This window comes from Cetorhinus maximus, unplaced genomic scaffold, assembly GCF_964194155.1.
Source record: "Cetorhinus maximus unplaced genomic scaffold, sCetMax3.hap1.1 HAP1_SCAFFOLD_431, whole genome shotgun sequence".
Lineage (NCBI taxonomy): Eukaryota > Metazoa > Chordata > Chondrichthyes > Lamniformes > Cetorhinidae > Cetorhinus > Cetorhinus maximus.
In genome coordinates this window covers 3,114-141,964 of record NW_027596375.1, presented here as the reverse complement: position 1 = coordinate 141,964, position 138,851 = coordinate 3,114, and the positions used below count along the sequence as shown (strand labels likewise).

General features: G+C 44.4%; 1 protein-coding gene, 1 long non-coding RNA gene and 10 other non-coding genes across 12 annotated transcripts; 3 read left to right on the top strand and 9 right to left on the bottom strand.

Annotated features, from left to right (window-relative positions):
• Window positions 1-24,201: 24,201 nt before the first annotated feature.
• trnav-uac (transfer RNA valine (anticodon UAC)) lies at window positions 24,202-24,274 on the bottom strand. Its single transcript has one exon. It is a non-coding gene; the product is annotated as a tRNA-Val (tRNA).
• Window positions 24,275-39,617: 15,343 nt separating this feature from the next.
• On the bottom strand, window positions 39,618-39,690 carry trnat-cgu (transfer RNA threonine (anticodon CGU)). Its single transcript has one exon. It is a non-coding gene; the product is annotated as a tRNA-Thr (tRNA).
• A 5,107-nt stretch (window positions 39,691-44,797) lies between these two features.
• trnas-uga (transfer RNA serine (anticodon UGA)) lies at window positions 44,798-44,879 on the bottom strand. The gene has a single exon. It is a non-coding gene; the product is annotated as a tRNA-Ser (tRNA).
• A 2,100-nt stretch (window positions 44,880-46,979) lies between these two features.
• trnas-uga (transfer RNA serine (anticodon UGA)) lies at window positions 46,980-47,061 on the bottom strand. Its single transcript has one exon. It is a non-coding gene; the product is annotated as a tRNA-Ser (tRNA).
• A 1,315-nt stretch (window positions 47,062-48,376) lies between these two features.
• On the bottom strand, window positions 48,377-48,449 carry trnak-cuu (transfer RNA lysine (anticodon CUU)). The gene has a single exon. It is a non-coding gene; the product is annotated as a tRNA-Lys (tRNA).
• A 2,934-nt stretch (window positions 48,450-51,383) lies between these two features.
• Window positions 51,384-51,465, bottom strand: trnas-aga (transfer RNA serine (anticodon AGA)). Its single transcript has one exon. It is a non-coding gene; the product is annotated as a tRNA-Ser (tRNA).
• A 26,201-nt stretch (window positions 51,466-77,666) lies between these two features.
• On the top strand, window positions 77,667-82,599 carry LOC144673676 (uncharacterized). The gene is made up of 3 exons (XR_013574402.1): window positions 77,667-77,820; window positions 78,867-78,973; window positions 81,747-82,599. It is a non-coding gene; the product is annotated as an uncharacterized LOC144673676 (long non-coding RNA).
• A 5,639-nt stretch (window positions 82,600-88,238) lies between these two features.
• On the bottom strand, window positions 88,239-127,105 carry LOC144673672 (uncharacterized). Its single transcript, XM_078535398.1, has 6 exons — window positions 127,063-127,105; window positions 126,376-126,419; window positions 106,708-106,853; window positions 94,206-94,959; window positions 89,054-89,142; window positions 88,239-89,004 (listed from the first exon to the last, which is right to left on the bottom strand). The coding sequence occupies exons 1-6, from the start codon at window positions 127,103-127,105 to the stop codon at window positions 88,239-88,241; spliced, it is 1,842 nt and encodes a 613-aa protein (XP_078391524.1).
• Window positions 121,611-121,684, bottom strand: trnat-ugu (transfer RNA threonine (anticodon UGU)). Its single transcript has one exon. It is a non-coding gene; the product is annotated as a tRNA-Thr (tRNA).
• trnae-uuc (transfer RNA glutamic acid (anticodon UUC)) lies at window positions 124,079-124,150 on the top strand. The gene has a single exon. It is a non-coding gene; the product is annotated as a tRNA-Glu (tRNA).
• An 863-nt stretch (window positions 127,106-127,968) lies between the features above and the next one.
• trnan-guu (transfer RNA asparagine (anticodon GUU)) lies at window positions 127,969-128,042 on the bottom strand. Its single transcript has one exon. It is a non-coding gene; the product is annotated as a tRNA-Asn (tRNA).
• A 9,391-nt stretch (window positions 128,043-137,433) lies between these two features.
• trnav-uac (transfer RNA valine (anticodon UAC)) lies at window positions 137,434-137,507 on the top strand. The gene has a single exon. It is a non-coding gene; the product is annotated as a tRNA-Val (tRNA).
• Window positions 137,508-138,851: the final 1,344 nt, after the last annotated feature.

Below are 138,851 nucleotides of genomic sequence, written 5' to 3'. Positions count from 1 at the left end.
AAACGCCATTCATCTGGCCGTCCAACTTTAGGTATAGGCAGTGTTGGTGTGTTACAGGTGCTGACAGTAGGCTTGAGAACCCCTTGTTGGAGCAGGGAGTCTATGACTGATGCGATGCCTGCCTCAGCTTCAGGGGTCAGTCGGTACTGTCGAACGCAGGGCAGCACAACATCTTTTCGTAGTATGACACGGTGGTCCGGGGCAGTGAGCACTCGGCCTACATGAGTATTCTGCAGGGCCCACAAATCGCTATTGATTATGTCCAAGGCTGGAGGGCCAATGAGGCTGGGCTGCTCAGGGGGCTGCTGCCGCTGAAATTCAGCAAGAGGGTCGATTAACTGACAGGAAATACCAGGGAGGTATATTCTACCCTCAGCAGGTCCAAACCACTCAAAAGATCAAATGCATTCAGAGGTAGAGGCCGACTGTAACCGTTTAATCATGGGACCGATGTGCTTTGCCAGGAAGGGAGGCCGAATAGCGAGTGTCAAGTGGGCATTGAATCAAGGTCCATACGGAACAGGGGCTGCTGCTCTGTGGTTAGGTGCACCGGGACGCCTATGCCCGCTTCCCCGAAATAAATGTAGCGGTCGGGGCTGACGGAGGTTAACTGTCCTGCAAGAGCATTGGCCTTTTGGCGATACTCAGGGTGATCTTTCATTGTAATCCACGCAGTACAGTGTAAGCGAGAGTAATACTGCACCACCTGTAACAGGCTTTTCAGAGTCCGAACAGGAGTTAAAAACGGCAGCTTATCAATTTCCTGCCAAAAGCGGCACATCTTCGCCGCATAAGGGTTACCCTCAAGTTGCCAGCAGTATAAGGTCGGTTCGGGCTCAGCTTCGGGGGTAAGCAGTAGGGACATTAGCTGATGGGTCTGGGGCGAGGGTACCTCCGTATACATGCCCTGAGGGGTACAGTAGATAGTGGCTCCTAATTTGCACAGGGTCTGGCGTCCTAGCAGGGGTAAGGGAGTGGTTGCTGATACTATCAATGTCTCCTCTACACGGTTGTCTTTTAATGATAAAACAACCCGTTTCGATAGGGTCTCTGATAAAGGAACCCCAGACACTCCCACAGTCACTACCCTGTTCTGACTAAGGGGCAGTCACAGGGAGGGGGGTACAGAGCACAGGGTAGTGCCAGTGTCCACCAAGGCTCGTAAATGTGTATCTCCTATTCTAAAGGTTACCATAGGTTGTGCTTCCGAGCCTTGGGAAAGTGATATAACCTCCCCTGGGCCCCGCTAATTTTGTGGATAAGGGTTATTATAAGTAAAGGAGGGAACCGCGGTTATCGGCTGCCTGTGTGGCATAGCAGGCTCCTTGGGGGGAGTAGATGGGCAGTCCCTGGCCCAGTGCCCTTTCTTACCGCATTTACGGCAAATGTCTTGGGATTTGTCCTGTCTCAGACCCCTAGCCTGTCCCTTACATCTGCCCTGTTCCTGACGATAGAATTGGGTCTTCTGTTGTTTGGGGTCCTCCCTGGGGCTAGCAAACAGTCCCTCACGGTCCATATTGACCAAGGTAGTGGTAATTTCGGACCAGCGCATAGTTTGCCAATTTAGATTTTGCATCTTAAAGGCCTGGGCTTGTTGGGTTCAACAGTTCAGCAGCGTTTGAATAGCCAAGGGCCCAATGCCCTCCAAGGGAACACCTGCACACTCTTCCCAGGTATTACTGAATCTGGCAATAAAATCAGGGGCCCCCTCATCTTTCCTCTGCAAACACCGAGTTACTTCCCCCAGGTCCCCATGTCTCTGTGCTGCCCCCATAATTGCAATACGTCCCCTCCATCGTAACCAATGCTCTAAACTTTCATTTCCCATGTCAGCTTGATCATCATCGGACCGCCAATCCCCATTTTCCCCAGGTGGCACCGGAATGTGGCCCAGGAGCTGCCATAAGCAAATTTTAATAAGGCTTGTAAGTCGCCTGGAAGGGGTGGATAAATTGCACACATTTGCTCCAACCAATTGAGGAAGGCTGCGGGACGCTTAATGGGGTTGGGTGCCTCGGCTACCATGGCGCGAGCCTCAGCTGGGGTCCAAGGTTTAAGTCCGGCCATGTCTCCAATCATTATTTTAGGGGCCTGAAATGCATGAGAGGCAGAGTCAGCTGCTATCTGTCTAGAGAGGCTTCGTGTGATGGCTCCATTTAGCCAAGTCACTTTCTTACTTTCACTATCAGATTCCGACCCCCTGAATCGGGAAGGGTGTTTACGCTTGTCGTCAGTTGGGACGGGATTTGATGGTCCCGGACCCGCTTCTGCCTCTGCTCCAGCTTCCGCACCTGGTCTCGCCACTCTATTAGACTGTCTCCAAGCCGCTACCATCTCTATTAGTTCTTCTGTCAGGGTATCAGGTAGAGGAGGCTGACAAGGGCTGTCAGAAACGGGCGACATGAGTCTGGGAACTGGGGATAAGGCCCCAGTAGTCCGCAGTCAGTGGGATAAGGAGGAAGGGCAGAGGGGTTTTCAGGCTCTGGAGCGGGAGTTTTCTCCTTTAGGGTGGTATCAGGGTGGTATCAGAGACCCCTCGGTTGGTCGGGGTCTCATTATCAGAAGCCAAACCCTCCTCTTTACTCTTTTGTTTGGGGGGCTACCTCCATCCATTTTTCAAAACAACCCAGCATATAATTAAAATCCCAAGTAGGATCTCCGGCCCCATTCGCAACTCCATCCCACCAGGTCTGGATGAGGGGTATTTTAAAACTGCCGCCATACGGCCATTCCCCTTGTGTCCAGCCATATAAGTCACTACTAAAAGGCACCGCATACCTGTCCTCTCCCGTTTCTGTTATAACAACGTCGGCTGGCGACCCCGGAGGGACCAGCGGATCTCCTACCTTCTGCCGAGCCCTGGTTACCATTTTCATGTGTTCTTCCGTTCTCTTGCACATCTTCAAAGTTCCTGATTTGGGTTCTGGCTTTGGTCTGTTTTTGAATTCCCGTGGAGCCGGAGATGCGGCAGATGCCTCTCTGCTGCCACGATTTCCCATTTTATCTGGAAAGGAAACACAATTAAACAACGCAGTGCGTTTTGTCTACCTATGCGTCCACCGGTATTTAAGAATTCCTCAACAATTCTTCCAAATCCTTGGATCTTTCAAATCTTTTCGGTCGGTAGCTACCCTTTTTCAAGCACTCCCCCTTTCAGCTAGGATGCTTGTTCATCCCCCTTTCACCTCTCCAACTTAAGAGGCCACCTCTCCAACTTAAGAGGTAGCTGGGACGCTATTTAACTGCACTCCCCCTTTCAGCTAGGATGCAGTTCGTATTCTCACCAATTTAGGAGAGTCTCTCCCTTTCTCCGCGAGGGTTCTTTTTCAAAGATCCGACGGTCCAGGTTTTCAAATACCACTCCAACTTAAGAGGCCACTGGACTTCACTCGGATCCCATCCTCGTCGCCATCTGTCGCAGAAAAATGGAGTGAACACTCAGAACCCAGAGGTTTGTCTAGGAAGTCTTTATTAAAGTCGTGATTTTTTTTTTTGCAACAATATACTTTATTCATAAAATATCTTCAAACACATTCCAAACCATTTCAAAAACACCATTACAAAGGTACAATCAGGTTCAACTTTTACAACATTTATCACCAGGTGCATCAGAACAAACAATATTACAATCATTTGCAGACATTCATTTTGAGCTGTACAGCCCGAGGGGATTTAAACAGTTCCCAGTCCCTCGGTGCGCTGTGGCAGAAAGTTCTTAGGCAGCGACCCTTCCCCATTGTGCCTTTGCGGCGGCTGCCCCAAGCTTTAGTGTGTCCCTCAGCACGTAGTCCTGGACTTTGGAATGTGCCAGTCTGCAACACTCGGTCGGGGACAACTCTTTGCGCTGGAAGACCAACAAGTTTCGGGCAGACCAAAGAGCGTCTTTCGCCGAATTGATGATCCTCCAGCTGCAGTTGATGTTTGTCTCGGTGTGTGTCCCTGGGAACAGCCCGTAGAGCACAGAGTCCTGTGTCACAGAACTGCTCGGGATGAACCTCGACAGCAACCACTGCATCTCTCTCCAGACCTTCTTTGCAAAGGCACAATCTACAAGGAGGTGAACAACGGTCTCTTCCCCACCACAGCCACCTCGAGGGCAACATGCCGAAGGGGTGAGACTCCTGGCGTGTAGGAAGGATCTGACGGGGAGGTCCTTTCTCACCACCAGCCAAGCCACGTCTTGGTGCTTGTTGGAAAGTTCTGGCGATGAGGCATTCTGCCAGATGACTTTGACAGTCTGCTCGGGGAACCATCCCACAGGATCCACCCTCTCCTTTTCCCTCAGGGCCTCTAAGACGTTACGTGCTGACCACTGCCAGATGGACTTGTGGTCAAAGGGGTTTTTCTGCATAAATTTTTCCACGAGGGACAGGTGGTACGGCACGGTCCAACTACTTGGAGCGTTCCGCGGCAGCGTGGCGAGACCCATCCTTCGCAACACCGGGGACAGGTAGAACCTCAGCACGTGGTGACACTTGGTGTTTGCGTACTGAGGGTCTACGCACCGCTTGATGCAGCCACACACAAAGGCTATCAGTATGAGGGCGATGTTGGGCACGTTTTTTCCCCCTTTATCTAGAGGCTTGTACATCGCGTCCCTGCGGACACGATCCATTTTTGACCTCCAGATAAAGCGGAAGATGGCTCGAGTGATCGCCACCATGCAGGAGTGTGGAATGGTCCAGATCTGCGCCACGTACAGCAACAGCGAGAGTGCCTCACACCTGATGACCAGTTTCTTAACCGCAATGGAGAGGGAGCGTTGCTCCCACATGCCCAGTTTCCTTTTCACCATAGACACTCGCTCCTTCCAGTTTCTAACTCATGCTCTGGTCCCTGCGAACCATATCCCCAGCACCTTCAGGCCGTCAGCCCTGACAGTGAAGGGGACAAACTCCGCCCAGTTCACAGCTCAACCTACCAGCTTGCAGCTTCCTGCACCTTGACCCCGCCCGGCGCAGGTGTGGGACAGTCCAAGGATAGTCCTTCGTGTTACCATGATAGTGGGGGAGGGGTGACCTCCTGCCTGTGCTGTGTCCCAAATGGTTCCATCCTCCCCTCCCCCAGGGCCCACTAAACACTGCATGCAGACGGCTGATGGACCTTGGGGATCCTCACTGACCTGCACAGGTACATTATGCTGCTCCCCACCCCCGATACACTCTGTAAACAAGTTGCTTTTCTTTTTATTTCTGCTGTCCCTTCGCGTAAACATCTTGTTTCATACAAGTTTTGTTTAAGAATTGTTCAATCTTGTCTAATTGCAGAGCTATGAGGCAAAGGCAGGGACGTGGCATTAGGTAAATTCTCCCTTCAGGGGCCTAATACAGACATGACTGGCTGAACGGCCTCCTTCTTTTGCTGCAACCATTCTATGATTCTCTGACTTGTCTCTATCCCGCTGCTCGATTCAACGTGAATCCTACCTTCTGCTTTTGTCCCTGGATCCCTGTTTAACCAAGTAATTATTTCTGCCCTCATTTGTTCCTTATTTCTTTGAGTCCTAGTTTTCCTTTCTTATTTCTCTCATTTTCTTCCCATTGCATTCAGACTGTTGTTATCGTGCCATTCACCTAATCTAGAAACAGCTTTTGTGTTTTTAATAGTCCCATTACCACTCCCTTTGACCTTCCATTATGAAGCCTTTTGTCAGTTAATCTCTCTCGCCCTGCAGCCTTTCATAGACCTTCCCTTCTGTTCCTCTTCCACCTTTCAATGGCTCACAGACCTAAAACGTTAATTCTGTTTCTCTCTCTACAGATTCTTCCAGACCTGCTGAGTGTTTCCAGTTTTTAATCTTTTCATTTCATGTTTTAAGCATTGCAGAATTGTTCGTTTCTCTATTCCAAGCACTCTACCTGACATTATTAATAATTCAATTCAGTTATTCATAAATTAATTTATCTGTACTTTATGTCTTGAAAACTGATTATTTATTGAGCTATTTATCAGTTATCAGTGTCTTTAAATGTTACAATTTCACAACTCCTCACGATTTCCCCACACTTCCTGGCACTAATATTAAATCCTTAGTAATCTTAAATGGAAGGGTCAGCCCAGCATTGACAGACCAGTCAGTTTAACCTCTTGTGTGGGAAAGCATTTAGAAGCGGCAATTCAGGTCAAAATTAGGTCACTTGTACAATTTGTTCAGGACAATCGTGTTGAACTAAATTTCTTGAGTTTTTGATAAGGCAACAGAGAATGTTGATGAGTGTAACACGGTTGATGTGCACATGAACTGCTAAATGGCATTTGATACAGTGCCAAGTAACAGACATGTCAGCAGAGTTAAAATCCATGGGGCAGAGGCAGCATTGGCTGTGTGACAGGCAACAACATGCATGGTGAACGGTTGCTTATTCAAATTGAGGAAAAGTATACAGTGGGATCACAAGGGGTCGGTGGTCAGACCACTGATTTCTTGATCTATATTAATGATCTAGACTTGTGTGTGCAGGGCTGCATTTCAAAATTTGAAAACAACACCAAATTTTCAAGTTGTGTTTACAGTGGGGAGGATGGTGATAAACCTCAAGAAGACACAGACAAGATGGTAGAATGGGCAGACAGGTGGCAGATAAAATTTCATTCAGAGAGGTGTGAAGTGATTCATTTCGGTAGGAAGAACAAGGAGAGGCAATATAAAATAAAGGATACAATTGTAAAAGGAGCAGTGTAATCTGGGGCTATATGTGCACAAATCATTGAAGATGGCGGGGCAGGCTGAGAAATTAGTGAATAAAGCATGTGGAATCCTGGGCTTTATGAATACGGGAATAAAGTACAAAATCAACCAAGTTAGAATGAACCTGAATAAAACACTGCTTTGGACCCAACTGCAGCATTGTGTCCAATTCTGAGCTTTAGGAAGAATGTGAGAGTGTGGAGGAAAGATTCACGAGAGATCGGAACTTCAATTAGGCAAGGTGAAGTTGGTTTGTTATCCTTGGAAGGGGAAGCGTTCTCTTGCATCTTTTCTGGACCCTCTGTCTTCACTTCCTTCCGAAATTGTAGCCATTCAGTGGCGGTGATGTTAAAAACTTTCTTTCATGGAATGTGGGCCAGCATTTGTTGCCCTTGAAGCAAGTGCTTGCCACACCATTTCAGAGGGCTATTAAGAGTAACCACATTTCAATGTGGATCTGGAGTCACATGTAAGACCAGGTAAGGACGGCAGATTTCCTCCCCAAAAGGACATTAGTGAACCAGGTGGGATTTTATGACAATCGACAATGGCTTAATCGTCGCCCTTATTGAGACTCGCTTTCAATTCTAGATTTAATAATTGATTTTAAATCCCGCCAGCTGCTGTGGTGGGATTTGAACCCCTGTCCCCAGAGCATCAAGATGGTTTTCTGGATTATTAGTCCAGTAACATTCCCACTGTGGCACCGTCTCCCCCAATATATATTTTTATTTATTTGTAGCCAACAGTTGAGTATTTGTCAGTATTTTGTTCCATGTGGTTTCTATTCTGGGTTTCAGACAGTTTCTGTGCCAAGTGGACGAGGTGTTTAAAGTTCATTCATTTGCCCCTTTTCCATCTCCAGGTCCGGGAAAGACACAGAGAATAATGTCCTCTCATTAAGTATCTATTGACGAGACTGGGATGGACAATTCCCACTCCCCATCTTTCCGGTGGATAATGGATGTTCTGTTACATTCAGGTTTCTCTATCATTTCATCTCTAATTTTATCGAGTTTTTTAATTTTTATCCCCGAGACCCATACCCAGGATAACGGCCGCCATCTTTTTTCAGTAAGTAGTAGGGCGCATGCGCGGCCATCCTGTTGCGGCAACAGTGAGTGGGCGGGGCCTCACGGTCCTGTTTCCCAACAGGGTCCTTGTGCCCGGTATATAAAAATTTTGATTCGGGGACAGGGTTTTAAGCAGCTTTACCCACTCCCAGGCTGCAGGTGATGTTTGCAGCCTAGAGGAGTCCATGGGCCATGTAAATGTTCAGAGTGAGAGGCTGCAGCCCCTATGGGGCTGATTCGCAGCCTTTGGTGACCCTTCAGCCCCACAATCCTAATCTCTGGTTGCCCAGTGTAGGAGGGGTGGGGAGAGGGGCTGCTGTAAGACAGCGAATCTTTTCCTGTAACTGTTCATGGGCCTGTTTAAAACAGGAATTTGTAGATCCAGGATGGGTGACACAAATGGGGGTGGTCACATTGGCTGCCGATCTCTCTTCCGTGGTCCTGTCCATGTCTGGGTGTCCCTGGAGAGGGAACATGCGGTGTCCACCGGTATGCTTGATACCTTCCACATCCAGTGGGCACCTCAGGGTACAGAGTGTCTCACAGGCACTGGAAACAACATTCTGGTTTAGTTAGGAAGGTTCCCTTTGCTTTTATTGTGACTTTGTTGCTGATTTGAACTTCTTTCTGTTTGATTGGACCATATGTTTGGGGAAAGAATGTTCCAAAGAAACTCGAACTGTCTGTTTTGAATTTCTATCCTGTACTTACGATGGAGATTTTTGTAAACTCCTTTTACCGGGTACAAGAGGGAGATGATTTGCAGATAGGAAACTAAAACCAAATATCACATCAAGATCTGACAGTGTCACTCGATTCACCAGGAAACAAAAAAAACATAGAAAATAGGAGCAAGAGTAGGCCATTCGGCCCTTCGAGCCTGCTCCGCCATTCATTATGATCATGGCCGATCATCCAACTCAATTGCCTGCTCTCGCTTTCTCCCCATATCCTTTGATCCCTTTCACCCCAAGAGCTATATCTAACTCGTTCTTGAAAACATACAATGTTTTGGCCTCAACTACTTTCTGTGGTAACGAATTCCACAGGCTCACCACTCTTAGGGTGAAGAAATTTCTCCTCATCTCAGTCCTAAATGGTCTACCCTGTATCCTCAGGCCATGACCCCTGGTTCTGGACTCCCCCACCATCGAGAACACTTCTTCCTGCATCTACCCTGTCTAGTCCTGATAGAATTTTCTCGGTTTCCATGAGATCCCTCCTCATTCTTCTGAACTCCAGTGAATATAATCCTAAACGACTCAATCTCTCCTCATATGTCAGTCCCGCCATCCAGGAATCAGTCTGGTAAACCTTCGCTGCACTCCTTCTATAGCAAGAAAATCCTTCCTCAGACAAGAAGACCAAAACTGCACATGATATTCCAGGTGTGGTCTCACCAAGGCCCTGTATAATTGCAGCAAGACACCCCTGCTCCTGTACTCGAATCCTCTCACTATGAAGGCCAACATACCATTTGCCTCCTTTGCCGCTTGCAGCACCTGCATGCTTACCTTCAGCAACTGGTGTATGAGGACACCCAGGTCTCGTTGCACATTCCCCTCTCTCAATTTATAACCACTCAGATAATAATCTGCCTTCCTGTTTTTGCTACCAAAGTGGATAACCTCACATTTTCCACATTATACTGCATCTGCCATGCATCTGCCCACTCACTCAGATTGTTCAAATCACACTGAAGCATCTCTGCATCCTCCTCACAGCTCACCCGCCCACCCAGCTTTGTGTCAGCTACAAATTTGGAGAAATTACATTTAATTCCCTCACCAAAATCATTAATATATATTGTGAAAGCTGGGTTCCCAGCACAGATCCCTGCGGTACCCCATCAGTAACTGCCTGCCATTCGGAAAAAGACCCGTTTATTCCTACTCTTTGTTTCCTGTCTGCCAATCAGTTTTCTATCCATCTCAATACACCATCCCCAATCCCATGTGCTCTAATTTTACACGCTAATCTCTTATGTGGGATTTTGTCGAAAGCTATCTGAAAGTCCAAAGAAACCACATCCGCTGGCTCCCCCTCATCAACTCTACGAGTTACATCGTCGAAAAATTCCAGTAGATTTGTCAAGCATGATTTCCCTTTCGTAAATCCATGTGGACTCTGTCCCATTCTGCCACTGTTTTCCAAGTGTTCAGCTATTGAATCTTTTATAATGGACTCTAGAATTTTCCCTACGACCGACATCAGGCTGACTGGTCTATAATTCCCGACACTGGACTGAATAACATTGATCTTTGACTGTGGAAGGAGAAATATTTGTCTGTTCTGTCTGTGGGAAAATATTTCAAACATCAGTGTGACTGGAAAAGCACCGAGACACACATACACCCGAGTGAAAGTGCTCCAGTGAACTGACTGTAGAAGGAGCTTTAACCTGTTACACCAACTGAAAAAAAACATTTCATCATTCACAGCAGGGAGAAGTGTTCTGTCTGTGGACAAGGATTCAACTGATCGTCCAACATGGAGAGACATGGGTCACCAACACCATGGAGAGACCACGGAAATGTGGGGACTGTGGGTTAGGATTCAGATCCCCATCTGAGCTGGAAACTCATCAGCGCAGTCACACTGGGGAGAGGCCTTTCATCTGCACTGACTGTGGGAAGGGATTCACTCAGATAAGTACCCTCACTTCACATCAACTTGTTCACTCTGACAAGAGACCTTTTAAATGTTCTGTGAAAATTGCTTTAATAGCAGAAAGATTCTGCTGACATATCAGCGACTTCACACTGGGCAGAAACCATTCAACTGCTCCAAGTGTGGGAAGAGATTGACTCAACTAACCCAGCTCACTTCACATCAACGTGTTCACTCTGAAAAGAGACCTTTTAAATATGCCGACTGTGTGAAAAGCTATAAAAGCAAAATGGATCTGCTGACACACCAGCGAGTTCACACTGGAGAAAGGCCATTGACCTGCTCCGTGTGTGGGAAGGGATTCATTTACCCATCCCTCCGGCTGACACACCAGCGAGTTCACACTGGAGAAAGGCCATTGACCTGGTCCGTGTGTGGGAAAGGATTCATTCACCCATCCCTCCGGCTGAAACACCAGCGAGTTCACACTGGAGAGAGACTGTTCACCTGCTCCGTGTGTGGGAAGGGATTCAGTCATTCATCCACCCTGCAGACACACCACTGTATTCACAAGTGACTCCCAGGGTTGGACTCTGCTGTTATTGCTGCTGTTAATCATATCCAGGACTGAACCATGCTGTTTCCGACAGTTGGGGTTTGTTTCTGCTGATGTTAATAATCCCTGTAACTGAGCTGGAGTTTAAAATTTTGGATAAAGGTTAAATAAATCAGCTTTGTGCCAGACATTGTCGACATATTAGTCGAGGCATTGAACGTAAGAGCAGGGACGTTATGATGGAGCAGTATAAAGCATTAGTTAGGCCACATTTGGAGTATTCTGTGCAGTTCTGTTTGCCACACTACAGGAAGGACTTGAATGCACTGGAGAGGGTGCAGAGGAGATTCACTCAGGATGTTCCCTGGGCTGGAGCATTTCAGCTATGAAGAGAGACTAGATAGGCTGGGATTGTTTTCCTCAGAGCAGAGAAGGCTGAGGGGGGACCTGATAGAGGTGCACAAAATTATGAGGGGCATAGATAGGGTGGACAGGAAGACATTTTTCTCTTTAGTGGAGGGGTCAATACTGAGGGGGTATAGATTTAAGGTAAGGGGCAGAAGGTTTAGAGGGGATTTGAGGATTTTCTTTTCACCCAGAGGGCGGGGGCTATCTGGAACCAGCCAGCAAAGCTTACATCCCATGAATGAATTTTAAAAGAAAGACAACGCTTTCATCCTAGAAATCAACTGTGTGAACCTTCCCTGAAATGCTTCTAATACAACTCTATCCATCTCAAGATTATCCCATAACTATGTTATCATAAGGTGCGAATGGTATGAGCTGGAACTTGGTCTTTGTTATTTTTCAATCCATTTGCTAACAGAATCTCCCCCTTCCTTCCCCAGATTCGGACAATGATTAACTGAGACTTGGTCTCTAATGACGGCCTTAAAAGTGGATAAATCCCCAGGCCCAGGTGAAATGTGGAACTCAGTGCCTGAGGGGGTGGTAGAGGCAGGAACCCTCACAACATTTAAGAAGTATTTAGATGAACACTTGAAACACCACAGCTTACAGGGCTACGGGCCAAGTGCTGGAAAATGGATGAGAGGAGATGGGGTTTGATGATGACCACTGCAAGAATTCACCAAGGCTCCTTCAACAGCACCGTCCAAACCCATGACCACTACCATCTAGAAGGATAAGGGCAGCAGATAGATGGGAACACCACCACCTGGAAATTCCCCTCCAAGTTGCTCACCATCCTGATATGGAAACATTTCTTCACTGTCGTTGGGTCAAAATCCTGGAACTCCCTTCCTAACAGCACTGTGGGTAAACCTACACCACATGGACTGCAGTGGTTCAAGAAAGCAGCTCACCACCACTTTCTCAAGCGCAACTAGGGATGGGCAATAAATGCTAGCCCAGCCAGCGAAGCCCATATCCCATGAATGAATAAAAAAAACAGAACATGAGTGATTATTGTGGCCAGTAGAATGAAACAATGTTTTAAATTGTCAAGACATTAACACATATTCCATATAAAAATTGTCTCTCAAACATTCAGGAAAGAATTAAACACATTGAACATATCAAAGTGAGTTGAATTAATTTGAAGAAGGAAATAGAATCTGGATTTAGAAAATATCCATGAAGTGGGTGCAGGTGAACAGAGCTGGAGAATCTTTAAAGTCTGTGCATGAACTTTTGTTTGAACCAGATGTAATTACAACATGTCAATAATTTAGAATTGTGTAAGCCGATCAGCTGATAGGGAGGATGAATATAAGTCGATAGTTATCACATTTTAGTGGAAAAGATTTGACATTTATTCTTGGTGGCGGCTAAATGGTTTGTGTTGCTGATTCTGATCATTCTAGTAGCTTTAGTATGTTATCTAAGGTTTGTCATCAAGAAATTAGGAAAACAAGCTCGGAGCTTAGAAATAGTGAAGTTAGTCAGAAATCAGTTGTGAGAAGTCAATAAGGATATTCCCTACTCAAGGTGGGGAGATCTGTGAGAAATCACTGTCTAATTAACCTTATGAAATCTTCAGAAATTTATTGAACATTACAAGAATAGCTCTCTCTCTCTCTCTCTCCCTTGTTTAGGAAGAAAGATTCCTGGCTTGATAAACATAGGACAATGTATCCCTATGATAACTCATAGGGATGGTCTCAGTAGTTACAGGATGGAATTTGTAGTAGTGATTGAAGACAATGGCTTTGGTCTTTCCAATTTTTAATTGAGGAAATTTCTGCTCATCCAGTATTGGGTGTGGGATAAGCACTTTGATACAGTACCAGGGGAGAGAGAGAAAAAACTGTGAATAATATCAGCTGACATGGAGAAGTTGGGTGATCAGTAGTTCAGTGAGAGTGGGGTCAGTACAGCAGAAAGTGGGTCTCTTGGACAAGATGAGCAGTGAGAGGGCATGAGGGAGATGGGAGAGAAACTGGAGAAAGATGTGAGTTCAGGGTTCAGACAAGGGGGAATTTTAAAGGCAGTTTGTCCCGGTGGGTTAGTGGAAGGGAGGGAAGCAGCAGAGGCAGCTGATCGGATTGTCTCAATCTCAGTGACAAGAAAGCTCCATGGGCAGAATTTTGCCCTTGGTGTGCGGGCTCGGTGGGGGCGAGTGGGGCAGTCAGGAAGCTGACCGCTGCCTGCAATCAGGCCCGGAAGGCAATTTCATGCTGGAGGCCAATTAAGGCCTGCGCTGCGTGAAACGTGAGCAGCAGTGCTCAGCGCTGCCTGTGCGGGCGGGGGGAGGAGTGCAAGCTGGGCGAGTGTGACCTTTGTACATGCACGCGAGAGCGAGCTACATAATCTCCCTGAGGCAGAGAGCTGTCTCAGGGAGATGGATTGATTTGAAAAAGAAATTAAAGATTTTATACATGTTATGAAACATGTCCCCTCATGTCACTCTGTCACATGAGCAGGGACATGTTTTTAATTAATAAGATAAAAGCAAAATACTGCAGAGCAGTACTTCTTCAAGGTCGGCATTCCTGGAAGAGAAGTGGCAGTGAATTAAATACGATAAAAGCAAAATACTGCAAAATACTTTTGCAAAGAAGCAAAACTCGGTTTGTCTCTCCAGAGATGCTGTCAGATGTGCTAAGTTTTTCCAGCATTTTCTGTTTTTGTTTCATGTTTTTAATTCAAGTGTAAAATTTGATTTGTTTCAGGCGACCTCGTCCCGCCCGTGGATGAGGTTTCCTGAAAAAGGTAAAGGCCACTTGGCCTTTTCGCCCGCCCGTCAACCATTAGGTTCGATGGGCAGCGTAAATTTGAATTTAATTAACTTCTTAGTGGCCTTACAGGCTTCTCAATTGTCGGCGAAATATTGCAGGACTGCGCGATGACGTCGGGACACTCTCCCACCGAGCGTAATTTTCTGCCCCATGAGCTCCTCACACTTGTTGTTGGAGGTGAGGATGGAGGAGACGGGGGTGAGGAAGAGCCCTTCGAAAGGAACTAACTTGTGTTTGAGAGATTAAAAATTGATACACGCTGAGTTTAACACAAAGCTTATTTATTTGACTTTTATCCAGAATATTACTCCCGATAACTGACCTGGAGTTTCTTAACATCAGCAGAAAGAGACCCCCATGAACATGGTTCAGTCCTGGATGTGATTAACAGCAAAATCCAATCACTGTATTTACTTGTGAACTTGCTGGTGTCTCTACAGATGGTATAAGCGAGTGAATCCCTTCCCACACCCGGAGCAGATGAACGGCCTCTCCCCAGTGTGAACCCGCTGGTGTATCAGCAGATGGGATGACTGAGTGAATCCCTTTCCACACTTGGAGCATATGAACGGTCTCTCCCCAGTGTGAATTCGCTGGTGTACAGTGAGTTGAGATGATCGCCTGAACCCAGTCCCACAGTGAGAGCACCTGAACGGTCTCTCGTCAGTGTGAACACGTTGATGACGAAGCAGCTCCCCAGAACTTTTATAGCACTTCCCACAGTCTGAGCATTTAAAAGGTCTCACGTCAGAGTGAACACGTTGATGGGACATCAGATTCCCAGGACTTTTATAGCATTTCCCACAGTATGGACATTGAAAAGGCCTCTCCCCAGTGTGAACTCGCTGGTGCATCAGTAGGTTGGATGAAGTAGTGAAACGCTTCCCACACTGGGAGCTGGTGAACGGTCTCTCCCCAGTGTGAATTCGCTGGTGTACAGTGAGTTGAGATGAACGTCTGAATCCAGTCCCACAGTGAGAGCACCTGAACGGTCTCTCGTCAATGTGAACATGTTGATGACGCATCAGTTCCCCAGAACTTTTACAGCACTTCCCACAGTCTGAGCATTTAAAAGGCCTCTTGTCAGTGTGAACTCGCTGGTGGGTCTTCAGGCTGGATGACTGACTGAATCCTTTCCCACACTCGGAGCTGGTGAACGGCCTCTCCCCAGTGTGAGTGCACCGATGAGTTTCCAGCTCAAATGGGTATCTGAATTCCTTTCCACAATCCTCACATTTCCTTGGTATCTCTCCACTGTGAACGGTGCCTTTTCCTTCCATGTTCAAAATCCGATGATATTCAGTTTACGATAAATTGCGCGACTCCGTCAGGTCCTGATGTGATGTTTGATTTCAGTTTCCCGACTGCAAATCCTCCCCTTCTAATACCCTGTGAAATTGATTTAAAACAGAAAAAAGGGAGTGAGAGAGAACCCACAAAAACACAAAGGCAGGTTGTGAAATTGAGCTGAATGAATCTGGGAATTTGTGGGGCCGGCACTAGGAAAAAGTGACCATGAAAAGTGCTGGATTGTCATAAAAACCCAACTGGTTCACTAATGTCCTTCAGGGAAGGGAACCTGCCACCCAGTCTGGGTCTACACAAGGCTCTGGCCTACAAGGAAGCAGAGGGAGAGAGAGGTGGGAGAGGCAGGGGGTGAAGGGATATCTACAACACAACAAGAACTATGACAAAGTCTCCAGAAATCTCAACCTCCACCACCTAAAGGACCAGGGTAGCAGGTGTATGTGAACACCATCACCTCCAAGATCCCCTCCTAGTCACACACTATCCTGGCTTGTCTGGATGAACAGAAATTTCCTCCATTTCAATATTAGGAAGACTGAAGTCATTGTCTTCAGTCCCCGCTACAAACTCCACTCCCTGACCACCGGCTCCATCCTTCTCCCTGACAACTGAGGCTGAACCAGGCTGTTCATAGGGACATAAGAGCAGGAGTAGGCCATTCAGCCCTTTGAGCCTGCTCCAACATTCAATCTGATCAAAATATTTTTCCCACACTATCCGCATATCCCTGTATGTAATTGCTCAATCTGTCATCCATTCCTTTGTTCCCTCTAGACGTAACTATCCTAACGCACTCCCAGCTGGCCTCCCACATTCAGCCTCCCTGTAATCCAAAACTCTGCTCACTTGCACCAAGTCTTATTCACCCCTGTACTCACTGACTTACAAGAGCTCTGGGTTAAGGAGAACCTCAATTTCAAATTTCTCATTCTTGTTTTCAAATCCCTCCATGGTCTCTCCCTCCCTACCTCTGTAATCTCCTCCAGCCTCACAGCCCTTCGAGATATATTTGCTTCTCTAATTCCGACCTGCTCAGCATTCCTGATTTTAACTGCTCCACCTTTTGTGTCTCCCCCAGCAGCTGCCAAGGCCACAAGCTCTGGAATTTCCCGCCTAAACTTCTCCACCTCACTTTCCTCCTTAAAACCTACCTCTTTGAGTAAAACTTTGTTCATCTGCCCCGATATCTCTTCATGTGGCTCAGTGTCAAATGTTGTTTTCTAACACTCCTGTACATTTAATTACACAATAGAATGAATTAATTACCATTTCAGGTTGGGCAGAATTTGATGGTTAACATAGGCGCCAAAGTGAATGAGAAATGGACTACAGCTCAGGAAAAAACAATTCCTCAAAGGTACTGTGGGAAGATAAAGCTGGTGAGCCAGCAGCACATGGTCAGGGGATGGGCAGCAGTGGAAACCTCATTTAGACACAGTTGACAGAAGGAACATTAAAATCCTAAACATAATTAAAATACACTCATAATTAGAGACAGAGAAAGTTAGACAATGGCAGAGAGGTGATCAGGAAGGGCAGAGGTGAAACAGAGCAATAGATGGACTTGGATTCAGATCCACAGTAAAGGACTCGCACCAGTCCCAGAGACATGAAACCTCTCACAGATAACAGAGCACAGCACTAAAAGCTCTAAACTGTGGATGAATAGTCAAGAATACTCAACTCTGAAACAATTTCAGTTTTTAAATATAAACTCTCCTGCTGGAGCCTGCAGCTGGAAAGATATCAGAAGCACTGGAGTCAGAGAAAAATCTCCCAGTTGAGGAAATATCCAGGGAGCGGGATGATGTCACGGTGTAATTGTCGATGTGTGATGATGTCACAGTGTAATTGTCGATGTGTGATGATGTCACAGACATGGACACAGAACATCTGGGTCTGTGCAAACCAGTGATCACCACACATTATGAAGGATGGGAGGGTCCTTGAGAGGGTGCAGAGGAGATTTACCAGATTGGGTCGAGGGATGAGGGATTTTAGTTGTAAGGTTAGTTTGGAGAAACTGGTGTTGTTCTCCTTGGAGCAAAGTAGGTTGAGGGGAGATTTTATGGAGGTGCATAAGTTTATGATAGGTTGAGATAAGGTAGATAAAGATGTTCACATTAGTTGATCATAAAAGGATTACAGACACAGGTTTAAGATTTGAGGCAAGATCAACGAGGAAAGGAATTTACAGAGTGAGTGGTTGAATGAGCTGGAACACAATGCTTACAGTCAGAGGCCAATAATATTCAGATCCTGATGAATCGAGTGACACTGTTAGATCTTGATGTGATGTTTGGTTTGAGCTTTCCGTTTGCAAATCCTTCCCATTTTACATCCTGTAAAAAGAGTATTAAAAAAATCCATCACTGTCAGCCCAGGATAGAAATTGCGAAGAGACAGACATTGGTTTGAGTTTACTGTATGTAAATCCTCTCCTTCTAACCCCCTGTAAATGGAGTTTCCAAAAACCATCCCTGTCAGTCCAGGATAGAAATTCACAACATTGTTTCCTCCTGCTGCCTGGATCAGTATGGCCGCGCATGCGCCCTGCTGCACAGCCGCTCCCCCGGGCCGAGCAGAGGGATATTCAGCTATTTCCGGTCTGTTTGCTGAAACGCGGGACCGGTAGTTTCCTATTAAGCGTCTGGGGCCTGTACCAAGTGTTTATGAAGCCTCCTTGCGCACTCCGCTGGCTCCATTCCTCCCGCTCACCCACCCACAACTCTGTTATTCTGCTGCAGTCGCCGTTTTTTCACCCACTCGCTGCCGCTCTGCTCACAGGATAGCACTGCGCATGCTCAGACAGGAATCCACAATGCGCAGGTGCCAACCACACCCGCAATGCGCATGCTTATCTCTCTGGGGCTCTGGATAGAGCACATTCTCTCCCGCTGTGAATGCTAGGTGACAGATCCGCCATTAGAAGCCGATACTGTTGCATATAAAATTATTTTTGATGATCCGATGATGACTAAAGATTTAGGGTCAAGATATAAAATTATTAAATCAATTGAGGCAATAAAGTAAACACGCCTCTAACATACTCCTGACCTGGGTGTAATTAACAGCAGAACAAACCCCTACAGTTAGATGTCAATTCACTGGATTCTTAGCAGGTGAGGTGAAGAAGTTATTTTTCTTTCCACACACTGAACATTTAAACTCCGTCTTGCCAGTAAGAATGTGCCTATTGCGGATTAAATCTTTTGAACTTTTAAAGCCTCTGGTGACTGGTGACCAAACTTTGCACACATGAACTACCAGAATTTTCTCCATCAGATGTGACTGCTGCTGTGTCAACTCATCAGATGATCGAGTAAATCATTTCCACATTCAGCTGGTGAATGATGTTTTCAGTGTAACTTTACCCAGGAGTGTGAAGCTCAGACTTGGATCTCAAATCCTTCTTGAAATGAGTTCTACATTCTCATCCAAGGAAAAGATGCTGTAAATCTGAAATAAAAACAGGACATTTTGGAATTCGAAACAGGCCTGGTAGCGTCAGTGGAGAGACACATATTTTTCCTTTCAGGCCTGTGACTTTTCAGCAGAACTGTACTGAGTCAGTGCACAGACCTGAAAACATAACTCTGACTCTCAATCCAATGAAATTTCCAGATATACCAAGTATTTCTATCATTTTCAGCCTTTCTCTCTGGTCAAAGACGTTGCTTCTGAAATGGACATTGGATTTATTGGTGACTAAGTTATATTGATTCTTGTCTGTCTGCAAGTGGAAACATCTTCCAAACACTTTTCTAACGTTAACAGCTTCGATCAAGTCATCCCTCACCCTGTTTTCCAGAGAATCTGTTGAACCTTTTGAATCGTTCTTGAAAGTTATAACTTTTCAGTTCTGGCATCACTCCAGTAAATATTTCTTGCACCTTTAACAGGGCTTCTGGATAAACATAATGGTATGGAGATGGAGCGTCCCTTTCAAAATAGGCACTTTTATCATGAGCCTGTTGTGTACCTTCTTGCAGTACATCGACTGAACAACATAAACTCATCCCAGCTCCGCTTTCTTCACATTGAAATCCAGTGTGAAAATATTAACAGTTTCAAAGCTTAACAAGGTGCACAAGATTGGAAGGAGAGTCTGGCTGTGGATAATTGACACTGTGCACATTCCTGTAATCAGTATCTCGGACAATCAGGAAAATGAGCTCCTGTCAACCCATCCCGACTCAAAGCCTCGTGTCTTACATTCCCTGTCCCTGCTTACCAGGGAAAAATTAGGTTCGTGAACTGACTTTGCCTGCATCAAGCAATTAATTGACCTGGGAGTTTAACGGGCACATGGAGCTGGAGGCGAGGCAGGGATAGAAGCAGAAACAGCTGCAGCATGGAAGCGTTTAGAATTTGACGTGCGTCAGTTACTTTCAGTGATGAATGTCAGCCGTGTGTTCCGTTGTCAGTTTCACAGGAACCGCAGTGATGAGGTTGGTGTGTTTTGGAAATTGTAAGTTGTACATGAGCAGTTTGAACAGCAGGTCGAACACCTGCCAGCTCAAATTTTATTTAGGGGTATGTATGCGGTGTTTCATTTTTACAGGAAGGACGAGGAGGGACAGGATCGATATAAATTGCTGTGGGAAAAAGGTGGGATTATGAAATTAGTTAAATTGCTCTTCCAGAGAGCCGACACGGACACGATGGGCCGAATTTACTCCTTTTCTGCTGTAGGCATTTATGATTCTATGCCAACAACATTAAACTGTGCAGAGGACCAGTCATCGTGGCCAAGTGGTTAAGGCGTTGGAGTCCAAATCCATTGGGGTTTTCCGCTTCCCATTTTCCCTGGTTTTAACTCGCTGTCTACAGAGTTAATTATCATTTAAATTGAATCTAATCCAACCAAACATTCGAGAGTTTTCATATTTCCGTTCATTAACGAAAACAGTCATGAAACTAGGACTGGAAAATAGAACAAAAACAGAACCAGGTTGGTGTCATTCTTGCTTCCCTAAAGGACATTAGTGAACCAGATGAGTTCTTATGACAATCGTTCCATGGTCACCGTTAGACTTTCAATTCTATGTGGGATTCCAACCCTGGCCCCCAATGGATTACCCTGATTACTCTGGATTACTAGCCCACTGACAATACCACTAAGCCGCCACCTCCCTGAGTCTTCATTCTTTCTCAAAATAAAATTCAGCAAAATAATAATAGTTTTAAAAGAATGTTTCTTCTGGCAGCGGCTGATTGGAGAGTGTTGGGCTGGATAATTGCTGCATTTCCCTGTCTCACTCACTGTGGAGCTGAGGAAGAGAGAAAAATTGATGCGTTCGTTTGATCCAATAACTTCATAGATTTCTATTGGGCTAGATGGAGGTACATGATCGTTTATTTTCTTTAAAATGAATATTCAGAATATTCTTTGAAATGAAAGTTCAGAAATGAAGATTGTTGTGGGAACTCAGAGGGTAAAAGTCGAGCTTGCAATGTTGGGCGATATTTTCCTGTGGTTTCAGAGCCACAGAGCCAGCCAGACCTGTGTGGGAATGAATGTTGATGGGGAGAAAACGACGACGGATTTGCCCCTGGGTGGCCTCAAACCACCGATTTTTTTTCAGTTCTCAGCTGAATGCACTGATCAATTGTGCAACAGAGACTGATGAAAGTTGACTCTTCGAGATACCCTAAAGCAGGGGGTCAGTGAGTTAAAGCTTCAGATTGCTGCTACCAGAATGACAATTGTTCTCTATCAGTTTCATTCTCCAAAAATTAAATTTGGGACACTCATCGTGGATACATGGACACCTCCATCTCACCGGGAACCAGCTCTCCTACAACAGTTGCCGTCTCCCTTTGAAACTTTCAGTGTTTTGTCTGTTAACAAATATTCTGATTGTCCCGAAGCCAATAATTCTAAAGGGGTTTCTCTGTTACACAGCGAGTGGTTAGGATCTGGAATGCACTATCTGAGAGTGTGGGGGAGGCAGGTTCAATCGTGGATTTCAAGAGAGGATTGGACAGAAAATCCAGGTCTCCGATGAAAAGGCGAGGGAGTTGGACCAGGCGAGTTAGTTTCCAGAAGAGTAAGAGGTCTCCCTTTTCAGACGGAGATGAAAAGTTTTTTTTTCTTTCTCGGTGGGTTGTTAGTCTGTGGAATTATTTTTCCCAGAAAGCATTGGAGGCTGAGTCATTGAATTTATTCAAGGCAGACTTAGATAGATTTTTGATAGACAAGGGAGTCAAGGGTTATGGCGGACAGACAGGAAATTGGAGTTGAGCCCACAACAAGATCAGCCATGATCTTATTGAACAGCAGAACAGACTCAAAGGGCTGAATGGCCTATTCCTGCTCCTGTTCCTGAGCCCTATGTTGCTATGACACGGGCTGAATGGCCTCTATCTGTGGGGTAACTTTGAACCTGATACTATGATACTATGAGGGGCTCGGGAGGTAAAATGGACTATCTTGGTTATGTTGGTTATGTTGTAATTCAGTGCAAACACCACTCAAGGCAATGGTTAGTGTGCATTGAGTGGAGATAGCATGGCCGAGCGGTCTCAGGGGGTTGGGTTTAGACTCCAGTCTCCTGTGTGTGTTGCCCTTTCAGTCACATCATCTCAGAATCGGCTCGAAGTCGGTGTCCTTTTAAGATCTTCATTTTGGTAGGAAGAACAAGGAGAGTCAGTGTAAATTGCAGGGTGACCGGGAAGATGTGGAGCCGAATGATCTCTGTCGCTGCTAGAACCGTTCGGGGATGTTATATGAACAACATTAAAATCACCGTAAGGCCTGTAGTTGGGGCCAAGTGTTTAAAGTAATGGGCTTGAAATCCATTGGGGTCTCCCGAAGCAGGTTTGAGTCTGGCTGACTGCACATCTTCCTTTAGATGCCTCCAGGGTTAGTTATTGGTTAAATTGGATAAAAACCTTCCAACATTCCCGTGTACTTTACCTGCTTCCCTTCCGCGTTTCTTCATTTCCATTCATCTGCAAACATTTACTCAATTTGGAGTCTGGAAAGGAACAATAATTGGCCAAGTTGGTGTCGCCCTTGCTTTCTTGGTGTTTGCCTCTCCTTCGGTCTCTGTCGCTCTCAGTGTAAATGTCTATCTGTGATCCTCTGTTTATGTCAATGTGCTTCAGTTCCCCAAGGGGATGAACACATTTTTATCATCACAAGCTTTATTCACATGAGTTAAACTCAGAACAAGCTGAGACACCAACTGGAAATCAGGATTTCTAATGATGTATTTTGGAATATGAACGGCTTTAAATGCTGGTCCGGTTAGCTCAATCGATAGAGCATGAAACTCTAAACTCCGGGGCCATCTATTTGAGCCCCACGCTAGGCGCCATTATTCCTGAAAACTTTGCAGCTTCCATGGGTGATCCCCAGCTCTCCATTGCTCCAGCAGTATCACCGCTCAAACTGAGTCTTTCTCCGTCCCACTTTGTGAAAAATCGATTTGGTTGTTTCTGAGTTAAAATTGCCCTCTGCTTCACTGGAAGTTGTGACTGTTCAGTGCTGAGGATTTGGCGCTTTCACTGGCAATTCCCGGTCAAGGAAATCCTTTTCCTTACCACTGTGTGTACTGTCACAATGAACAGAAATTCCTGATTAAATGAAACCAGGTCTGGCAGCGTCTGTGGAGTGAGAAACAGAGTTAATCTTCCAGCTGGATGATCTTTCATCAGAGCTGGAAAAGCCAGAGATGTAACAGGTGGAAAACAAGTCCAGAGGCGAAGGGGAGTGAAAGGACAAAAGGGAAGGACTGTGATAGGTTACAAGGCATGAGACAGAAACTGACGAAAGGGATGATAGTGCAAAATGTGGGTGGGAATGGGACAGATTTATCTTCCTGCTGTTCAAACTGGCAAAAATATCACTCTTGATCAACCAATCACAACTACCCTTTCAAAGTAACTTTCTATAATTGTTTCATTTCCATCCCCACTGCTGCTGCCTTCACAGTCATTCTATCATCTTCAACCCATTCCAGCAAAATCCACCTTCTTCCCTTGTGTTCAGCTCTTCTGACGTCATGGGACTGAGTAAATTCAGTGAGAATTTTTTTGCCATTTGGCACAAGATTCGGAACCAGACCCGGGAGAGGTTTGTGTCGGTGTAAACAGTGAAATCTCCCCTATTACCGCTATATTTTGCCGTGAACCACCGTCTCTATAGTCAGTGATTTGCAGCCTGCCATGCCCTTCTCTCATTCCTTATCTTCACCTCTGTATTTGTTCACGACCTGTTGCACGGGGGTCATTTCCGGCGCTGATGCAAAACTCCAGCTCTCACTCCACTGATTCAGGTGGAACTGATATGCGTTTTCATTTTTCAATCAAGAAGTAATGCATATTTATATTAATCATTCTCATGACATTTATAAGCGCCGTACCCTAACCACTAGACCCCCAGGTTTGCAATTTTACAGCCCAGCTTATCCATGCTATCTGTGCCTTTTATTTTCATTTCAAACCTCTTTCAACAGAGACACTTTTCTCTGACAAAATGAGACGTTTCTCTAGAACACAACCGACTTCTTCAGCCAATGACAACAGCGATTGCTGTTAGCTGGAGCAGCATTCATTGTCTCACAGTCCCGGATTGTCATTGGATTATTAAACAACAAAAAAAGACAGAAATCGCCAACTCTCCTGTTACCCGGCGAGTTCCAACAGATAAGGCGAAGAGCAAGTGCAATACGGCTGTGAGACACTGCATTCAGCTAATATTCAACAACAAGGAGCAACGCAGCTTTTCCTGTTACTTAAACGTGTAAGTTGTAGTAATGTTTCTGCCCAGTTTCGAACCAGGGACCTTTCGCGTGTAAGGCGAACGTGATAACCACTACGCTACAGAAACTCCATTGATAAGGAGTCCAGTACATCTGACTACAATGCAGTTCCGCAACAGCATTTTTGGGTCTTTGTTTTGAAGAAATGGAATTCGGCTGTTCTCATTAGGAATGCTGGAGACAGACTGATCAACAATGTCATCATCAAATGGCACAGCAGGTTGGATGGTCATTAGATCATCTCTTCTGTGCCAGCTTCTTTTTTAAAGAGGAACCAATTCGTCTCAATATATCTCTCTCTCTCCATAAGCCTAATTTTTCTCTATTTCAAGTAACTGTCTAATTCACTTTTGAAGAAGGAGTTTCTGCAGAATCCATGCACAGTTTCCCTTAATTAACAAAGTTTTCCCGACCCAGTAACGTGAAGATTTGGACTTGGGTTCCTTCCAGCCCCTCGAGGGGTGGATCTGAATCCCAGCGCTGCCACAGTTTAAGTCACATTCCCACTTTGGGGAACTTTAGGAATTCCCTTTCAGAGAACAAGAGGAGATTCTAGTTTAATATAGGGCGGGTTTTGGTCCTTTATTTTGTTTGGAAAAACGCGGAGAGGCCATGCAAATATAAATTGTTGTAAGGGAAAGGCGGGTGTGTGGTATTGGTTGAGTTGTTCTTCCAGAGAGCCATCACAGGCACGACGGGCCGAATGACTTATTTTGCAGCCATTTCTGATTCGACAAGAACACATTTGAGCTCGGAAGCTGCTGTTAGTCGTGGCTGAATGTTTAAGGTGTTGGATTTCAAATCCATTGGTCTCTCCCCCTGTAGGTTTGAATCCTGCTGACTACAGTTCTCATTATTCCTCATTTTAACCAGGTGCCACCAGCCTCATCCCTGCGGCTCCTGTGAAACTGACAAGGTGACACACGGCAGAAATTCATCACTGAAAGTAACTGACACACATCAAATTCTGCCGCTTTCATGTCGCATCTTTTAACTCCCTGTTCTCCCTCTCAGACATTTCCAGGTCTATCAAATGTCATCCACCTGGAATGTCAGCCTCCACCTCGTTTTACTGAATATGGTCGATTTTCCGTTAGCTTAAGTTAATAGGTGGCTCCATAGCTCAGTGGTTACAGCACTCATCTTGTAAATGAGAGGGCGCGAATTCAACCCTTTCTGGGACCTATGGGTGACCTTCAGCTGAGATAGCAAAGTTAGGTGGAAAGCTGAGAGACTGCAGAACAATATAGAAGAAGAAATTTAATAAGTTAAAATAATGCAGATGTTGGAAATCTGTATAAAAAACAGAAAATGCTGGAAAAACTCATCATCTGACAGCATCTGTGGAGAGAGAAACAGAGTCACAGGCTCGAGTCCTTCTGACTCGTCAGAGCGAAAGAGAAGCAGAAATGTGATGGAGTTTATACTGTTATATGAGGGGTTGGGTGGAGCAGGTGGGAAGGTCAGCGATAGGTTGGGGCTCAGGAAGGATTGACAAAGGAGTCAGGGACACAAGACAAAGGGAGTGTTAATGATAGTGGTAAGGGCGAAAAAAGATACTGATTGTGGCATATAGGCAAGAAAGTGGAATGTGTGAATAGCAGAACAAGGATCAGCACTTTGTGAAAGAACAACTGACAGATGACCCTTTAGGGGCCTCCCTCCTCACTTTCCAAGGGCCAACACTCCTTTCAGGTGAAGCAGCGCTTCACTTGCACCCCCTTCAATTTGGTCCACTGCATTCGCTGTTCCCAATGTGGTCTCCTCCACATTGGAGAGACCAAACGCAGACTGGGTGACCACTTTGTGGAGCACCTTCGGTCTGTCCGCAAGTATGACCCAGACCTTCCTGTCGTTTACCATTTCCACACCCCACCCTGCTCTCAAGCCCACATGTCCGTCCTTGGCCTGCTGCAATGTTCCAGTGAAGCTCAACGCAAACTGGAAGAACAACACCACATCTTCCGATTAGGCACTTTACAGCACTCTGGACTGAATATTGAGTTCAACAACTTAAGACCATGAACTCTCTCCTCTAATTTCACCCTTTTTAAAATCTCGCTATAAAAATGTATTTATATTTTTATTTTTATTTACTTATTTTTATTAATTTATTCATTATTTTATCCCCCGTTTTATCCCCTTTTCTATACTTTTTCCCCAACCACCGCACCTCCCCCTACCCCAGCCCAAAATAGAGCCATCTGTTACTTGTTCCATGTTGCCCTTTCACAAAGTGCTGACCCCTGTTCTGCTATTCACACATTCTGCTTTCTTATTTTTATGCCACTATCAGCACCTTCTTCAGCCCTGACCACTGCCATTAACACTCCCTTTGTCTTGTGTCCATGACACCTTTGTCAATCTCTCCTCAGCCCCCACCTATCACCGACCTTCTATCCAATCTCGCCTGCTCTACCCTCCCCACACCGCCCCCCTCGCCGCCCCCTCGCCGCCCCACTTGAATAGCATAAATTCCATCACTTTCTATTTCTTTTCAGGTCTGAAGGAGAATCATACGGACTCGAAACGTTAACTCGGTTTCCCTCTCCACAGATTATGTCAGACCTACTGAGTTTAGCCAGCATTTTCTGTTTTTATAATATATAAGAGGTGATTGGCTAACAAGATGACAGACGGAGAAAAATGTAGCAAAGTCTGAAGTTACTCACTTGGTCGTAAAAATAGTTTGAAAAAACAACAAAGCAGAACATGTTTGAAGAGGTGAGAAACTTGTGCTGATGTTCAAAGAGACTTGGCTGTACCTGTACAAAGAACACAGAAAGTTGCATCAGTCTCTGCAGAACAATTGGTCAGCGCGTTCAGCTGTTAACTGTAAAGTTTGGTGGTTCAGAGGCGAAGCCGTGAATATTTTTCCCCCATCAACATTCAGTGTCACTCATATCCGGGTTGTCAATGGCGGTAAGAACATTTTCCACAAATGTTTCCAGTTCTACTGTTCTTCAATGAGTTTCGATTCAGGAAACTTTCGGCGTGTAAAGCAAATTTGATAACTACTAGACGACAAAACCAACACGCAGCTCCTTGCAGAACGACGTAGAATGTCAAACTGGGCTGTCTTATTGCACTTCAGAACCTTGTTTTGTGGAAGTACAATTTGGCTGAAAATCTTAGCCAAGCGGCAGAGAAATTGATCTAACATTAGAATCATCAGATGACACAGCACATCAGCAGCTCATTCAACACCTCACACATGTGCGAACGGCCTTACAGCAACTCCATCCACATCTTTCTCTCTTTCTTCCAAGCCATGCATTTTTCAGAATATCATTCGAAACCTGGAGAAGTATAAATGTCACATGGTTTTGAGATGATGCATCCAGTTACTATTTAACAACAAACGGGAATGATGCAACCTTTCCTCACACTTAATTCTGTTAATGCTTCTACTCCTTTTCGAGCGGGGAAACTTTCCGTGTGTGAGAGACCGTGATCCCTATTACCCTACACAAACCCTGCAATGTAAAGAGCCCAATTTAACACACAGAAGGCAGTGAGCCGGGAATTTTCAGATTGGAAAGACGTAACTAGTGGAGTGCCACAAGGATCAGTCCCAGGGACGCAATTATTTACTATCTACACTAATGACATGGAGGAGGGGGCAGAGTGTAATGTATCCAAATTTTCTGACGATACAAAAATAGGTGGGAGGTCAGGTTGTGATGAGGACTTGAAGAATCTTCAAGGGGGTATAGATAAGTTGAGTGAGTGGGCAAAAGTTGGCAGATGGAGTTTAATGTAGGAAAGTTTGAGATCATACACATTGGTAGGAAGAATCAAAAGGCAGAATATTATTTAAAAGGAGGGAGACTCCAAAAAAGTGCAGCACATAGGGGTCTGGGTGTTCCTATGCATGAAACACAAAAACTTGGCATGCAGGTGCAGAAAGTAATTAAGAAGGCGAATGGAATTTTGGTCTGTTTTGCTCGTGGTTGGAGTTTAAAAATTGGGAAGTCTTGTTACAACTGTACAGGGTGTTGGTGAGGTCACACCTGGAGTCCTGTGTACAGTTTTGGTTCCCATATTTAAGGAAGCATATATTGGCATTGCAGGCATTTCAAAAGAGATTCACTAGGCTGATTCCTGGGATGAAGGGGTTGACTAATTAAGAACTGTGAAGCAGGTGGAGACTTTATTCATTAGAGTTTAGCGTACTGAGTGGTGATCTTATTGAAACGTGCAAAATTCTGAGGGGATTGACAGGGTAGATGTTGAGAAGATGTTTTCACTAATGGGGGAACCTACAACTAGGGGACATAGTTACAGAATCAGGGAGCACTCATTTAAAACTGAGATGCGAAGGAATTTCTTCTCCCAGAGGATAGTGAATGTTTGGAATTCTGTACCCAAGAGAGTTGTGGAGGGTAGCTCACTGAGAGTATTTAAAGAGGACGTAGATAGATTTTTGAAATATCTGGGATTGAGGGCTACGAGGAGCTGGCAGGAAAGAGGAGTTGAGGCCTGGGGCAGAGTAGCCATGATAATATTGAACAGCGGGGCAGGCTTGAGGGGCCGAATGGCCGAATGGCCGACTCCTGCTCCTATTTATAATGTTCTTCTGTTCTTATGAAACGTGTCTCTGGTGAAAGAGGTCTGAAACAAAAATAAAAGGCCCAGGTAGCATAGATAAGCCACGTGGTGAGGCTTGTGGGCAGCTTTCTTGGTGGCCTAGTGGTCTGGATTCAGCGCTTTCACTGCTGTGGTCCAGGTTTAATTCCCAGTCGGGGAATGGAGATTTACTAACCTCGTGCAAACAGTTACAATAAGTCTGAGTTGTTTCTTGATGAAAAACAGAAGACGCTCATCTCTGCCAGAATCAGTGGAGTGAGAGCTGGAGTTCTGTCTCAGAGCTGGAAATGTCACCCGTGCAACAGGTCGGGAACAAGTATAGAGGTAAAGATAGGGAATGAGAGAAGGGCTGTGATAGGTGGCAAAGCCTTAACCAGAGAGATGTTTGTGCAAGGCAAAATATAGCGGAAATAAGGGAGGCTTTACTGTTTACACCAACACACATACCTCCCAGATCTGGTTCCATATCTCATGTAAATGAGAAGAAAACTTCTCGCTGAATCTTCCACTTTTTAGCTGCACCTCCTTCCAAACATTGCAAACTCCCCCTGCATCTTCCATCTTGACATTTTGCCCTGTGACATCTTGATATGAAACTGCACAACCAATGTGAATAAAGTATGTGATGGGAAAAAGATGTTCATGCTCTTGGAGAACTGAACCACATTGACACATACAGAGGAAAAAACACAGACATATACATCGAGAGTGACAAAGGGCAAGGGATTGTCTCTAAGGAGAGACAAACACCCAGAAATCAATCATGACACCAACCTGTTTCCGTTTTTGTTCCATTTCTCGCTGCAACCTTTGTGAATGTTTGCAGGCGAATAGACATTCGAGAACGCTGGAGGTTTTATATGGTTTCATTCAACTTATTCGGACAATTAATTGTGCAGATACACTGTAAAATTCAGGAACTATAAGAAGCGTAGTTGTCAGGATTCCAGCCTACCTGTGGAGATCCCAATGCATTCAAAACATGCCGCCTTAAACACTCAGTCACGAATCCAAGCCCCAGATTTTTATTAATGATGTTTGTATAAAATCATAGACGGCTACATCAGACGGTGTATGTCGACTCTCTGGAAGAGCAAGTCAACTACTGTAATTCTGCACCCCGCCTTTTCCCTACAGAAATTCATATTGGTATTGCCTCTCCTCGTTCTTCCCATCAAAACAAAACACCGCACACTCCGGTGGTGTGAGCTGGTATCTGTTGACCTGTTGGTTTGAATGGGGCTGCTCCAGATCCCAAAATGTGCATTACCTGACCGGTTAGCAGTGGTGGGATTCGAGCCCACGCCTCCGTAGAGACTGGAGCCTTAATCGAGACACTTAGACCGCTCGGCCACACTACCAATACAGCTGCGCCTAATTCCCTTCACCAGTATTATCATCGAAATAGAACAGAAGCAAAGGAGCAGAAATAGGTCATTAGGAAACTCGAACCAGCTCCGCCAGTTAATCAGGTCATCCTGCACTTTGTAACATACAGAAATCATCTCCACTATTAACTTCATTATTTCAGTGTTTCACTATTTCAATGTTTCAAATTATGTGTTTTTTTTCCTGTGGTGACTGTGCGTATTTGCTCAATGAAATGTTGGTAAAAGGTATCGACTGAGGAAAATGAGGAGATAATTGGTCAGAATAGACATTTGTTTTGTGAAAATTCGATCTGAAGTCAACTATTTTTAAAATTTGAATAATTGTAAAAGAATTCAGAATAATTGTAGAGTTGTGCCTTTTGATGATGACATTCTTGATTAGTCTGTCTCCAGCATTCCCAAAGAGAGCAGCCGAATTCCATTTCTTCAAAATAAAGACTCAAAGTGTTGCTGCATGACGTCACCGCTTAACATTTTAGTGAGGCCCATTGAGCTTTTCTCCTGTCCCCTGTTTCTGCAGGGCAGTGGTTATCATGTTTACCAAAAATGTGAAGAGTTACCTCGTTCGAAACTGGCCAGAACCACCATCATAACTTGCAGATTGAAGTTTGTTGAAGACAGAAGGATGCAGTCATGTGTCCTGGTCACTGTTAATCCTTCAACCAACCAAGATTATAAAATCTGTGCATTGTGAAGTCCCTGGCCTTGTGTGTTTGTTGAGCACTGATTGGCTGCCATGCTCCCTGCATGAAAACAATAACTCTCCTTCAGAAAGTACTTCAATAAAACCAAAATACTAGAAATCTGAAATAAAAACATAAAACGCAGGTAGACCTCAGCAGGTCTGACAGTGTCTGTGGAAAGCAAAACTTGCTGAATTTCTCCAGTATTTTCTGTTTTTATTTCAAAAAGTGCTTAATTGGCTTGAAAGTGGTTTCAGACATCCGCTGGTCAGGAAAAGCGCTGTATAAATGCAAGTCTGTCTTTCTTTAACAATCTTTAAATCCCAATCCTGTGGTTACTGACCCCCGTCAGTGGAAACAATCTCTCCCTATCTGCAACATCCAGCCGCCCGTCCCCACTGCCCCCACCCACATTATTTCGAACAGCTCCATGAAATCTCCACTTAAACTTCTTTGCTCTGAATAGAACAATCCTGGTCTCTATAATCTCTCCACAAAACTGAATTTCCTCATTCCTGGACACGATGTAAGGCAATTGAGATGAGATTTTGGAAAATATTGTCAGTTGGCAGGTGGGAAAATGGAGAAGGAACCGAAACAGAAAACCCAGTCTCCAGCTTTGTGAATCTTTAGAAAATCTTTGGGAACCGGAATCAGAGGAGAATGAAGGGTGAACTGCCCGACTGACCAGAGACAGTCAAGGCACCTTTCCCTTATTTAAGACGCTGGAACATTAACTCTGATGTTATCAGTGAAATTAACTGATTTGAGACATTGAATTGATTCTCGTTACTGCACATCAGGAATTCAAACTTAATATCGGCTTCGGGATAATCAGAATACTTGGTAACAGACAAGACAGCGAAATATTCGAAGGGAGGCGGCACCGGTTGTAGGAGAGCTGGTTCCCGGTGACATGGATGTGTCTGCATTGGGTGGGATCAGTCTGTTTCCATGTATCCACAATGAATGTCCCACCCTTTAATTTGGACGAGTAAAACTGATAGAGACAATTGTCATTCCGGTAGCAGCAATCTGAAGCTTTAACTCACTGATACCCTGGTTTGCTGCTGTATCAGTCTCTGTGGCGCAATTGGTCAGCGCGTTCGGCTGTTAACCGAAAGGTTGGTGGTTACAGACCACGCAGGGGCCAAGCTTTCATTGTTTTCTCCCCATCAGCATTGATTATCACACAGTTCCGGGCTGTCATTGGGTACTTGTGCTGAAACGAAAGACCCCCAAAATGTTGCCAGTTCCACTGTTAACCAGTGAGCTCCGAGGTAAGTGGCATTTCCGAATATTAATTTCAAATATAACGAGAAAACAATTAAACCTATCATGTACCGATATCTAGCCCATTGGAAATTTATGAAGTTATTGGATAGAAACAAACTCATCAATTATTCTCTCTTCCTCAGCTCCACAGTGAGTGAGACAGGGAAAAGCAGAAAAGCAGCAATATTCCGGCCCCGCACTATCCAATCACCCGCTGCCAGCAGAAAGCGGCGACTGCAGCTTCAATAAGCGGATTACTGCCCATCTCTGGGACGCGAGATACTCCAAGCCAGGCCAAACCTCCCAATACACCGAGCACAGGCTCAGGAAAACGCAGGTAGATTATATCCGGGTCACTTAAACCTCCGAGCAGCATTTACAGAATACCCGCGTGAGTGAGTCACAAATAAAAGTCACACAAAGTTTCTAAATCGTTTCACTGTAAAATACCTTCACTTTATTGAAAAGTTAACTGTTGTGAATCTGAAAATGAGCACCATGGGATTTGTGTTACCGAGTGACATTTTTCCATTGTTTATCCGTCAGGTTTGCAATTCAATTTGTGTTGGATATTGAAGCGATTCTGATTTCAAAATGAGGTCACAAAGCAGCTAAACATTAAATCCAGAAAGAAATCCTGAGGAAAATGAATCCCAATGTTTGGAAGGAGGTGCAGCTGAGAAGCGGAAGCTGTGAATGGTGTTATTGATGAATAAATGAAAAGCATTGGCTTCTTGGTCAATCATCAGAGCCGAGTGGTTAAATGGATGGTTCTAAAATCCATTGGAGTCTCCGCAGGTAAATTCAAACCTTACCGAATGTTCTTCTTATTATTGCTGATTTCAACCAGGTGTCCACAGAACTCCCGGAACAATGGAAGAAAAAACATCCAAAAATTCTCCTGATTTTTGGACTCTAAGGGAATGAAGGGCTATTGGGATTGGGTGGGAAATTGGTGCTGGGACTGGGGAACAGCCATGATCTTACTAAGTGACGGAGGAGGCTTGTGGGTCCTTATGAAGTATTTCTGCTGCTTTGCTCCTGTTCTATTTGAGTAGCAATACCAGACAAGGTGATGGACATTAATAGTCTGAGTTCGGTAAAGTGGCTATAGGTGGTTGAATGTGTCACTCTTCACTGAGTGGTTAAAACGATGCTTTTAAAATCCACTGGGGTTTCCCTAGGAAAGTTCCAATCTTACCGACTATGCTTCTTATTATTGTTTGTATCCCACCAGGGGTCCACAGAACTCTCGGATCAATGGAAGAAAAAACATCCAATTTCTCCTGATTTTTGGACTCTAAGGGAATGAAGGGCGATCGGGATCGGGTGGGAAATTGGTGTTGAGGTTGGGGATCTGCCATGATCTTATTAAGTGACGGAGGAGGCTTGTGGGGCCTTATGACGTATTGTTGCTGCTTTGATTCTGTTCTGTGTCTGGAGCGATATCAGACAAAGCAATGGGCAGTAGCATCCTGAGCTCGGTAATTCAACTGAGTTGTTGTAGGTGTTGGTTTAAGGTTTCACTATTTATTGAGGCGTGGTTCCTAATCCCACTGCTGCTAAATTGTCCTATTGGTCGAAAAGGTGCCAGCTCACAGTTAGAGCAGGTGTTTGCGGTGTATCACTTTAACAGGAAGAACAAGGAGACACAATAAAAATATAAATGGCTGTGGAGAAAATGTGGGGTTGTCGAATTAGCTAAATTCCTCTTCCATAATCTGGCATGGACAGACTGGGCCGAATTTCCTGCTCCTTTGCTGTAGCCATCTATAATTTTGTACCAACAACACTAACCTATCCATAGGACCAGTCATCGTGGCTAAGTGGTTCAGGCGATGGGGTCCAGATCCAGTCAAGGCGATGTGGAGTAGCATCCTGAGCTTGGTAGCGCAGCTGTAGTGGTTGTTAAGGTTTTAAGGTCTCATTCTTAACTGAGGCGTGATTTTAAATCCCACTGCTGCTAAAATTGCCCTGTTAGTCGAAGAAGTGCCAGCTCACAGTTAAAGCAGGTGTATGCCGCATTTCACTTTAACAGTAATACTGAGGAGAGACAATGAACATAAAAATGGCTGCGGAGAAAAGGCGGGAGTGTTGAATTAGCTGAACTCCTTTTCCATGAGCTGGCACGGACACAATGGGCCGAATGTCCTCCTTCTCTGCTGTGGCCGCCTATAATTTTATACCAACAAAATTATCCTGTGCATAGGGGCAGTCATCATAGTCGAGTGGTTTAGGCGATGGAGTCCAAATCCATTGGGGTTTCCTGCTTCTCATTTTTCCTGGTTTTAACTCTGTGTCTACAGAGTTAATTATCGGTTATATTGAATAAAATCCATCAAAACAAGCGGGCGTTTTCCTCTTTCTGTTCATTCACGAAACCTACAGTGGAAACGAAGCAAAACTTGGTGTCATGTTTGCTTTCTGGGCGTTTGTCTCTCCTTTGGGACAAACCCTTGCCCTCTGTAACTCTCGGTGTCTATCCCTGTGTTTGTTCCTTTGTGTGTGTCAATGTGATTCAGTTTCCCGAGGAGGTGAACACATTTTTACAATCACAAACTTTATTCACATTAGTTGTGCAGCTTCAGATGAAAATGTTACAGAGAAAATTATCAGGATGAAAGATGCAAGAGGAGTTTGCGATGTTTGGAAGGAGGTGCAGCTGAGAAGTGGAAGATGTGAATGGTGTTATTGATGATTGAGAGGAATGTATTGCAACCTTGGGACTTGTGTAGTTCGATTCCTTCTACACTTTGAAATTCAGGACAAGCTGAGGCTGCAGGTGGAAAGCAACAGTTGTCTCCATGAATGTTGGGATATGGGATACATATGTTATGTATGCCCGGCTAGTTCAACTGGTAGATCAAAGGCTCTTAATCTCAGGGTCGTGGGCTCGGCGCACATTGAGTGCAGCATCTTTCAAACAAATAACCACCAACCTATTTTCCTTTGAAACTGGCACACGACGGATATTCACCACTGATTCAAAGCATTTCCATGTCACATCTCTTTCTGTCTCACCTCCAGCTCTCTCCGCCCTTCCAGGAGCTGTTTGACCACACACAGTCAGTTAGTGCGAACGTAATACACAACGTGATCGGTTTACAGATAACAGGTTAAAGAGACACCAGGATCTTCGTGATTCCCCCAGGTACTGATTACAGGAATGTGCACAGTGCCTATTATCCACAGTCACACGCTCCTTCCAGTCTTGTCTACGTTGTTCAGCTTTGAAATTTCTCGTATTTTCGCACTGGATTTCATTGTGAAGAAAGCAGAGCTGTGATAAGCTTATATTGTTCAGCAGATGTACTGCAAGAAGTTACATAACAGGCTGATGATAACAGTGCTGTTTGGTCGCGGTGAGCTCCAGTGAATGATTGGCACCATTAATGTGTCGTTCAATTCGTCTCATGACAAATCTCAGGCTATAAATGACAAGGAAACTCGCTGAATTTTCTCCATGTTTTGTTTTCAAAACAGCCGAATACAAGGTAAGAAAGTACATCTCGCTAGAGTGGGTTATAAAATGGCAGAATGACTGTGAAAGAAGCACCCGTGCCGTTGGGAAACATAAAATTACAGGAAGTTACAGCATAGAAAGAGGCCATTCGGCCTCGAAGAGCTGATGTGCTGCTTTTAAAGAGCAGTTGTGATTGGTTGATCCATCAGGAGTGATATTTTTGTCAATGCAAACAGTAGGCACCAAAATTTGCCCTTCTCCCACCCATATTTTTCTTGGTACCACCATCCCTATGGTCAGTGCTTTTCAAACAGCCCTTCTCTTGTCCTTCTTTCACTCCGCTCCTGTCTTTGCTCCCGACATGTTCCAAGTGTGATATTTCCAGCTCTGAGGCGAAACTGCAACTGATTCTGGTAGATCTGCTAAATGTTTTCAATCAATAAGTAGTTAGTACTCATTTTGACAATTTCACAAGATCAATAAATTTGCATTCCCTGACCAGGAATCGAACCCGGGCCGCGGCGGTTAAAGCGCCGAATCCTGACCACTAGACCACCAGTGAAACTGGCAAGCTCATTTCAGATTTGTTTATTGACGCTGCTTTTATCCATGTTTCTATTTTAAATGGAATGAATTCTTCAGTCTATGATAACAAGGGTTTCTGTGAGCTGGGACATGAAATTGACAGTGAAGTGAAATAGCCCCACAAGCTGCTCATGTGTAACTGTCAATTTCCAAAACCCTCCAACCTCATCACTGCAGCTCCTGTGAAACTGACAACGGAACACACGGCAGACATTCATCACTGAAAGTAACTGAGACACATCCAATTCAAAACACTGTCATGTCGCATCTGTTTCTGCTTCTGTCCCTGCCTCACCTCCAGCTCCCTCTGCCCGTCCGGCTCCCAGGTCAATTAGCTGCTTGATGCAGACACAGTCAGTTCATGAACCCAAGCTTTCCCTGGAAAGCAGGGACAGAGAATAAGGGACCCGAGGATTTTTAGAAAGAATGCGTTTGCAGATTACATGGTAAAGATAATCTGGGATCTCATCTTCCTGATTCTCCCAGATACGGATTACAGGAATGTGCACGGGGCCGATTATCCAGAGTCGCAGGCTCCTTCCTGTCTTGTGCACGTAGTTGAGCTTTGAACCCACTCGCAAGAGTGGATTATAAAATGGCAGAATGAGTGTGAAAGAAGTGGTGTTGGGAAATATCAAATTACAGAGAAGCAACGAAAGAGGCCATTCGGCCCGGTGTGCTGCTTTCAAAGAACTCTGAAGAGTTTTATGGAATCGAAATATTAACTCTGTTCCTTTCTCCAGAGATGCTGCCAGATATGCTGAATTTTTTTCCAGCGTTTTGTGTTTTTTTTTGTTCAGATTTCCAGCATCTATAGTATTTTGCTTTTATCCCTGGATTCCTAGCCCAGCGACAATACCACTGCGCCAATGCTGACCACTGAATAAGAAAATACAGACATGTCTGTACGTGTTTTCTCCTATTTAAATGATATCTCCTTCGACGGCAGGATTCGAACCCTTGTGTTCATTATTAACAACAAATGTAAATTATTGAACATTCACTCACACTTAAATAAACAAGCTTGGATAATGTTTTTGCCCAGTTTCAAACCGTTGCTCTGCCACATGTGAAATGACCGTGATCCCCACTGCCCTGCACAAACCCTGCGCTGTAAAGATCCCAATGGAGCTGTCTGGAATGTTAAGTGGTGACGTCATGCAGCAGCACTTTGGGTCTTTGTTTTGAAGAAATGGAATTCGGCTGTTCTCATTAGGAATGCTGGAGACAGACTGATCAACAATGTCATCATCAAATGGCACAGCGCAGTAAGAGGACCTTGCACCCATTCTATTTATAACCAGCCTTTTACAAAGATCTTGCCAATTAGTTCCAATTTCCTTCCCTCTTTCCATGAATCAGAATGTTCTCCCTTTCAACCATTACCAAATTCCCTTTTGAACAAGGAGTTTCTGCAGAATCCACGCAGTTTGCCTTAATGAACATTTCCCTTACCCATTGAAATGAAGAGTTTGGCTAGGATTCTTTCTGCAGTTTTCGATACAAACAGTAGTTACTTACGCAATTCATTTCATATCGAACTTACAAAAGACGTTTATTCTGATCTGACATGTCCTCAGTATTTTCTCAGTCATGATGACTATGAAACTATCATTGATTGCCGTACAAACCCATGTGATTCACCAGTCATTTAGGGAATTCAATCGGTCGTCCTTACCTGGTCTGACCTGCATGTGACTCCAGACCCACAGTGATGTGATTGATTCTCAACTACCCTCTGAAATGCTTTAGCAAGTTACACAGCTGAAGGGCAATTCGGGATGGACAACAACTGTTGGCCATCGATGCTCATGAAAGAATGAAGATTCATGATGAAGAGCGATACAGAGTAATTTTGCACCATCTCTCCCACTCCCTCATGTTAAATCACAGTATCAGTTGCATCTATCTTTAGGATGACGCTAGTCTTTGGATCACACTGGTAGTCATCTTTCAGTCAGTAAGTAACTGTGAATTTGCATTTGTAAATTCATTAATTTCTGTTGTTAATTAAAGAAACTGCTAGTTTTTGTGCCTAGTCAGTTTCATCCCTCTTGATTTTGGGGGGGCTTTTTGAGGCTTGGCTAAGGGCAGATTTAATGTGGCGGTGAGATACTATATTCAGTTAATATTCAACAACAAATGTGAATTATGGAACTTTCCCTCACACTTAGATGTGTAAATCTCGATAATGTTTCTACCCATTTCCAGACAGGGGACCTTTTGCGTGTACGTAGTAATCACTGCACTACAGAAACAATGGGAAGAACCACATGGACTGACTTAGAATATCAAACCGTGCAGTCTTACTGCACTTCCGAGCCCTGTTTTGTGGAAGTACAATTCGGCTGAAAAACATAGACATGCGGCAGAGAAATTGACCTGACATTAGAATCATAAAATGACACATCACATCAGCACGTCGTTCAACACTTCACACACGTGTGAACTACCTTATTGCAATTCGTTTGATTTGTCTCTTTCTCATAACCATGCCTTTTGGAGAAAATCAGTCAAAGCCTGGGGAAGTGCCAATGTCACATGGCTGTGAGATAATGTATTCAGCTATTATTTAGCAACAAACGGGAATTGTGCAACTTCTCACAGTTAGATGACTTAGTTTTGATAATGTTTCTGTCAGTTTTCGAACCAGCGACCTCGCACATGTGAAGCAAATGTGAAATAGCTACTTGTTTCTCTAATCATTTATAGGATGTGGACATGGCTGGCGAGGCCACTACACCATAAACAATTCATGAGAAAACGCCAAAGGGACTTGTATGGAATGTCAAACTGTGTAGACATGCTGCACTGCAAGATCCTGTTTTACAGGAATAGAATTGGAGTGGGACATTTTGGAATGCTGCAGAGAAATTGATCTAATTGTAAATTGTCACAGCTCATTATGAGGCCATTCGACCCATCGGGTGTGTGCTTTCTTCTATTTAGTTCCAATATCATTCGCTTCATTCATAACCCTTCAGTTTTATTTTCCATTTCAATTAATTGCCCAATTCCCTTTTGAAAACTTTGATTGAAGAAAGCCCATATTTAAAGAGGTGCAGGAGCTTCTGCAGTGTCCATGCACAGTGTGTGAAAATTAACAAAGTTTCCCTGACCCAATTACACGGAGAGTTGGGCTGGAGATTCATATATGGTCTTCAAAATAAAAAGAAATAATTAGAACAAAGAGTACTCCTCATTCGATATCTACAATCTAGTTCCTCTTGCTGTACAACCTGTTACAGACGTTGTTATGGAAAAGAGGCTTACTGCAGCTACACGAAGCCCTGGTTAGATCACGCCTGGAGGACTGTGTATAGTTCTGGGAACGGCACCTTTTCAAGGATCAAAAATTGTTTTGCAGCATTGTCCAACCCATTACCCACTTTTCCACGGAACTTGGTTTCATCAGCTAAAACACAGGCTCCAGCGAGAGTTGAACTCACGACCCCTGGTTTACGAGACCAGTGCTCTAACCACTGAGCTATGGAGCCAAATGCCAAATCACATGCACGGAAAGTCGACCGTATTTTGTGCACGAGGACCAGGATAACATTTCAGGCAAATGGCATTTGATAGACCTGGAAATGTCTGAGAGGGAGAACAGGAAGTTAAAAGACGCGACATGAAAGTGGAAGAATTTGATGTGTGTCAGTTACATTCAGTGATGAATTTCTGCTGTGTGTTCCCTTGTCAGTTTCACAGGAGCCGCAGGGATGAGGTTGGTGACATCTGGTTGAAATGAGGAATAATGAGAACTGTCGTCAGCAGGATTCAAACCGACCAGTGGATTTCAAATCCATCACCTTAAACATTGAGTTATGACCAACAGCTGTCCGAGCTCAAAGGTGTTCTTATCAAATCAGAGATGGCGAAAAAATAAGTCACTCGGCCCATCGCGCCTGTGCTGGCTCTTTGGAAGAACAACGCACCCAATTCCACATACCCGAATTTCCCCCGCAGCCATTTATATTTGTATTGCCTCTCCCTGTTCTTCCTGTCAAAATAAAGGAGCATTAAACCAGAATCTCCTCTTGCTCACCTAAAGGAAATTCCTAAAGTGCCTGAAAGGGGGAATATGACTGAAACTGTGGCAGCGCTGGGATTCGGACTAACTCCTATATTCACAAAAAAAACAATTATCTGTTGGAACTCGCTGGGTGACAGCAGAGGTGGCAATTTTTCTTATTTATTTTATTCTGTTTGTCACTGAAGGACCCAGTGACAGCCCGGAACTGTGTGACTATGAATGATGTTCCAGCTAACAGCAATCACTGTTGTCATTGGCTGAGGAAGTCGTTTATGTTCGATATAAACGTGTCACTTTGTGGGAGAAACGTGTCTCTGGTGAGCGAGGTCTGGAATGAAAATAAAAGGCACAGGTAGCACAGATCAGCCGGTTGTGAAGTTTGCAAACAGTTTCTCTGGTGCAGTGGTGATTAGGGATCGGCACTTTCGCTGCTGCGGTTCTATATATACTTTTTGACATAAACATAATTGATTTCTGCAATTGATTTCATAGCGAATTTAAAACAACACATTTTTTCATATCAAGCTACCCTCGCTATTTCTGGGCTGATATCTACAATCTGATTCAATGTGCTCGACAAACGGGAGAGCTGGATTCAGGTTCCAGTCTCTGGCGGAATGGGTCCGAATCCCGCGGCTGCCAAAGTTTCAGATGCTTCCCCCTTTCTGGCTCTTCAGGAATTCCGTTTGGGTGGACAAGACACAACTCCAGTTTAATGCCGGACGAGGGTTGGGGAGAAGCGTGCGGATTGCGGTCCTTGATTTTGTTTGGAAGAACGGGGGGAGGCAATACAAATACAAATTGCTGTGGGGGAAAGGCGGGTGCGTGGAATTGGTTGAATTGCTCTTCCAGAGAGTCAGCACAGGCACAATGGGCCGAGTGACTTATTTTGTCACCATCTCTGATTTGATATGAGCGGGCTTGGACTATGGATGTGCTGTCAGTCGTGGACGAGTGTTTGAAGCGATGGTTTGAACATCTATCGGGTTGCAATCCTGCTGACTGCGGCTCTTATTATCCCCGATTTTAACCAGGTACCAACAGGATTAATTATCAGGTAAATAGAATAAAACAAAAACACTCGCGCTTTCTTATTTAAATTAATCTGTATGGATTCACGAAATCTGCAGTCACAAATGGAACAAACTGAGCCAGTTGGTGACATCCTTTCTTTCTGGATGTTTGTCACTCCTCAGGCCTCTGTGACTCTCGGTGTATATGTCTGTGTGTGTTCCTCTGTCTGTGTCAATGTGGTTCCGTTCCCCATTTTTCACAATCCATACTTCATTCATTAGTTGTGTGGCTTCATATTAAAATCGTAGAGAGAAAATAAAAATAAATTTAAAAGAATGAAGAGGAAATTTTTTCTGTATTTTTTTTTGAGTGGAAACTGTTCAGCTACTAAGTGCCTATATTACAAAGTGGAAGGTGATTGAAATTTTCACCAAGCAACATTTAAACAGACATTCACCGGGTCCTTATGGTCGAGTTTTTAAGGAAATGGACGCTGGAGAGAGATAATTTGTAAATACAAATAGCCCAAACTCATATCCCTCGGACATTAGGAACTGGATTTCTTCTCGAAGTTTTTCCACGTGTGACATTTGCAGCTCTGATGTGAAACTTCAACTCTTACTCCTCTGATTCGGGCGGAGCTGTTGTGCGTTTTGGTTTTCAATCAATAAGTAAATCAGGCCTGTTTTAACAGTTTGTACCAGATCAATAAATCTTCATTCTCTGACCAGGAAACGATCCTGGACCGCGGCAGCACAAGGGCCGAATCCTCACCTCTAAATCACGAGGACAGCTGTCTATAAGTCTTGTAACGTGCTTTATCTGAGCCACATTTGTCATTTCTTCAGACAATTTCACCAGAGTCAATTTTTTGCTACAGAATTTTGTGTTTAACTAGAACTCAAACGACATCTTCAGCGAATGGCACCCATTCTTTTTAAGGGGTGAGCTCAGTGGAGGATTGGCACCAATAAACTGTCGTTCAACTGATCTGATTCCAAATCCCGTGCCAGAAATAACAAGAAAACCCCCTGAAATTGCTCAGTGTCTTGACTTCAAAAGCGTTGGATAGAATGTAAGAAAGTACATTCCCCAATAGTGTGCAATAAAATGTCGGAATGATAGTGAAAGAAGCAACCGTGATGCTGGAAAAGATAAAATTATAGGCAGTTCCAGCAAAGAAAGAGGCCATTCGGCCTGGCGCGCTGCTTTCAAAGGGCAGTTGTGATTGATTAGCCAGGAGTGATATTTGTGTCAGTGTAAACAGTCGGCAGTGAAATCTCCCACATTACCGCGGCAGACATTCATCACAGAAAGCAACTGACACACATCAAGTTCTGGCGCTTTCATGTCACATCTTTTAACTCCCTGTCCTCCCTCTCAGACATCTCCAGCCGATCAAATATAATCCACGTGGAACGTTATCCTGTTCCCCTTTCCATTTATTATGGGGACTTACTGTACCAGGTGGTAGTGTTCCCATCCATCTGCTGCCATTGACCTTCTAAATGGTAGTGGTCGTGGGTTTGGAAAGTGCAGTCGAAGGAGCCTTGATGAGTTCCTACAGTGCATCTTCTAGATGGTACACACTACTGCTACTGTGCGTCGGTGGTGGAGGGAGTGAATGGCGAAGGTGATAGGTGAGGTGTCAACAAGTGGGCTACTTTGTGCTGGATGGTGTCGAGCTGGAGCCAACAGTGTGTTGCTGGAGCCGCGCTCACCCAAGCAAGTGGAGACGTCTGAATTGAGCCTTGTAGGTGCTGGGCGAGTTTGGGGATTCAATAGGTGAATTACTCTCCGCAGCATTCTCCGTGCCCGTCTTACCAAAGAAATAGTTGGTAGGACATGAATTTCTTAACAAGAGCACACAACAGAATATACCACTGACGAATATTTACGGTATTAGGCGATCTGTAGTTACAGTTTGAATAAGAGAGAATAAAAACAAACGGAAACATTCTGGTGAAGATAATTCGTTTATCCTTGTGGAATGATGCAGCATGATTTGTTTTCACACACACATACAGAACAGGCGATGTCTCAAATGTAATTCTGTGGCTGTAATGAAAATGATTATCAGGAGCTGCGCAGAACAAAGAGTCAATGGGAAACCTCTAGTTTTAGGCCAAAGTCAGAGGCCCATTTCGAGCTCGACGTCCACCTTATAGAGACATAGGCTAGTGCAGTAACAACAGAGACAGAGCCTGGTGTGGTAATTACTGAGACAGGACCTAGAGCAATTTAAGCAGAGACATTACTAGCGCAGTAATAATAGAAACAGCATCTAATGTTACTTAAACAAAGACGGGGACGAGTGCTATATTAACATAGACAAGGACTACTGCTGTAATATCGGAGACGGGTCTAGTGCAGTAGTTACTGATACAGGGCCTGGATCAATATCAAGAGAAATAGGGTAGTCATTACAGGCACAGGACATAGAATAATTGCTTCCTAGAGAGAGTCTAAGGCCGTAATAACCGAGACTGCCTCCAGTGTAAGAGAGACAGACATTATTTCGTGGAGTAAAAACAGAGACAGGGAGAGTGGAATAGAAGCAGAGACAGAGACAGAGACAAAGACAAAGTCTCTGCAAAGGCAGGATCCATTTTAATTAAAAAGGCAGAACAGCTCGAGTGTGATACAGGCTGATACAGAGTCTAATGTAACTTGTTCTGAAATATGGTCTAGCGGAATATAAGTGCAGATATGATTCAGTGTATTATAAGCAGGGCCGCGATCTAGTGGAATATAAGTGAGACAGTGCAGAGTGCAGTAATAATTGAGACAGGATCTTGTGCAATACGAACCAGTCTAGTGTAGTGATAAGACAGACCGGATCCAGTGTAAGAAAACTGATACAGGGTCTAGTGGAGCTTCACATAATTCAGGGCTCTTTATAATATAAATTGACGCAGTGTCTGGTGAATTAAATACCGGCAAAGGTACGAGATTAATAAAAACAGAGACATGGACAAGTACAGCAATAAGAGAGTAATGGTTTAGGGCAATAACAACAGGAACAGGGAAGTAAGATATGAATGGAAGCATGTATTGGTGCAGCATTAACAGACAGGGTCAAGTTTGATAGACACGTGGCAGGTTCTACTGGAGTAATAGCTGAGGCAGGGTCTTGTGAAATGCAACGAAAAACATGTTCTAGTTTTCTATAACCAGAGACAAGCTCTAGTGCAGTGCCATCTGGGGCATGGCTTATTGTAACTTTAGCCAAGACCTGCTTCAGTGCAGTCGTGACTGAGATAGTGCCAACGGTATGGTGCCCTAGTCCAGTATAGAAACAACTGAGAGATGACCTTCGCTAATATGATAAGAGACATGTCCTAGTGTAATAGAAATATAAACGGCGTCTAATTTAATCTGAACAGAGACAGTGCCAAGTGCACTAATAATTGAGACAGCGCCTGCTTGATGTGATGTGAACAATCACGGTTTCACTGCCACCTACTGGTCAAACTTTTCTACTGCAGGTGTTGTGAAAATGTCGAATCAATTTACTGTTTCTGATATCAATGGTTAAAATCAGAAATAATGGAAAACGTAGTCGGCAGGATTTGAACCTGCGCGGGGTAACCCCAATGGATTTCAAATCCATCGCCTTAACCACTCGGCCACGACTACAGACCTGGACAGTGAAATATATATATTTCATATATGAAATCATAGAATAGTTACAGCAGAGAAAGAGGGCCTTCTTCCTGCCCTGTCACTGCCACAACCCAACCTTTTCCCCATAACCCTGCAATTTATACTGTCCCTTCTCGTTCTCCCTCCCAAACTGGGAATGAAAGAGTGAGAATGAGAGAGGAAGAGAAGTGATGGGTTTTGTCGATCCCAGGGAAAAAGATTCCGGGGACAGTTCATTGTGACAGTTCACACAGCAACAAGAAAACAACATTCCCTGAGGAGGGCCAGCAGTGGGAGCGTGTTTAGTTCAAACACAGAAGACTTGTTCAGCCAATAACAGCATCGAGTGTCTTAGACATGAACATGAAGTGAGGTGAAACAGTGTAATAGCTTCTTTACCCAGAGAGTGGTGGGAATGTGGAACCCGTTGCCACAGGGAGTGGTTGAAATGAATAGTACAGATACATTTAAGAGGAAACTAGGCAAGTATTTAAGGGAGAAGGGAATAAATAGTTACAATTGTAGATTTAAATGAAGGGAAATTGGAGGAGGCTGAGGTGGATCATAAACCCCGGAGCGGACTGTTTGGACCAAATTCCCATTTCTGTTTCCTCCATCCTGTGAGAATAATACCAGATTCTGCCGCCTCTCCACATGATTGAAATAGCTTATCCCTGACACAGTTCATGTGAATACTGCCCGTAACCTCTCCAAAGACTTGACATCTTTCCCAAAGTGTGAACATAATATTTCAGCTGAGGTTCAATAAATGATTTACAAAGATTCAGCATCATCAGTTTTCTTTTGAACTCCAAGCCTCCATTAATGAAGCCAAGGAGCACATGAGCTATTTTTAAAGAAAGCAGAGAGATCAGCTTGCCCTGCTACCTTCGAAGATTTGTGTACACGTCACTCTATCCCTCTACTCAGTTCTCCACCAAACAACCTTTCACAGCCCGTGTGTGTTTTTTTCCTTCACCTCCTCGTTCCGAACACTGTCCATAAGCCTTGCAGAATGTTTCGTCCACTCCAATTTTGCCATTTCCTCGCTTCAGACCCGCTTCACCAGGGCTAAGTTTGTCCTACAAAATGGCGCGTTTACTTGGAACAGGAAGGGCTTGTTCAATGGCAATTGTTCAGCCAATGAGGACAGCCGTTTCTGGGAGCTGGAACACGAAATCGACAGTGAGGTGAAATAGTCTCACAAGCTGCTCCTGTGTAAATTTCAATTTCCAAAACCCACCAACCTCTTCACTGCGGGTCCTGTAAACCTTACAAGGGAGCACACGGCAGACATTCATCACTGAAAGTAACTGGCACACATCAAATAATAAACAATTTCATGTCGCATCTGTTTCTGCTTCTGTCCCTGCTTCGCCTTCAGCTCCCTCTGCCCATCCAGCTCCCAGGTCAATTAGCTGCTTGATGCAGACACAGTCAGTTCATGAACCCAAGCTTTCCCTGGAAAGCAGGGACAGAGAATGGAAGTCCCAAAGCTTCCGGAAGGGATGGGTTTGCAGATGACAGTGTAAAGATAAAACATGATCTATCTTCCTGGTTCTCTCACATATTGATTACATGAAAAGGACACAAGGGCAATCCACTGTCTGTTTAAATGTTGCTCAGTGAAAATTTCAATCATCCTCCGCTATGTAACATTCGGGCACTGAGTCAACAAGCAGTCTGCACTCAAAAATAAACACAGGAAGTGGCAATCATATCTTGCAACATTAAAACCTGTTCATTTCCCTGTACCATTTACCACGAAGGTACATAACAAAAGTGAACAAATTTTGCGCTGGGAAAAATGTGTTCATCCCTCGGTGAACTAAACCACACTGACACACTCAGAGGAGCACAAACAGACATATACACCGAGAGGGACAGAGGCCTAAAGAGAGACAAACACCCATGTCACCAACTTGGCTCAGTTTTCTTCCATTTCTGGCGATTTGGTGAATACTTTCAGATGAACGGAAATGAAAGAGCGCGCAAGTGAAGCGGAAAAAAAACACGGGAGTATTTGGAAGCTTCTGATTTCATTTCACCAGCAATTAGCTGTCGAGACAACGGATAGGACCAACAGGGAAGCAGCGCAGTCGGCAGGAGTCGAACCTGCGTGGGGAAACCACAATGGATTTCAAATCCATCGCCTTAACCACTCGGCCATGACTACTAAAGGAGCATGAATGTTTTTGAGCTAAAATTGCAGAATGGTTACAGTGGGAAAAGCTGGCACTTGGCCCCACCCACTTCCGGTCACCCTGCAATTTTTATCGTCTCTCCTCGTTCTTCCTACCAAAATAAAGCACCGCAGGCGTCAGCTGCCCCGAGCGCATCCCAATGGATTTTCGAACAAGACAAACTACTTGAAATTTCGATCGCAGTGGGATTTGAACCCACGCTTCATAAGACACTAAAACCCGCGTTTCATAAAACGCTACAACCGAATTTCAGGGCCTTGGGCCGCTCGGACACGCACCTACAGAGCAAACAGAAGCACCGTAACCATCGCCTTCAGTGGTATCAGCGCTGAATTAGACCATAACAAATAGGAGGAGGAATGGAACCATTTTCCCCCTGGAGCCCCTCATAGTATTACATAATGACAGCTAATGTTACACCACAGATAGAGGCCATTCGGCCGGGGTCATTGAAATATAGGATTTAGCAGCAGGAGGAGGCCATTCGGCCCTTTGCGACTGCTCCACCATTCAATAAGCTCATGGCTGATCAGGTTGTGGTCTCAACTCCACATTTTTGTTTGCCCCAAACCCCCATAACCCCTTCTCGATCAAAAAGCTGTCTAATTCTGCCTTGAATAAATTCAGTGACCCAGCCTCCACTGCTTTCTGGGGAAAATAATGCCACAGGCTAACGGCCCTCGACGGGAGAAAAAATCTTCTCATCTCCGTCTGAAAAGGGAGGCCTCTTACTCTTCTGGAAAATAACTGACCTGGTCCCACTCGCCCAACTTTTCCCCGAAGACCTGCATTTTCTGTCCAATTCTCTTTTGAAATCCTCGACTGTATCTGCCTCCCCCACACTCTCAGGCCGTGCATTCCAGATCCTAACCACTCGCTGATTAACAAAGAAACCCCTTTAAAACTGTACACTTTATGTGATGTTACCTCTCCTCATTCTTCCAACCAACAGGAAACACTTCACTCTCCCTTACAGTGAATTTCAGGTACGTTTTAAGAGTTTACGCGAGGAATTCCTGTGCATTTAGACAGTTCACACAGAGGCAAGAAATAAGGTTTTCCCTGACTGGGAATTGAACATGGGCTGCGAGCGATGAAAGTACCAAACCCTCCATACGGAACTCTCCGACTTCCAGTGAAGCCAATGGCAGTTTTTGCTCAGAAACCAGCGGCTGTGATATTAACAAAGTGGGATGGAAAGAGACTCAGTTTGAGCGGTGACACTGCCGGAGGAATGGGGAGCTGGGGATCACCCATGAAAACAGCAAAGCTTTAAAAAAGAGCCGGCGCCCAACGTGGGGCTCGAACCCACGACCCTGAGATTAAGAGTCTCATGCTCTACCGACTGAGCTAGCCGGGCACACACGGTGCTTGCTTCCTACGCAAAAATTCAGAGAGATCAATATTGTTTTCCACCTGGAGCCTCAGCTTGTTCTGAATTTCAAAGTGTCGAAGGTAATCGAGCGACAAAAGCCCCAAGGTTACAATACATTCCTCTCAATCATCAATAACATCATTCACATCTTCCTCTTCTTAGCTGCACCTCCTTCCAAACATTGCAAACTCCACTTGCATCGTTCATCCTGATATTTTTCTCTTTGACATTTTAATATGAAGCTGCACTACTAATGTGAGTTAAGTTTGTGATGATGAATGTGTGTTCGCCCCTCGGGGAACTGAACCACATTAACACACACAGAGCAACGCACACAGACACTTACACCGAGAGTGACGGAAGCCAAAGGAGAGACAAACACACAGAAAGCAAGGTTGTCACCAACTTGGACAATTATTGTTCCATTTCAGGGGCAAAATGTATTGAATGTTTGTAGATGAACAGAAGTAAGAAACACCGTGGGTGTGGGTGGTTTTTTTTCCATTTAACAGCCAATTTATTCTGCAGACAGTTTATGTCAATCAGGAATGAGAAGAAGGGGAGTTGGCAGGATTGGAACCATGTAGAAAAACGCCTTAAGCACTCGGCCAGAACAACTGTGTAAAGGCTGCATGTTGTTTGTTTAAAATAATAGAATGAATACAGGGAGTCCCAGTGAAAGAAGGTCTTCCAGTCCGTGCCATTGCCTCATCTTTTCCCAGTCACCCTGGGATTTACACTGTCTCTCCTCATTCTTCCAACTGAAATACAACACGGCACAGCTCAGCTGCTCCTTTAGCGCACGGAGAATTTTTGGGAAGCGCCTCAAATAACCAACCACCAGAAAGTTTGGCAGCGGTGAGAGTGAAGCTCAAGTCAGCAGCGAGATCGAAACCTGAACCAGCAGCTGAGCCCGCTCGGCCTCACTACCACATTCAGATTAGACACAAACATTGTCTTCACCAACATTGACACTGAATTAGAACATTAAAAAATTATCATCAGGAATTGGCCATTCGAGCATCTTCAGCTACTGAATAAGATCATGTGAAAACTTCAATCATCATCCACTTTGTAACATCCGTACGTCCAGTTACTGAACAGTCTCCACTCAAAGAAATATCCAGTTGCATCTTTTAAAACTGCTTTTTTTTCTCTCTGTACCATCTTAATATGAAGCTACAGGACTAACATGAATAAAAACGAGAGACTGAACCACATTGACACACACACAGAAATTCACAAATGTGCACGTTGTTAAGATTTGAAATTGTGAATATTTTTGCCATGTCCTTCAATAAGCAGAAAGTGGAGCTGTGATCAGCTTATAGCTCAGAAGATGTACAGCAAGTATGTATATAACAGGCTGATGCTCACAGTGCTTGTTGGGGCTCGGTGAGCTGCATCTGACGATTGAAACCATTTAAATGTCATTCAACGAATCCGGTTCCAAATTCTGTGCTAGAAATGATAAGGAAACTCGCTGAATTTGCTTATTGTCTTAAATTGAAAGCATCACATGGAAGACAAGAAAGTTCATCTTAACCGTGGTGTTAGGAAACATAACATGACAGAAAGTTACAACAAGGAAAGAGGCCATTCGGCCCTGTGTACTGCTTCCAAACAACAGTGTAATTGGTTGATCTGAATAATCAAAGATGTCAGTCATTTCGGAAGACTGGGCAAAAAGGAAAACGAGGCGGGGTCGCGCTGTTAATAAGGAGCGAGATCAGTACATCGGTGAGAGAGGGTCTTAGATTGAAGGGTCAAGATGTAGAATCAGTTTGGGTGGAGCTAAGAAACAGCAAACATTGGTGGAAGTTGTTTATAGGCCACCAAACTGTAGTGATAATGTTGGGCAAGGCATAAATCAGGAAATTAGACCTGCATATGACATGGGTAATAGAGGAATAATATACTGCCTCGCACCACCAGCTCTATATTCAGTGCTTTGTAACCTATCACAGCCCTTCTCTTTTATTTTCACCCCCTCATTCCGAATCAGGATTTATTCCCGAGTTTTGCCCTTGTGACTTTTCCAGCTCTGATGTGAAAATTCCACTCTCACTCCAACAATTCTGGCAGAGGTAAACGGTGTTATTTTCAACCAGCAAATCAATCACATTGATTTGATCAGCTCGCCCAGGAGGAATAAGCTTCAACTCCCTAACCAGGAATCGAACACAAGTTGTGCTGGTAAATTTGCGGCATTTTAACCACTAACACAGCATTTGGACACATATAGGTTGCTTATGGCATTTTTCCATTCCAGATATCTTACACCAGAAGCAAGTTTCTTTGGCCAAATGGCCTCTATCGGTTGAACACAAGTGACGTCTTCAGCCAATGAGAATGACCGTTGCTTTTAGCCGGAACGTGAAATCGATACTTTCCTCCTTTACAACAGTTCTTAAAGCCTCACCCTTTGACCCAACTTTTAGTCACCTGACCGAATATGAGGCTCGGTGTCACACTTGGTTATATAATGCTCCTGGGAAACGCCTTGTGACGTTTCATTAGGTAAAAAGAGCTTTAAAAATATAAGTTGTTGTTGTAGCCCATGGATAGAAAGAGATAAACTCCTCTTCCCTCTTTCATCCTGATATCTTTCGCTGTAATATTGAAATGTGAAGTTGCACAACTAATGTGAATACAGTTTGTGTTCGGGGAACTGAACCACATTGACCCACACAGAGAAAAACACCGAGAGTGACAGAGGCCGAAGGAGGGACAAATGCCAGAATGAAATCATGTCACCAAATTGGCTCAGTTTGTTTTTTCCATTTCCCACTGGAGATTTGCAGAAGGCTGACAAATGAATGGAAATGAGAGATCACGGATATGTTTGGAGCGCTTTTCCTCGATTCAAACGATAATTAATTCTGTCTGTGCCCGGTTAAAACCAGAAGTAATGAGAAACGTAGTCGGCAGGATTCGAACCTGCGCGGGGTAACCCCAATGGATTTCTAATCCATCGCCTTAACCACTCGGCCACGACTACAGCTGTTACACCTGCATCACTATTATTTGTATGAAATTATAAAAGTTACAGCAGAGAAAACGGTCTTTCTGCCGGTCCTGTCATTGCCATTACCTAACTTTTTCCCCAGAACCCTGCAATTTATACTGTATCTCCTCGTTCTCCCAACCAAACTGTGAATGAAAGAGTGAGAATGATCCAACCCGGCCAATTACCGCCCCATCAGTCTCCTCTCCATCATCAGTAAAGTAATGGAAGGGGTCATCAACAGTGCTACAGGCGGCACTGACTGAGCAACAACTTGCTCACTGATGCCCAGTTTGGGTTCCACAAGGGCCACTCAGCTCCTGAACTTATTACAGCCTTGGTTCAGACATAGGCAAAAGAGCTGAACTCCCGAAATGCGGTGTAAGTGACTGTCCTTGACATCAAGGCAGCATTTGATCGAGTGTGGCATCAAGGAGACCTAGCAAAACTGGAGTCAATGGGAATCAGAGGGATACTCCCGGCTTGTTGGAGTCAGACCGAGCACAAAGCGAGATGATGGTGGTTGTTGGATGTCAGCCATCTTAGCTCCAGTACATCACTGCAGGACTTCCTCAGGGTAGTATCCTCGACCCAACCATCTTCAACTGTTTGACCAGTGACCTTCCTTCCATCATAAGATCAGAAGTGGGGATATTCACTGATGATTTGCACAATGTTCAGCACCATACCCGTACGTGGGGCAGATGTTTCCATTAGTAGGAGAGACTAGGACCCGAGGGCACAGCCTCAGAGTAAAGGGAAGACCTTTTATAGTAGAGATGAGGAGAAACTTCTTTAGCCAAAGAGTGGTTAAACGATGGAAATCATTGCCACAGAAGGCTGTGGAGGCCAGGTCATTGAGTGTATTTAAGACAGAGATAGATAGGTTCTTGATTGGTAAGGGGATCAAAGGTTACGGGGAAAAGGCGGGAGAATGGGGTTGAGAAACCTATCAGCCATGATTGAATGGCGGAACAGACTCGATGGGCCCAATGGCCTAATTTCTGCTCCTATGTCTTATGGCCTTATGGTCTTATACCCGACTCTTCAGATACTGAAGCAGTTCATGTCCAAATGCAGCAAGGCTTGGATAATATCCAGGCTTGGGCTGACAATTAGCAAGAAACATTCACAGCACACAAGTGTCAGGTAATGGCCATCTCCAACAAGAGAGGATCAACCATTGCCCCTTGATGTTCAATGGCGTTACCATCACAAATCCCTCACTATCAGTGCCCTGGGGGTTAACATTGACCAGGAACTGAACTGGACTAGCCGTGCAAACACTGTGGCTACAAGAGCAGGTCAGAGGCTAGGAGTCGTGCAATGAGTAACTCACCTCCTGACTCCCCGAAGCCTGTCCACCATCTACAAGGCACAAGTTTGGAGTCTGATGTAATACTCCCGACTTGCCTGGAGGAGTGCAGCTCCCACAACACTGAAGAAAATGGACACCATCCAGGGCAAAGCAGTCTGCTGGACTAGCACCACATCCACATTCACTCTCTTCACCATCGACGCGCAGTGGCAGCAGTGTGTACCATCTACAAGATGCACTGCAGTAATTCACCAAGGCTCCTTAGTCAGCAGCATCCAAACCCACGACCATTGCCAGCTAGAAGGACAAAGGCAGAAGATAGATGGGAACACCAACACCTGGAAGTTCCCTTTCAAGTCACTCACCATCTTGACTTGGAAATTTATCGGCGTTCCTTCACTGTCACTGGTTCAAGATCCTGCGTGAAATGTATTTGGACCGTCTCAGCCCAGTTCCTAGTGGATGCTAGTTCACAACCCAGTTCCTAGTGGATGCTAGTTCACAACCCAGTTCCTAGTGGATGCTAGTTCACAACCCAGTTCCTAGTGGATGCTAGGTCACAACCCAGTTCCTAGTGGATGCTAGTTCACAGCCCAGTTCCTAGTGGATGCTAGTTCACAGCCCAGTTCCTAGTGGATGCTAGTTCACAACCCAGTTCCTAGTGGATGCTAGTTCACAACCCAGTTCCTAGTGGATGCTAGTTCACAACCCAGTTCCTAGTGGATGCTAGTTCACAACCCAGTTCCTAGTGGATGCTAGTTCACAGCCCAGTTCCTAGTGGATGCTAGTTCACAACTCAGTTCCTAGTGGATGCTAGTTCACAACCCAGTTCCTAGTGGATGCTAGTTCAGAACCCAGTTCCTAGTGGATGCTAGTTCAGAGCCCAGTTCCTAGTGGATGCTAGGTCACAACCCAGTTCCTAGTGGATGCTAGTTCACAGCCCAGTTCCTAGTGGATGCTAGTTCACAGCCCAGTTCCTCGTGGATGCTAGTTCACAACCCAGATCCTAGTGGATGCTAGTTCACAACCCAGTTCCTAGTGGATGCTAGTTCACAACCCAGTTCCTAGTGGATGCTAGTTCACAACCCAGTTCCTAGTGGATGCTAGTTCACTACACAAAGGTTGCCCCATAATCAGAACTAAAATGACAATCTTATCATGGAAGGACAAGAGAATGCTGCTCTGTTAAGTGGAACAAATAAACTTTTGTTCAGTTGGGCTACTGTTCCAAAATGAGGATAAGATGCATTGTAGGGTGGAGTAAGATAAGTTTTATTTTACATTTAATTTGTTCTGGCCTTCCTAACAGCACTGTGGGTGTACCTACACCACATGGACTGCAGCTGTTCAAGAAGGCAGACAATCTTCCCAAGGGCAAATAGGGATGGGCATTAAATGCTGGCCCAGACAGCGAAGCCCACATCCCATGAATGATTTTTAAAAAACATTCAGGTTAGCCTGCAAATTATATTGCCTTGTTCTCCTAACCAAATTAAAGCGCTGCAAACGTCAGTGTCTGGAGCAAGTCTGACGTATTTGCTCAGGTGAGGAACCAGCTGAAGCTTCCAATATTGGTTTCCTTAACACCGAGTTTCCAAATGGGAATTGGACAATGGCTTGAAAGTGAAATAAAAATAGGGTTAAGGAGAAAGAGAAGGAAACTGTCATTAATTATAAAGCTCTTTGTACAAAACTGATATAGACAAGATGTGTGGAAGGTCCTCTTACTGAGCTGTGCCATTTGATGATGACATTGTTGATCAGTCTGTCTCCAGCATTCCTAATGTGAACAGCCGAATTCCATTTCTTCAAAACAAAGACCCAAAGTGGTGCTGCATGACGTCACCGTTTAACATTCCAGACAGCTCCATTGGGACCTTCACAGCGTAGGGTTTATAGAGGCGAGTGGGGGTCATATTCGCTTCACGTATGATGGAGCTGCGGTTTGAAACCTGGCAAGAACATTATCCAGGCTTGTTTATTTTAGTGTGAGCGAAATTTAGATAATTAACGTTTGTTGTAAATATGAACACAAGGGTTGGAATCCTGCTGACTAAAGTTTTCACCATTTTTGAATTTAACCAGTTTAATTATCAGTTAAATAGAAGGAAACCCATCCAAATACTCCTGTATTTTCTGATTCCCATTCATTTGTCAGCATTCAGGAAATTTGCTTTCGGAAATGGAACAAACATTGAGCCAAGTTGGTGACATCCTTGCTTTCTGGGAGTGTTTCTCCTTAGGCCTCTGTCACTCTCGGTGTATATCTCAGTGTCTGTGATTGTCAATGTGGTTCAGTTCCCTGAGGTGGTGAAAACGATTTTAACGTTGCAAACTTGACTCACATTAGTTGTGCGAATTCATGTTAAAATGTAGCAGAGACAATCATCAGCGTGAAAGATAAAACTGGAGAGTGACCTTTTCTATATATATCCAAAAACAACAACAACTTAAATTATAAAGCGCATTTAACCTAATGAAACCTTCACAAGGCGTTCCCCAGGAGCATTATATAACAAAGTGTGACACCGAGCCTCATATTCGGTCAGATGACTAAAATCTAGGTCAAAGTGGGAGGCTTTAAGAACTGTCTTAAAGGAGGAAAGTATCTATTTCATGTTCCAGCTAACAGCAATGGTTCTTCTCATTGGTGAAGATGTCACTTGTGTTCATCTGACACAGGCCATTTGGTCAGAGAAAGTTGTCTCTGGTGAAAGAGATCGGGAATGAAAAAAAAGTCAAAAGTAGCCTCCATAATCCACCTGTCCAGCTTTATTGGTAGTTACTCTGATGTCCAGTGACTGGGAATCGGCGCTTTCATTTGACCAACAGCGAAAAGGGTGGAGGGTTTTAGAAATTTAAAGTTGCACATGAGCAGCTTGTGGGACGATTTCACTTTACTGTCAATTTCATGTTCCAGCTCACAGCAACCGTTATTTTCCTTGGCTGAAGAAGTCCTTTGTGTTGAACCTAAACAGGCAGTTTTGTGGTGAAAGAGATCTGAACTGAAACACGATAGCTAAAAGCAGCGTAGATAAGCCGAATCGAAAAATGTTGGTGCACCTTCCCTGGTTATCTAGTGGTTAGGATTCAGCGCTCAAACCGCCGCGGCTCGGGTTCGATTCCCAGTCAGGGGTTGTCGATTTATTGAGTTTGTTCGAACGAGTGTTGATTATTCATTAATTGGGAAAGTTTAAAAGCTCCACCAGAATCAGATGAGTGAGAGTTTAAGTTTCGCCTCAGAGCTGGAAATCATCTCACTTGGTTCAAGTGGAGTGAGGGTATTAAACTGATCATAGGAATGTTGGTGTGAGGCAAAATATGGATGGGAAACGTGCAAATTTTGCTGCCTACAGTTTGCACTGGCACAAATATCATTCCTGATGTATCAACCAATCACTACTGCTCTTTGAAAGCAGCACGCCCGGCCGAATGGCCACTTTCTGTGCTGTGACTTTCTATAATTTTATTTTTGCCAATAGCACGAGTCATTCTGCCATTTTGTCACCCACTCGAGTGAGATGTACTTTCTTACCTTGTATTCGGCTCTTTTGAAACCAAAACACGGAGCAAATTCAGTGAGTTTTCTTGTCATTTCCAGCACGAGATTTGTCGAGAGACTAATTGAACGATACATTAATGGTGCCAATCCTTCACTAGAGCTCACTGCGTCCAAAGAGCACTGTTATCATCAGCCTGTTATGTACCTTCTTGAGTACATCTGCTGAACAATATCAGCTTATCACAGCTCTGCTTTCTTCACATTGAAACCCAGTGTGAAAATCAATTAAAAAGCTGAACAACTGGGAGGAGAGTGACTGTGGGTAATCGGGACTGTGCACATTCCTGTATCTGGGAGAACCAGGAAGATGAGATCCAGGTGTCTCTTTACTCACGATTTTTACCCATTCCCACGAACTGACTGTGTCTGCATCAAGCAGCTAATTTACCTGGGAGCTGGACAGATAGAGGGAGCTGGAGGCGAGGCAGGGACAGAAGCAGAAAGAGATGCAACATGAAAGTACTTTGAATTTGATGTGTGTCAGTTGTTTTCAGAGATGAATTTCTGCCTTGTAAGTTTCACAGGAGCCGCAGTGATTAGTTGGTGTTTTTTGAAGCAGGAAAATGTAAAAGTAAAAAGATAAAAACAAATTACTGCGAATGATGGAAACCTGAAACAAAAACAGAAAATGCTGGAAAAACGACAGCAGCTGGAGGGAGAAACAGGTTCAATGTTTCCAGTCTGTACGACAATGAGTCAGAATTTGAAATAGCAACTAGCTTGGGGTTGGAACGCACGAACCTGAATCACATGTTCTACCGGCTGAGCTAGCCGGGAATGTGCACAACTACTGCATATCCCAACATACATGGATGGTTTTCTTGCTTTCCAACTAATACCTCAGCTTGGTCGGAATTTTAAAGTGTGAAACGTAATCGGCCCACGAATGCCCCAAGTTTGCAATTCATTCCTCTCAATCATCAATAACATCATTCACATCTTCCACTTCTTAGCTGCACCTCCTTCCAAATACTGTGACCGATTTTCCTCAGGATTTTCTTCTGCATTTAACACTTACCTGCTTTGTGTCCTCATTTTGAAATTAGATTCGCTTCAATATCCAACACAAATTGAATTGCAAACCTGATGGACAAACAATGGAAAACAAGTCACTCGGTAACACAAATCCCATGGTGCTCATTTTCAGATTCACAACAGTCAGCTTTTCAATAAAGTAAAGGAATTTTACAGGGAAGAGATTAGAAAGTTGGTGTGACTTTTATTTGTGACTCACTCACTCGGGTTTTCTGTAAAAGCTGTCGGAGGTTTAGTGACCGGGATATAATCTACCTGCGTTTTCCTGAGCCTGTGCTCGGTGTATTGGGAGGTTTGGCCCGGGTTGGAGTATCTTGTGTCCCAGGGATGGGCAGTAACCCGCTGATTGAAGCTGCAGTCGCTGCTTTCTGCTGGCAGCGGGTGATTGGAGAGTGCGGGGCCGGAATATTGCTGCTTTTCTGCTTTTCCCTGTCTCACTCACTGTCGAAATGAGGAAGAAGGAAGAATTGATGGAGTTGTTTGAATCCAATAACTTCATAGTTGTCCAGTGCGTTGGATATCGGTACTTGGTAGGCCTAATTGTTTTCCCATTACATTTGAAATGAATATTCGAAAAAAAGCCGCTTGCCTGGGAGCTCACTGGATAACAGTGGAGCCGGTAACATATCAGGAGACTTGACATTCAGTTCAACGACCCAATGGCAACCAGGAACTGTGTGACAATGAAGGCTGATGGGGAGAAAACAGTGACAGCTTCGTCCCTGGGTGGCCTTGAATCACCAACCTTTCAGTTAACAGCCGAACACGCTAACCGATTGCGCCACAGAGACCGAAAAAAACTTCAGCTGGGTGTCATCGAGTTAATGCTTCAGATTGCGGCGAACGGAATGACAATTGTTCTCTATCAGTTTTACTCTTCCAAAATAAAGGTTTGGACATTCATTGTGGACACATGGAAACAGTCTGACCCCACCTACTGCAGACACATCCATGTCACCGGGAACCAGCTCTCCTACAACCGGTGCCGTCTCCCTTCGAGCCTTTTGCTGTCTTGTCTGTTACCAAGTATTCTGATTGTCCTGAAGCCGATGTTTGGTTTGAATTCCTGATGTGCAGTAACGAGAATCCTTTCAATGCCTCAGATCAGTTAACTTTATTGATAACATCAGAGTCAATGTTCCAGCGTCTTAAAGAAGGGAAAGGTGCCTTGACTGTCTCTGGTCAGTCAAACAGTTCACCCTTCATTCTCCTCGGATTCCGGTTCCCAAAGTCTTTCTGAAGATACACAAAGCTGGAGACTGATTTTTCTGTTTTGGTTCCTTCTCCATTTTCCCACCTGCCAACTGACAATATTTTCCAAAATCTCGTTTCAGTCCTCTGCCTTTCATCATGTTCAGGGATGAGGAAATTCAGTTTGGTGGAGGGGTTACAGAGACCGGGATTGTTCCATTTAAAATAAAGAAGGTTAAACGGACATTTCACGGAGCTGTTCAAAATGATGGGAGTGAGGGCAGTGGGGACGGGCGGTTTCCACTGACGGGGGTCAGTAACCAGAGGACTGGGATTTAAGATAATTAAAGAAACACAGACTTGCATTTATATAGCGATTTTCCGGACCAGTGGATGTTTCAAACCACTTTCCAGCCAATTGAGTACTTTTTTGAAATAAGAACAAAAAATGTTGGAAAAACTCAGCAGGTTTCTCTCTCCACAGATGCTGTCAGACTTGCTGAGTTTTTCCTGTATTTTCTGTTTTCCTTTCCAGGTTTCCGCAGTTTTGCTTTTATCGAAGTGCAGTCATTGTTGTCATGCAGGGAACACGGCAGCCAATCACCACTCAGGAAACATTGAAAACCAGACACGTCACAATGAGCAGACCATGTGCGGTTGGTTGAGGGATAAACACTGACCAGGTCACGTGGCTGCAACGTGAACCCACAGATTTTGATAATGGCTCTGCCTAGTTTTGAACCAGAGAACGTTTCACGTGTTAGGCAATCATGATAATCACTGCACCACAGAAACAGGAAACAGCGCAAAGACCCAATGGGCTTTACTAAAATGTTAAGCGGTGACGTCATGCAGCAGCACTTTGGGTCTTTGTTTTGAAGAAATGGAATTTGGCTGTTCTCATTAGGAATGCCGGAGACAGACTGATCAACAATGTCACCATCAAATGGCACAGCGCAGTAAGAGGTCTTTCGGACAATCATGTCTCTGTCAGTTTTGTACAAAGAAATTTCTAGTTAATCTCAATTTCTTTGTGGCTTTCCATAACCCTGTTCTTTTTCTCCCTTTCTAGTCATTGTCCAATTCCCTTTGAAAACTCTGAGTTAAGAAAAACATTATTGAAAGAGGTGCAGGGCCTTCTGCCTTGTCCAGGCACAGTGTGTGAAAATTAACAAAGTTTCCCTGACCCAATGACATGAAGAGATGGATGCTGAAACATTTTATAGTTTTCAAATTTTTTGAAATAGTTGATGTCAAATCGAATTATCAAAAAATATTTACCCTGACCAATCATCTCCTCATTTTTGTGAATCGATATATACAATCTCATTACCTATTACCAACATTTCATTGAGTAAACAGCAGAGTCACACAGGAAAAAAGAAACATCATTTGAAACCTCGACATAATGAAACATTGAAAAAAGAAGTTAGCAGTGGAGATGATTTCTGCATGTTACAAAGTGCAGAATGGTCTGATTAACTGACGGAGCTGGTTCGAGTTTCCCAATGACCTTCCCCTGCTCCTTTGCTTCTGTTCTTTTCGTTGACAATACCAGTGAAGGAAATTATGAATGACCCATTTTTACGTGATATTGCGGCTGAGCAGCCTAAGTCGCTGGTTTAAAGCTCTAGCCTCTACGGAAATGTAGTTTCGAATCCCATAGTCGCCAAACGTCCAAGTTATCTTCCTTTTAGGATCTGCAGCTGCCCCATTTGAACCAACAGAGACAAACTCATATTCAATCCAGTGCGGTGTGCGGTGTTTTACTTTGATAGGAGGAACGAGGAGAGACGATATCAATATGTGTTGCTGTAGGAAAAAGGCGGGGTGTGGAATTGCAGTCGGTGCGTTGCTCTCCCAGAGAGTCGACATGTTAACAATATGCTGAATGATCATCTCCTGTAGCCGTCTATGATTTTATACAAACTGCATTCACGCAAATCTGGGGATTGGATTCGTGACTAAGTTGTTAAGGCGACGGGTTTTGAATCTATTGGGGTCACCAGAGGTGGGCTGGAATCATGACAACTACTCTTCTTATCATTCCTGAATTTTAGAGTGTGCCTGCACAATTAAATGTCGATTAAGTTGCACAAAAAACATCCAAAACCCCCCAGCGTTCTCTAATTTCCATTCGTCTGCAAGCGTTCACAAAAGTTACAGCTAGAAATGGAACAAAAACAGAGCCAGGTTGGTGTCATGCTTGCTTTCTGGATGTTTACCTTTCCTTAGAGACAAGCCCTTGCCCTCTGTCAATCTCGGTGTATATTCCTGTGTGTGTGTCAATGCGGTTCAGTTCCCCATTTCACCATCCAAACATTATTCACGTTAGTTGTGTGGCTTCATATTAAGATGGTACAGAGAATAAAAAGGGCAGCTTTAAAATATACAAGAGGAGTTTTTTTTCTTTTGAATGGAGACTTTTCAGCTGCTAAGGGTCGGTTTGGTACAAAGTGGAGGATGATCGAAATTGTCACTAAGCAACATTTAAACAGACAGACACCGAGCCCTTGTGGTTGAGTGGCTAAGGCAATGGACACATCGAGAGAATGAATTTTAAATACAAGTAGCCCAAACTGAAATCACTCGGACTTTAGCAACTTTTTCTACTGCTGTCGGGTGTCGGAAGGAACAGGAAAATCAAAGTTGATTCACAAATGTTCCAGGAACGGATAGGTTATAATCACCAGGAAAGGCTGAACAGCCTGAAGCTCTTTTCTCTAGAAAAGAGAAGGCTGAGAGATGACCTGATAGAAATGGGATGCTTTGTCCCTGTTTCATCAGAGATTCGAGTTGAAATTTATTCACTCAGCTGCAGATTTACATCTGCTGAATCTGCATCAAACAAACCATGAAATGTTTAGGGAGATTGAAAGAAAGATTCTACATTGAGATGGATTTCTTAAGATCGAATTTTCTCATCTACTGAATCAACATTTTTATCAAACTCTCTCTGCTTTTAGATTACAACAGTGACTACATTTCAAAAAGATTTAATTGGCTCTAAAGGGCCTCCCGTTGTCCTGGGTTGGTGAAAGGCTCTGTTTAAATGTAAGTCTTTATTTCTCTCTTTCTGTCTGTCAATCTAAGTTAAGGATCACGAGGAATGGTGAAGTGTATCTGTTCCTTTCAGTGTCTACCACTCTCTCTCCCTCTGTCTGCCGCTTTTTGTCCCTGTATATCTGCCTCGCTCTCTTTCACTCTCTCAGTCTCTCTGCCTGTGTCTCTATCTCTGTTCACTCTTGTGCTCTTTGTTCCCTCCATTCACTCGCTGTCTGTGTGCAACCAAGGTTCACTGGGTTGATTCCTGAGTGACAGTGAACATGCTGAGAGGCTGTTTTCCCCTGGCTGGAGCGTCTAGGACTGGGCTCACATTCTCTGGATAATGTGTTACCCATTTAGGACTGAGGTGAGGAGACATTTCTTCACTCAAAGAGTGAATCTTTGGAATTCTGTAGCCTGAAGCTCTGTGGATCCTCAGTCGATGAGTATATTGAAGGCTGAGATTGATAAACGTTTGGTCTTTAAGTGAATGAAGGGCTATCGGGATTGGATGCGAAATTGGTGCTGAGCTTGGGGATCTGACATGATCTTATTAAGTGGTAGCGGAGGCTCGAGGGGGATTATGGTTAATTACTGTTCCTTTTTCGATGTTTTTAATGTTCTGTTTCAGTGGAAACACCATCAAGGCGACGGGAAACAGCAGGTTGTGAGAGGTAGCCTGGCCGAATGGCCTCAGTCGCTGGATTCAGGTTCCATTATTTGTGGATCCGCTGCCAAAGCTATAGGTGGTTCACCTGTTGGTCACTTTGAATGCTCTCCTTTGACGACAAAGTGCCAGCTCAAAGTGAATGCGAGCGTGTATTGGGTTTAATTTTAACTGGGAGAAGGAGGAGAGGCAATACAAATATTAATTGCTTTTGTGAGAATGCACGGCAGTGGAAGTAGTTGAGTTGTTCTTCCAGACAGCCAGCACGGAGAAGATGGGCCGAAATCCCGCCTCTCTGCTGTAGTCATCTTATATACCAACAACATTAACCTGTTCATAGGGCCAGTTGCCGTGGCCGAGTGGTTAAGGCGATGGAGTCCAAATCCATTGGGGTTTCCCGCTGCTCATTATTCCTGGTTTTAACTCTGTGTCTACAGAGTTAATTCTCGTTTAGATTCAATCAAATCCATCAAAGTACCAAAGCATCCAAGGAGGTTTTCCTATTTCCGTTCATTCACGAAAACATTCACGAAACTTGTAGTCATAGAGGAACAAAAACGGAGCCAGGTTGGTGACATGCTTGCTTTCTGGGTGTTTGTCTCTCCTTAGAGACAAACCCTTGCCCTCTGTCACTCTCGGTGTATATGTCTGTGTGTGTTCCTCCGTGTGTGTCAATGTGACTCAGTTCCCCGAGGTGGTGAACACGTTTTTACCATCACAAACTTTATTCACGTTAGTTGTGCAGCTTCATATCAAAATGTTACAGTGAAAAATATCAGGATGGAAGATGCAGGAGGAGTTTGCAATGTTTGGAAAGAGGTGCAGCTAAGAAGTAGAAGATTCGGCGAGGAGTTTTCTGCTCATTTAACACGAGATTTGGGAGATATTTGTGTCGATGTAAACAGTAAAATCTTCCCTATTACCGCTATATTTTCCCTTGCACCATCCTCTCTATTGTCAGCGCTTTGCAGCCGATCACATCCCTTCTCTCATTCATTATCTTCACCTCTGTGTTTGTTCCTTTCCGGTTGTGACCTGATGACATTTCCAACTCTGATGCAAAACCCGAGCTCCCACGCCACTGATTCCGGCAAAGGAGTTCTGCATTTCTTTCAGAAAATTATTCAAACCCATTTCCATCGTTTGCACGAGGTCAACAAATTATCATTCCCTGTTTGGGAATCGAACGCGGGCTGAAGCAGTGAAAGCGCCGAATCCTGACCACTAGACCTCCAGGGAAGCTACACCGAATTTTTACAACCTGGCTTATCTATGTTACCTGTGACTTTTGTTTTTATTTCCGATCCCTTTCACCAGAGACACGTTTCAAACGAACATAAGAACATGAGATAAAGGAGCAGGAGTTGACCATTCGGTCCCTCAAGCCTGCCCCGCCATTCAATAAGATCATGAATGATCTGCCCAGGCCTCAACTCCTCTTTTGTGCCAGTTCCTCATAGCCCCCAACTCCCCGATATTTCAAAAATCTATCTACCTCCCCTTTTAATACTTTCAGTGATCAAGCCTCTACAACTCTCTGGGGGAGAGAATTCCAGACATTTACTACCCTCTGAGAGAAGAAATTCCTTCGCATCTCAGTTTTAAATGAGTGTCCCCTTATTCTGTAACTATGTTCCCTAGTTCGAGATTCCCCGCTAGTGGAAACGCCTTCTCTACATGAACCTGTCAAGCCTCTTAAAAATCTTGTAGGTTTCAATAAGATCACCCCTCATTCTTCTAAACTCTAATGAATAAAGGCTTAACCTGTTTCGCTGTTCTTCAACCCAAAAATGAGCCTGCTGAATCTATTTTAAACTGCCTCCAATGCCAGTATATCCTTTCTTAAATACCGGGGCCAAAATTGTACACAGTACTCCAGATGCGGCCTCACCAACACCCTGCACAGTTGTAACAAGACTTCCCTATTTTTAAACTCCATCCACTAGCAATACAGGCCAAAATTCCATTTACCTTCTTAATGACTTGCTGCACCTGCATGCTAACCTATTGTGTTTAATGCACAAGAACACCCAGATCCCTCTGTGCTGCATTTTTTTGGAGTCTCTCTCCATTTAAATAATAGTCTGCCTTTTGATTCTTCCGTCCAAAGCGCATGACCTCACACTTTCCTACATTAAACTCCATCTGCCAAGTTTTTTGCCCACTCACTTAACCTATCTATATCCCCGTGCAGATTCCTTATGTCCTCATCACAAAATGCACTCCCACCTATTTTTGTATCGTCAGAAAATTTGGATACATTACACTCTGCCCCTCCTCCAAGTTATTAATATAGATAGGAAATAATTGAGGCCCTAGGATTGATCCTTGTGGCACTCCACTTGTTACGTCTCTCCAACCTGAAAAATCCCAACTCTCTGTCTTCTGTGTGTTAAAATGGGCCCTTTACATTGCAGGGTCTGTGTAGGGTAATAGGGATCACGGTCTCTCACACACGGAAAGTTTCCCCGCTACATTGCAGGGTTTGTGTAGGGTAATAGTGATCACGGTTAATCACACACGGAAAGTTTCCCCGCTACATTGCAGGGTTTGTGTAGGGTAGTAGGAATCATGGTCTCTCAAACACTGAAAGTTTCCCCGCTTGAAGCATTAACAATATTAAATGTAGGGAAAGGTTGCATCATTCCCGTTTGTTGTTAAATAGTAACTGGATGCATCATCTCAAAACAAAGTGACATTTATACTTCACCAGGTTTTGAATGATCTGAAAAATGCATCGCTCGGAAATTAGAGGGAAAGATGGGGGCGGATTTGCTTCAAGGTTGTTCGCACATGTGTGAGGTGTTGAATGAGCTGCTGATGTGCTCTGTCTCCTGATGATTCTAATGTTAGATCACTTTCTCTGCCGCATGGCTAAGGTTTTCCGCCGAATTGTAATTCCACAAAACAAGGTCCTGCAGTGCAATAAGACAGCACAGTTTGATATTCTGCAAGGAGCTGCATGTTGCCTTCGTAGCCTAGTAGTTATCACATTTCCTTTACACGCGGAAGATTCTCTGGTTGGAAACTCACATTAGAACTGGCAACACTTGTGGAAAACTTTCCTGCCGCCATTGACAACCCGGATCCGTATGACAATGAGTGTTGATGGGGAAAAAAAAACATCGGAAGTTTCGTCCCCGAGTGGTTTTGAACCACCAAACTTTCAGTTGGAAGAACACGCTAATCAATTTTGCTGCAGGAACTGATACAACTTCCTGTCTTCCTTGTACAAGCACAGCCAAATCTCTTTGTAAATCACTGCACACGTTCTCACCTTTTCAAACATGTCCTGCTTTGTTGCTTTTTAAAAATTACTTTTACGACCAAGTGAGTTACTTCAGTCTTTGCTACATTTTTCTCCGTCTGCCGTCTTGTTAGCCAAGCACCTCTTATATATTATAAAAACAGAAAATGCTGGGAAAACTCAGCTGGTCTGACAGCATCTGTGGAGAGGGAAACAGTGTTAACTTTTCGATTCCATGTGACCCCTCTTCAGAGCTGAAGAGAAGTAAAAAGTGATGGGGTTTATACTGTTCAAGTGGGGCAGGGTGGGGAGGGGGAGGGGAGGGTAGAGCAGGTGAAGCTGGGTAGAAGGTCAGCGAGAGGTGGGAGCGAAGGAGAGACTGACAAACGTATCATGGACACAAGAAAAAGGGAGTGTTAATGGCAGTGGTGAGGGCTGAAGAAGGTGCTGATAGTTGCATAAAAGAACGAAAGCAGAATGTGTGAATAGCAGAACAAGGGTCAGCACTCTGTGAAAGAACAACATGGAACAAGTAACAGATGGTGCTTTTGGAGTTGGGGTTGGATGGAGTGAGAGGGAAGTAGTTGGGAAAAAAGGATTAAAAAGGGGATAAAAAGGGGTATGAAATAACGAATAAATGAATAAAAAATAAGTAAATAAAATACATTTTTATAAAGGGATTTTAAAAAGTGTGAAAATGGAGGAGAGAGTTCATGGTCTGAAGTTGTTCAACTCAATGTTAAGTCCAGAAGGCTGCAAAGTGTCTAAGCGGAAGATGAGGTGCTGTTCCTCCAGTTTGTGTTGAGCTTCACTGGAACATTGCAGCAGGCCAAGGACAGACATGTGGGCATGAGAGCAGGATGGGGTGTTGAAATGGTAACCGACAGGAAGGCCTGGGTCATGCTTGTGGACAGACTGAAGGTGTTCTGCAAAGTGGTCACCCAGTCTCCGTTTGGTCTCCTCAATGTAATAGTTGCAGATGTACAACTTGCTATTTCCAAAACCCACCAACTTAATCAATGCGGCTCCTCTGAAACTTTCAATGCAAATATTGATCCTTTATAAGGTGCCATTCCCAGAACTATACACAGTCCTCCAGTTGTGACCTAACCAGGGCTTTGTATAGCTGTAGCAAACCTTTCCCTCTTTTCTATAAGAGCCTCTGAAACAGGTTGTACAGCAAGAGGAATAGGAATATATATGTCGACTAAGAAAATGAGGAGATGCTTGATCGGAATAAATTTTGTTAAAAAAATTAAATCCAAATCAACAGTTTAAGTACTTTTTTGGTTCAAAAACTATGTAATAATCCTAAATGCAATTCTTGGTGTCATTGGGTGAAGGAAACTTTGGTAACGCTTCAGAATTTAGCAGACTGGGCACTGTAGAAGCTCCTTCTCATCTTTCAATATCATTTTTATTAAATCAGTATTTTCCAAGTGAAATTGGAGAATGAGTTGAGAGGGGGAAATCGGGATTATGCAGAGATGGAAGGAAAATCGGATGAATGAGGAGGCTCTTTGTAAAAAGCTTAGGCATGGAAAGGATGAGTGGGAGGATCTCTTACTGCGCTCTGCCATTTGATGATGACATTGTTGATCAGTCTGTCTCCAGCATTCCTAATGAGAACAGCCGAATTCCATTTCTTCAAAACAAAGACCCAAAGTGCTGCTGCATGACGTCACCGTTTAACATTCCAGCCAGGTGCCTGCACAGTTCAGAGGAGAAAAGTAACATCCGAGGTTTATCTGTAACTCAGAAAATTGAAGCGAGGGAAACTCAAGAAAATTACAATCGCCAGGGAAGTGATACCGAGTAAATTGTTGGAGGTGCGGGCTCACAAACCCTCGGGTCCTGATGGGCTTTATCGTAGCATCTTAAAAGAAGTGCCAAGTAAGATATTTGATGTATTCGTTTTAATTTTCCAAATTCAATATATTTGGGCAAGATTCCATGAGATTGGAAAACAACAAATGTAATACGTTGGCTCAAAAAGTGAGAGAGACAGGAAACAGGAAACTGCAGGGCCGTCAGTTTAACATCTGTCAGAAGGAAAAGGTTCGATGCTATTTTTAGTGACGTTATGGCAGGACACATTAAAAAATTCAAGGTAATCAGGCAGAGTCAACATGGTTTTGTTAAAGGAAAATCGTCTTTGACCAATTTGTTAGAGTTCTTTGAACTAGCATATATTATGGATAATGGAGAACTGGTGGATGTGCTGTACTTAGGTTTCCAGAAGGCATTTGATAAAGTGACACATCAAGTGTTTTTTGCGGAAAGTAAAAGTTCATAGTGGAGGGGGTAATAGATTGGAATGGATAGAAGATTGGCTAGCTAACAGGAAGCAGAGATTAAGAAAAATGGCTCACTGTCTTGTTCGCAGGATCAGTGGTATGTCAAAGGGATCGGTGCTGGGGCCTCGGCTTTTTACAATGTGTATAAATGAGTTGGATGAATGGCCCAAGGAATGGTTGGTAAATATGCTGACGACAGAAAGATAGTTGGAAAAGTAATTGGTGGAGTTGACATAAGGACCTGAAAAGGGACATAGATAGATTAAATGAATGGATAAAGATCTGGTAAATGGAATATAATGTGGGCAAATGTGAAATTGTCCATTTTGGCAGGAAGAATGAAAAAGCATATTATCTAAATGGTGAAAGATTGCCGGGCTCTGAGATGTAATGGTTAGCATGCAAACATAGCAAGTAATTAGGAAAGCTAATAAAATTATATTGTCGCTGGACTAATAGTCAAGGGAGCCAGGGTAACACTCCGGGTTCGAATCCCAAACAGCCCTTCTCTTCCTCTTTCATTCCCACACTCTGCCTCTGTGTTTGTTCTCGACTGTGATATTTCCACTGTAATTAGTGAAACGAGTGTGGATTGCTGTAAATACCTGTCTGGTTCACTAATGCCCTTTAGGGAAGGAAATCTTACCTCGTCTGGCCACACGTGACTCCAGGCCCACAGCGCTGTGGTTGACTCTTAAAATACCCCCTGAAATGACCACTCAATTGTAACAAAGATACATAAAAGGAATGAACTGACTACCCAGTATTTGACCAAGGCACTGGAAGCGACAATGGCAATCTCAGCCCTGTCGACCCTGCAAAGTATTCCTTACCAACATCTGCCTAACAGACTAGTCAAGCAAACAGCCTGACATATGGAAGCGTACCTTACAGATAATGCCTCAGACACCACCATCTCTGGGTATAGCTTGTCCCACCGAGGACAGGCCCAGCCGAGGTGGCAGCACAGTCGGGAGGGAATTGCCCTAGGAGTCCTCAATATTGATTCTGACCCCATGAAGTCTCCATGAAACAGGTCAAATGTGGGCAAGGAAAGCCTCGTGTTGATTAGCACGTATCATCTTCCCTCAGCTGATGAATCAGTGCTCCTCCATGTTGAACAGCATTTGAAGGTGGCAAGGGCGCACAATGTATTCTGGGTGGGAGACTTCAATGTCCATCGCCAAGCATGGCTCGGTTCTGCCACTACTGGCCGAGCTGGCTTAGTCCTAAATAACATAGCTGCTAGACTGGGTCTATAGCAAGTGGTGAGCGAAAAACATACTTGACCTCATCCTCACCAACCTGCCTGCCTCAGATGCATCTGTCCATAACAGTATTGACAGGGGTGACTGCTGCACAGTCATTGCGGAGACGAAGTCCCCGTCTTCACATTAACAATATCCTCCATCGTGTTGTGTGGCACTACCACCATGCTAAATGGGATAGATTTCGAATAGATCTAGACTCGGAATCCAGGAGACACTGTGGGCCATTGGACTTGAACATAATCTGTAACCTCATGGCCCTGCATATCCCTCACTGTACCATCGCCAGCAAGCCAGGGGATCAACCCTGGTTCAGTGAAGAGTGCAGGAGGCCATGTCAGGAGCAGCACCAGGCATACCTAAACATGAGGTGTCAACCTGGTGAAGATACAACAAAGGGCTACTTGCATGCCAAACAGCATAAGCAGCAAATGATGGACAGGGCTAAGTGATCCCACAACCAATGAATCGGATCTAAGCTCTGAAGTCCTGTGACAATCAGTCGAGAATGGTGGTGGACAATTAAGCGACTCACTGGAAATGGAGGTTCCACAAATATCCCCAAACTCAATGATGGGGGAGCCTAGTACATCAGTGGAAAAGATAAGGCATTTGCTACAATCTTCAGCCAGAAGTGCCGAGTGGGTGGTCCATCGGCATCCCCCAGAGGTCCCCAGCATCACAGATGCCAGTCTTCAGCCAATTCGATTCACCCCACGTGATATAAAGAAGCGACTGAAGGCACTGGGTACTTCAAAGGCTATGGACGCTGACAATATTCTGGCAATAGTACTGAAAACTTGTTCTCCAGAACTTACCGCGCCCTTAGCCATGCTCTTCCAGTACAGCTATAACACTGGCATCTATCTGGCTATGTGGAAAATTGCCCAGGTATGTCCTGTACACAAAAAGCAAGACAAATCTAACTCAGCCAATTACCGCCCCATCAGTCTACTCTCTGCCATCAGTAAAGTAATGGAAGGGGTCACTGACAGTGCTATCAAACAGCACTTACTTAGCCATAACCTGCTCACTGATGCCCGGTTTGGGTTCCGCCAGGGCCACTCAGCTCCTGATCTCATTATAGCCTTAGTTCAAACATGGACAAAAGAGCTGAACTCCAGAGGTGAGGTGAGAGTGACTGCCCTTCACATCAATGCAACATTTGGCCGAGTGTGGCATCAAGGAGCCCTAGCAAAACTGGAGTCAATGGGAATCTGGGGGGAATACTCTCCACTAGTTGGTGTCATGCCGAGCACAAAGGAAGATGGTTGTGCTTGTTCGAGGTCAGTCATCTCAGCTCCAGGACATCACTGCAGGAGTTCCTCAGGGTAGTGTCCTCAGCCCAACCATCTTCAGCTACTCCATCAATGACTTTCCGCCCATCATAAGGTCAGAAGTGGGGATGTTCGCTGATGATTGCACAATGTTTAGCACCATTCGCGACTACTCAGTTACTGAAGCAGTCTATGTCCAAATGCAGCAAGGCCTGGATAGTATCCAGGCTTGGGATGACAAGAGGCAGATAACATTCGTGCCACACAAGTATCATGCAATGACCATCTCCATCAAGAGAGAATTCATTCATCACCCCTTGATGTTCAAGGCATTACCATCACTGAATCCCCCAGTGTCAATATCCTCGTTGTTACCATTGACCAGAAACTGAACTGGACTAGCCATATAAATACTATAGCTACAAGAACAGGTCAGAGGCTAGGAATCATGCGATGTGTAACTCATCTCCTAACTCTCGCAAAGCCATCTACAAGGCATAAGTCAGATGTGTGATGGAATACTCTCCACTTGCCTTGCTGAGTGCAGCACCCACAACACTCAAGGAGCTTGAGACCATCCAGGACAAAGCAGCCCAATTGATTGGCACCGCATCCACAAACAATCACTCCCTCCTCCACCGACGCACCGTAGCAGCGTTGTAGATGCATTGCAGGAATTCACCAAGGCTCCTTAGGCAGCACCTTCCAAACCCACGACCGTAACCATCCATAAGGACAGGAGCAGCAGCTAGATGGGAACGACACCACCTGGAAGTTCTCTGCCAAGTCACTTACCATCCTGACTTGCAAATATATTGCCGTTCCTTCACTGTCGCTGGGTCAAAATCCTGGAACTCCTTTTCTAACAGCACTGTGGGTGTACCTACACTACACGGACTGCAGCGGTTTAAGAAGGCAGTTCACCACCACCTTCTCAAGGACAACTAGGGATGGGCAATAAATGCTGGCCTAGCCAGCGATGCCCACATCCCGAGAATGGATAAAACAAAGAAAAATATCAGCATGAAAGATATAATAAGAGATTGGCCCTTTCTATGTATATCCTACAACAACAACTTATATTTATAAAGCGCCTTTAACCAAATGAAACGTCACAAGGCGCTCCCCAGGAGCATTATATAACAAAGTGTGACACTGAGCCACATATTCAGTCAGAGGACTAAAAGCTCGGTCAAAGGGGAGACTTTAAGCACTGTCTTAAAGTAGGAAAGTATCGACTTCATGTTCCAGCTAACAGCAATGGTGCTTCTCATTAGTGAAGAAGTCACTTGAGTTCAAGTTTAACAAGACGGAGAAAGTTTTCTCTAGTGAAGAGATCGGGAATGAAAAAAAAGCCAAATATTCAGTTTATTGCTAGTTTCCCTGATGACAACTGACCAGGAATCGGCGCTTCCATTGGACCAACAGCGAATAGGGTGGAGGGTTTTGGAAATTGAAAGTTACACATGAGCAGCTTGTGGGACTATTTCACCTCACTGTCAATTTCATGTTCCAGCTCACAGATACCGTTATTTTCATTGGCTGAAGAAGTCGTTTGTGTTGAACCTAAACAGGCAGTTTTGTGGTTTAAGAGATTTGAGATGGAACAAAAAGAGGCAAAAGCAGCATAGATAAGCCAGCTCGAGAAATGATTTGGTCGCTCCCTTGGTGGTCTAGTGGTTAGAATTTAGCACTTTCACTGCTGCGGCCCGGGTTCGATTCCTGGTGAAAGAATGAAGGTTTGTGGATTTCGAGAAATTGTTTAAGCAAGTATTGATAATTTACTGATTGAAAATATTTGGCAGCTCTGCCAGAAGCAGCAGAGTGAGAGTATCGCCTCGGAGCTAGAAAAATCAGACTTGGAACAAGTGGAGAACACAGAGGTGGAGTGAGGGAAAGGCTGAAGTGTAGGGCTGGTTGTAAAGCACTGACCAGAGATATTGGTGCGAGGCAAAATATGGGTGGGAGGAGGACAAATGTTGCTCTCTACTGATTGTACCGTCACAACTATCACTCCTGATCACTCACCCTGCTCTTTGAAAGCAGCAAGAATGGCCTCTTTCTTTGCTCTAACTTTTTATAATTTTATGTTTCCCAACAACACGGGTCATTCTGCCATTCATTAACCCGCTCGAGCGAGATGTACTTTCTTACTTGTATTCGGCTCTTAACAAACCAAAACACGGAGAAAATTCAGCGAATTTTCTTGTCATTTCTAGTACCAGGTTTGTCACGAGACTAACTGAGCGACACATAAATGGTGCCAATCCTTCACTGGAGCTCACCACGTCCAAAGAGCACTGTTACCATCAGCCTGTTATGTACCTTCTTGCAGTGCATCTGCTGAACAATATGTTTATCACAGCTCTGCTTTCTTCACATTGAAATCCAGTGTGAAAATATGAACAATTTCAAAGCTGAACAACGTACTAGAACGTGCTCGTACAACGTACAAACGGACTTGAAGGAAAGTGTGACTGTGGATAATAGGCACTGTGGACATTCCTGTAATCAGAATTTGGGAGGATCAGGAAGATGAGATCCTGGTGTCTCTTTACCCTGCAAGATTGTCTGCAAACCTATCGCCTTGCGTCTTATTTTCCCACGAACTGACTCTGTCTGCATCCAGCAGCTAATTGACCTGGGAGCTGGACACGAGACAGGGACAGAAGCAGAAAGAGATGCGACATGAAAGTGCTTTGAATTTGATGTCTGCCAGTTGCTTTCAATGGTGAATGCCTGCCTTGCAGCGATTAGTTGGAGGTTTTTTCCCCTTTTTGAAAGAAGCAAGATTTTAAAAGTCCCACAGCGCCCAGCGTAGGGCTCATAACAACGGCCCTGAGATTAAGAGTCACATGTTCTACCGACTGAGCTAGCTGGGCAAGTGATCAAGGTCTGCTTCATATCCCAACACACATGGAGACACTTGTTGCTTTCAACCTGATACCTCAGCTTGTTCCGAATATCAATGTGTGTAAGGTAATCACCCTACAAAAGCCCCAAGGTTGCAATGCATTCCTCTCAATCATTAATAACATCATTCACATCTTCGACTTCTTAGCTGCACCTCCTTCCAAACATTGTGATCCATTTTCCTCAGGATTTGTTCCTGGATTTAATATTTATCTGCTTTATGAACTCATTTTGAAATCAGATTATCTTCAACATCCACACAAATTGAATTGCAAACCTGACGGACAAACAATGGAAAACAAGTAACTCAGTCACACAAATCCCATGGTGCTCATTTTCAGATCTTCAACAGTCAGATTTTCAATGAAATGAAGTAATTTTACAGTGAAATGACTTGGAAAGGTGGTGCGATTTTTATTTGTGACTCACTCACTCGGGAATTCTGTAAATGCTGCTCGGAGGTTTAGTGACCGGGATATAATTTACCTACGTTTTCCTGAGCCTGTGCTCGGTGTATTGGGAGGTTTTGCCCGGGTTGGAGTATCTCGCGTCCCAGGGATGGGCAGTAACCCGCTGATTGAAGCTGCAGTCGCCGCTTTCTGCTGGCAGCGGGTGACTGGAGAGTGCGGGGCCGGAATATTGCTGCTTTTCCCTGTCTCACTCACGGTGGAGCTGACGATGAGGGAATCGTTGATGGGTTTGTCTGAAACCAATAATTTCTTAGATTTCTACTGGGTTAGATGAAGGTACATATTTTTCAAAAAGCTGTTTGTGCTGGAGCTCACTGGACAACAGTAGATCTGGAACCCTTTTGGGGATATTATCTTGTAGCCCACGTACCCAATGGCAACCCTGAACTGCGTGACAAAGAATGCTGATGGGGGGAAAACAGTAAAGTCTTCACTTCTGCATTGTCTTGAATCACCAACCTTTCAGTTAACAAGAAAACACACTGACCAATTGTGCCTCAGAGACTTATACAAGTTCAGACTACAAGGTATCCTAACCAGGGTGTCAGTGAGTCAAATCTTCAGATTGCCACTACCCAGATGACTATCGCTCTCTATCCGTCTTGCGCTTCCAAAATAAAAGTTGGGTCACTCATTGTGAACACATGGAAACAGTCTGATCCCGCCCACTGCAGGCCCATCCATATCACTGGGAACCAGCTCTCCTACAACCGGTGCCGTCTCCCTTCAAGCCTCTCGCTGTATTGTCTGTTTCCAAGTATTCTGATTGTCCCGAAGCCAATATTAGGTTTGGATTCCTGATGTGCAGTAACGAGAATCATTTAAATGTCTCAGATCAGTTAATTTCACAGATAACATCAGAGTCAATTTTCCATAGTCTTAAAGAAGAGGAAGGTGTCTTAACTGTCTCTGGTCAGTCGGGCTGTTCACCCTTCATTCTCTGATTCCATTCCTGAAAGCGGATTTTCATTTTCTCTTTGAGTTCCTTGACTACATCTGGCAGCATCTTTGATTTGAGAGGCATAATTTATAGTTCAGATGTAATGCAGTTCCGATGAAAGATTACAGACCTGAAATGAAAACTATGTTTATCTCTCCACAGAGGCTACCAGGTCTGCTGAGAATTCCAGTATTTTCTGTTTTTATTTCAGATGACCAACATCTGCAATATGTTGCTTTTCTTTACCTGATTAGTGAAACATATAAGATTCTGAGTGTACCTGGCAGGGCGGATGTTGAGAGGATGTTACCTCTTGTGGGAGAATCTAGAACTAGGGGTCATTGTTTAAAAATAAGCGGTCACCCATTTAAAACAGAGAGGCAAAGTTTTTTTTTTTCTCAGAGAGTCATGAGTCTTTGGAACTCTCTTCCTGAAAAAACTATGGAAGCAGAGTCTTTGAATATTTTTAAGGCAGAGATGGATATATTCTTGGTAAGCAAGGGGGTGATTGATTATCGGGGGTAGACGGGGTACAGATTTCAGGTTACTGTCAGGTCAGCCATGATCTTATTAAATGAAAGAGCAGGCTTGAGGGGCCTAATGGCCTACACCTGCTCCGTGTTCTTATGTAGTGTTAAGGATGTGGAACCCATTACCAGCAGATTTCGAGATCCATGTCTGAGCTGAAAACGTGCAGGTAAGCTCACATTGTAAACAGATTGTTCACCAGGTGGAAATAGAAAGGGATTCGCCCTATCATCCCAATTACTGACACAGCAACACAGTCTCGCTGGTGTTTTGACTGATGCAGTTGGTAAAGCGGAGTTATTTAAAATTCCCAGAAGGAAACCTTAAACATCTGTCACAACCTATCATTTTAAGTGTTATGTTTGAGATGCGACCCTAAATTCAGGAATCAGCTCTCGAAGTTTTAAATTAAACAAAATGAAACATTTTATTAATTTACACAGATGAGAATGTATATACACGTGGCTACAAATTATTACTCTCAGAACTTTTGAAAAATTCCCAAACTAATCTCCATTAAGGCAACAGCAACCCATAGACTTAACCAGACACCAGGCAAAGCATTTTCACCATACGAATTCAAAATGAGGTTCTTTTCATTTGTTCCTTGTGGAGTCAATTGGAGGCTTGCAGCTGCCTTTTGATCTCACGTTGCCTCTGTTCTGCACACCCAAAATGATTGTCTTGTTATAACTACCATTACTGATTGAATGCAAATTCTCATTTTCCCACCAGCCTCTTTGAACACACCCTTTTAACAATGAAAGTCCTTTCATAATACCAATTTTATTAAAAAATATAAATATATTGCTTGGTAGCTGCTAGGTAGGTGTCCATTTTCACCCTACTTCTTGAATGCTCTATTAAAAAATGCAAATGCACGTTATTCCTCTTCCATCTCAAAACTAGCACACATCAAAGCACCCAGGCTAGCTGGCCTTAATCCAGATAAGACACACCCACAGACTAAACCTCTATTTTAAAATAAAAGTATTTTCCAAAATATTATGTACATTAACAGCTTCATGACACCGGTGGGAGGCCATTCAGATACTTCACGTGAGCAAAGGGCTTTATTCAGTTTGCCCACATGTTAACATCCATCTTTAAAGGTTCAAAGGATTTGATCCACAATCAGAGGATTGCTAGTGGCAAAAGACGGTTTAAAAGCCACCAACTCACCCCATCTGCTGAGATTCCGCTGAGTTCAGATCTAACTCTAGGGGTTTGTTCTGCTGTTCATTACACCCAGGAGAGAATAATGGTGGAGCCCAGAGTAATTTGGTCGCTGTATCAATTGATTCAACAATTTGATGCCTTTCCCCAATGGCACCCATCGTATCTGATTACATGACAGAGGTTTCTATCCGACATTTTCGCCCTTCAATGGCGGATCGATCACCCGGCATTCGCTGCGGGAGAGAATGTGCCCTATTCTCACGAGAAAAGTTCCTTGCACATGCGCACTGTTGTATGTGCTTGGAGCGTGCGCAATGCGGTCTGTTTCATGAGCATGCGCAGTGCTGGTCTGAGACTGAAGCTGCTCGGAGCCGGAGAGGGAATATCGAGTGGAGCAAATAACAGAGTTAGTGGGTGTGTGAGGAGGAATGGAGCCAGCGGAGTGGGAATGGAGGCTTCATAAAGACACAGTGCAGGTTGAAGACCCCAAATAACAAGGTACGGGGGTTGCGGTTGCAGAGAACGGACCGAAAAAGTCTGTTTTTTTCTCTTTGCCAGGCCCGGGGTAACGGCCGCCATCTTTATAGGGAGAGGGGTGGGGGGAGTGGAATGTGCAGCAGGGCGCATGCGCGGTCATCTTGATCCAGGTAGCAGGAGGAGAGAATGTTGTGCATTTCTATCCTGGACTGACAGGGATGGATTTTGGAAACTCCTTTTACAGGGGGTTAGAAGGGGAGGATTTACACACAGCAAACTTAGACCATGAGAAATATTTGTCTCTTCTCAATTTATGTCCTGGATTGACAGTGATGGATTGTTTGTAAACTCCTTTTTCACAGAATCACTGAATCACACAGTGCTGAAGAGGCCCTTCGGCCCATCGAGTCTGCACTGACACGTGAGAAACACCTGACCTACCTCCCTAATCCCATTTTCCAATACTTGGCCTAAAGCCTTGAATGTATGACGTGCCAACTGCTCATCCAGGTTTAATGGATTTAGGCAACCCGCCTCCACCACCCTCCCAGGCAGTGCATTCCAGACCATCACCAGCCTCTGGGTAAAAAAGTTTTTCCTCACATTCCCCCTAAACCTCCTGCCCCTCACTTTGAACTTATGTCCCCTTGTGACAGACCCTTCAACTAAGGGGAACAGCTGCTCCCTATCCACCCTGTCCATGGCCTTCATAATCTTATACACCTCAATCAGGTCGCCCCTCAGTCTTCTCTGCTCCAACGAAAACAACCCAAGACTATCCAACCTCTCTTCACAACTTAAATGTTCCATCCCAGGCAACATCCTGGTATATTAAATGGGAAGGATTTGCGGATTGGAAACAGAAACAAAACTTCACATTAAGATCTGACAGAATGACTTGATTCATCGGAACTTGATATTATCGGCCTTGAATTGTAAGCATTGAGTTCCAGGTCATTGCCACTCACTGTGTAAAATTTTTTCCTCATATGCTCCCTGTAGATCTTGCCCCAAATCTTAAATTTGTAATCCCTTAAATCTGTATTCATGTAATCCTTTTATGATCAGATACTGTGAACAGCCTTTCTTTAACTACCCTATCTAAACCTATCATAATCTTGTACACCTCTATCAAATCTCCCCTCAATCTACTTTTCTCCAAGGAGAACAACCCCAGTTTCTCCAAAGTAATCTTACAACATCCCTCATCCCTCGACCCATTCTGACAAATCTCCTCTGCCCCCTCTCAAGGACCCTCACATCCTTCATAATGTGTGGTGATCACTGGTTTGCACAGACCCGGATGTTCTGTGCCCATGTGTATGACATCATCACACATCAACAATTACACGGTGACATCATCACACATCGACAATTACACAGTGACATCAACCCACTCCCCGGGTATTTCCTCAACTGGGAGATTTTTCTCTGACTCCAGTGCTTCTGATATCTTTCCAGCTGCAGGCTCCAACAGAAGTGTTCAACATTGCAAACTCTGAATTTATTTCAGAGCTGAATGTTTTTGACCATTTATCTACAATCTAGACTTTTGTGCAGTGCTCCGTTATCTGTAAGAGGTTTCATGCCTCAGGGGCTGGTGTGACTTCTTTACTGTGGATCTAAATCCATGTTCATCCATTCCTCCATTTCACCTCTGCCCCCCAATCACTTCTCTGCCATTGTCTAACTTCCTCTGTCTCTAGTTATGGGTGTATTTTAGCTCCATTTAGGATTTTACTGTTACTTCTGCCAACAGTGTCTAAAGGAAGTTTCCATCGCTCCCCAACCCTGACCATGTGCTGCTGTCTTCCTAGCTTTACCTTCCCATCTTTCATAGTCAGGAATTGTTTTCCTCGCACTATAATCCATTTCTCTTCCACTTCTGAGCTTCTGTTGACCATCAAATTCTGTATAGTTTTTATTCTCTGTAATTCATTCTGCATGGCCTGAAATGTTAGCTCTGTTTCTCTCTCCACAGATACCAGCAAATATTGCCAATCCCCAGTTGCCTGTGGAGAAGATGATGTTTGACCTTCTTGAACCGCTGCAGTCCGTGTGGTGAAGGTGCTCCCACAATGATGTTGGGTAAGGAGTTACAGGTTATTCACCCAGCGATGAGGAAGGAACATTGATATACATCCAAATCACCAACAATAATTTGTATTTATATCGCACTTTTAATGTAAAACAATATTCCAAGGCATTTCACAGAAATGTTGCAAAGCAAGGTTTAACACTGAGCAACATATGGAGATATTAGGGCAGGTGACCAAAAGCTTGGTCAAATGGGTCGGTTTTAAGGAGCATCTTAAAGGAGAGAAAGAGAAGTGGAGAAGTTTAGGGAGGAAATTCCAGAGCTTGTGGCCAAGGCAAATGAAAGAATTGTCACCAACGGTGGAGCGATTAAAATTAGGAATTCTCAGGAGGCCGGAATTAGAGGAGCTGAGATACCTCAGAGGGTTGTGAGGCTGGATTACAGAGATAGGGAGGGTCAGACCCTGGAGGGATTTGAAAATACGGATGAGAAATTTAAAATTTTGCTTCTTATCCTGGAGCCTTTGTAGGTCGGTGAGCACAGGGGTGATGGGTGAACAAGACTTGGTGTGAGTAAGCGCATACGTAGCAGAGTTTTGGATGGCCTCAAGATTACAGGGAGGCTGAATGTGGGAGGCCGGCCGGGAGTGCGTTAGGATAGTTAAGTCTCGAGGTAACAAAGGAATGGATGAGAGTTTCAGCAGCAGATGAGCTGAGACTGGGGTGGAGTCGGGCGATGTTACTGAGGTGGAAATAGGTGATCTTGATGATGATGTGGATATATGGTTGGAAGCTCATCTTGGGGTGAAATATTTCACCATGGTTGTGAACAGTCTAGTTCAGCCTCAGACAGTTGTCAGGAAAGGGATGGAGTCGGTGGATAGGGAGTTGAGTTTGTAGCGGGGACTGAAGACAATGGCTTCAATCTTCTCAATATTTAAATGGAGGAAATTTCTGTATATCCAGTACTGGATGTCAGACAAGCCAGGACGGTGTGTGACTTGGAGGGGAACTTGGAGGTGATGGTCTTCGCATACACCTGTTACCCTGGTCCTAGGTGGTGGAGGTTGAGGGTTTGGGAAGTTTTGTCAAAGTTCTGGTTTAGTTGTAGATCTATAACGAACCTCTCCTCATCCCCTACCTCTCCCACTCCCCTTCTCTCTCTGCCTCTCCCACTCCCCTTCTCTCCCTACCTCTCCCACTCCCCTTCTCTCTCTGCCTCTCCCACTCCCCTTCTCTCCCTACCTCACCCACTCCCCTTCTATCCCTGCCCCTCCAACTCCCCTTCTCTCCCACTCTCCTTCTCTCTCTGCCTCTCCCACTCCCCTTCTCTCCCTGCATCTCCCACTCCCCTTCTCTCCCTGCCTCTCCCACTTCCCTTCTCTCTCTGCCTCTCCCACTCCCCTTCTCTCCCTGCCTCTCCTTCCCTTCTCTCTCTGTCTCTCCCACTCCCCTTCTCTCTCTGCCTCTCCCACTCCCCTTCTCTCTCTGCCTCTCCTACTCCCCTTGTCTCTCTTTCTCTCTCTGTCACATAGAATTCTCCAGCCCAGCGAGTTGTGGATGCTCCATCATTGAATATATTTCAGGCTGAAATGGGGAGATTTTTGGTCTCCCAGGGAGTCGAGGGATATGGGGAGTGGGCGGGAGAGTGCAGTTGAAGCCCAAATTCAGCCACGATCGTGTTGAATGGTGGAGCAGGCTCGACTGGGTGTCAGGACTTCTCTTGATCACTACTTATGCTCCTAAAGAGACCAGAGTCTTGTGTAGGCCCAGACCGGGTGGCAGGTTCCCTTCCCTGAAGGACATTAGTTGAACCAGTTGGGTTTTTATGACAATCCAGCAGTTTTCATGTTCGAGTTCTAGTTTAGTTGTAGATCTATAACGAACCTCTCCTCATCCCCTACCTCTCCCACTCCCCTTCTCTCTCCGCCTCTCCCACTCCCCTTCTCTCTCTGCCTCTCCCACTCCCCTTCTCTCTCTGCCTCTCCCACTCCCCTTCTATCCCTGCCTCTCCAACTCCCCTTCTCTCCCTGCCTCTCCCACTCCCCTTCTCTCTCTGCCTCTCTCACTCCCCTTCTCTCCCTGCCTCTCCCACTCCCCTTCTCTCCCTGCCTCTCCCACTTCCCTTCTCTCTCTGCCTCTCCCACTCCCCTTCTCTCTCTGCCTCTCCCACTCCCATTCTCTCCCTGCCTCTCCTTCCCTTCTCTCTCTGTCTCTCCCACTCCCCTTCTCTCTCTGCTTCTCCCACTCCCCTTCTCTCTCTGCCTCTCCCACTCCCCTTCTCTCCCTGCCTCTCCTTCCCTTCTCTCACTGTCTCTCCCACTCCCCTTCTCTCTCTGCCTCTCCTACTCCCCTTGTCTCTCTTTCTCTCTCTGTCACATAGAATTCTCCAGCCCAGCGAGTTGTGGATGCTCCATCATTGAATATATTTCAGGCTGAGATGGGGAGATTTTTGGTCTCTCAGGGAGTCGAGGGATATGGGGAGTGGGTGGGAAAGTGCAGTTGAAGCCCAAATTCAGCCACAATCGTATTGAATGGTGGATCAGGCTCGACGGGGTGTCAGGACTTCTCTTGATCACTACCTATGCTCCTAAAAGAGACCAGAGCCTTGCGTAGGCCCAGACTGGGTGGCAGGTTCCCTTCCCTGAAGGACATTAGTGAACCAGTTGGGTTTTTATGACAATCCAGCAGTTTTCATGGTCACTTTTTCCTCGTGCCGGCCCCACAAATTCCCAGATTCATTCAGCTCAATTTCACAACCTGCCTTTGTGTTTTTGTGGGTTCTCTCTCACTCCCTTTTTTCTGTTTTAAATCAATTTCACAGGGGATTAGAAGGGGAGGATTTACAGTCGGGAAACTGAAACCAAACATCACATCAGGATCTGACGGAGTCGCCCTATTGAACATGGACGGACAAAGCACCGTTCACAGTGGGGAGACATCGTGGAAATGTGGGGATTGTGGAATGGGATTCAGATTCCCGTCTGAGCTGGAAACTCATCGATGCACTCACACTGGGGAGAGACCGTTCATCTCCTTCGTATGTGGGGAGGGATTTACTCGATCGTCCAGCCTGCTGACACACCAGTGAGTTCACACTGGGGAGAAGCCGTTCACCTGTCCCGAGTGTGGGCAGGAGTTCACCCGATCATCAGGGCTGCATCAACACCAGCAACTTCACACAGGGGAGAGACCGTTCACCTGCTCCCAGTGTGGGAAGGGATTCAGTCAATTATCGCATCTGCTGACACACCAGCGAGTTCACACTGACAAGAGACCTTTTAAATGCCCAGACTGTGGAAAATGCTACAAAAGTTCCGGGAACCTGATGTACCATCAACGTGTTCACACTGACGAGAGGCCGTTCAGGTGCTCTCACTGTGGGACTGGGTTCAGGGAATCATCTCAACTCACTGTACACCAGTGAACTCACACTGGGGAGAGACCGTTCACCTGCTCCAAGTGTGTGAAGGGATTCACTCGGTGATCCAGCCTGCTGAGACACCAGCAAGTTCACAAGTAACTCAGAACATTGATTAGATTTTGCTGTTAGTCACATCCAGGACTGAACCATGTACATTGGGGTCTGTTTCTGCTGATGTTAGTAAATTTCAGCCCAGTTATAGGTGTTAATATTAAAAAAGTATATCATATGATAAAGTCAAATAAATCAGCTTTGTATGAAATACAGTGAGTTGTATCTTTTTAGTGGCTCTAACACAAGTTAGTTCATGTTGAAGGACCCTCCCTCTCTCCTGCCTTCTCCACCCTCACCTCCAACAACAAGTGTGAGGAGCTCATGGAGCTTCTTTGTCACTCAGATTGAGACAATCCGATCAGCTGCCTCTGCTGCTTATCTCCCTTTCACTAGCCCACCGGGACAAACTGTCTGTAAAGATCCCCCTTGTCTGAACCCTGAACTCGCATCTTCCTCCAGTTTCTCTCTCATCTCCCCTCCTGCCCTCTCAGTGCTCATCTTGTCCATGAGACCCACCTCCTGCCCCATCGATCCTGTTCCCACTAAACTGCTGATTATCTAATTTCTCCATGTAGCTGATATTATTAATGGTTCTCTCTCTCTCCTGGGACTGTCCCTCTTCACCTTTCAATGCATCGTCATCACCCATCCTAAAAAAACCTCTGATCCCCCATTGTCTTCACAAACTACTGCCCCATCTCCAACCTCCCTTTCCTCTCCAATGTCCTTGTACTTGGTGCCCCCCAAGGATCTATCCTTGGCCCCTCCTATTTCTCATCTACATGCTGCCACTCGGTGACATCATCCAGAAGCACCGTGTTAGTTTTCACATGTACACTGACAACACCCAGCTCTACCTCACCACCATCCCTTTCCATTCCTCCACTGTTACTAAATTATCAAACTGCTTATCCCACATCCAGTACTGGATGAGCAGAAATTTCCTCCAATTAAAAATTGGGAAGACCAAAGTCATTGCCTTCGGTCACCACTACAAATTCTGTTCCCTAACTACCGAGTCCATCCCTCTCCCTGGGAACTGTCTGAGGCTGAACCACACTGTTCACAATCTTGGTGTCATATTTGACTCCAAGATGAGTTTCTGACCACATATCCACACCATCACTAACACCAGATATTTCAATCTCCATAACGTCGCCTGTCTCCACCCCACCCCCAGCTCATCTGCTGCTCAAACCCTCATCCATGTCCGTGTTACCTTTAGACTTGATGATTCCAATACATTTCTGGCCGGCCCCTCACATTCACCCCGTCCCACACGGAATCATGAGATCATCCAAAACTCTGTGCCTGTGTGTTCTCACCTCAAATCCCATTCACCCATCACCCCTGTGCTCATTGACCCACATTGGCTCCTGGTCAAGCAATGTCTCCATTTTAAAATTGCATACTTGTTTCAAATCCCTTCATGTCCTCATCCCTCTCTATCTGTCTAATCTCCAGTCCTACAACCCTCCTAGATTTCAGCACTCATCCTCCTGGCCTCTTTGGCATCCCTGACCTTAATTACTCCACCATTGATGGCCGTGCCTGGTGTGAAGCTTTGAAATTCTCTCCCCCAACTTCTCCACCTCTCCAGCTCTCTCTCCTGATTAAAGATGTTGGTTAAAATCTACCTCTTCAATCACGGCTTTGTCCATTGGTCCTAATATCTCCCTATGTGACTTGTCAGTTTTTCCTTTATGAAACTCCTCTGAAGCACCTTGGGATGTTTTATATAAGTTGTTCCTGTTTCATGACAGCCTGTTTGTGCACAGCAAGATTCCACAAACAGCAATCAGACTAACTGATTAATCTAGTTTTTTTGGTGCTGTTAGTTAAAGTACAAATGTTGGTCCCACTGCACCAGGAGAATTCCCCTGTGGACAGGATGTGGAGTTGTTGAGCTCTCCTGAGCTGAGAGTGGAGCTGATTGAGCTGTCGGGCCTGCAGTGTACCTTGAAGAACCACTGTCTGGGATCTTACCTCTTAATCCGCTGTCTAGGATCTTTCCTCTTAATCCACTGACTCCCAGATGAAGTTGTTGCTGCAGTTAAATAGTTAACTTTGAATATCAATCCCAACTTAATATTCGGAGCAAAATCTGCAACTTTAAATCAGCTGTAAAAAAGAAAGAAAATTAATGCTAATGCATTTGGGGAGGGCAAACAAAGCTGGAGAATACACAATAAACAGGAGAATATTGGGAGGGGTAGAGGAAGTGAGAGACCTCGGAGTCCATGTCCACAGGTCCCTGAAGGTGGCAGGACAGGTGGATCAGGTGGTAAAGAAAACATATATTTATCAGAACTCACCATACACCAGCACATTCACACTGGGGAGAGGCCATTCACCTGTACGGAGTGTGGGAAGGGATTCACTCAGTTATCCAGCCTGAACAAACTCACACTGAGGGGACGCCATTCAGCTGCTCCATGTGTGGGAAAAGATTCACCCATTCAAACAACCTGGTGAGACACCAGCAAGTTCACACTGGGGAGAAGTTGTTCAGCTGCTCTGAGTGTGTCAAGAGATTTACTAAGTCATCCCACCGACAGACACATCAACAAATTCACACTGCCGAGTGGACTTTTAAATGCCCAGACTGTGAGAAGTGCTTTAAAATTCCAGTGAACTGATGTCCCATCAACGTGTTCACACTGACGAGAGACCATTCAGGTGCTCTCACTGTGGGACTGGGTTCAGGTGGTCATCTCAACTCACTGTACACCAGCGAATTCACACTGGAGAGAGGCCATTCCTATGCTGGCCATTCACATGTGGGAAGGGATTCACTCAGTCGCTAACCTGCTGAGACACCAGCGAGTTCACAATTAACAAGTGATTGGATTTTGCTGTGAATCACATCCAGGTCTGAACCATGTTCATTGGGGTCTGTTTCTGCTGATGGTAATAAACTCCAGCCCAGTTATAGGGGTTTATATTCTGGATAACAATCAGATTTGTGTTAAACACATGGTGTATTGAGTCTTTTTTAATATTGCTGACACAAATTAGTTCCTTTTGAACATAGGAACATGTCTCAGGATATTGGGGCAGCAATGAACAAACTCAAGGGAATATTGGATACAGAGTCAAAACAACATTATATTCTTTCTCCATGTGATCTGTCTCAGAATTCTCTCATCAAACAGACCATCAACATGAGGGGAATTGACATTTTAAGTCATTCCAAGAGGAAATTAGAGGCTGTAATTATCCAGGATGTTGTTCTGAAATTTACACTACCTCCCACTGTCACCAAAGCTGGCAATAGACAGCTCATTGTTCTAATTGTGTTGTAGCCTCTGTCCCAGATGTTGTTCAATATAGATTTAATGTTCAGAGAAAGGGGTGAGATTGGATGGTCAAAACCGCTCACAGGCTATGGAGGGTGATGTTGACTTGAATGTGCCAAAAACAGTGTTCTTCATAGGCACCAATACTTTATCCCCAGTATTAGTCACTTTGGTCGGTGTTGTCCACCTGATAGGACAGGATGTGTCCTCGTGTGTCTGTTTGTATGGGTGCGGGTGTATCCCTGAGTGTGGAAGTGTGTGTAAATGTGTGTGGGTGTGGAGAGGATGTCTGAGTGTGTGAGACAGACAGAGAATGTGTGTGTGGGTCTCTGTGTGTGGTTGTCTGTGCTGCTTCTCATTAGCTATAACACAAACCTTCCTCTCCAAGCAGACGACATGGCTCCAGAGAATCCCATCCAGTGATGTGAATGGTACGATTCGGAGATCCTTCATCCAGGGTGAAACCACAGGCTGACCGTGTGCTGTGTAAAACCTGACATCTAATCAAACAGGCCCTCTTCTCCTGGAGCAACATGAAGTGTCTGCTGCTTTCCAGATCCATTCCTTTCACCTCACTATTATCCTCAGGTGGTTCACAAATTCCTTGTGTACATCATCCTCCAACATGCCTATGATTTCCATTTTAAATATTTCCATCGGTCTTTTTCACAGACAGCAATGGGATTGCTGCTATCACAGGAATCAGTTCTGAAATACTGTCCCTCTGATCTTCAGGCTTCCTGGAGTAATACACTGATCCCGATCTTCCCACCTAACACAAATCCATATCCCCATCTGAGCGCCAGATTTTAATGTGATTGTCTAATATAGAAAACATATATCATTTAACCCATTTAAACCTGATTCAGCACACCCCCTCCACACACACTACAAGAGGTTGTCTTTGAGATCAGTTGTTCCTAATGATGACAATATGAACCTTCTTCCTAAACTGTCCTAACCCTTGAAAGGGGGGAATGCGTCATTAACACATAGATGCTTCAAGTTAGTAATTCAGCTTAGCCTGGCTGACATAATTAATTTAGGACTAACAGAAGGATTAGGGTATGGTCGAATGGACAGATGTCCAACGGGGACATAAGGGGACTTCTTGCTAATGTCGGGATTACAAGGTTAGACATTATTTTTACATTGTTAAAAAAATCAATTTGCTGATTGTTGATGGAAAGGGAGACAATGAGAAGGAGCTAGAAAGTCGTGAATGTCAGAGGGAGTGCACTTGTGGTGTGGGGTGGGAGGGGAATAACAGAGGAACCAGCTATGGGTGCAGACCATTTCTACATAGGCATGAACGTACAGGATCGAAATTATAAACAAGGGCATACGGTTCAGTCTGTAATCATGATCAATGCTGTAATGTCTACAAAATACTCCAAACATACGGGAGAAACTTGTATCGATGAGATGTCTTTGAGGCTCTCCTGTATCCCCATATTTGTCGTTAATGTTGCTTTTCCATCACACAGCTGACTCATGTCGAGTGTTTTAGATACTCCACAACACCCTTCTGTCGGCTCATTCACTGAAACCACGGACTCTCCTTGTTGTAACGGTGACATTCCCTGTCTGCCCGGTTATTTCTTGAAGTCAGTCAGCCCTTGAATTATTTGTACATTGTTTCATCATGTCCCACCCAGCTGGCCACCAGTGCAGAGGCATTGGAGGAGGACGGTTTGGTCCACGTTGTTAGAGGCTGTGGACAGGCCGAGAAGGACAATGAGGGAGTTTTCCTTTGTCACATTCACATCGGGTGTCATTGGTGACTTTGGGAAGAGCTATTTCGATACCGTGACAGGGACAGAGATATTATTGGAGGGATTTAAACATGGAGTTCTGGGAAATGTGGACATGGATTTGGGAGGTGATCAGGACTTTGGAGAGCGAAAGGAGATTGGAGCTGGAGCGGGAGTTTAATAGGATAGTGGGGTCAAGTGTTGGTTTTATTGAGGACAGGTGATGATGGCAGATTTGAAGGTGACAGGGACAGTACCTGAAGAAAGAGGGCCATTAACAATATCAGTGAACGTGGGGAAATTGGGTGATCAGCAGTTTAGCGGGAATAGGGTCGATGGAGCAGGAGGTGGGTCTCATGGGCAAAGTGAGCTCTGAGAGGGCAGGAAGGGGAGATGGGAGAGAAACTGGAGAAAGATGTGGGTTCAGAGCTCGGACATGGGGGATCTTTAGAGACAGTTTGTCCCGATGGGCTAGTGGAAGGGGAGAAAGCAGCAGAGGCAGCTGATCGGATTGTCTCAATCTTAGTGACAAAGAAGCTCCATGAGCTCCTCACACTTGTTGTTGGAGGTGAGGATGGAGGAGACAGGGGAGAGGGTGAGCCCTTCGAAAGGAACTAATGTCTTAGGGATCGTAAAAAGATTCAATATCCTCTATTTAATAGAAAGCTTAATGATTTTATTTTTATCCAGGACATTAACACCTATAACTGGGCTGGAGTTTACTAACATCAGCAGAAACAGACCCCAGTGAAACATGGTTCAGTTGCAAAACTCAATCACTGTAGTTACTCGTGAACCTGCTGGTGTCTCAGCAGGTTGGATGACTGAGTGAATCCTTTCCCACACTCAAAGCAGGTGAACGGTCTCTCCCCAGTGTGAACTCGCTGGTATTTCAGGAGGTTGGATGACTGAGTAAATCCCTTCCCACACACGGAGCAGGTGAAAGGCCTCTCTCCAGTGTGAACTCGCTGGTGTGAAATAAGATTAGCTGATCGCCTGAACCCAGTCCCACAGTGAGAGCACCTGAACGGTCTCTCGTCAGTGTGAACACGTTGATGGAACACCAGGTCCCCGGAACTTTTATAGCACTTCCTGCAGTCTGGACATTGAAAAGGTCTCTCCTCACTGTGAACTCTCTGGTGAGTCAACAGATGGGATGAATCAGTGAATCCCTTCCCACATTCTGAACAGGTGAAATGCCTCTCTCCAGTGTGACCATGTTGGTGTCTCAGCAGGTTGGATGACTGAGTGAATCCCTTCCCACACTTGGAACAGATAAATGGCTTCTCCCCAGTGTGAATTCGTTGGTGCACTGTCAGATGAGATGATCGCCTGAACCCAGTCCCACAGTAAGAGCAGCTGAACAGTCTCTCGTCAGTGTGAACACGTTGATGGGACATCAGTTCCCAGGAACTTTTGTAGCACTTCCCAAAGTCCAAGCATTTAAAAGATCTCTCGTCAGTGTGAACTCGCTGGTGTTTCCGTAGGTAGGATGAACGAGTGAATCCCTTCCCACACTCGGAGCAGATGAACAGTCTCTCTGCTGTTTGACTGCACCGATGTCTTTCCATGTAATTGAATCCCTTCCCACAGTCCCCACATTTCCTCCCTGTTGGGACTGCATTTATGTCCTGCCAGATTAGATGATTGGCTGAAGCCTTGTCCACAAACACAACACGTGTATGGTTTCTCCCCACTGTGAACAGTGCTTTTTCCTTCCATGTTCAAAATCCGATGATATTCAGCCTACGATAAACTGTGCAACTCCATCAGATCCTGATGTGATGTTTGGTTTCAGTTTCCTGACTGCAAATCCTCTCCTTCTAATATCCTGTGGAATTGATTTAAAACAGAAAGAGGGAGTGAGAGAGAACCCACAAAAACACAAAGGCAGGCTGTGAAACTGAGCTGAATGAATCTGGGAATTTCTGGGGCCGGCACGAGGATAAAGTGACCACAAAAGATGCTGGATTGTCACAAAAACTCAACTGGTTCACTAGGGTCCACCAGAGAAAGGACCTTCTACACAGTCTGTGCCCATAAATTTCAAAATTGTGCCTGAACACCAAGGTCTAGGTCATAGGAGCAGGAGTCCTAATACTGACTCCTGGGGAAATCCACTTTCAACCTTCCTCCATTCTGAAAAATCATTACTCTCTGTTTCCTGTCACTCAGTTAATTTTGTACCCATGTTGCTGCTGCCCATTTTGTTCTATGAGCTATAACTTTGCTCACAAGTCTGTTATGTGGCACTTTACCTAATGCCATTTGGAAGACCATGTACACCACATTAACAGCATTACCCTCATCAACCACACTGTTAACTCTTGAAAAACCTTAAGCAAGTTAATTTAACATGATTTTCCCTTAACAAACTTGTGCTGGCTTTCCTGAATTAGCCCACATTTGCTTAAGTGACTATTTATTTTGTCCAGAATTATCACTCCCAAGGTTAAACTGACTGGTCTGGTAGTTGCTGGGCTTATCATTACACCCTTTTTGAACAAAGGTGTATGATTTGCAATTCTCCTGTCCTCTGTCACCACTCATTGGTCTGAAGAAGATTGGAATAATATGGTCAGTGCCTCCACAATTTCCACTCTGAATTCCCTCAGTATCCTTGGATACATCTCATCCAATCCAGGTGCCTTGTCAACTTTATCAGACAGCCTATATAATACCTTCTCCTTATCAATATTAAACACAAGTGTTTGAACTACCTCCTCTTTAACCATGACCTGTGCAGCATCATCTTCTTTGGTAAAGACAGATGCCAAATATTCATTTATACCTCATCCATGCCCCCTGTCCCAATGGGTAAATCACCTTTGTTTAAATCCCTAATCAGCCCCTTTCTCCTTTTACCACCCTGTTACTAGGTATCAGCCAGAGAAAGCGTTTTGATTTCCTGCCATGTTAGCTGCCAGTCTCTTCTCATACTCTCTCTTTGCTTCTCTTACTTTCTTTTTCCAATTTCTCTCTGAATATTCTTTCTTTATCCTGTCTCTCGGTTGTATTAGCCACCTGATATCTCTGTTAGCAGACTTATTCATCTTCATCTTAATCTCTTCTCTTATTTAGTGAGCTGTGGATATGTTGGCCACACCTTCCTCATTTGTAAGAATATGTCATTACTATGACTGATCTATTTCCTCTTTAAGGCAGCGCATTCCTCAATTACAGTTTCTCCTGCCAACCTTTGATTCCACTTTACTGGGTCAGATCCATTCCCACCTTATTGAAGTTGGCTTTCCCCAGTTAATTATTCTTTCTTTTACAAGTAATCTTTCCCCACAGACAGACAGGCCAACTGTTTACCTTCCAGACTTAAAGGCCGATGATATTCAGGTCCTCACGAATCGAGTGACTCTGCCAGATCTGAATTGATGTTTGATTTGAGTTTCCCATCTGTCAACCCTCCACTTCTAAGATCCAGTATCAGAAATTTACAAAAACACTAACCGTCAGTCCAACATAGAAATTGAGAAGAGACAAACATTTCTCCTGGTTTGAGTTTGCTGTGTGTAAATCCTCCCCTTCTAACCCCCTGGAAAAGGAGTTTCCAAAATCCATCCCTGTCAGTCCAGGATAGAAATACACAATATCCTCTCCTCCTGCTACCTGCACCAGGATGGCCGCGCATGCGCCCTGCTGCACATTGCCCCTGTGAAGATGGCGGTTATTAACTCGGGCCTGTCTCCGAGAGGAGACGCGGGTCAGAATTGTCTCCTCTCCATTCGGAGTAACCGCAGGACCGGTAGCTTCTTATTCAAGATTTCAGAACTTCACAAGGTCTTCATGAAGCCTCCCCGCCCACTCCGCCGCCTCCATCCCTCCCCCACTCACCGGCTCCTTTTACTCGCCTGTGTTCGCCATTTCTCAACGTCTTCCATCAGCTCCAGGTACAGATGGTACTGCGCATGCTCCAGTCAGAGATCGCAATGCGCATGTATCAGTCACTGCCATCTACTGCGCGAGCGCGAGGACCGCCTGTCGTGAGGATAGAGCACATTCCGCCCCCCACTGAATCCTGGGTAAACATACCGCCATTGAAAGGTTTTTTCTGATAAGATAATTATGTTTCATGATCCGATGATGATTGACGCCATAGGGCCAATATATAAAATTATTAATATTGATATGGCAACCATAGTGCACGGCCCCTCCACCATAGTTCTGTCCTGGGTGTAATTAACAACAGAACAAACCCTGACAGTTAGATCTGAACTCACTGGAGTCTCAGCAGCGGCGCAGATAAATGATTTTTCTTCCCATATTCTGACTACTGAAACTCTGTCTTGTCAGTTGGAATGTAGCAATTATGGATCTAATCCTTTGACCTTCTAAAACTGGAGTGTTAGCAGGTGGGCAGTGAGCAAAGGGTTGCATACATGAAGTATCTGAATGGTCTCCCACAGGTATGACTGTGCTGCTGCGTCAGAAAATGGAATAACGAGGTGAATCCATTTCCACATTCAGCTGGTGTGATTTCATGGTGTGATTTTGCAACATGAGTTTCAGCTCACACTGGGATCTCAAACCCTTCTAAGAATGTGCTCTACATTCTCAACCACAGTTAGAGAAAAGTGGTGCTGTAAATCTGAAATAAAAAAACAAAATATTGGAATTTTCAGCAGATCTGGCAGTGTCTGTGGAGAGTGAAAGATGTATTTAAATTTCAGGGCTGTGACTTTCCATCAGAACTGCACTGCATCAGTGAGCAGACCTGAAAACTTAACTCTATTTCTCAATTCACAGATTCTCCTGGATGTGCTGAGTATTTCCATAATTTTCTGCTTTTATCTCTGATTGAAGAAGTTGCATATGAATTGTGCATTAGATTTATTGATGACTAACGTATATTTATTCTCAACAATCTCCAAGTGGAAAACTCTTCCATTTGTCTACGCTGTCAACCCCTTTCATTATCTTAAAGGCCTTAGTCAAGTCATCCCTCACTTTCTTTTCCAGAGAAAAACTTTTCAATCTGTTAAATCTTTGTGAATTTGACATATTTTCCAATTCTGGCATCATTCCAGTAAATCTTTTTTGCACCATCCCCAGTGCTTCGCTCCTTCCTATAATATGGAGGCAGAGCTAATCTGAGCATCAAAGTCACATTATCCCAAATTCCTGTATGTTGTATGGATCATTATGGCTTCGGGAGAGGGGACTGTGATTTCGAGCTGTTATTCACCATCCCCTGTTTCAGCCATTCTCCCATTAGCTGAAAATAAGATTAGATGAAATGAGCAGATCTAATGAGCCGGCCTGTGACATTATGAATCAATTACAAAGTTGTCTCTCAGCCTTACAGTAAAGCAGAGGGTATTTTTCATTCTAAATTTACTAATCATGCCATTAAGAATACCTGTCAGAGAATGACTAGATTTCAGCATGGGGCCAGTGTAAAGCTCATTTAACATGATTACCAAGCAGTGAAGAGGTGAATTTGTAATTCACATGCACCCTGTTAGTGCAACTATTAATCTGGGAAATGCACAGAGTCTGTTGTTCTCCATCTTGATATGTTCAAGATGGAAATCCATAAATATTTGGGCACTAAGGGATATGGTGATAGGATGGGAAAGTGAAGTTGAGCTGGAAGAACACTTAATGGTGGAGCAGGCTCAAGGGGCCTTTTAGTCCAACTCTGCTCCTATTTTTTGTGTTCTTATGAACATCACTGTGAATCATTTCCATTGAAGCACAGCAGATGCAGCAGCACCCGTCCACCTCCTCCCTTCCCACATTCCAGGACCCCAAACACTTTCCAAGGGGCACAGTGATTTACTTGTACTTCTTGCTATTCAGTATTGTCTATTCACTGACCACAGTGCGGTTTTCTCTACATTGAGGAGATTAAATCCCAATTGGGTAACTGCTTCGTGGAACATCACCTTTCAGTCCCCAAGTGTGACCCTGAGGTCCTGGTCATTTACCAGTTTAATCTCCACCCACTCCCACTCTGACCTCGGCCTCCTGCACTGTTCCAATGAAGCTCAATGGAAGCTCGAGGAACAGCAGCCCATCTTTCATTGGACACTTTACATCCTTCTGGACTCAACATTCATTTTGACAATTTCAGATCATAACCATTGCTCCCATTTTTTCTGACAGTAGGTGCTGGTAATGGTTCTTCTTTTACCATTTATCCCTCCTCTGGGCCTGTGTTGTTTCTCCACTTGTCCCATTAGTTTATTTCCTTGTCTCATTATCACCCAATGCTGCCTTGCACCATCATCCCCTTTGTCATTTAATCACGAGTTCAGGCTCGGACAAGGGGGATCTTTAGAGATAGTTTGTCCCGGTGGGCTAGTGGAAGGGAGGGAAGCAGCAGAGGCAGCAGATCAGATTGTCTCAATCTTAGTGACAAAGAAGCTCCATGAGCTCCTCGCACTTGTTGCTGGAGGTGGGGATGGAGGAGACAGGGGAGAGGGAGAGCCCTTCAAAAGGAACTAACTTGTGCTAGGAATATCAAAATGACTCAACTGTTCATCGCAAAGCTGATTTATTCCAATTTTATACAGAATCTGTAACTGGGCTGGAGTTTATTAACATCAAAAAGCAACTAACTTGTTAAAAATATTAAAAAGGTTCAACGCATTGTGTTTAACACAATGCTGATTTATTTGACTTTTATCTAAGCGGGCTGGAGTTTATTAATGTCTACAGAAACACACTATAATGAACATAATTCAGTCCTGAATGTTATTAAGAGCAAAATCCCATCACGGCAGTTACTTGTGAACTTGCTGGTGTCTCAGCAGGTTGGATGACCGACTGAATCCCTTCCCACATTCGGAGCAGGTAAATGGCCTCTCTCCAGTGTGAACTCTCTGGTGCAGCAGCAGGTTGAATGACTGAATGAATCCTTTCCCACATTCGGAACAGGTGAATGGCCTCTCTCCAGTGTGAACTCTCTGGTGTCTTAGCCGGTTGGAAGACCGACTGAATGCCTTCCCACATTCGGAGCAGGTAAATGGCCTCTCTCCAGTGTGAACTCTCTGGTGCCTTAGCCAGTCGGATGACCGACTGAATCCCTTCCCACATTCGGAGCAGGTAAATGGCCTCTCTCCAGTGTGAACTCCCTGGTGCAGCAGCAGGTGGGATGACTGATTGAATCCCTTCCCACATGCGGAGCAGGTGAATGGTCTCTCTCCAGTGTGGACTCGCTGGTGCGTGATGAGTTGAGATGATCGTCTGAACCCAGTCCCACAGTGAGAGCACCTGAACGGTCTCTCATCAGCGTGAACATGTTGATGGGACTTTAGTTCCACAGAACTTTTGAAGCACTTCTCACACTGTGGGCATTTAAAAGGTGTCTCATCTGTGTTAACTCGCTGGTGTCCCATGAGGTTGGCTAATTGAATCAATCCCTTCCCACGCTCAGAGCAAGTGAATGGTCTCTCCCCAGTTTGAGTGCACCAATGCGTTCCCAGTTCCAATGGGGATTTGAATCTCTTCCCACAGTCCGTACATTTACATGGTTTCTCTCCATTGTGACTGCATTTATGCTCCGTCAGGTCAGATGATCGGCTGAAGCCTCGTCCACACACAGAACACGTGTACGGTGTCTCCCAACTGTGAACGGTGCTTTTTCCTTCCATGTTCAGAATCTGAAGATACTCAGTTTAAGATAAATTACCCGACTCCGTCAGATCCTGATGTGATGTTTAGTTTCAGTTTCCCGACTGCAAATCCTCCCCTTCTAATACTCTGTGAAATTGATTTAAAACAGAAAAAGGGAGTGAGAGAGAACCCACAAAAACTTAAAGGCAGGTTGTGAAATTGAGCTGAATGAATCTGGGAATTTGTGGGGCCGGCACTGGGAAAAAATGACCATGAAAACTGCTGGATCGTGATAAAAACCCAACTGGTTCACTAATGTCCATCAGGGGAGGGAACCTGCCACCTGGTCTGGGCCTACACAAGACTCTGGCCTCCATAAGAACATACGAAATAGGAACAAGAGAAGTCCTAACACCCTGTCGAGCCTGCTCCACCATTCAATACGATTGTGGCTGATCTTGGGCTTCAACTCCACTTTCCCACCCACTCCCCATATCCCTCAACTCCCTGAGAGACCAAAAATCTCCCCATCTCAGCCGGAAATATATTCAATGATGGACCGTCCACAACTCGCTGGGCTGGAGAATTCAATGTGACAGAGAGAGAAAGAGAGAGAGGAGTGGGAGAGACAGAGAAAGAAGGTTACTAAACAAAGCACAGGATGTCAATAAACAGAATTCAAGTGCATGGGATTAGGGTAATATCCTGTTATAGATTGAGAATTGGTGAACAGAAAGAAAACAGAGTCGGAGTAAATGTCTCATTCTCAGGATGACAGGCAGTTATTTGTGGGATACGACAAGGATCAGTGCTTGGCCCACAGCCATTCACAAACTATACAAACGATTTGAAGGCACTCATTTAAGTAGCACCTAAATTTTCACATTCTCATCCTTGTTTTCCTCCATGGTTGTGATCATTCCTATCTCTGTAACCTCCTCCAGCCTCACAATCCCCCCGAGATATCTGCTCTTCTTGAATTCGAGAATTACTGATTTTAATAATTCCATCACTGGTTGCCATTCTGTCAGTTTCTAATACTCTAGAATTACCTCCCTAAACCTCTCCGCCTCTCTACCTCATTTGCATCCTTTAAGATATTCCTTCAGACCGAGCTCTTTGACCAAATTATTGGCCACCTGCCTGAGTATCTCCATGGTTTCTAACATTTCTGTGAAATGTCTTGGTAAACTATATAACAATAAATGTGTGATATAAACACAAATTGTTGTTGTTGATTTGGAGATATATCAATGTCCCTTCCTCATCGCTGGGTGAATAACCTGTAGCTGCTTACGTAACAGCATTGTGCGAGCACCTTCACCACACGGACTTAATTAGTAATGGGTTGAAAGGTTATGGGGAGAGGGAGGGAAATTGGAGTTGAGGCCAAAATGAGATCAGCCATGATCGTAATGAATGGCGGGTCAGGCTCGAGGGGGGTGAATTGCCCACTCCTGCTCCTGGTTCTTATGTTCTTATGTTCAAGGATCTATGGACATGCACACCAAGGGTCTGTACTTCCTCGGGTCCTACCATTCATCATGTACTCCCTTGCCTAGTTAGTCCTCCCAAAATGCATCACCTCACATGTTTTCATTTTCAATTCCATTTTCCACTGTTCTGCCCATCTGACCAGCCCGTCTATATCGTCCTGTTGTCTAAGGGTCCTCGCTATTTACCACACTAGTGATTTTTTTGTGTTACCTGTGAACTTACTGATCATACCTCCTACATTCGTGTCTACATCATTAATGTCCACTAAAAACAACAAGGGACCCAGCACTGAACCCTGCAGTACGCCACTGGACACAGGCTTCCAGTCACAAAAACAACCTTTGACCATCACCCTCTGCCTCCTGACACTGAGCTAATTCTGGATCCAATTTGCCAAATAGCCCTGGATCACATGGGCTCTTATCTTCTGGACCTGTCTCCCAGGCCAGACCTTGTCAAAAGCCTTAGAGAATTCCATGTGGACTACATCAATTGAACTACCCTCATCTACACACCTAGTCACCTCCTTGAAAAATTCAATCAAATTTGTTAGACATGATCTCTGACTGACAAAGCCATGCTGACTATCCTTGATTAATTCTTGCCTCTCCAGGTGGGGATTAATTCTGTCCCTCAATGTTTCCAAAAGTTTTCCTTCCACTGATGTTTGACTCACTGGCCTATTAGCTCCCTGGTTTATCCCTACCATTCCTCTTTAATAATGGCACCACATTAGCTGTCCTCCAGTCCTCTGGCACCCCTCCTGTGGCCAGAGAGGATTTGAAAATTAATGTCAGGGCCCCTGCAATCTCCTCCCTTGCCTCCCACAGCACCTGGAATACATCTGATCTGGGCCTGGGGATTATTACACTTTTAAGGCCCAATAAAACCGCTAATACCTCCTCCCTCTCAATACTCATTTGTTCAAGTATATCACAGTACCTCTCCCTGATTTCTATACCCACATCGTCCTTCTGTTTAGTTAATACAGATGCAAAGTACTCATTTAAAACCTCATCTACATCTTCCAGCTCCTCACACAGTTTGCCATTTTGGTCCCTGATGGGCCCTAATCTTTCCCTGGTTATCCTCTTCCCTGAATATACTTATAAAATGCCTTTGGATTTTAACTTATTTCACCCAGCTGTGTTTTTCATGCCCCCTCTTTGCCTTCCTAATTTCTTTTTTAAGTAACCCCCGGCACTTTCTCTACCCATCAAGGGCTCCTGCTGTTTTGAGCCCTCGGTATGTACCATAAGCTTCCATTTTTACCCCCCTTATCTAATCCTGTCAATTCCTCAACATCCTGGTTTCTCTGGACTTGTTGGTCCTTTGTGGGAAAATGTTGGCCCTGCACACTATTTCCTTTTTGAATGACTCCCACTGCTCTGATGTTGATTTTCCTGCAAGTAGCTGCTCCCAGTCCACATTGGCCAGGTCCTGTCTTATCATATTGAAATTGGCCTTCCCCAATTCAAAACCCTTATTTTCTATCCGTCTTCATCCTTTTCCATAACTACTTAAATCTTACTGAGTTATGGTCATTATCACTGAACTGCTCCCCCACTGATACTTCTACAACTTGCCCAGCTTTGTTCTCTAATAGGTCCAGCACCTCTCTTGTAGGACGTTCTATGTGCTGGCTTCAAAATCTCGCCTGGATACATTTGAAGAATTCTGCCACCTCAAAGTCTTTCACACTTTGTCTATCCCACTTAATATTGGGGAAGTTGAAATCCCCGATTATTATTACCCTATTATTTTAACACTTCTGAGATTTGCCTACATATCTGCCCTTCTATCTCTCCCTGACTGTTTGGGGGTCTATAGGATGCTCACAACAATGTGATTGCCCCCTTTCTGTTTTTAAGTTCTACCTATACGGCCTGATTTAAGGAACCTTCTAAGATACCATCCCTCCTTACTGCAGTAATTGACTCCTTGATCAATATTGTGACACCACCATCTCTTTTACAACCTCTGCCCCCTTCCTGTCTCACCTGAAGATTCTATACCTCAGAATATTGAGCTGCCAGTCCTGCCCCTCCCTCAGCCATGTCGCCGTGATAGCAATGATATCATATCCCCATTTGTTAATCAGCATCTGCAACTCATCTGCCTTACTCACAACACTCCTTACATTAAAATAAATGTCATCCAGCCTTGCCATGTTGCCTTGTGCCTTAACTTGACTTTGTACACTCTGCCTTCCAGACTGACTTGTTTTTTCTTATATACTTGTCTGTACATCACCCCCTACTATACCTCCACTCAGTATCCCACCCCCATACCAAATTAGTTTAAGAGCCCACCGACAGCACTAGCAAATTTCCACGCAAGGTTCCCCACACCTTTTAAAGCACTTCTCACACTTAAATTAAAAGGTCTCTTGTCAGTGTAAATGGTGTCCCAGCAGGTGGGATGATGTCCTGAACCTCTTACCACACTGTGAGCAACTGAACAGCCTCTCGCCAGTGAGAATTCAATGTGTTTCAGCAGGTCAATCCAAAGAGACAAATATTTCCCTTAGTTTGAGTTTGCTGTGTGTAAATCCTCCCCTTCTAACCCCCTGTAAAAGGAGTTTCCAAACACTCGGTATAAACTGGGCTACGGGAGTTTCTAATCCGGGTTTGGAGTCCTACACCGGGTGTTTGTTAATCCTCCCAGTCCACCCTCCGGCTCCATTCCTCTCCTGCACTCGGCCCTTTCTCACCCGCTGGACTTTAAATTCCACCGCAACAAAAACAAAAATACCTGGAAAAACTCAGCAGGTCTGACAACTGTGTTCCTCTCAGCAGATGCTAACGTCTCGAGTCCATATGACTATTCAATAGAACTAAGTAAAAATTGAAAAGAGGTGAAATATAAGCTGGTTTAAGGGGGGTGGGACAAGTCGAGCTGGATAGAGGGCCAGTGAAAGGTGGAGATAACCAAAAGATGTCACAGACAAAAGAACAAAGAGGTGTTGAAGGTGGTGATATTATCTAAGGAATGTGCTAATTAAGGGTAGAAAGCAGGACGAGCAAGGTACAGATAGACCTAGTGGGGGTGGGGTGAAGGGATCGAAATAGGATAAAAGGTAGAGATAAAACAATGGATGGAAATACATTTAAAAATAATGGAAATAGGTGGGAAAAGAAAAATCTATATCAATTATTGGGAAAAAAAAGTCCACCGCCTTCGTCCCGGTCCCGCGCTCACACTGCGCATGCTCCACTCCCGGCAGGCTCCGCCCCTCTCACTCCGATTGGCTGGAGGATCAGCTGCTCCCGCTCGGTCCTCCAATCCCTCCCTTTTTCCTATTGGTCCGGAGCTGCCGCCAATCATTTGAAGTCGGAACATGCGCAGTCCGTGGAGACAGGCGGTAAGGGAGCTCCAGCCAGCGGATTTAAAATGCGGGTTTAACAAAGGCCGAGTGCAAATCCAGAACCGAAAATAAACGCGTGAACAGAGATAGGGCCGGCGGATGAATTTGGAAGCTTCATAAACTCACGGTACCGGCCCCAACCCCTCAATAAGGAGCCACCATCCCCGGGTTTGCTCGGCGCTGCGGGAGAAATGCCCGAGTTAACGGCCGCCATCTTTATAGGGGCAATGTGGAGATTGGCGCCTGCGCGGCCGCCATCTTGATGGGTCAATGTGCTACAGGGCGCATGCGCAGCCGCCATCCTCACGGGGACAATGAGCAACAGCCCGAGGGAGACGTTCATAAAATGTGTGTACACCAGGATCAGCAGCAATAGAATTATAAACCCACAGTCACTCAGCAGTACAGAATTTAAGTATTGCTGAAAAAGGGAGACATATTGCTGATATTTCATGTTGCACTCATCCGGACAGATGCAAAAAAAACAAATTTCTCAGCAAATAACAATTTATGCTGCACAAGGAAAGGATGTTGACTGGTTGGCCAGTCAGCTCTGATTGGTCAATGCATTACCATGGAGAATACACCAAAAAGTTATCGTCCTCCATGCTTTTGTTTAATTAAACAAATGGCCCCATCCCTGGACATGCTCCTTCTGTCTGCAGTGGACAGTTCCCTGTGTATGAATATATGCAGCTTCTAGCAAGCATAAGTGAGTCACATTATGAGCCCGACTGATAATCTTTCAAATTTGATGTTCTTGCGCCTGTCCTGATGAGTACAAGAGAAAAGGTTTCAACAGAATGTCTCTTTTTTTAACAATACTCAAGTGTATTAAAGGGGGAAAATGTGGTAGACAGAGGGAGAGGTGTAGGGAGAGAATTTCAGAATTTGGGAACTTAAGGCAAGGTCATTAATGCTGGAGCGATTAAAATGGAGAATGTACAAGCTATCAGAATTCGAGCAGTGCAGATATCTCGGAGGGTTGTGGGGCTCTAGGAGATTACAGAGATAAGGAAGGGTGAGGCCATGGAGGGATTTGAAAACAACGATGAGAATTTTAAAATCAAGCTGTTGCTTGACCGGGATCCAAGGCAGGTCAGGAAGCAAATGGGTGTCAGAGGAACAGGATTTGCTACGAGTGAAGACATGGACAGCAGGCCTTTGGATGGCTTCACGTTAACAGAGAGTAGAATGTGGGAGACCAGCCAGGAGTGTGTTGGGATAGTCATTCAAGTCTGGAGCTAACAACGGCTGTGATTAGGGTTTCAGCAGCAGATGTACTGAGACGGGGTGAGGGCGGGTGATGTTGAAGAGGCGATCTTAGTGACGGCACAGATTGAGATCAAATGTAACACCGAGGTTATGAACAGACTGGTTTAATCTCAGACTGTTCCCAGGGAGAAGGATGGAGTTGGTATCTAGAGATTGGAGATTGGAGCAGGGACTGAAAACAGTGTCTTCAGTCTTCTCAGTGTTTAATTGGAGTTAATTAGTCATCAGGAAGAGAAGCAGGAACCAGAATAGACCATGAGACTGATCGCAGGTTTAACTTAGTTAGAGAGGGAGAGAAGGAAGGAAGGAAACCATGGGACGTATGGAGAAACCGCCTTCATGATCACTCATTAAATCTCCACACAGTAAGTTTTGGACACAAGGTTAAGATCTGCTATTCTGTCTGGTCAGTCAGGGGGTTTCAGATTAATGTTTTAGTCATGAGTAATGACTGAATTGAATTATGAAACATATTGTTATCTTCAGTTGGACAAATTTGTTAAAAAGATACAGGAAGAATTATCCAAAACTCTGTTTGGCTTCAGCACAGGGAGGAGGGAGAGTGTGTGGGATGGGAATTTGCTGCTTTGGGAGAAGAAGGCAGGAAATAATGTTCCATAGAAATGAGAATTGTCTGCTCTGAATTTCTATCCTGTTCTTATAGTGGTCACTTTTGTAAACTCCTTTTACAGGGTATTGGAAGGGGAGGATTTACAGAGGGGGAACTCAAACCAAACATCACATCAAGATCTGACAGAGTCACTCAATTCATCAGGATGTGAATATTATCATCTTTGAATGTGGAAGGAGAAATATTTGTCTGTTCTGTCTGTGGGAAAAGATTTCAAACATCAGTGAGTCTGGAAAAGCACCGAGACACACACACACCCGAATGAGAGTGTTCCAGTGAACTGACAGTGGAAAGAGCTTTAACCAGTTACACAGCCTGAAATAACATCACACCATTCAGAGCGGGGAGAAACTGTACACGTGTTCTATGTGTGGACAAGGATTCAAATGATCATCAAACCTGGAGAGACACAGGGACACTTGAACTATGGAGAAACTGTGGAAATGTGAGGACTGTGAGAAAGGATTCAATTACCCAATCCAGCTAGAAATCCATCGACGCAGTCACACTGGGGAGAGGCCGTTCACCTGCTCCAAGTGTGGGAAGGGATTCACTCTGTCAGCCAACCTGCTAAACACCAGCGAATTCACACTGAGGAGAGACCATTCACTTGCTCTGAATGTGGGAAGGGATTCACTCAGTCATCTGAGCTGCTGAGACACCAGCGAGTTCACAGTGGGAAGAAGCCATTCACCTGCTCTGAGTGTGGGAAGGGATTCACTTCCTCAACCAAACTGCGAACACACCAGCGAATTCACACTGGGGAGAGACCGTTCGTCTGCTCTGAGAGTTGGAAGGGACTCACTCAGTCATCCCACCTGCGAATACACCAGCGGTTTCACACTGGAGAGAGACCATTCACCTGCTCCGTGTGTGGGAAGAGATTCACTCGCCATCCGGCCTGCTGAGGCACCAGCGGTTTCACACTGGGGAAAGACCATTCACCTGCTCCGTTTGTGGCAAGGGTTTCACTCAGTCATCCCACTTGCGAATACACCAGCGAATTCACACTGGAGAGACACCATGAGAACATATGGAATAGGAACGGGAGCAGACCATTTGGCCTCTCAAGTTTGCTGTGCCATTCAATAAGATCATGGCTGATCTTCCTATGTTTGAATTTCCACATTCCCATCTAACCTTGATAACCTTTGATTCCCTTGCCTAACAAGAATCTATCTACCTGTGTCTTAAAAATATTCAATGATCGCGTCTCCACCGCCTTCTGAGGCAGAGAGTTCCAAAGTCGTACATTCCTCTGAGAGAAAAAATTCTCCTTATCTCTGTCCTAAAAGGCCGACCCCCTAATTTTGAAACAGTGCCCCCTACTTCTGGACTCACCCACAAGAGGAAACATCCTTTCAACGTCCACCTTGTCAAGGCCATTCAGGATCTTGTATACTTCAATCAAATCACTCCTCCCTCTTCTAAACTCCAGTGGAAACAAGCCCAGTCTGTCCAACCTTTCCTCATAAGAAAGCCCACTCATTCCAGATATCAATCTAGTGAACATCCTTTGAACTGCATCCAATGCATCTATAAGGAGACCAAAACTGCACACAGTATTCGAGGTGTGGTCCTGTATAACTGAAGCATAACATCCTTACTTTTATGTTCAACCCCTCTCGTAACAAAGGATAGCATTCCATTAGCCTTCTTAATTACTTGCTGTACATGCATACAAACTTTTTGTGACTCATTTACTCGAACACCTAGGTCCCTCTGCACCTCAGAATTATGCAGCCATTCTCCATTTAAGCAATACTCTGCTTTTTTGTTCTTCCTGTCAAAATGACCAACTTCACATTTTCCCACATTTCACTCCATTTGCCAGATCTTTGGCCACTCATTCAACCTATCTACATCCATCTGCAACCTCCTCATGTCCTCTTCACAACATAATTTCCTACCTATCTTATTGCCAAGTGCCAATTTAGCGACCATGTCTTCACTCCCCTCATCTAAGTCATTGATGTAAATCATAAAAAGTTGAGGCCCCAGCACAGACCCCTGTGGGACTCCACTCGTCACATTCTGCCAATCAGAAAAAGACCCATTTACACATACTCTCTGCTTTCTGCCAGCCAGCCAATCACCTATCCATGCTAATAAGTTACCCCCTACACCATGCGCTTTTATTTTCCGTAATAATCTTTGATGTGACACCTTCTCAAATGCCTCCTGGAAATCCAAGTAGAGTATGTCTACAGGGTCCCCTTTATCCATTGCGCATGTTACTCCTTCAAAAAAACTCCAATCAATTGGTTAAACATGATTTTCCTTTCATAAAACCATCCTGACTCTTCCCAATTGCCTTGAGCTCTTCTCAGTGCCCAGCTATAACCTCCTTATTGATTCTGATAACTTCCCCATGACAGACGTCAAGCTAACTGGCCTATAGTTTCCTGTTTTCTGCCTCCCTCCCTTCTTGAATAGAGGGGTTATATTTGCTACTTTCCAATCTGACGGAACCTTTCCAGAATCGAGCGAATTTTGGAAAATTAACACCAGCGCACCGACTACCGCATTAGCCGCCTCTTTTAAGACCCTAGGATTTAGTTCATTGGGTCCCAGAGACTTGACATCGGCAGCTCCTTCAATTTGCTCAGTACCATTTCCCCAGTGATTTCAATTTCACCAAGTTCCTTTCTCCTGTAACCTTCTGATTTGCAGCTATTACTGGAATGTTTTTTGTATCCTTTATATTGAACACAGAAGCAAAATATTATTCTATTCTTCCACCGTTTCCTTATCTACTATTAACTCCCCACTGTCACCCTCTAGAGGACCAACACTCACTTTGCTCACTCTTTTCCTTTTTAAGCACCTGTAGAAACACTTGCTATCCATTTTTACATTTCTAGAAAACTTCCTCTCACACTCTAATTTCTTTCTCCTGATTAACCTTTCAGCCATTTCCTACTGTTCTTTAAATTCTGTCCAATCATCTGTCCTGCTGCTCATCTTTGCAGAGTTGTATGCTTTTTCCTTCAGCTGATGCTTTCCTTAACTTCTTTAGTTAACCACAGATGATGGGTCCTCCCTTTATATTTTTTCTTTATGGTCGGGATGTACTCATTCTGAATACTTTGAAATATCCCTTTAAATGTCTGCCACTGCTTCTCGATTGATCTATCCTCTAGCTTAGTTTCCCAGTTCACTTCAGCTAGCTCAGCTTTCATCCCCACATAGTTGCCCTTATTTAAGTTTAAGATACTAGTCTTTGACCCACTCTTCTCCCTTTCAAACTGGATGTAAAATTCAACCATATTGTGCTCGTTGCTACCTAGCAGTGCCCTTACTCTGAGGCCATTAATTAATCCTGTTACATTACACAATACCACGTCAAATATAACCTGCTCTCTGATTGGCTCCTGAACATGCTGCTCTAAGAAACTATCTCAAAAGCATTCTAAGAACTCCTCATCCAGGCTATTACTGCCAATCTGATACTTCCAGTTATTGTGTAGATTAAAATCACCCATGATTATTGCCGTCCCTTTATCACAAGCACACAATATTTTCTCTTGAATACTTTGTCCTACACTATGGCTGCTGTTAGGGGCCCGTCAACCACTCCTGGTAATGACTATTTTTCCCCTACTAATCCTCATCTGCACCCAAACCGATTCTACATCCTGATCTCCTGATCCAAGGTCATCTCTAACTATTGCACCAATGCCCTCTTTGATTAACAATGCAACCCCACCACCTTTACCCAGCTTCCTATTCTCCTTGAATGTCATGTACCCCTCAACATTAAGGACCCAACCTTAGTTGTCCTGCAGCCACGTCTCCATAATTATAATCAGATCATATTTATTTACTTCTGTGTGGGTCATCAATTCATTTACTTTGTTTTGAATGCTACGTGCATTCAGATAGAGAGCCTTCAGTCTTGTCTTTTTGTTACCATTGTAACATCTAGTCTTGATTGTTGATTTATTCTTAGGTTTTTTCTCTCAGTCCTTTCCTGTCATTCTCTGACCTCATTTCTCATATTACTATTTGGCTCTCCTGTCTTGACTCTACACCTTGAATTGCTACCTCTACCCAAACTTGATCCCTCACCGCTCTTGTTTAGTTTAAAGCCTTCTCTACTTCCCTAGCTATGCGATTTGCGAGGACACTCATCGCAGCACGGTTCAGGTGTAAACCGTCCCAACGGTACAGCCCCCACTGTCCCAGCACTGATACCAGTGCCCCACAAACCGGAACCCAGTTCTCCCACACCAATCTTTGAGCCACGCATTGGTCTCTCTAATCTTATTTGCCCGATGCCAATTTGCAAGTGGCTCAGGTAATAATCCAGAGATTATTTGAGGTTCTGCTACATAATTTGGTACCTAGCTCCTTATACTGACTTTACAGAACCTCTTTCCTAGTTCTACCTATGTCATTGGTACGTACATGGACCACGACAACTGGATTCTCCCCCTCCCATTGCAAGTCCCTCGCCAGCACTGAGCAGATGTCCTGAACCCTAGCACTGGGCAAGCAACATAGTCATCTGGACTCTCACTTTTTGCTGCAGAAAACAGTGTCAATGCCCTCACTATACTTCCCGCTACTACCACTACATTCATTTTTGTTCCCCCTGCGTGAATGGCTTCCTGTACCACAGTGTCATGGCCAGCCAGCTCATCCACCTTGCACATTTCACTTTCATCCACACAGGTTGTGAGCACCTCAAACCTGCTTGACACTTGCAAAGTCTGAGACTCCTCCACAACTGCCTGCTCAGTCCCATTACCTGCCTCACTGACAGTCACATCCTCCTGTCCCTCACTGCTGATCAAAACAGATGACCCTCTTCTAAGAGGTGTGACTGTCTTCTGGAACAAAGTATCCAGGTATTTCTCACCATCCCTTATAATCTTTAGAATTGTCTTCCTAAACGGAGTTGGTGTACTTGGTGACCGCTTTGGTGCCTTCGGAGACGGCGTTTTTGGCCAATTCCCCCGGCAGCATGAGGCGGACGGTGCTCTGGATCTCCCGGGCCGAGATGGTGCGGCGCTTGTTGTAGTGAATGAGGTGCGACGCCTTGGAGGCGATGCGCTCGAAAATGTCGACAACGAAGGAATTCATAACGCTCATGGCCTTGGACGACATCCTGGTGGAAGGGTGGACCTGGGTCAGCACCCTGTACACGTAGATGGAATAGCTCTGCTTGCGAGATTTTCTTTGCTTCTTAGGCAGCTTCTTGGTGACTTTAATCAGCTACTGTTTCGATGCCTTGCGGGACGCACCGCCCTTCGTCGCAGCCGCCAAGTCAGGCATTGCACTCAACCCATCCCTTATGTTGCACAGTGTCTGCATTTCGGTTTCCAGATCAATAATCCTGATCCAGAATTCCTCAAGCTGCTTACACTTCCTGCAGACGTGTTTGTCATGGATCGCCTTGGCATCCAAAAGCTCCCACATCTTACAGCTGCAACATAACCCCTGTCCTACCATTCTAACATATGTTATTTAGTTAATTTACTTTAATTACTTTCTTCCTATGTATGCTACAATTTACTGTGTTTACTGAATGCTAGTACCACTGACAACTAAAGATTATATGCTTCTTAACTACAAGGGATGTGTATTAGATGTTTATTTAAGTAACTCTATTTTATTGCTTGTTTAAAATCTTTGTTGTTTTATTTGAATTTTAAAGTTTTCAAATTTTGGTTTATTATTGTAAAGTTATTTTTATTTATAGATCTACCTGAATTTGCCTGTCCTAAGCTGGTTTCTCACATACTGTCCCTTAGACTGAACACTTACCGACCAATCAATGTACCAGCTTCCTGTGACATCACAGTTGCCTCTTTCCCCCCTCTCCTGCTGCCTCACAGCAGCTGCAACAGTGAAACAGCCCATTCCTCACTCAAATACCCCATCTGTATTTATAGACGTTCCTCACTCAAATACCCCGTCTGTATTTATAGACGCTCCTCACTCAAATCCCCGGTCTGTATTTATAGACGTTCCTCACTCAAATCCCCCGTCTGTATTTATAGACGTTCCTCACACAAATCCCCCGTCTGTATTTATAGACGTTCCTCACTCAAATCCCCCGTCTGTATTTATAGACGTTCCTCACACAAATCTCCCGTCTGTATTTATAGACGTTCCTCACTCAAATCCCCCGTCTGTATTTATAGACGTTCCTCACTCAAATCCCCCGTCTGTGTTATAGGTGATCCTCACTCAAAACCCCCGCCTGTATTTATAGGCACTCCTCACTCAAATCCCCGGTCTGTATTTATAGACATTCCTCACTCAAATCCCCAGTCTGTATTTATAGACGCTCCTCACTCAAATCCCCGGTCTGTATTTATAGACGTTCCTCACTCAAATCCCCCGTCTGTATTTATAGACACTCCTCACTCAAATCCCCTGTCTGTATTTATAGACGTTCCTCACTCAAATCCCCGGTCTGTATTTATAGACGTCCCTCATTCAAATCCCTGGTCTGTATTTATAGGCGTTCCTCACTCAAATCCCCGGTCTGTATTTATAGACGTTCCTCACTCACATACCCCATCTGTATTTATAGACGCTCCTCACTCAAATCCCCGGTCTGTATTTATAGACGTTCCTCACTCAAATCCCCGGTCTGTATTTATAGACATCCCTCATTCAAATCCCTGGTCTGTATTTATAGGCGCTCCTCACTCAAATCCCCGGTCTGTATTTACAGACGCTCCTCACTAAAATCCCCCGTCTGTATTTGCGGACGCTCCTCATTCAAATCCCCGGTCTGTGTTTATTGACGTTCCTCACTCAAATCCCCGGTCTGTATTTATAGGCACTCCTCACTCAAATCTTCACTCTGTATTTATAGATGTTCCTCACACAAATCCCTGGCCTGTATTTATAGACGTTCCTCACTCAAATCCCCGGTCAGTATTTATAGATGTTCCTCACTCAAATCCCCGGTCTGTATTTATAGGCGTTCCTCACTCAAATCCCCGGTCTGTATTGAGAGACACTCCTCACTCAAATCCCCCGCCTGTATTTATAGGTGCTCCTCACTCAAATTCCCGCTCTGTATTTATAGGCGTTCCTCACTCAAATCCCCATCTGTATTTATAGGCGCTCCTCACTCAAATCCCCAGTCTGTATTTATAGACATTCCTCACTCAAATCCCCAGTCTGTATTTATAGACGTTCCTCACACAAATCCCCAGTCTGTATTTATAGACGTTCCTCACACAAATCCCCAGACAGTATTTGCGGACGCTCCTCATTCAAATCCCCGGTCTGTGTTTATAGACGTTCCTCACTCAAATCCCCGATCTGTATTTATAGACACTGCTCACTCAAATCCCCGGTCTGTATTTATAGACATTCCTCACACAAATCCCTAGCCTGTATTTATAGACGCTCCTCACTCAAATCCCCGGTCTGTATTTATAGGCATTCCTCAGTCAAATACCCAGCCTGTGTTTATAGACGTTCCTCACTCAAATCCCCGGTCTGTATTTATAAACATTCCTCACTCAAATCCCCGGTCTGTATTTATAGACACTCCTCACTCAAATCCCCAGTCTGCATTTATAGATGTTCCTCACTCAAATCCCCGGTCTGTATTTATAGACACTCCTCACTCAAATCCCCCGCCTGTATTTATAGGCGTTCCTCACTCAAATCCCCATCTGTATTTTTAGACATTCCTCACTCAAAATCCCCAGTCTGTATTTATAGGCGTTCCTCACTCAAATCCCCATCTGTATTTTTAGACGTTCCTCACTCAAAATCCCCGGTCTGTATTTATAGACGCTCCTCACTCAAATCCCCGGCCTGTATTTATTGATGTTCCTCACTCAAATCCCCGGTCTGTATTTATAGACATTCCTCACTCAAATCCCCTGTCTGTATTTATAGGCGTTCCTCACTCAAATCCCCGGTCTGTATTTATAGGCGCTCCTCACTCAAATCCCCGTCTGTATTTATAGGCGTTCCTCACTCAAATCCGCAGTCTGTATTTATAGACACTCCTCACTCAAATCCCCCGCCTGTATTTATAGGCGTTCCTCACTCAAATCCCCATCTGTATTTTTAGACGTTCCTCACTCAAATCCCCGGCCTGTATTTATAGACGCTCCTCACTCAAATCCCCGGCCTGTATTTATTGATGTTCCTCACTCAAATCCCCTGTCTGTATTTATAGACGTTCCTCACTCAAATCCCCTGTCTGTATTTATAGGCGTTCCTCACTCAAGTCCCCGGTCTGTATTTATAAGAACTCCTCACTCAAATCCGCAGTCTGTATTTATAGGCGCTCCTCACTCAAATCCCCGGTCTGTATTTTTAGATGTTCCTCACTCAAATCCGCAGTCTGTATTTATAGACATTCCTCTCTCAAATCCCCAGTTTGTATTTATAGGTGTTCCTCACTCAAATCCCCATCTGTATTTATAGGCGTTCCTCACTCAAATCCCTGGTCTGTATTTATAGGCGCTCCTCACTCAAATTCCCTGTCTGTATTTATAGGCGCTCCTCACTCAAATCCCCGTCTGTATTTATAGGCGTTCCTCACTCAAAACCTTGGCCTGTATTTGTGGGCGTTCCTCACTCAAACCCCGGGTCTGTATTTATTGGCGCTTCTCACTCAGATCGCCAGACTGTATTCATAGACGCTCCTCGCTCAAATCCCTGGTCTGTATTTATAGGCGATCCTCACTCAAATCCCCGGTCTGTGTTTAAAGACGTTCCTCACTTAAATCCCCAGTCTGTGTTTATTGGCGCTGCTCACTCAAATCCCCGGTCTGTATTTATTGGTGCTCCTCAGTTCCCCATTGTCTCCTGCAAGTCCATTCTGCTCTGACCTCTAGCAAGGGAGGCCTCACTCGAATCCCCAGCCTGTATTTATTGGCGCTTCTCATCTGCTGATTATCTCCCAGAGCTCCACTCCACTCCATCACCCAGAAAGGTAGAGGGATGGAGCCTGTGTCTATGGAGTGGAGTTTGTAGCGGGGACTGAAGACAATGGCTTTAGTCGCCCCAATATTTAAATGGAGGAAATTTCTGTTAATCCAGTTCTGGATGTCAGACAAGTCAGGACGGTGTGTGACTTGGAGGGGAACTAGGAGGTGATGGTGTTCACATACACCTGCTACGCTGGTCCTTCTAGGGATGGAGATTTAGAGTTTATCCCTCTGCTTTATCCAGTGCCTCTCCCACCTCTCTCTCTATTTACTCTGATGGAGTCCAAAGTCTTGTGTAGGCCCAGACTGGGTGGCAGCTTCCCTTCCCTGAAGGACATTAGTGAACCAGTTGGGTTTTTATGACAATCCAGCAGTTTTCATGGTCACTTTTTCCCAGTGCCAGCCCCACAAATTCCCAGATTCATTCAGCTCAATTTCACAACCTGTTTTTGTGGGTTCTCTCTCACTCCCTTTTTTCTGTTCTAAATCAATTCCACAGGGTATGAGAAGGGGAGGATTTTAATTTGGGGCAGCGAAACAAAACACCACATCAGGATCTGATGGACTCACCCAATTTATCGTAACCTGAATATCATCGGATTTTGAACATGGAAGGAAAAAACACCGTTCACAGTGGGGAGAAACCATACACGTGTTCTGTGTGTGGATGAGACTTCAGCCGATCATCTGGCCTGTCAAAACATAAATGCAGTTACAGTGGGGAGAAACCATGGAAATGTGGAGACTGTGGAAAAGGATTCAATTACCCATCTGACCTGGAAACACATCGGCTTAGTCACACTGGGGAGAGACCGTTCACTTGCCCTGAGTGTGGGAAGGGATTCATTAATTCATCCAACCTGCTGGCACACCAACGTGTTCACACTGATGAGAGACCGTTCAGGTGCTCTCACTGTGGGACTGGGTTCAGGCGTTTATCTGAACTCACCATACACCAGCGAGTCCACACTGGGGAGAGGCCATTCACCTGTAGGTGGGAAGTGTTTCACTCAGTTATCCACCCTGCTGAGGCACGAGCAAATTCACACTGGGGAGAGACCGTTCACCTGTATGGAGTGTGGGAAGGGATTCACTCAGTTATCCACCCTGCTGAGGCACCAGCGAATTCACACTGGGGAGAGACCTTTCACCTGTGCAGAGTGTAGGAAGGGATACACTTCGTTATCCACCCTGCTGAGACATGAACAAACTCGCACTGAGGGGAGGTCATTCAGCTGCTATGAGTGTGGGAAAAGATTGTCCCATTCAAACAACCTTGTGAGACACCAGCGAGTTCACACTGGGGAGAAGTTGTTCAGCTGCTTCGAGTGTGGGAAGAGATTTACTCAGTCATCCCACCAACAGACACATCAACAAATTCACAATGCCGAGTGGCCTTTTAAATGTCCAGACTGCGAGAAGTGCTTTAAAAGTTCTGAGGAACTGGTGTCCCATCAACTTGTTCACACTGATGAGAGACCGTTTAGGTGTTTAGGTGCTTTCACTGTGGGACTGAGTTCAGGCGATACTCTCAACTCGCTGTTCACCAGCGAGTTCACTCTGGGGAGTGGCTGTTCAGATGTTCCAAGTGTGGGAAAGGATTCACTGAGTCATCCCACCTGCTGACGCACCAGCGAGCTCACACTGGGGAGAGACTGTTCACCTGCTCTGAGTGAATCCCTTCCAACACTCGGTCAGCTAACCGGGTGAAACACCAGTGATTTCGTAAGTAGCTGCAGTGATTGGATTTTGCTGTGAATCACATCCAGGACATGTTCATTGGGGTCTGTTTCTGCTGATGTTAATAAACCCCAGCCCTGTCATTCTAGTTAATATTCTGTATAAAAATCAAATAAATCAGTTTTGTCTTAAACAAAGTGCATTGAGTTTTTTTAATATCTCGAACACAAGTTAGTTCCTTTGAAGCACTTTCCCTCTCCTTCAAATCTGCCATCATCACTCCCTCAATAAAACCAATCCTTGACCCCAATGCCCTTGCAAACTATCTCCCCATTTCTCTCCACCCTTTTCTCTCCGAAGTCCTGGTCACCTCCAAAATCCATGCCAATCTTTTATGAAACTCCATGATTCAATCCCTCCGATAAGAAAATTGCCCCTGCCACAATATTGAAACAGCTCTCATCAAAGTCAAAAATTACATCCTCTGTGAATGTGACAAAGGTAAATTCTCCCTCCTTGTCCTTCTTGGCCTGTCTGTGGTCTTTGACACCATTAACCAAACCATCCTCCTCCAATGCCTCTCCACTGGTGTCCAGCTGGGTGGGACTACATGCTCCTGATTCCTTTCTTATCTATGTCATTAAAGCCAGAGAATCACCTGCAGGAGCTGAGATTATTTGAGTTACATTTTCATAGACTCACACTTGGTAAGTGATCAGGTGTCACTGAACTTTGACACACAGATGTTTCATTATCACCTTCACAGTGACCGCGTCTGACAGACCAAGCCCTTCTTTCAATAGCAGCCCTTCTTGATAAGATCAACAGAGAAGAGTGAAGCCATAGCCACTACCCAAGCTCATAGCAATAAAAATGTCTGCTAATGCCCATTAAAATATAAAGCACAGCAGAACAACAGGGTGTTAGTTTGTGACAGACTTATTGAAACAGATTCATTACCAAGTATTTGCCAACAGGTCCATTATTGCAGGATGCAAATGGTAGGAGATGGACCTTGTCATTCTTAATTTGCAATGTCTATGTTAGCAGAATCTCACCCTCACTTATTCAGACTCACTCATTAAGTGATCAGATCTCACTGAACTATGACACAAGCTGTGTGTATCTAAGTTACACTTGTACAGACTCACTCAGTAAGTAGTCAGATCTCATTGAACTATGACACAATCCTACTCCAATGACTCACACAGATTGTATCTTGCAGACCATATCACTCTCGATGTATCAGACCCTTTCCACAAGATTGACTATGTTATTGTCCACACCACAAGATCACAGCACTACAAACACCTGGAACTTCCTGTTAGAATGTAAAGCTGGGAGAACAATGGGATGTTGCTCTGTTGCAAACATATTGATAAAGATTGACTGTCAGAATGAACCAATAATTTCTACCACATTATAGATTTGGTTTGGGGCTGAAGGAGGCCATTTGGCCCATCGTGTCTGCACTGGCTCTCTGAATGAGCAACTCAACCAGTCCTATTCTTCTGCCTTTTCCCCATAAACCTGTACATTCTTCCTTTTCAGATAACAGCCTAATTCCTGCCTGAATGCTTCAATTGGACCTGCCTCCACCACACTCCCACATAAAGCATTCCAGACCCTAACCAGATACTGCGTGAAAGGATTTTTCTCATATCATTGTTGATTCTTTTACTGATCACTTTAAAACTATGCCCTCCTGTTCTCAATCCTTTGATGAGTGGGAACGGTTTCTCGTTATCTACTCTGTGCAGCCCCCACTTGATTTTGAATAACTCTGCCAAATATCCTCTCAGCCTTCTTTTCTCTAATGAAAACAGTCCTAATTTCTCCAATTTATCTTCTTAAGAGCTGTCCTTCCTCCCTGGAATCAAGCTTGTGAATCTTTTCTGCACCCTCTCCAATACCTTCACATTCTTCCTGAAGTGTGGCGCCCAGAAATGGATGCAATAAACCACCTGAGGCCAAGCGAGTGACTTATACATGACCTCCTTGCTCTTCTACTCTATGCCCCTATGAATAAAACCCAGGATACTGTATATTTTATGAATCACTTTCTCAATCACTCTCCTGCCACATTCAATGACTTATGGACATATGCACCCAGGTCCTTTTCTCCTTCAAACCCTTTTGTATCTTCTGCAAACGTTGAAATTTTTCCCTTTACACCAAGGTTTAGGTCATTAATATATATCAGGGAAAGCCCGAGTCCCAAAACTGACCCCTGGGGAACACCATTACAAACCTTCCACCAGCCTGAAAAACATCCATTAACTACTTTCTGTTTCCTTCCACTGAGCCAATTCTGTATCCATGTGGCTACTGTCCCATTTATTTCATGAGCTATAATTTTGCTTATAAGTCTGTTGTGCAGCCCTGTACCAAATGCCTTTTGAAAGTCCATGTACACCACATCGAGAGCATTTCCCTAATCAACCCTCTCTGTTACCTCTTCAAACAACTCCAGGAAGTTAAACATGATTTTCTCTTAAGAAGTCCATGTTGTCTTTCCTTTATTAACGTGCATTTGTCCATGTGACTGTTAGCTTCGTCTAAATTATAGTTTCTAGAAGTTTCTCACCACTGAAGTTAAGGTAATTGGCCTGCAGTTGCTGGGCTTATCCTTACACCTATTCTGGAACAAGGGTGTAACTTCTGCAATTTTCGAGCCCTTTGGCACCTGAGTCTAAGGCACAATTAAATATTATGGCCAGTGCCTCTGTAAATTTCACTCTTATTTCTCCCAGGATCCTTGGGTGCATCTCTTTTGGCTCAGGTGATTTCACAACTTTAAAGCAAAAGCAAAATACTGTGGATGTTGGAATTCTGAAACAAAAGCAGAAAATGCTGGAAAAACTCAGTAGGTCTAACAGCATCTGCGGAGGGAGAACAAAACATTGAGTCATACGGACTCAAAACATTAATTGTTTTTTTTTCATTCCACAGATGCTGTTAGACCGGCTGAGTTTTTCCAGAATGTTCTGTTTTTGTTTCACAACTTTAAGTATTGATAACCTATCTAATATCTCCTCGAATTCAATTTTAAACCTTTCTGAATCTGAATCACCTCCTCTTTCACCATGGTCTGGGTAGCATTTTCTACCTTTGTAAAGGCAGTTGCAAAGTAATCATTTCAACTCTCGGCTATGCCATTTGCCCCCATGTGTAAATCCTCCTTTTCGTCCCCTATCATCTCTAGTCCGAATGGCAGGAGTTGGAACTTGATCTTTCTTATTTTCTATCCCTATGCGAACAGAACCTTCCTCTTGCTTTCCCAGTTTCAGGCAAAGATTAACTGAGACGCGGTCCCTAATGGCGGCCTGATTACCCACAATCCAATGCGCCTCAGAGACCGCTCTATCTGCCACGGGTTGTCCGGGTGGATGGCGCATGCTCGGAGTCTCCTGCTCTCTTTGCTTGAGGTTGGTGCCGGAGAGCAGCCGGAAGTGGCGGATTGTGAGAGTGGAGAATGTTCATTGGTTCCCATCAACATGTTCACACTGACGAGAGACCATTCAACTGCTCCAACTGTGGAAAGGGATTCACTCAGTTATCCCATCTGCAGACACACTAGTGAGTTCACACTGATGAGGCCTTTTAAATGCCCGGACTGCGGGAAGTGCTAGAAATGTTCCAGGCAACTGATGCCTTATTAACATGTTCAGACTGACGAAAGACCGTTGAGGTGCTCTCATAATGGGCCTGGGGTCAGGCAATCCTCTGACCTCACTGTACACCAGTGAATTTACACTGGGGAGAGGCTGTTCTCACGCTCCGAGTGTGGCAAGTCATTTGGTTGTTCATCCACACTGCAGAGATAACAACCAGTTCACAAGTATAAAGATAAAATACTGCAGATGCTGGAAATCTGAAATAAAACAAAGTGTAGAAAGACTCAGCAGGTCTGGCAGCATCTGTGAACAGAAAAAACAAAGTTTACGTTTTGAGTCCACATAGACTCTTCTTCAGAAGAGTCACATGGACTCGAAACATTAACTCAAGTTGATAAGTAACTACAGTGATTGGATTTTGCTGTTAATCACATTTGGGACTGAACCATGTTCTATGGGGTCTGTTTCTGCTGATGTTTATAAACTCCAACCCAGTTATAGGGGTTAAAATTCTGGATTAAAGTCAAATAAACTATCTTTGTGTCAAACAAACTAGCTTTGTGTCAAACACACAGTGTGTCGAGTCTTTTTCATTTCACTACAGAAGTTAGTTCCTTTTGAAGTGCTCTCTCTCTCTCTCCCCTGCCTGTTCTGTTCTCACCTCCAACAGCAAGTGTGAGGAGCTCATGGAGCTTCTTTGTCACTAAGATTGAGTCAATCCGATCAGTTGCCTCTGCTGCTTCCCTCCCTCCCACTAGTTCACCGGGTCAACTTTCTCTAAAGATCCCCCATGTCCGAGCTCTGAACTCAGATCTTTCTCCAGTTTCCTATTTCCCTTCATAACCTTTCAGTGTTCATCTTGTCCATGAGACTCGCCTTCTGATCCAGTGACCATATTCCCAACTGAACTGCTGACCATTCACCTTCTCCATGTTGGCTGATATTGTTCATGTTTTTTTCCCTCTCTTCTGATACTGTCCCTCTCACCTTTAAATCCACCGTCATCATCCATCCTAAAAAAAGAATCTATCCTTGCTACCTCCTATTTCTCATCTACATGCTGCCAATAGGTGACATCATCCAAAAGCACCATGTTAGTTTTCACATGTGCACTGACAACACCCAGCTCTACCTCACCACCATCCCTCTCCATTCCTCCACTGTTACTAAATTATCAAACTGCTTATCCAACATTCCATACAGGATGAGCAGAAATTTGCTCCTTTTAAGAATTGGGTAGATCAAAGCCATTGTCTTCAGTCAGCAGTACAAATTCCGTTCCTTAACTCCCGAGTCCATCCCTATGAGCTAACATTGGGATATGTTTTCCTATGTTTGTCAAGCCAGGAATCTTTGTTCCTAAGCGAGAGAGAGAGAGAGAGGGGGGGGAGGGAGAGCCATTCCTACAATATTCAATACACTTCTGAAGATTTTATAAGGTTATTTGACAGTGATTTCTTACAGATCTCCACACCTTGAGAAGGGAATATCCTTATTGATTTCTCACAACTGATTTCTGACTAACCTCACTATTTCTAAGCTACGAGCTTGTTTTCCTAATTTCTTTACGACAAACCGTGGATAACATACTAAAGCTACTAGAATGATCAGAATCAGCAACACAAACCCTTGAGCTGCCACCAAGAGTAAATGAGAAAACTTTATCCACTAAATGTGATAACTGTCGACTGAGATTCATCCTCCCCACCTGCAGATCATCTCACACAATTTTAAATTATTGACATTGGTAAATACATCTGGTTCAAACAGAAGTTCATGCACGGACTTTAAAGATTCTCTAGGTCACTATTCACCTTCATCCACCTTGTGGATATTTTCTAAATCTAGATTTTGTTTCCCTCTTCACGTTAATTTTACTCCCTCTGATAGGTACTGGTGTGTTTAATTCTATCCTGATTGTTTGAAAGCCAGTTTCTCTATGGAGTGTGTGTCAATATCTTGATTATTTAAAATGTTGTCTCATTCAATTTTCCACAATAGTCACTTCATGTTGTTCTGTTGTCAAGTAGCTGAGTATGTCTGGGACCTGTTCTTCAGTATAGGGTCACCATGCATTTCCACATGGCGACCTGGGAGGGATGGATGCGGCGGCTGGGTTAGATAGAGAATGTGGGGATGGCAGATTCAGCAGCGGAATTCAAAAGGGAATTGGACCAAATACTGCAACATGTCCATGGTAAAGTTAGGGGAGAGGGACCAGGTGAGTTAATTCCAGAAGAGTAAGAGGTCTCCCTTTTCAGACGCAGATGAAGAGTTTTTTTTTCAGATGGCCGTTAGTCTGAGGAATTTTCTCCAGAAAGCAGTGGAGGTTGGGTCATTGAATTTCGTCAAGGCTGATTTAGACAGATTTTTTGTAGACAAGGAAGTCAAGGGTTGTGGGGAGTTCTGAGGGCGTTGGGAGGGGGTGGGGGGGGGGTGGGAACAGACAGACAGGAAAGTGGAGTTGAGACCACAACCAGATCAGCCTTGATCTTATTGAATGGTTAAGCAGGGCCAAAGAGCTGAATGGCCTATGTTCCTCTGACCCCGCTGAATGGTTTCTATATGTTGTTTTTGGCTCTGAATTTATGGTTAGTGATGGGCTCGAAAGACAAAATGGTCTATTCCTGTTGCTATTTGTTATGTTCCAATTCAGTACCGTTACCAATCAAGGCAATGGTTACTATCATATTGCCAGCAGTAGCGCATGCGAGTGGTCTCAGGCACTGGATTTAAGCACCAGTTCCTATTAAGTCATGGATTTTAATCCCACCATTGCCAAAGTTTCAGTTGGTTTGTCTTTCAGCCGTTTCATCAAATCCCTTAGAATAGGCTTGGGGTATTTGACATATGATGTAGTTCGTCTTGGTAGGTAGAACAAGGGAGGCTGTCGTAATTGCAGGGTGACTGGGAATAGGTGGGGCTGAATGTTCTCATTCTCTGCTGTAACCATTCCATGATTTTATATGAACAGGAATGACGCTAGTATAAGGCCTGCAGCCGTGACTGAGTGGTTAAAGGGATGGGTTTAAAATCCATTGGGGTCTCCCCACGTGGGTTAGAGTCCTGCTGACTGTACTTCTCGCTGTTCCTTCGTTTTGCTGCCTCCAGAATGAACTATTGGTTAAATGGAATCAGCAGCTTCCAAACACTTCACTTCCGTGTTGCTTCATTTCTGTTGATCCATAAGCATTCGCTGAATTTGCAGTCAGAAATGATACAAAACTGAACTAATTTGTGCCATTCTTGCGTTCTGACAGTTTTTCTGTCCTTAGAGATAAGCCCTTGCTCGCTACCACTCACGTTGTATATTTCTGTGTGTGTCAGTGTGGTTCAGTTCCCCGAGGGGTGAACACATTTTTTACCATCGCAAATTTTATTCACTTCCGTTATATATCTTCATGGCAAATGGCACAGAGAATAACAACAGGTTGAAAAGTTGTAACAGGAGATTGACCCTTTGTGTTTATTTGAGTGGAGACTGCTTATTGACTCAGAGCCTATATGTTACACAGCGGAGGATGATTGAAATTTTCACTGAGCAACATTTGAACAGACAGTGGATTCATTCATTGTGATGCTGTGTTCCAGTTCTATATATGCAATTTGACAGTCAATTTCTATTCGTTGCTTTGAACCCAATCTTTCCAATAGGTTGGATGTTATGCACATGTTTCTTTCAGTTTCTCGCGTTATTTGAAATGAATATTCATAAATCCATTTAGTCATAGAGTCATAGAGGTCTACAGCACAGAAAGAGGCCCTTCAGCCCATCGAATCTGAGCCGTCAAACAAGTACCTAACTGTTCTAATCCCATTTTCCAGCACTAGGCCCATAGCCTTCAATGCCATGGCATTGCAAGTGCACATTCAAATACGTTTTGAATGTTATGAGGGTCTCTGCCTCTACCATCCTTTCAGGCAGTCAGTTCCAGATTTCCACTAACCTCTGGGTGAAATAATTCTTCCTCACATTCCCTCTAAACCTCCTTCCCCTTATCTTAAATCTATGCTCCCTGGTTATTGATCCCCCAACCAAGGGGAAATGTTCCTTCCTGTCTACTCTATCTATGCGCCTCATAATTTTATACACCTCAATCATGTCCCCGCTCAATCTCCTCTGCTCCAAGAAAAATAACCCCATCCTATCTAATCTCTCCTCATAACTAAAACTCTCCAGCTCAGGCAACATCGTGGTAAATCTCCTCTGCACTCTCTCCAGTGCAATCACACCCTTCCTATGATGCTGATTCCAGAACTGCACGCAATATTTGGAGACACACAATACTTGTGTGAGAACTTACCGAATAACAGCAGGGCTGGCAAAGTTTGGACAACATTTCCTTGTAGCCAAAGGACACAAAGCAGAATTATTTCGGTAATATGAGTAGAAGCAGGAAGAGAGGGAGTCTATTTGACCCTTGGTTTTCTTAAACCATTAAACCTTCAGTTGGAAGCTAACTCTCTAGTGGTTCAGCCTCGGTGCTTTCACCAACTGGGTTCAATTCTGTCTTGATGTTGTGAAAAATGTCATAACTAGCAGCCAATATATGGTTTAGAAAAGTGTCAAATTAGACTCGAAACCTTCACTCTGTTTCTCCCTTCACAGTTGCTGTCAGACCAGCTGAGAACTTCCAATACTTTCTGTTATTATTATAACACGAATTACTGTCTTTATTATACATATGATCATAAGAAATAGAAGCAGGAGTAGACCACACGGCTCATCGAGCTTGTCCCATCATTCAATTCGATCATGGCTGATCTTGGCTTCAACTCCATTATCCTGCCCGTTCCCCATATCCCTTAGTCCCCCGAGAGACCAAACATCTGTCCATCCCAGCCTTAAATGTATTTAATGTTGGAACATCCACAACCCTCTGGGTAGAGAATTCAAAGGTTCACAACCCTTTGGATGAAGTAATTTCTCCTCATCTCAGCCCGAAATTATCGACCCTTTACCCTGAGACTGTGCCCCAGTGTTTTAGACTCCCTGACCAGCGGAAACAATCCCTGTGTCCACCCTATCAAGCCCCCTCAGAATTTTACAGGTTTCAATCAGATTGGCGTTCATTCTTCTAAACTCCAGAGAATAAATTCCAGAGACCAATTTAGTGAACCTTCCCTGCACCGTCCCCAATGCAAGTCTATTCTTTTGTAAATGTGGAGATGAAAACAGCACACGGGATTCCCGATGCCATCTCACCAAACCCCTTCTTTATTCTTGCTCTCCAATCCCCTTGCAATAAAGGCCAACATGCTGATCCTGCATGCTAACTTTCCACATTGCTTGCACAAGCACACCCAAGTTTCTTTGAACATCAGCACTTACAAATTTCTCACATTTTAAAAGCATTCTGTTATTCTCATTTTTATAACCAAGTGAACATAATCGCACCTGCCTACATTATAATCCATCTGCCATCTTGTTGCCATCCGGACTAGCAAACGTTAACTGTGTTCCTCTCCGCGGATGCTGTCGGACCTGCTGAGTTTTTCCAGGTATTTTTTTTTTGTTTTGAATTTCCAGCTTTTATCTTTTTACAGTGCTCTCCTCAAAGATTACCTTGTTACCAAATTTCATAATTATTAATCGCAGGCTCCAGTGAGAATTGAACTCACGACCCCTGGTTTACAAGACCAGTGCTCTAAACCACTGAGCTATGGAGCCAGTTACTATACCCCACTCACAGTAATTCTCGTAGTGGAACGAGGAACAGGACAACGTTCTGCATGGATAATATTTGATAGACCTGGAAATGCCTGAAAGGGAGAACAGGAAGTTAAAGATGCGACATGAAAGCGGCAGAATTTGACGTGTGTCAGTTGCTTTCAGTGATGAAAGTCTGCCGTGGTAATGTGAGAGATTTTACTGCCGACTGTTTTCACTGACACAAATATCACTCCTGACCAATCAATCAGAACTGCTCTTTGAAAGCAGCGCGCCAGGCCGAATGGCCTCTTTCTTTGCTGCAACTGTCTATTATTTTATGTTTCCCAGCATAATTTCCCAGTCATTCCGACATTTTATTACACACTTGGGGGAATGTACTTTCTTACATTCTCGCTTTTGAAGTCAAGACACTGAGCAAACTCAAAGTTTTTCTTAAATTCCTGAGCAGGATTTGGAACCAAACCAATTGAACGACACTATATTGGTGCGAATCCTTCACTGCAGCTACCCCTTAAAAACACCTCTGGTGAAAGTGTCTGAGAAATGGCAAATGTGGCCCAGATAAAGCACGTTGCAAGAGTTATAGACAGCTTTCCTCGTGATTTAGAGGTAAAGATTCGGCCCATTCACCGCTGTGGCCCGGACTCGATTCCCGGCCAGGCAATGAAGGTTTATTGATCTGGTACAAACTGTTAAATCAGGCCTCATTTACTTATTGATTGAAAACCGAAACGCACAACAGCTCCGCCCGAATCAGTGGAGTGAGAGTTGAAGTTTCACATCAGAGCTGCAAATGTCACACGTGGAACAACTTCGAGAAGAAATACAGTTCCTCATGACCGAGGGATATCAGTTTGGACTGTTTGTATTTACAAATTCATTCTTTCGATGTGTCCATTGCCTTAACCACTCGACCACAAGGACTCGGTGTCTGTTTAAATGTTGCTCAGTGAAAATTTCAATCGCCCTCCGCTTTGTAACATTCGGACACTTAGTAACTGAACAGTCTCCACTCAGAAATACAGAAAGAAAATTCCTCCTGAACCTTTTAAACCGGTTTTTATTTTCTTTGTACGATTTTAATATGAAGCCACACAAGTAAGGTGAATAAAGTGGGGACTGCTAAAAATGAGGAACTGAACCACATTGACACACACAGCGGGACACTCACAGACATATACATCGACAGTGACAGAGGGCTAAGGAGAGACAAACACCCAGAAAAACACCAAACTCGCTCAGTTTTACTCCATTTCCGTCTGCAGATTTCGCAAATCCTTGCAGATGAATGGAAATAAGAAAGCGCGGAAGTTTTTGTTTGATTCTATTTACCCGATAACTAATTCTGTTGGTCAAAATCGGGAATAATGAGAACCGCAGTCAGCAAACCAACATTGGGGAAACCCCGATGGATGTCAGAAACAATCGCCCCCAATACTCGTCCGCTACTAACAGCACTTCTTTCGGGAAAACATGTTCAAATCAAATCAGAGCATTCAGGAGATGGAGTATTGGCATTGTCACTGGGCTAGAAACCCAGAGATAAAAGCAAAATACTGCGGATGCGGGAAATCTGAAGTGAAAACAGAAAATGCTTGAAAAATTCAGCATGTCTGGCAATATTTCTGGTAGAGAAATAGAATTAATGTTTCAATTCCGTGTGACTCTTCTTTGGAGTTCTTTGAAAGTCGCACACAGGGCCGAATGGCCTCTTTTTTTGCTGTAACTTTCTATAATTTGATATTTCCCAACACCACTTCTTTCACACTCATTCTGCCATTTTATAATCCACTTTTGTGAGTGGGTTCAAAGCTCAACTACTTGCACAAGACTGGAAGGAGTCTGCAACTCTGGATAATCGGCACTCTGCACATTCCTGTCATCAGTGTCTGGGAGAATCAGGAAGATGAGATCCCAGATTATCTTTACCATGTCATCTGCAAACCTCTTCTTTCTAAAATCCTTGGGTCCCGCATTCTCTGTCCCTGCTTTCCAGGGAAAGCTTGGGTTCATGAACTGACTGTGTCTGCATCAAGCAGCTAATTGACCTGGGAGCTGGACGGGCAGAGGGAACTGGAGGCGAGGCAGGGACAGAAGCAGAAACAGATGCGACATGAAAGTGTTTAGAAGTGTGTCAGTTACTTTCAATGATGAATGTCTGCCATGTGTTCCCTTGTCAATTTCACAACAACCGCAGTGATCAGGTTGGTGGGTTTAGGAAATTGACAGTTACACATGAGCAGCTTATGGGGATATTTCACCTCACTGTCAATTTCATGTTCCAGCTCACAGAAACCGTTGTTGTAATTGACTGAAGAATTCATTCCATTTAAAGTGGAAACAGGGATAAAAGCAGCGTCAATAAACCAAACTGAAACAAGTCTACCAGTTTCCCTGGTGGTCTAGTGGTCAGGATTCGGCGCTTTCACCGCCGCGGCCCGGGTTCGATTCCCGGTCAGGGAATGCAGTTTTATTGATCTTGTGGAATTGTCAAAATGAGTATTAATTACTTATTGATTGAAAACATTTAGCAGCTCCACCAGAATCAGTTTAAGTTTCGCCTCAGAGTTGGAAATATCACACTTCGAACAGGCCGGGAACAAAGACAGAAGCGGAGTAAAAGAAGGACAAGAGAAGGGCTGTTTGCAAAGCACTGGCCATAGGGATGGTGGTGCCAGGCAAAATATGGGTGGGAGAAGGGCAAATTCTGGTGCCTACTGTTTGCATTGACAAAAATATCACTCCTGATGGACCAACCAATCACAAGACTAATTGAACGACACATTAATGGTGCCAATCCTTCACTGGAGCTCACCGCGAACAAAGAGCACTGTTATCATCAGCCTGTTATGTAACTTCTTGCAGTATATCTGCTGAACAGTATAAGCTTATCACAGCTCTGTTTTCTTTACATTGAAATCCAGTGTGAAAATACGAGAAATTTCAAAGCTGAACAATGTAGACAAGACTGGAAGGAGTGTGTGACTGTGGATAATCGGCACTGTGCACATTCCTGTAATCAGTACCTGGGGGAATCAGGAAGATCCTGGTGTCTCTTTAGCCTGTTATCTGTAAACCGATCACGTTGTGTATTACGTTTGCACGAACTGACTGTGTGTGGTCAAACAGCTCCTGGAAGGGCGGAGAGAGCTGGAGGTGAGACAGAAAGAGATGTGACATGGAAGTGCTTTGAATCAGTGGTGAATATCCGTCATGTGCCAGTTTCAAAGGAACAGAGGTTGGTGGTTATTTGTTTGAAAGAAACTGCACTCAACGTGCGGCGAACCCACGACCCTGAGATTTAGAGCCTTTGATCTACCTGTTGAACTAGCCGGGCACACACAACATATGTATCCCCACATACATGGAGACAACTGTTGCTTTCCACCTGGAGCCTCAGCTTGTTCTGAATTTCAAAGTGTAGAAGGTAATCAAACTACACAAGCCCCAAGTTTGCAATACATTCCTCTCAATCATCAACAACATCATTCCCATCTTCCACTTCTTAGCTGCATCTCCTTCCAAACATTGCAAACTCCTCTTGCATCTTTCATCCTGATATTTTTCTCTGTAACATTTTCATCTGAAGTTGCACAACTAATGTGAATACAGTTTGTGATGGTAGAAATGTGTTCACCTCCTCGGGAAACTGAACCACATTGACACACACAGAGGAACACACACAGGGATATACACCGAGACTGACAGAGGGCAAGGGTTTGACCCTAAGGAGAGACAAACGCCCAGAAAGCAAGCATGACACTAAGTTTTGCTCCATTTCCACTGCAGGTTTCGTTAACGAACAGAAATAGGAAAATGCCCGCTTGTTTTGTTGGATTTTATTCAATGTAGCCGATAATTAACTCTGTAGACACAGAGTTAAAAACAGGAATAATGAGAAGCAGGAAACCCCAATGGATTTGGACTCCATCGCCTAAACCACTCGGCTACGATGACTGCCCCTATGCACAGGATAATTTTGTTGGTATAAAATTATAGGCGGCCACAGCAGAGAGGGAGGACATTCGGCCCATTGTGTCCGTGCCAGCTCATGGAAAAGGAATTCAAATAATTCAACAATCCCGCCTTTTCTCTGCAGCCATTTATATGTTCATTGTCTCTCCTCAGTATTACTGTTAAAGTGAAACACGGCTTATACCTGCTTTAACTGTGAGCTGGCACTTTTTCGACCAATAGGGCAATTTTAGCAGCAGTGGGATTTGAAACCACGCCTCAATAAAGAATGAGATCTTAAACCATTGAAAATCACTACAGCTGCGCTATCAAGCTCACGATACTACTCTACTTCAACTTGACTGGATCTGGACTCCTACGCCTGAACCACTCGGCCACGATGATTGGTCCTATGGATATGTTAGTGTTGATCGTATAAAATTATAGATGTCTACAGCAGAGGAGGAGGAAATTCGGCCCAGTCTGGCCCTGCCAGATTATGGAAGAGGAATTTAGCTAATTCAACAACCCCACATTTTCTCCACAGCCATTTATATTTTTATTGTGTCTCCTCGTTCTTCCTGTTAAAGTGAAACACCGCACAAACCTGTTTTAACTGGTGAGCTGGCACCTTTTCGACCAATAGGACAATTTAGCAGCAGTGGGATTAGGAACCACGCCTCAATAAAGAGTGAAACCTTAAACCAGCACCTACAACAACTCAGCTGAATTACCGAGCTCAGGATGCTACTGCCCATTGCTTTTTCTGATATTGCTCCTGAAATAGAACAGAATCAAAGCAGCAACAATACGTCATAAGGCCCCACAAGCCTCCTCCGTCACTTTATAAGATCATAGTAGATCCCCAACCTCAACTCCAATTTCCCTCCCGATCCCGATCGCCCTTCATTCCCTTAGAGTCCAAAAATCAGGAGAATTTTTGGACGTTTTCTCTTCCATTGATCCGAGAGTTCTGTGGACACCTGGTTGAAATCAGCAATAATAAGAAGCACAGTCAGTAAGATTGGAACTTTCCTGGGGAAACCCCAGTGGATTTTAAAAGCATCCTTTTCACCACTCAGTGAAGAGTGACACCTTCAACCACCTATAGCCAATCTGCCGAACTCAGGCTATTAGTGCCCATCACCTTGGCTGGTATTGCTACTCAAACAGAACAGGAGCAAAGCAGCAGAAATACTTCATAAGGCCCCACAAGCCTCCTCCGTCACTTAATAAGATCATGACGAATCTCCAGCCTCAATAACAATTTCCCACCCGATCCCGATAGCCCTTCATTCCCTTAGAGTCCAAAAATCAGGAGAATGTTTGGATGTTTTTTGTTCCATTGATCCGGGAGTTCTGTGGACACCTGGTTGAAATCAACAATAATAAGAAGAACATTCGGTAAGGTTTGAATTTACCTGCGGAGACTCCAATGGGTTTTAGAACCATCCATTTAACCATTCGGCTACGGAGATTGACCATTGATCCAATGCTTTTCACTCATTCATTAATAACGCCATTCACAGATTCGGCTTCTCAGCTGCACCTCCTTCCAAACATTGTGATCCATTTTCCTCAGGATTTGTTTCTGGATTTAATGTTTAGCTGCTTTGTGACCTCATTTTGAAATCAGAATCGCTTCAATATCCAACACAATTTGAGTTGCAAACCTGACGGACAAACAATGGAATAATGGCACTCGGTAACACAAATCCCATGATGCTCATTTTCAGATTCACAACAGTTAACTTTTCAATAAAGTGAAGGGAATTTACAGTGAAACGATTTAGAAAGAGTGTGTGACTTTTATTTGTGACTCACTAACTTGGGTATTGTGTAAATGCTGCCCGGAGGTTTTGTGACCGGGATATAATCTACCCGCATTTTCCTGAGCCTGTGCTCGGTGTATTAGGAGGTTTGGCTTTGGTTGGAGTAACTTGTGTCCCAGAGATGAGCAGTAACCCGCTGATTGAAGCTCCAGTTGCCGCTTTCTGCGGAGAGTCCGGGGCCGGAATATTGCTGCTTTTCTGCTTTTCCCCATCTCACTCACTGTGGAGCTGAGGAAGAGAGAATAATTGATGGGTTTGTTTCAATCCAATAACTTCATAAATTTCCAATGGGCTAGATATCGGTACATGGTCAGTCTAATTGTTTTCTCATTATATTTGAAATTAATATTCGACAAAAGCCAATTACCTGGGAGCTCACTGGATAACAGTGGAACTGGCAACAATTTGGGGATTTTCCGTTTCAGCGCAAGAACCCAATGACAACCCGGAATTGTATGATAATCAATGCTGATGGGGAGAAAATAGCGACAGCTTCGCCGCTGAGTGGTCTCGAACCACCAACCTTTCGGTTAACAGCCGAACGCGCTGACCAATTGCGCCACAGAGGCTGATGAAGACTTAAACCAGTGAGTTCGATCTTCAGATTGCTGCTACCGGAATGACAATTGTCTCTATCAGTTTTACTCTTCCAAAATAAAGGGTGAGACATTCATTGTGGATACATGGAAACAGTCTGATCCCACCCACTGCAGACACATCCATGTCACCGGGAACCAGCTCTCCTACAACTGGTGCCGTCTCCCTTCGAGCCTTTCGCTGTCTTGACTGTTACCAAGTATTCTGATTGTCCTGAAGCTGATATTAGGTTTGAATTCCTGATGTGCAGTAACGAGAATCCTTTCAATGTCTCAGATCAGTTAATTTCACTGATAACACCAGAGTCAATGTTCCAGCGTCTTAAAGAAGGGAAAGGTGCCTTGACTGTCTCTGGTCAGTCGAACAGTTCACCCTTCATTCTCCTCTGATTCCGGTTCCCAAAGAGTTTCTAAAGATTCACAAAGCTGGAGACTGGGTTTTCTGTTTTGGTTCCTTCTCCATTTTCCCACCTGCCAACTGACAATATTTTCCACAATCTCATCTGAATCCCCCACCTTGCATCATGTCCAGAGATGAGGAAATTCAGTTTTGTGAAGAGATTATAGAGACTGGGATTGTTCTCTTTAGAGCAAAGAAGTTTAAGTGGAGATTTCATGGAGCTGTTCAAAATGATGTGGGTGGGGGCAGTGGGGACGGGCGGCTTGATGGTGCAAATAGGGAGAAACTGTTTCCACTGACGGGGGTCAGTAACCACAGGACTGGGATTTAAAGATAGTTAAGGAAAGACAGACTTGCATTTATCCAGCGCTTTTCCTGACCAGCGGATGTCTGAAGCCACTTTCAAGCCAATTAAGCACTGAAATAAAAACAGAAAATACTGGAGAAACTCAGCAGGTTTTGCTTTCCACAGACGCTGTCAGAACTGCTGAGTTCTACCTGCATTTAATGTTTTTATTCCAAATTTCCAGTATTTTGCTTTTATTGAAGGAGAGTCATTGTTTTCATGCAGGGAGCACGGCAGCCAATCACTGCTCAACAAACACACAAAGCCAAGGACTTGACAATGCGCAGAGCTTATAATCTTGGTTGAAGGATAAACAGTGACCAGGACACATGACTGCATCCTGCTGTCTTCAACAAACTTCAATCTGCAAGTTTTGATGATGGTTCTGGCCAATTTCGAACGGGGCAACTCTTCACATATGAGGTAAACATGATAACCACTGCCCTGCAGAAACAGGAGACGGGAGAAAAGCTCAATGGGCCTCACTAAAATGTTAAGCGGTGACGTCATGCAGCAACACTTTGAGTCTTTAGTTTGAAGAAATGGAATTCGGCTGTTCTCCTTGGGAATGCTGGAGACAGACTGATCCAATAATGTCATCATCAAAAGGCACAACTCTACAAGGGGCCCATATTATCGATGTCAGATTTCCACAAAGAGCTTTCGACTTAATCTCAATTTCTTCGTCTCTTTCCATAACTATGGTTTTTTTCTCCCTTTCAAATCATTGTCCAATTCCCTTTTGAAAACTCTGAGTTAAGATAAACAATATTGAAAGAGGTGCAGGAGCTGCTGCCGTGTCCATGTGCAGTGTGTGAAAATTAACAAAGTTTCCCTGACTCATTGAGATGAAGGGTTGGATTCTGAATTCTTTTACAATTATTCTGAATTCTTTTACAACTATTCAAATTTTAAAAATAGTTGATTTAAAATCGTATTTTCAGAAAACAAATGTCTATTCTGACCAATCATCTCCTCATTTTCCTCAGTCGATACCTTTTACCAACATTTCATTGAGCAAACACGCACAGTCACCACAGGGAAAAAAACACATCATTTGAAACATTGAAATAGTGAAACATTGAAATTATGAAGTTAATAGTGGAGATGATTTCTGTATGTTACAAAGTGCAGGATGATCTGATTAACTGGCAGAGTTGGTTCGAGTTTCCCAATGACCTCTTCCTGCTCCTTTGCTTCTGTTCTATTTCGATGATAATACCAGTGAAGGAAATTAAGGACAGCCCTACACAACGTGGTAGTGTGGCCGAGCGGTTTGAGGCGCTGGGTTAAGGCTCCAGTCTCGACAGAGGCGAATTCCACCACTGCCAAACGTTCAGGTGATCTACCTTTTGGGATCAGCCCCATTTGGACCAACAGATCCCAGCTCACATTAAGCCCAGCGGAGTGTGCGGTGTTTTATTTTGATCGGAAGAACGAGGAGAGACAACATAAATATCAGTTGCTGTGGAGAAAAGGCGGGGTGCGGTATTGCAGTCGTTGAGTTGCTCTTCCAGAGGGTCGGCATGTGAACGACATGCTGAATGACTGTCTGATCTAGCCGTCTATGATTTTATACAAAAATAATTAATGCAAATCTGGGGCTTGGATTCGTGACTGAGTGGTTCAGGCGACGGGTTTTGAATGCATTGGGATCTCCACAGGTAGGCTGGAATCCTGCCAATTACGCTTCTTATTATTCCTGAATTTTACAGTGTACCTGCACAATTAATTGTCCGAATAAGTTGAATAAAAATCATCTAAAACCTGCAGCGTTCTCTAATTTCTATTTGTCTGCAAACATTCCCAAAAGTTGCAGCGAGAAATGGAACAAAAACGGAACCATGTTGGTGTCAGGCTTGATTTCTGGGTGTTTGTCTCTCCTTCGAGAAAATCCCTTGCCCTTTGTCACTCTCGGTGTATATGTTTGTGTTTGTTCGTCTGTGTGTGTCAATGTGGTTCAGTTCCCCAAGGGCATGAACATATTTTTACCATCACAAACTTTATTCACATTAGTTTCAAATGTCACAGAGAAAAATATCAGGATGGAAGATGCAGGAGGAGTTTGCAATGTTTGGAAGGAAGTGCAGCTAAAAAGTGGAAGACTCAGGGAGAGGTTTTCTTCCCACTTAACACAAGATATGGAACCAGATCTGGGAGGTATTTGTGTCGGTGTAAACAGTAAAGCCTCCCTTATTTCCGCTATATTTTGCCTTGCACAAACATCTCTCTGGTTAAGGCTTTGCCACCTATCACAGCCCTTCTCTCATTCCCTATCTTCACCTCTATATTTGTTCTCCACCTGTTGCACGGGTGACATTTCCAGCTCTGAGGCAGAACTCCAGCTCTCACTCCACTGATTCTGGCAGAGATGAGCGTCTTCTGTTTTTAATCAAGAAACAGCTCAGACTCATTGTAACAGTTTGCACGAGGTCAGTAAATCTGCATTCCCTGACCGGGAATTAAACCTGAACCACAGCAGTGAAAGCACTGAATCCTGACCACTAGACCACCAAGAAAGCTGCTCACAAGCCTCACAACGTGCCTTATCTATGCTACCTGGGCCTTTTATTTTTGTTTCAGACCTCTTTCAACAGAGACACGTTTCATAAGAACATTAGAAATAGGAGCAGGAGTCGGCCATTCGGCCCCTCAAGCCTGCCCCGCTATTCAATAAGATCATGGCTACTCTGCCCCAGGCCTCAACTCCTCTTTCCTGCCAGCTCCTCATAGCCCTCAATCCCCGATATTTCAAAAATATATCTACTTCCTCTTTAAATACTCTCAGTGAGATACCCTCCACAACTCTCTTGGGTAGAGAATTCCAAACATTCACTACCCTCTGGGAGATGAAATTTCTTCGCATCTCAGTTTTAAATGAGTGCCCCTGATTCTGTAACTTTGTCCTCTAGTTGGAAGTTCCCCCATTAGTGGAAACATCTTCTCAACATCCACTCTGTCAACCTCCTCAGAATCTTGCACGTTTCAATAAGATCACCCCTCAGTCTTCTTCACTCTAACGAATAAAGTCTTCATCTGCTTCACAGTTCTTGATTAGTCAACCCCTTCATCCCAGGAATCAGCCTGGTGAATCTCTGTTGAACTGCCTGCAATGCCAATACATGCTCCCTTAAATCTGGGGACCAAAACTGTACACAGGACTCCAGGTGCGGCCTCACCAACACCCTGTACAGCTGTAATAAGACTTCCCGATTTTTAAACTCCAACCACGAGCAAAACAGGCCAAAATTCCATTTGCCTTCTTCATTACTTGCTGCACCTGCATGCCAAGTTTTTATGTTTCATGCATAGGAACACCCAGATCCCTCTGTGCTGCACTTTTTTGGAGTCTCCTTCCAGTTAAATAATATTCTGCCTTTCAATTCTTCCTAGCAATGTGTATGACCTCAAACTTTCCTACATTAAACTCCATCTGCCAACTTTTGCCCACTCACTCAACCTATCTATACCCCCTTGAAGATTCTTCAAGCCCTCATCACAACCTGACCTCCCACCTATTTTTGTATCGTCAGAAAATGTGGATACATTACACTCTGTCCCCTCCTCCATGTCATTAGTATAAATAGTAAATAATTGAGTCCCTGAGACTGATCCTCATGGCACTCCACTCGTTACGTCTTTCTAATCTGAAAATACCCGGCTCTCTGCCTTCTGTGTGTGAAATTGGGTTCTTCACATTGCAGGGTTTGTGTAGGGTAATAGGGATCACGGTCTCTCACACACGGAAAGTTTCCCCGCTACATTGCAGGGTTTGTGTTGGGTAACAGGGATCACGGTCTCTCACACACGGAAAGTTTCCCCGCTACATTGCAGGGTTTGTGTAGGGTAATAGGGATCACGGTCTCTCACACACGGAAAGTTTTCCCGCTCGAAAAGGGGTAGAAGCATTAACAGAATTCAGTGTGAGGAAAGATTGCATCGTTCCCGTTTATTGTTAAATAGTAACTGGATGCAACATTTCAAAACCATGTGACGTTTATACTTCTCCAGGTTTTGAGTAATATTCTGAAAAATGCATGGCTCGGAAAAAACAGAGAAAGATGTGGATGGAGTTGTTGCAAGATCGTTCGTACATGTGTGAGGTGTTGAATGAGCTGCTGATGTGCTGTGTCATCTGATGATTCTAATGTTAGATCAATTTCTCTGCCGCAGGGCTAAGGTTTTCAGCCGAATTGTACTTCCATAAAAAAAGGTTCGGAACTGTTATAAGACAGCACAGTTTATTATTCTAGGTCGTTCTGCAAGGAGCTGCGTGTAGTTTTTGTAGTCCAGTGATTATCACATTTGCTTTACATGGGGAAGATTCTCTGGTTCAAAACTCACTGCAAAGCAGTAGAACTGGCAACATTTGTGGAAACATTTCTTGCCGCCGTTGACAACCCAGATCTGTGTGACAATGAATGTTGATGGGAGGAAAAAACATTGGAAGCTTCGTCCCTGCGAACCACCAAACTTTCAGTTAGTCGAACACGCTGACCAATTGTGCTGTAGGGACTGATGCAACTTTCAGCGTCCTTTGCACAAGTGCAGCCGAGTCTCTTTGAACATCAGCACATCTTTCTCACCTTTTCAAACGTGTTCTGCTTTGTTGCTTTTTAAAAATTACTGCGACTGACTGAGTTACTTCAGACTTTGCTACATTTTTCTCCGTCTTACATCTTGTTGTCCAGTCACTTCTGATATATTATAAAAACAGAAATTCCTGGAAAAACTCAACAGGTCTCACAGACTCGGTGGAGAGGGAAACAGAGTTAACGTTTAGAGTCCGTGTGACTCTTCTTCAGAGATGAAGAGAAGTAGAAAGTGTTGGAATTTGTACTGTTTAAGCGGGGCGGGGAGGGGGCGGGGCGGGACAGGTAGAGCAGGTCATTCTGGATAGAAGGTCAGCGATACATGGGGGTTAAGGAGAGACTGACAAAGATGCCCTGGACACAAGACAAAGGGGATGTTAATGGTCGTGGTAAGGGCTGAAGAAGGTGCTGATAGTGGTATAAAGGTAAGAAAGCAGGATGGGTGAATAGCAGAACAAGGTTCAGCGCTCTGTTTAAAAACAACATGGAATGAGTAACAGATGGCCCTTTTGGAGGTGGGATGTGGGAGGGGGAGATAGTTGCGGAAAAAAAGATAGAAAAGGGGATAATAAAAGGGGGTGGGGTGAAATAATGTATAAATGAATGAAAAATAAGTCAATAAAATTCTTTTTTGTTAAGAGATTTTAAAAAGGGTGAAAATGGAGGAGAGAGTTCATGATCTGAAACTGCTGAACTCAATATTCAGTCTGGAAGGCTGTAAAGTGCCTAATCGGATGATGAGGTGCTGTTCCTCCAGTTTGCGTTGAGCTTCACTGGAACATTGCAGCAGGCCAAGGACAGACATGTGGGCATGAGAGCAGGGTGGAGTGTTGAAATGGCAAATGACAGGGAGGTCTGGGTCATGCTTGCGGACAGACTGAAGATGTTCCACAAAGCGGTCACCCGTCTGCGTTTGGTCTCTCCAATGCAGGGGAGACCACATTGGGAGCAGTGAATGAAATGGACCAAATTGGAGGTGCAAATGAAGAGATGCTTCACCTGAAAGGAGTGTTTGGGCCCTTGGAAGGTGAGGAGAGAGGCCCCTAAAGGGCCATCTGTCATTGCTCTATGTTGTTCTTTCAAAGAATGCTGACCCTTGTTCTGTATTCACACATTCTGCTTTCTTACCTTTATGCAACTAGCAGCACCATTTTTAGCCCTTACCGCTACCATTAACACTCCCTTTGTATTGTGCCCATAGTATCTTTGTCAATTCCTCCTGACCTCCCCACCTGCTCCACCCAACTCCCTCGTAAACAGTATAAAAACAGTGAACACTTCTGCTTCTCTTTAGCTCTAAAGAAGATCACACGGACACGAGACGTTCACTCTGTTTCTCTCTCCACAGATGCTGTCAGATGCTGAGTTTTTCCAGCATTTTCAGTTTTTATTTCAGATTTCCAGCATCCGCAGTACTTTAAATTAAAAGCAACATGCTTCAAAAAGCAAACTTTTTCTTCTTAAATATTTTTTCTGCGGTTTTTCAGCTTTCCACATAACTCGGTATTCTCAGCTAAAGATTAATCACAGGCTCTAGCAAAGGTTGAATTCTCAACCCCTGGTTCATAAAACCAGCATGCCAACCACTGTGCTATTGAGCCACTGGCTAACTATACAACACTGGAAAGTCGACCATATTCAATAGACCAAGGTAGATGTGAAGTCCCAGGTGGGTGACATTTGATAGACCTGGAAATCTCTGAGAGGGAGAGCAGGAAGTTAAAAGATGTGACATGAAAGCGGAAGAATTTAATGTGTGTCATTTACTTACAGTGATGAATTTCTGCCGTGCGTTGCCTTGTCAGTTTCACAGGAGCCGCAAGGATGAGGTTGGTGGCACCTGGTTAAAATGAGGAATAATGAGAACTGTAGTCAGCAGGATTCAAGCCTACAGGGGGAGGCCCCAATGGATTTCAAATGCATCACTTTAGACATTGAGTTATGACCAACAGCTGCTCCAGAGCTCAAATGTGTTCTTATCAAATCAGAGATGGCTACAAAATAAGTCAATTGGCCCATCGTGTCTGTGCTGGCTCTCTGGAAGAGCAGCTCAACCAATTCCACACACCCGCCTTTCCCCCCACAACAATTTATATTTGTATTGCCTCTCCGTGTTTTTCCAAACAAAATAAAGGACCACAACCCACCCTATATTAAACTAGAATCTCCTCTTCAAAACAAAAACAGAATTACCTGGAAAAACTCAGCAGGTCTGGCAGCATCGGTGAAGAAGAAAAGAGTTGACGTTTCGAGTCCAACATGACCCTTCAACAGAACTGAAGTATAGTTAGGAGAGAGGTGAAATAGAAGCTGGTTTAAGGTGGGGGGCGGGGGGAGCGAGAAGTTGAGGGTGGGGTGGTTGTGGGGACAAGCAAGCAGTGATAGGAGCAGATAATCAAACGATGTCACAGACAAAAGGATCAAAGAGGTGTTGAAGGTGGTGATATTATCTAAGAAAAGTGCTAATTAAGAATGGATGGCAGGACACTCAAGGTACAGCTCTAGTGGGGATGGGGTGGAAAGACTAACAAGGTATTAGTTGCAGATTTAAAAATAATGGAAATAGGTGGGAAAAGAAGAATCTATATAAATTATTGAAAAAAAAGGGAGGGGGAAGAAACGGGGTGGGGGTGGGGATGGGGCGAGGGGGAGTTTAAGATCTAAAGTTGTTGAATTCAATATTCAGCCCGGAAGGCTGTAAAGTGCCTAGTCAGAAGATGAGGTGCTGTTCCTCCAGTTTGCGTTGGGCTTCACTGGAACAATGCAGCAAGCCAAGGACAGACATGTGGGCAAGAGAGCAGGGTGGAGTGTTAAAATGGAAAGCGACAGGGAGGTTTGGGTCTTTCTTGCGGACAGACCGCAGGTGTTCTGCAAAGCGGTCGCCCAGTTTGCGTTTGGTCTCTCCAATGTAGAGGAGACCGCATTGGGAGCAACGAATGCAGTAGACTAAGTTAGGGGAAATGCAAGTGAAATGCTGCTTCACTTGAAAGGAGTGTTTGGGCCCTTGGACGGTGAGGAGAGAGGAAGTGAAGGGGCAGGTGTTGCATCTTCTGCGTGGGCATGGGAAGGTGCCATAGGTGGGGGTTGAGGAGTAGGGGGTGATGGAGGAGTGGACCAGGGTGTCCCGGAGGGAACGATCCCTACGGAATGCCGCCAGGGGGGGTGAAGGGAAGATGTGTTTGGTGGTGGCATCATGCTGGAGTTGGCGGAAATGGCGGAGGATGATCCTTTGCCTCCGTCTGGATTCTTACCTTCTCTTGATCTTTTCATTGAGAACTGTCAGCGTGACATTAGCCGTCTCAATTTCTCTGCTCCTCTCACCCATTCTAATCTGTCTCTCTCTGAACTTACTGCACTCCCCCACCCTCAACTTCTCTCTCCCCCCGCCCCCCACCTTAAACCAGCTTATATTTCACCTCTCTCCTAACTATACTTCAGTTCTGTTGAAGGGTCATGTTGGACTCGAAACGTCAAATCTTTTCTGCTCCACCGATGCTGCCAGACCTACTGAGTTTTTCCAGGTAATTCTGTTTTTGTTTTGGATTTCCAGCATCCGCAGTAGCTTTTTGTTAGAATCTCCTCTTGTTCTCCAAAACGGAATTCCTAAAGTGCCCGAAAGTGGGGATGTGACTTAAACTACGGCAGCGCTGGGATTCGGATCCACTCCTCCAGAGGCTGGAAGAAACCCAAATCCAAATCTTCATGTCACTGGGTCAGGGAAACTGTGCATAGATTCTGAAGAAACTCCTTCTTCAAAAGTGAATTCGACAGTTACTTGAAATAGAGAAATTGAGGCTTATGGAAAGAGAGAAGAAAATATGGACTAATTGATTGTTCTTTAAAAAAGAAGCTGCGATGATCTAATGACTTTCCAACATGCTGTGCCATTTGATGATGACATTGTTGATCAGTCTGTCTCCAGCATTCCTAATGAGAACAGCCGAATTCCATTTCTTCAAAACAAGGGCCCAAAGTGCTGCTGTGGAACTGCATTGTAGTCAGGTGTACTAGACTTCTTGCGCGTCGAGTTTCTGTAGTGTAGTGGTTATCACGTTCGCCTTACACGCGAAAGGTCCCCGGTTCAAAACCGGGCAGAATTATTATTGAAACTTGTTCAATTAGGCGAAAAGGAAAGTTGCTTCGCTCCTGCTTGTTGTTGAATATGAGCTGAATGCAGAATCTCACAGCCGGATTGCACTTGCTCTTCGTCTTTTCACAAAGTGAACATTCAGCAAAATGAGGATATCCTTCAGCTGGCAGCGGGTGAGTGGAGAATATTCAAAATGAATGTTCAATAAAAAACATATCTGTTGGAACTCGCCGGGTCACAGGAGAGTTGGCGATTTCTGCCCGTTTTTGTCACTTAAGGACCCAATGACAACCCGGGTCTGTGTGACAATGAATGCTGCTCCAGCTAACAGCAATCGCTGTTGGCATTGGCTGAAGAAGTCGTTTGTGTTCGACATAAACTTGTCATTTTGTGGGAGAAAAGTGTCTATGGTGAAAGCGATGTGAAATGAAAATAAAAGGCAGAGATAGCATGGATAAGTCGGGCTGTGAAGTTGCAAGCCTGGGGGTCTACTGGTTAGGATTTGGCGCTTATAAATGTCATGCGAATTATTAAAATAAATGTGCATTACTTCCTGATTGAAACTGAAAACGCACATCAGCTCCGCCTGAATCAGTGGAGTGAGAGCTGGATTTTTGCATCAGAGCTGGAAATGTCACCCGTGCAACAGGCCACGAACAAATACAGAGGTGAAGATAGGAAATGAGAGAAGGGCTGTGATAGGCTGCAAATCACTGACTATCGAGATGGTGGTGCAAAGGAAAATGTGGAGGTAATAGGGGAGATTTCACTGTTTACACCGGTACAAATATCCCTCATATCTGGTTCTGAATTTCGTGCCAAATGGTAAAAAAATTCTCCCTGAATTTGCTCAGCCCCATGACGTAAAAGGAGCTGAACACAAGGGAAGAAGGTGGATTTTGCTGGAATGGGTTGTAAGATGACAGAATGACTGTGAATGCAGCAGCAGTGGGGATGGAAATGAAACAATTATAGAAAGTTACAGTACAGAAACAGGCCTTACGGCCCATCGTGCTGCTTTGAAAGAGCAGTTGTGATTGGTTGATCAGGAGTGATATTTGTCCCGGTTTGAGCAACAGGAAGAAAAATCTGTCCCATTCCCACCCACATTTTGCACACTCATCCCTTTAGTCAGTTTCTCTCTCAGGCCTTGAAACCTATCACAGTCCTTCCCTTTTGTCCTGTCACTCCCCTCTCTCCGTCTCTGGATTTGTTTTCCACCTGTTACATCTCTGGCTTTTCCAGCTCTGGTGAAAGATCATCCAGCTGGAAGATTAACTCTCTTTCTCACTCCACAGACGCTGCCAGATCTAGTTTCTTTTAATAAGGAATTCCTATTCACTGTGACAGTTCA

Bases quoted from the DNA above. Each gene is read 5' to 3' on its own strand.
- LOC144673672 (XM_078535398.1), bottom strand. From the start codon at position 127,105: ATGGTTAAATGGATGGTTCTAAAACCCATTGGAGTCTCCGCAG. The intron at 89,143-94,205 runs GTTCACAAGTAA...CACAGTGGGGAG, and splicing joins ACCTGCTGAGACACCAGCAA to AAACCATACACGTGTTGTGT. The intron at 89,005-89,053 runs GTGGGGACTGTG...ACATCGGTGCAG, and splicing joins AGTCCCAACAGGGAGGAAAT to TCAAACAGCAGAGAGACTGT.